This window comes from Pagrus major, chromosome 16 (assembly GCF_040436345.1).
Source record: "Pagrus major chromosome 16, Pma_NU_1.0".
Taxonomy (NCBI): domain Eukaryota; kingdom Metazoa; phylum Chordata; class Actinopteri; order Spariformes; family Sparidae; genus Pagrus; species Pagrus major.
In genome coordinates, this window is record NC_133230.1 from 17,204,905 (window position 1) to 17,347,518 (window position 142,614).

At 41.8% G+C, this 142,614-nt stretch overlaps 9 protein-coding genes across 11 annotated transcripts; 1 reads left to right on the forward strand and 8 right to left on the reverse strand.

Moving 5' to 3' along the window:
- Positions 1 to 16,072: 16,072 nt before the first annotated feature.
- On the reverse strand, positions 16,073 to 21,375 carry LOC141010029 (transforming growth factor-beta receptor-associated protein 1). The gene is made up of 11 exons (XM_073482798.1): positions 20,577 to 21,375; positions 20,195 to 20,389; positions 19,849 to 20,003; positions 18,520 to 18,602; positions 18,014 to 18,364; positions 17,788 to 17,845; positions 17,560 to 17,703; positions 17,259 to 17,393; positions 17,029 to 17,173; positions 16,530 to 16,951; positions 16,073 to 16,425 (listed from the first exon to the last, which is right to left on the reverse strand). Exons 1-11 carry the CDS (start codon positions 21,253 to 21,255, stop codon positions 16,288 to 16,290), a joined length of 2,505 nt encoding a protein of 834 aa, XP_073338899.1. The 5' UTR covers positions 21,256 to 21,375; the 3' UTR covers positions 16,073 to 16,287.
- A 1,830-nt stretch (positions 21,376 to 23,205) lies between these two features.
- fhl5 (four and a half LIM domains 5) lies at positions 23,206 to 25,456 on the reverse strand. Its single transcript, XM_073483874.1, has 5 exons — positions 25,295 to 25,456; positions 24,942 to 25,116; positions 23,892 to 24,061; positions 23,537 to 23,723; positions 23,206 to 23,357 (listed from the first exon to the last, which is right to left on the reverse strand). Exons 1-5 carry the CDS (start codon positions 25,454 to 25,456, stop codon positions 23,206 to 23,208), a joined length of 846 nt encoding a protein of 281 aa, XP_073339975.1.
- Positions 25,457 to 32,117: 6,661 nt separating this feature from the next.
- fut9a (fucosyltransferase 9a) lies at positions 32,118 to 38,219 on the reverse strand. Of its 2 annotated transcripts, none has more exons than XM_073484284.1 (2): positions 36,227 to 38,219; positions 32,118 to 35,838 (listed from the first exon to the last, which is right to left on the reverse strand). In XM_073484284.1, the coding sequence occupies exons 1-2, from the start codon at positions 36,343 to 36,345 to the stop codon at positions 34,863 to 34,865; spliced, it is 1,095 nt and encodes a 364-aa protein (XP_073340385.1). In that variant the 5' UTR covers positions 36,346 to 38,219; the 3' UTR covers positions 32,118 to 34,862. The 2 variants fall into 2 exon arrangements, with proteins under 2 accessions (XP_073340385.1, XP_073340384.1); XM_073484283.1 differs by having other exon boundaries at positions 32,118 to 35,953; positions 36,227 to 36,317.
- A 1,754-nt stretch (positions 38,220 to 39,973) lies between these two features.
- Positions 39,974 to 46,028, reverse strand: manea (mannosidase, endo-alpha). Its single transcript, XM_073483978.1, has 5 exons — positions 45,753 to 46,028; positions 44,154 to 44,763; positions 41,456 to 41,565; positions 41,230 to 41,306; positions 39,974 to 41,048 (listed from the first exon to the last, which is right to left on the reverse strand). The coding sequence occupies exons 2-5, from the start codon at positions 44,659 to 44,661 to the stop codon at positions 40,415 to 40,417; spliced, it is 1,329 nt and encodes a 442-aa protein (XP_073340079.1). The 5' UTR covers positions 44,662 to 44,763; positions 45,753 to 46,028; the 3' UTR covers positions 39,974 to 40,414.
- A 989-nt stretch (positions 46,029 to 47,017) lies between these two features.
- Positions 47,018 to 63,173, reverse strand: LOC141010736 (serine/threonine-protein phosphatase PP1-beta catalytic subunit-like). The gene is made up of 8 exons (XM_073483821.1): positions 63,091 to 63,173; positions 57,571 to 57,702; positions 50,537 to 50,767; positions 50,352 to 50,456; positions 50,161 to 50,232; positions 49,755 to 49,906; positions 49,009 to 49,143; positions 47,018 to 48,906 (listed from the first exon to the last, which is right to left on the reverse strand). Exons 1-8 carry the CDS (start codon positions 63,140 to 63,142, stop codon positions 48,802 to 48,804), a joined length of 984 nt encoding a protein of 327 aa, XP_073339922.1. The 5' UTR covers positions 63,143 to 63,173; the 3' UTR covers positions 47,018 to 48,801.
- Positions 63,174 to 64,705: 1,532 nt separating this feature from the next.
- Positions 64,706 to 77,988, reverse strand: LOC141010627 (phospholipase B1, membrane-associated-like). Its single transcript, XM_073483678.1, has 43 exons — positions 77,913 to 77,988; positions 77,155 to 77,210; positions 76,998 to 77,061; positions 76,783 to 76,846; positions 76,622 to 76,656; positions 75,957 to 76,023; positions 75,795 to 75,843; positions 75,015 to 75,080; positions 74,863 to 74,928; positions 74,718 to 74,773; positions 74,480 to 74,552; positions 74,280 to 74,381; positions 74,095 to 74,148; positions 73,601 to 73,669; positions 73,422 to 73,493; positions 73,285 to 73,345; positions 73,133 to 73,191; positions 72,866 to 72,939; positions 72,700 to 72,743; positions 72,138 to 72,246; positions 71,995 to 72,046; positions 71,815 to 71,895; positions 71,337 to 71,402; positions 71,138 to 71,238; positions 70,968 to 71,049; positions 70,606 to 70,710; positions 70,418 to 70,513; positions 70,234 to 70,305; positions 70,060 to 70,137; positions 69,912 to 69,972; positions 69,776 to 69,834; positions 69,330 to 69,397; positions 69,195 to 69,238; positions 68,965 to 69,064; positions 68,832 to 68,883; positions 68,636 to 68,716; positions 67,731 to 67,796; positions 67,513 to 67,607; positions 67,185 to 67,266; positions 66,494 to 66,598; positions 66,283 to 66,378; positions 65,799 to 65,873; positions 64,706 to 65,654 (listed from the first exon to the last, which is right to left on the reverse strand). Exons 1-43 carry the CDS (start codon positions 77,971 to 77,973, stop codon positions 65,376 to 65,378), a joined length of 3,297 nt encoding a protein of 1,098 aa, XP_073339779.1. The 5' UTR covers positions 77,974 to 77,988; the 3' UTR covers positions 64,706 to 65,375.
- A 3,030-nt stretch (positions 77,989 to 81,018) lies between these two features.
- ypel5 (yippee-like 5) lies at positions 81,019 to 86,657 on the forward strand. Its single transcript, XM_073483913.1, has 3 exons — positions 81,019 to 81,182; positions 83,146 to 83,317; positions 84,405 to 86,657. Exons 2-3 carry the CDS (start codon positions 83,177 to 83,179, stop codon positions 84,627 to 84,629), a joined length of 366 nt encoding a protein of 121 aa, XP_073340014.1. The 5' UTR covers positions 81,019 to 81,182; positions 83,146 to 83,176; the 3' UTR covers positions 84,630 to 86,657.
- Positions 86,658 to 89,944: 3,287 nt separating this feature from the next.
- On the reverse strand, positions 89,945 to 102,129 carry lclat1 (lysocardiolipin acyltransferase 1). Of its 2 annotated transcripts, XM_073483482.1 has the most exons (6): positions 101,761 to 102,129; positions 96,620 to 96,787; positions 95,967 to 96,165; positions 94,977 to 95,123; positions 93,303 to 93,419; positions 89,945 to 92,316 (listed from the first exon to the last, which is right to left on the reverse strand). In XM_073483482.1, the coding sequence occupies exons 2-6, from the start codon at positions 96,785 to 96,787 to the stop codon at positions 91,790 to 91,792; spliced, it is 1,158 nt and encodes a 385-aa protein (XP_073339583.1). In that variant the 5' UTR covers positions 101,761 to 102,129; the 3' UTR covers positions 89,945 to 91,789. The 2 variants fall into 2 exon arrangements, with proteins under 2 accessions (XP_073339583.1, XP_073339584.1); XM_073483483.1 differs by lacking the exon at positions 101,761 to 102,129 and having other exon boundaries at positions 95,967 to 96,323.
- Positions 102,130 to 109,764: 7,635 nt separating this feature from the next.
- Positions 109,765 to 120,729, reverse strand: lbh (LBH regulator of WNT signaling pathway). The gene is made up of 3 exons (XM_073483513.1): positions 120,513 to 120,729; positions 115,387 to 115,489; positions 109,765 to 111,728 (listed from the first exon to the last, which is right to left on the reverse strand). Exons 1-3 carry the CDS (start codon positions 120,539 to 120,541, stop codon positions 111,495 to 111,497), a joined length of 366 nt encoding a protein of 121 aa, XP_073339614.1. The 5' UTR covers positions 120,542 to 120,729; the 3' UTR covers positions 109,765 to 111,494.
- Between the last annotated feature and the right edge of the window lie 21,885 nt (positions 120,730 to 142,614).

A 142,614-nucleotide genomic window follows, 5' to 3' on the forward strand; every position in this document is an offset into this window, starting at 1 on the left:
ATTATATACTATATGACTTCCTCCACTACATTTCAGAGCGAAATACTCCACTCTCCACTACATTTGTTCGACAGCTTTAGGTACTGGTTAATTTGCTGATTTAGATCATTAATACACAATATAATAAACTAGAAGGGTACTCAGTAGAGCGCAGACCTCTGCCAAGGCCCAACAGTCCACTTTAATTCAGTCACTAATGCAATATCCCATTTGTTATCGTGTTGTAGTACATTTAAGTAAAATGAAACAGAGTATTTCTAAACTACTGCTACTTTTATCTAAGTAAAAGATCACAGCACGACTTGTACTACTGGTACCTGTTTAGAAGAATTACTCAATTCATGTTATTATCTCTTACAGAAATAAATTGAAAAGAAAGATTAAGAAAAAAACATGGGAAGCCATGACTGGGCAAACTTTCTTTTTCTGACCCCTGTAGAGGACATAGGTTGGCACTCTGAGGTCCAGTTTACTGTACAGGCCTTTGTCCATATCTGACAACAGCCTGTGGATTTAAATTCCCTCGAGAGCACTTCTGGACAGTGTTACTGGCAATGTTTGTGATGTTTGCGCTTGTACTCGACAATGATAACAGTGTTTGGAAGTAAGGTTTTCGCATTTTGTCTGTTTTTGTGTGCTCTAGTGCACAGGAATTGATGTTTCTGGTTTCTTTGCCGTGCTGACCGAGGCTCAACCCACACCCAAGAGGAGAACATAATTGGCGGTTGATGTAAGGGGACCCGACCGAGCACGTGAGTTAAGCAACGGCTAAAGATACACCATCACGGCTGGGATACAAATTTAATGTTTCAATAAACTCCACGGACCACTAAGAGCTACTTTAAACTTTATGAATGGCAGACTTGACGGGGGCCCTTGTGAGTGATTGGTGGAGAAATTACAGGGCCCCGAAAACAAACATGGACCCAAATGGAGCCGGAAGTGTAAAAGTAACTAAAAAATGGCGGTAGTGGTGATGGTAGCCATAGAGATGAGGGTTAATGTCTGGGAGGTAACCCAGTTTGAAACCCAGAATGGCAGGAAAATGGGGGGAGGGATGAGAAAGCAGTTGGATGTCCTTCGACAGCTCCCAGGTGTGAATGCATGTGAAGCAAGAGCCGGAGACAGCCAAAGTGTCCAGTTGTGTAAAAACATAAACCTACCGTGTAATCAAGTTGGAAAGAGTTTAAAATTTGCGCTCACAAGCTGGTTGTGATCTTATCACCAGTCTGCTGGATGTGGCAAGAACTTTTTTGCCGCTCAACCAAGTGCCACTTTATCTCGACTCGATTTGATTGTTTCCATGGTTAAATTTGCTGAAAGTTTATTTCTGGAAAGGTCTGACTCAGCTGCTGGTTTGAGGAAATCAGAGTTTGAGTTTCAGCTGCCAAAAACTAATTTAACCGCTCAGCCAGACAGTTTATGGGGTGGGCAAAGCAGCACTTGTGCGCACAATTTACTGCCAAGGTAAAAAGTTCAGAGCAACACATATAGATATTATTTTCATCCTTGTTTTGTGGAAACAATCTCTGCTTGTTATTCTTTATATTATAACTTTCCACTGTTCTTTGGATCATCTCGCCTTGTCTTCCAAGTTAAAAAAAATTCCCAGTCAAACAGAAGACAGACTTCTCGGAGTATCTGATTATTGTGGGATCATTTTAAAGATATCAAAGTTAAATAAAACCACCTTAATGGGATTTTCAGCGCTTAAGTGTAGATGGCGGAGTCCTGTATTTAAGGATAATGACTAATCCTCAACATCAAGCCTGCCAAAATTTCAGGTTTCACTGTCTATATCAGGCAGCGTCAGCCATTTCACAACAAATGCCCCGGGAAAAAAAAGAGTGGAGAAGAAGAGTGGAGTGTGAAAGACACGAGGATGAAAACGCCCGGCTCTCTTATTGCAGAGGTGGATTTATATTTGACTTGTCAGTTCATAATTACATTTGACTCAAGCACACACTGCAGTAGGAATGTGTGCGTGTGGGGAAATGACACTTACTGTGTCTGAAATGCAAAGCGACAACCAAGGAACAATGTTTATACAACACAATGTCACCTCGCTCTCTGCAGCACATAGTTAGCACTGCACCATAACGACTTGCGGAGAGAAAAGACAAGTGTTGGTTCTGTACGCTATATTTGTTTCCAGCCAAGTCTGTCTCAAAATATATGGAGGAGCCAAACTGTTAGTTAGTGCCCACACAATTCACATATCTCTCCTCGTGGTGTTTGTTTATAGACCACGGGAAGTTTAATGTACAGTACACTATGTCCATACAACAATGCTCCGGTCAAAGTCTCGATCCGGTCGGTGTGGTTTGGAGGTTTGTTTTGCTGGCTGATGGACAGTGAGTGGGCTGATAGTCTGACCGGAGCCAGAAACAGTGGCCTTCACTGAGTCTAAATGGGAATCGTTCCACATTATATAACATACACAAACAATATCATCCTGTCTGCCCTCAATTAACAACATAATAAAAGTAAGAATGCATAAAGAGTTCTTTTATGACCAGCTGCAACCTCAAAATGTTTATTCTTAAATATATATTTATGATAAGTCCTTTTATTTTTAATATTTAAGTATGTTTAACATTTTACTGATAATACCAGCATACTTTTACTTAAGTAAAATGTCTGAAGCCTGCACCCCAAGCAGACTCCCTGGAAAGCTGCAGAAAGTTCATTTGAGGCCCCTTATGGTCTCGATTAATTGCAGGTTTGAACAGCCTTCAGCACTCACAGACCTTCCCTTAAAGGTGTAATTTGTAGAATATGGCCAGTATTCGAAGGTAGCTCCAAAAACATAGGGGGCAGCATGTCACCAGTGTAAACTGCTGCTCTTTGCTAGCAATCCTTGGCTGCAGCAAGCTACCATTAGCTATTTAGATCATGGCTCATTTAGCCGTGGAGCCAGCGGCCCTGGAGTTTGTCAGGTCACAGGGGGAGTCACCACAGGCGACGGGGCCCAACTCAACAGGATTTTGCAGCCTGACATGAGAGTGAACACAGCTGGACGCTGAACTGGGGCTGAACACAGCCTCCAAGACCGACGGCGGTCATTATGACAACAGGAGATACAGTACAGAGGTGATTTACAGTGGCTCTGACCGTGACTTTGGGGATGGCAAGACAGGGCAGGAGGGGACATGAGAGGCGTGCAGCTGGAGAGAGGCGACACAGAGTTGGATATCAGTGGGTGAAAAGGGTGTGTAGAGCTTGAATATTTTCACATCTCACTTGGTGAACTGAGGAAACCCTTTATACAACTTCATGACCCTTGTAGTCCAAGGCCTCAGCAGTATGTCCAAACATTAAAAAACAAGTATCTTATCAAAACCCCATCTATATAAGCCCTTTTCAGTGATTCATGCCTCCAGTTACCCCGAGTGAGTGTGCCTTTGGTTCAGAGTTGTGTCCAGTTCTTGAGTTCTAATGCCTGAAATTGGCGGAAAATTGAAGACACTTCTCATGAAACATCAGTAAGACCAATAAGAGTTCACATATGCACTACTCTCTCACTAAAATCAAAGTATTATGAAAAATGGAAAATATGCAGTTGGTTTTATTTAATTGAAATCAGATGTGACTAAGAATGTAACATCGTCTACATGTGCTATCCCAGAAACCCAGTGTATTCAGTTGGCTCTGTAATCTGAAAAAAATTAAGAAAAAAAGTCCCCACAATCATTCAGACATGTGGCTCGCTGCAGATGTTTCAGAGTTTGTTGTTGGTCGTCCACAGACACAAGAATAAATCTGGATGAAAAACACTCAAAGTGAAGTTTCATTCCAAATGGTCTGCATGTTGGTAGCTGGCTTCTCGTTGTGTTTGTTTAAAGGGTTGAGGGGACCGGACTTTATATTTGCAGGATATTTTGAAGAGACATGCCAAAGGTGGATACTGAATGCAAAAACACTTGTGTTGTGAGTTTGTCCAGAGCCTCACATGCCCTGCGATTGTGGAACTGGAGAGTTGTCTCACGCAGCATGGGTCCAGGGTATTTCTTGCCCTCAGTGTACACCAACTATAAGGGAAACCATGGAGCATTAAACGTGTCTGACCACAAGCCATCTGAGACTGTTCCTGACATTCAGACAAAACAAATCTGAAGTGTAAAAAAGCTCACCGGCTAAATGTGGCTGTGTCGCGTTTAGTGGACATTTACACAGAAATGTAACAGAAACACAATGAATCGACTTATGTGTTTGTAGTTCGGCAGGATGCTGTGAAATTACAAGTGATTTAACCCTTTTACCCAAAGAAAAGTCACAGTTGAGCACATCTTTAAAGGAGCTATTAGGCCTGCATTTGTATGAAATGAGCTGTTAACCCCGGTCTGTTTTTAGCAGGTAACTTCCGGATGAGAGACACGCACATGTAGCTTTTAACATTTACAGGCACTTGTTAATAAAAGGTTTTTATTGTGGAAAGGTTAAGGCTGAGGCGTCTAATGGGCTGGATCCTGGCTGGGTTTCGTTAAATGATGTATGCGAGTCGGCTGCATTACGTAGATAAAAAGCTAGTGAAGTGTAATTTTGTAAATGCAAATCAGAGGAGCTTCTTGGGGGGTCTTGGGGGGTCTGGGTGAATAATTTTTTGATACAGTTTCATAAATATACAAACGTGGACTGTTTCTTCTTTTATAAAAAATAATAATAAATGCTTCTAGGTGGCCTGCAGGGTCAAACTTTGCAAAGCAGAACAAAGAGTTTGTTATTTTGATGAGGCAACAGTTTCTCTGTGGAGAGCCTGGTTTACTGTCCCGGGCCGAGCCGAGCCAAGTGGTCTTAAACACAGAAGGAGTGTGAGTCATTGTGCTCTGTAATTTCGGCGCACTGCAGCTGTCTTAAGTGACCACGGCTGTAGACCTGTTAACCAGACTGATCCACATGTAAAACTTTCCCTTCCTCTTAACATAATAATTATAATGTCACTTCCCAGAGCTCTCCCCCTCAACTGCAGCATGTATAGGTTTAACTGCAATGACAGCTTGCTGGAAGATCTTTCTAGGACAGGCCTAATGACTATTTTGGGTTTCTGACCTTATTTCCCGACAAAGAGCCTCTGTTAATCTCGTCTATAATTCCTGTACCAAATCTCCTTTTTTCCTGGATAATGCAGCTACTGTAAATACCATTTTTCCAAGGGTATGGACTTTACTTTTAAGGCCCAGCTAAAGCCCCGTAAGTATACATCTTTCTCCCTGGTGACAGAGTTGGAGCTGGACAGCCGAGTCTGAATGGCACAAGGTGAACTGCTAGTTCTTTGAAGAGCTTCCATTTGGTATTTTTCTCAGCTATTTACAGCTCGGTATTTCAAACAAAACCTCCAAAAGTGGAAGTTTGAGGTCCATGTGGTAAAGGAAGAGAGAGTTTAAGTACTAATACTGGTGCACTTTTTCTTCTACAGTGTTTACATTGGTCTAGTCACATACTGGTCAGATCGCAACAGCTCGTGGTTGAAAAAAACTGTGGTTGCAGCCGCTGCTTGAATCCCGACTTACGCCAGACAGACAGGTGGACTGTGTCTGGAAACTGCTTCAGTAGCATTGAAATGGCTGCAGCTTTTCTCAAGTGGCTGTCTAATAAAGGGACAGGACATTTGATCAAACATGTTTTCCAAGATGGAAACAGGCCTCACTCACAGATGTGCTGTTGTGTGCATCCCATTCAGGGAGCTAATATTTGTAGTTTGTTTTATATGACTGTAGCTTTCAAACAATTTGAAACAAGTGAATCAATACATAAACTCATTTGGAAACTCAGGTAATTAATCAAGTGAGAAGTAGGGTCATTTTCTGGTAAGAGAATACAATCAGACTTCTTTTTGCAGTCAGTGGAGGCGTCCCCTGCCGGCCATGAGAAAGAATGCAGGGTTAAGGTAGTTCCCCATCGTCCTGTCTGATTGGCTTTGTCCATGTTTTACACAGTCAGTGTAACCAACTAACTGACCACTTGTCAGGCTGACATTGCCATTGTGAAATGTAACCAACATGGCTAAAAATATTGTTTATAGCTGCTCTAATTAGTCTAACAAACGTTTGTCATTTGATATTTGGACCACAACAAATACCACATAATACTGTGAGTGCCTCCCAGAGAATGTCACATTAATTTAATTTTATTCTGTTACAGTGACGGCAGGCTGAACAATGAAGGTCCAGGGCCACAGCAAGTTGGAGAACTGACGAAGATTTCATCAAAATTGATAGAATTTAAAGAAGTTTTAGCCGATCCAAACTTAAGTTCATGTTTAATGAGGGATTCCACACAGATGGAAAATGTTTGTAGTCAGGTATTACGTTGCATTTGAAATGACAGAGGTTCCTGTTGCTCTGTTGTTAAGTTGGTGTAAATTGCATACATTTACTGTTTTCCTAACAGATCTCAAATAAGAGATTTAAAACCTAAAATGAGATTAGCTTCATGTTTGCACTCTTCACTTTCACTTTACCCACACCAGTGTGAAGCCCCTCAGTTGATTGCAGAGGTTGATCCCATCTATACCTCACAGACAAGTGGTTTGCCTCATTGAAATTAAGCTAATTATAATCCACGCCTGTACACATGCAGCTACTGTAAGCTATACTTTCACCCCCATTATCTCTCCAAGGTTTCGTGACTGCGAAACACCCTCTCCAAATTAAAGGTCGGAAATGTGCCAAAACCTGGCATTATAAGCTGGGGAGCTTTTTTCGGGACTCATCAGCCCAGTCTCTCCAGTCTGTCAGTCTGTCCCAGTTTGACACCAACTGCCAAGGGAGAGCTTAGCATAAGCTTTAGTTTCTGCAAATCAGTCTCCAGTCTGCACAGAGATGCATGCAAGAGAGTTGAGGTGAGCTGCTCCAGATGATTTAAGTTTTCTGCCCTGTGATGAAATGCAGCAATAAACTGTGAATGTCAGTAATCACCTGGGGGTAGGAGAAAAGACTGGTATGTGCAGTCAGAGAGGTGCACAGACACACAGTTTGTCAATCAGGTTTTCAAAGCAGACGGCTGGAAGGCATTTTTCAGCCTTTCCAAACCACAACCATCAAAAATAATTGATCAGTTGTCGATTACTATGCAAGTACAGCTTTTCATTCATTCATTTATATGTGAACTATTTCTCTTTTCTAATGATTGTGATGAAAGAAGCAAGCTATCAAAATGTGCATTTGCGACATATTAGTGTCACAATAATGGCTCTAAACTTGTAAGATACTGACTTTTCCCCTATTAATCGAGAAAATGCTCCATTTTAACTATTTTCCGGTGAGACTTGGATAAATCTTTGTGATAACTAAAGATGATGCACGTTCACTGATGAGAGATTATGAAAATAAAACATACATTTTGCAAACAGAAACTTGTGACAGTCATGTGACGTGTATGCAAGACAAAAGAAGAGAGGCAGGAAGGGGAAAAAACGTCAGTATCTCTACATTTTAGAGCCATCATTGTGAAATGTGTACATTTTTAGCTGCGGGCCAATGTAGCTAATGTACATTCTGTTGTGAGAAACACTGTTCGAGTTCGCTCATTTATACTGCACCTTCCAACAAGTCTTGGACACTAAGCCCATAATAAGCAGCCACATATAGAGATACAGCCATCTTGCTATAAAAGGGAAGTTTATATGTAAATATGGACAGATTAACACATTTATACCTGCTCTATAGTGTATTTGCTGCTATAATATTCCTTAAAGTTTCAGAAAGAGAAAGATTTCGAAGGAGCATTTAGAGCATCAGGACTGGAACGCAGAGAACAAATGTACTTTCCTGTGGTTTTATGGGCTTAAAGGACACACCAACTTTGGTTTACTCACACATATAATAATGGCTGTTGCCATGGTTTTGTTGCTTCATTAAGCACCATGTTAAGCATACACAATGTTATGTTATAGAGCTTGGAGTCGGTTTCGGTGTTTAGACAATGGAAAGATGGAGAGCTTTATTTAGGACACTGTGATTCACTGTGCTGTCACCACAATGATGACTGCTCTTTGATTTACTGCTGTTTCTGGACCCACTGGGTTTGAGCATATGCTGAAAGCTGACTGAACACATCATTCAGCAAAAAATCCATCATAGAGAGAGCCTGTGTCTCAGTGGCAGACAGGACCAAACAGCATTGTTTATTTAGGTAAAAATACCTGTACAACATTTAAAAAAGGCTCTTATATAAGTGAAAGTCCTGCATCCAAAACCTGAATTTAGTAGAAGTAGAAGATTTGAAAATTGTGTGCCTAAAAGGTAAAAGTAGGCTCCTTCTTCAGGAAAATGGCCCCTGTGGATATATATTGTTGTATACGACATATTTAGATTGTTAATAGTACTGATGCAATCAATGTGTAAGTACCATTTAACTGTTACAACTGGTTGAGGTAGGGCTATTGTATATCTAAATACTTTACTCTATGTACAATATGATAGTCCATTGGTTCCCAACCTAGGGATTGGTTCCCCTTCAAGGGTCAGCAGATAAAGTTGGGTGGTCATGGACTGGATGTAGTCTAACCAATGTTGACTCAAGTGACATTAATATTAAAAGTTATAATAATACACTTTATTTATGTAGCATATTTAAAAAAACAAAAACATAGTTACAGTGTTTTACAATGAAAACCGAGCTGAATAAAGCACATAGCAAGTAAAACAAGCTGGAGGCAATAAAAGCTAAACTCATGAAACACAGAGTATAACAGAATGTCATGAGGCAAATAAAAAAAGAGAAGAAAAGAAAAAAAGAGAAAGCAATTTTGAAACACAAAGTAGGTTTTCAACAGTGTTTTAAAAGACAAGGCTGAGTTTGCAGCCCTGATCTCCTCAGGCAGGTCATTCCAAAGTCTGGGAGCCCTAAATGCAGCAGCTCGATCACCGATGACTGTTACACTTCACACAACCACAAAAGGGTTTGCAGTTCTCCCCAAGATACGTAAATACTGTTCCCGTTTTAGGTACCTTAGTCACTGCACTTAGTTACTGTCCACAACTAGGACCAAGTTAGACGCTATAAAATGAGTAGAAATGAAGCAAAATATGACCCTAATTAATTTAATTTAAAGCTTCCTAAAGGATATTTTATGTTTCGTTAAAATATTAAGGCGGCCCCTGTGGACATAAGCAGTATGAGCACCTCCGACTCCACCTGGCTAGCACGAACATTATTTTTTTTTTAAATGCAATGAAAGAAAGAGACAGTTAATATGATTTATCTTTTTAAAGCTGTTTGTAGCCGTTTGCAGGATTTGCGGATTATTTGTGGCTATGCGAGATCAGTACCTGTAATATGACGAAGGTGAAACCTTTGTTTTAAGTGACAGTGCCAGAGCAGCACCTTTCCTCAGGCTGAGACCCCTCAGGGTTGATTTTAAGACTTTTCGAACCTGGATAAGTCTGAATCCAACCCTATACTACCTATGTATGAATAACTGTAGTATTAATATGGAAATAGCCCATCTTCTGACTGATGGTCTCGTTTTCTTATGTAGGTCATAGAGGCATCAGTACTAAACTGAGACCGTTTCACAACCAGTGAAAAAAGTCCTTGTAGTGTGTTTAAGAACAAATATTAGCTTAACTTGTGTACTTTCTGGTCACAGAACATCATGTGCTCTTTGGAAATTGTTCTTTGCATTTTTTTTAGATGCAAAGTAATGCTCAGGCACTCCTGAAATACGCCTCAAGTATGGGTATGTGTTGTTGCATGAAACCACAAAGTGCTGAGATGTCGTGCAGCTTCACGTCAGCTGAGAATCGGCCTATTCTTCTCCGCTCGGTGGTAGTTAGGGTTCATGAGAGACTTAATGAAAGCCTTGGAAATGTCATTCGTACGACGCTTCCAGAGATATTCGATCTGTAGAAATAGAATTGTAATTCTATGCTAAAACATGATATACCTCTAATTTGACTGAGCTGTGATTGGAGCTTCGATTGCTATATATAAGTTTATAATAGCTCGTGGGAATTCTTCTGCTCTAAAATACAGATTACTTGAGATTCTTGCTGCTTCAGCTGAGATAGAATGAGCCATTTTGGGGTTAGCATTGGCTTTCATGCTCCCCTCGGGCATTTATTGTGTGGGTTACAGTAAGTTCAGTCCTAGATAGCAGAAGGAGGGCGTTTTTGACTCCAGCGGTTGATATCAGGGGGCGCTGGGACACTTTTAACTCCCTGGCCTATCTGTTGTGGCGAAGGGTGTGTTCGCCTGTGGCGAGGATTGGCGTTAAATGTCTAATTATGCAAGATCCAACGTTCTCCACTTTCCCAGGGTACAGTAACAGTAACTTAATATGACACATGCTCTGTAATCAGTGATGTCAAACACCACATGAGGCGCAGTCTCACAGATAAAGCGTGGAAGCTATCGGGGACCCTGTGGTGCAGAACACACGTCCCTTCTGTTGTCAGAGCTTTAATTATGTTTGTTTCACATGGAACGGAGCAGGAAGCCATTTTTTGTGGTGCCATAGTCATCACCTGCAGTTTGCTAAATAGCTTCTTTGAGTGTCAAGAACAAGAGACTCTGAATTAAGAGTAACAATCTAAATCAGGCCTACTTGTAAATAGGATTCATTCACTTATATTTTTACACTGAGGTATATAAAATGAACTCTTAATGAAAGGTGATATGATCTTATTCACCAAATGGATGATGAAGTTTATTTGTATGTATAGGTGCAGAACAACATAGCAGTTGCACCGCCAGATTGCAGTTTCCACCCAACTTTTAGTTTACTTAGCAGGTCTGTTTGTTTCTATTCCCAGAAACCCAAATGGTCCAGAGATGAAAGGTGCCAGACCTGGAAACGACACACAGGCCTCCTGAAAAAAATAACAGGTGGACCACAGCTAGACCCCTTGGGCCGAACACTTAACTCTCCACCTGAAGTCCACTCATTAGAAAATAACGGCGTAAACAGGTGAGGCTGCCAAAAAGACCTTCCAAAAACGAACTCTCATTCTTCATCTAAAAGTAAGTCATTAGTTGAACACAGTACAGAACATTAAGCCAATGCCAGTTAAGTTGTTTAGGAATATATCTATTTCTGGTCGACCTCAGGTTGGAGAAGGAAATTAAGTTTCTGTGTACAGCTAAAGCCGTGTTTGATATTTCTGTGAGTTTTCTGGGCTGTATGAAAATACTGGGGTGGGGAGGGAGGCTGAACCCGTTTGACTTCATTTTGTTGACCCTTTCTGACAGTACTTCGGAAGTTTACTCTCCCAACCCTGGCTAGTAGAAGAAAGTGTGGACTGAAGACATGCAGGCACAACTATATGGCGATCCAAATGTCACAAGCAAAGGGTGAAGGAAGTCTTGCACTGAATGCAGCGGGGACTGATGAGGCAGAGGGGAACGGTAGTAACAAGCTGCAGCAGAGTTGCAGGCAGGCAGGCAAAAACACAAAAGGCAACCTGAAAACACATCTCAAGGTGACTCAGCTGTTTACTGCCACAGAGGCCGAATCAATAAAGTGGTACAGGGTCGGCAAAGGACCGGAGCTTAAATACTGCAGGGCTGATAAGAGAATTGATTACAGGTGAGCAGGTAGTCCCAGTCAGCGCCGAGAGCAGTAATCACCACGCCTCCTGAATAGACACTGATCACTTACAGAGAGAAGACAGAAGAGGGGAGGCACAGGACACACGTGGGAGGGAAAAACACAAGAGACACATGGAAAAAACTAGTGCCATGGTCTTAACCATAACAATATTATAATTGACTTCTTAGGAAACTAATTATATGGAAATGTTATTTTCGAAGTAAGGATAACCATCCTCAAAGTGGCAGTTGTGCACAAAATTATTTTCCTAAAAAAGAAATCCAGTCAAGAAAAAAGCTGCACTGAAAGAGACAAACGTGGAGATTATTATCACTGTAGCCCATGGTTATTAGTTATCTAAAACTACACCTAAAACTAAGATTTGTCAACACAAGAAGCACAAGGAGGCATTGGTGCATATGTTTATTGAGACTGGGATGTGTACATGACTCAAAAGCCTTCACACAGTGTTTTGTTTGCATTGTGATATGTATTCTGAAGTTCTTGCCCTGGACACATTCCCACGCATTACAACAAAAAACCCACACATACATCCCTAACCCTAACACCAATACTGTAACTAATCAAAACCAAACTAAACCTAAACATTTTTACACAATAAAAACTGACTGAAAGGTTCAAACCCACTCTGGAAACTAATTGAAGCTAAACTGAATGAAAACGTACTGAAAACCAATGAAAAATCTATAATAATGCTGTAGAGAGGGTTTGACTGTATACAGTACGGTGTATATAAGCCATGCCTGGGTGCAGCAGGGCAGGGTGGGTGTCTGTGGTGTCTGTCTCTGCCCTCTGTGTCTCCAGTGGGCCACCCTACACATTTCTCCCAGTGGCATTCTGCCAAACCCCAAGGTAGCAAGCCATGAAAATGAGAGCCTTAGGAGCTTAAAAAAAGACGTGTTTTGATCATCCTCTTCATCTACGTATTCCCGTACTTGTTCTGCTATATCTATAGAATTAGTTTTTCTTGGGAGAGTGGGAATTAAAGTTCAATCGTTTAGGTTTTCTGCTACCTTACCATTATTGCTACCAGAAGGGCTGCAAACTAAGATTCTCCTTGTCTCCCGGCGACCACTAAGAGACTGAAAAATGCGTCATAAGGGACATGATACAGTAATTTGTGGCTTTGACTATAAATATGATGCATGATGCACAGTGAAGCATTGTGTATTCATTTTTCCCATAGGCTTTATTTAGTGAGGTACCTGCTGCAATATTCATAATCCTGAGGCAGCATTTACTTTATGGTCTTGGTGCCAAAGCGTGGAGTATATATCTTAATGTATTTTTATGATATTACACAAATAATTGACTTAAAGGTATTAAATATTTAAACAATATATTGTAGCTCCTTTTATTTTGTTGACACTTGCTTTTATTCATCTTTTGGGATCCACAGACTCCACTCCTATATCCCGTATAAAAGCAGTTTTTCTTTCCGATATCTTTTTCCTTCTCTTTCAGTGTTATTAAAACCCATTATAGTATTGGAGAAACCCTGCCACAAACTGAGCCTGCACATTTCATGAGGATGACAAAATACAGAAATTAACATAAAGCACCATTAATGTGATACGAACGATGCGATGCAATGCAATACAACTCATCCCTGACCCTTACCTGACACAGACCAAGTGCTTTTTGTGCCTAAACCTAAACAGAGCCTAGGTACAGCATTGTACCAAGTGAGAAATAGAAAATTCAACAAAAACAAACTTAAAGCTGCAACATTAAGAAATGTTCAGTTTTAACTTATCTATGGTTTTTCAGAAACGTACTTAGCTACCATTTACTCTGGTGATTGGGCAGGGATTCGACTTGACTCGGGCCTTGATTGAGACCAGTGACCTAACTTACATGTCTGGTAATGAGTTTACCTCGTGTCATTCTTCACAGTGACGTTATTTAAGGTCAATTAGACTCCAGAGAAGTCTAATTCACTGTAAGCGCTCTTATAAACAAACTATTAAAAAACTCCAATAAAATAAATCCTGAAAGACTAACTGGGATTTGGGATTTACAGACACAGAGCATATGGGAATCCATTGTATTTAACCATTCAGTGTATTAATGAGAGCCACACTGAATTAATGCATTAGTTTCTGAGAATCACATTTATAAGCAGTTTTCATAAAGTTAGAAGACTCATGAGACTGCGAGCTGCTTAAACAATGTTAAATATGTTTGTTTTTTTGAGTTGTTAGAGAAGCAAACATAAGAGTTAACCCTCAAAATGTACAGGCCACAAAGTCCTGTGCATCGCATGATCCCGCTCCTCCCAGCCCATACAAAACAAAACAAGACAGTCATATGTTAGCATGTAAACAATTACGTCCTCCAGTCGAGACAGCCAACATTTTTTCGTATATTTAGAAAAGCACAAGAAGAAAATGTTCTTGTGTTTCCTCCCTGCACTGAGTCTGTGGCAACATGGGTATTTATAATGGGAGACCAATGTCTGGATACCCACCATACTTTCCTCCATAACTGTTCCTTTTTGCATCCAATCCACTCCCCTCATGTGTGAAATGCCCGTCTGGCCGTCACCCTGCAGTGATCCAGAGCCCCCTCCCACTCATGTACTGAGCTCCAGATTGCAAGAGCATTACATTCACATGAACAGGAACTACTCATTCTCATAAACAATTAGATCCCTTAAGGATAAGGTCACCCAAAAATGTCATTAGCCAGAGATGTTCTGCTGACTACAAAACTTCCACTGACTTTCCATCCACATGGGCGTAGCATCAAATCAATTTGGGATCTCGGGGCTTCCATATACTTAGATTACACAGGACAAGCTGTCCTGTTGTTTTCTTAGAAACCCCTATCTACATTAGTTGTTTTAGAGAATGTGCAACACTTTTTTGCTGTGAAGCTCCAGAAAGGTTTTACTGGTTACAAAACTTCACCTGACTTTTCATGCGCCTTGTGAGTGGGTAGATGATGACTGAATTTTCATTTTTGGGTGTACTTACCCTTTAATGCTTTTAAATAAATCCATTTAAATGCTCCAAACAGGCCCTCTGGAGTCTTAATTTAGGCAGAAGAAGGTGTGCTTGTACTTGTGTCTGTATATACTCTTGGTCTCTTGGTCAGCTTCAAAGATGAGAAAAACATTTTTGAGGCACAGCCTAACCACAGGTGTTCAAAACAACATTAATACTCCCCCGAGAATGTCCGTGAGAAGGGGAAGGAGTGGACATGATCCCGTCCTCAGGTCCACCCAGTGGTCACCGGTCATCAGGCACAGCCCAGAGCTCAGCCAGTCACAAAGCAGCAATCTGTGAGAGGCTCCTTCACATCTCAAAACAAGTGAGGAAGAAGTGGATGCTTTGTGCTTCTGATACCTTTCCACAGTTTACCCAGTAGTGCTTACAATGACCAAACAGTAGATTTAAATTAAATGCATGGATTATCAAAATTACAAGGAGCATATACGGAGGAGTGGGCGTGGCGATTTTCCTGCAGCCACATGAAAGACAGACGCCAGGATTGTGGTTTTCTTGGGTTTCCTGGGATACGAATCAGTTTATTATATGAGTCAGAGGTTAAATTTATTCAATCAAAAAAAAAAAATTCAAGTCTTAGCTTAAGTCAAGTGTATTCTTGCAGCCCCTAATCCTAGTTAAACTCTAAAAACAGTATTAAACATTACATGACCCTCAGTGAGAACAATGAGAAACTCCTCATTAGGAGAGAAAAACTGAAGAGATCTTGGTGAGGCCATCGCAAAGACATAATCCTTTCCAGCATGCTCATAATTCACTATTTATCTACACTGCAATTAGTCACTCACCACAGGCTAAAAAACTTACTGTTCCAGCTCCTCTAGGCGTCTCCTTAACTCCTGTCCCAAAATGCATCAGGATGAAGAAATACTCTCAGTTTTTGGTTAGCCTTAATGACTAAATTACAACAAAAATAGACAAATGCAGCTGGAGTGTCATTTAACTTAATGATATGTGTTTAAGTTTATTTACAAGATTTCCATACTGTACATGAGGACATACTGGAGTTTGTGTATTATTATATTTGTCATGTCAATGATATAAGGATGATGTTGTTAAAAACAGCCTCTGATTTCATGTCCTTTTTGGTCGCTTTTAATATGATGAGAAATGACCCAAAACTCTGCACTTCCTTGACCTGTTTGCTTTTCATTTTTAAACCTATAATTGTGATCATAAATGTATATTAATGCACGAGCTGCATAAAAAACGCTCTCACGTGCAGCCTTGTTGACTTTCTATTTCCAGCTCCATGCAGACAAATATACACAGTCAGTGGAAACCATGATGGCGGGGATGCATATATACAGACGGTCAAATTCCCGCTGGTCATCAGGGTGACCACAGGTGGTTTCCATGTAGAACACCACTGTCTGATCAGTGAATGCATGCCCCAGAGTGTCCTCCGCCATTCACTTTATAGCTATTGCTGTCTGCGATGTCTGTAGGAAATGGCTCAGACATACCGCCCTGGAAAAAAGTGCACTGCTTGCTCTTTTGCATTTTGAAACCAGTTATTTACACAATGTATTTTATTTTTTCTAATTAAAGAAAGTGGCTGGTCCGTGCTCCATGAATTGAATCCTTATGCAGAGTTTGCTTAGATGGTACAGTCTAATTTAGAGAAATGAACGGGTAGGAAGCAGACACTTAGCTAGCTAGAAATGAATGTGATTTTCAAGAGTGCAGAGACATATTTGCATAAACAGACAATATATTGGTCTAGCTGAGTCCAGTGCAGCTCGTGTGCATCAGCTCACCATGGCGACTCAAGGCAAACTCTGGCTCTGCAATGTCTGTCTGACAAACCTTACACTTCTGCCTCTTGTCCAACTTGAACTTTGTTTCCGAGGCCTGCTTCTGTAGAGTAGAGAGTGAAAAGGGCAACGGGGTTCAGAAAACAAAGACTACACATAAAGTTCACTGGAGCGAAATAAAAATGTGAAATATGTTGTTAAACTCACCCAAATGACCTTATGCCGCATGAGCTCTGCCTGGCTCAATGCCTTTTGCAACCTTGCCATCCGCCTCTGGTGCAAGGTCTCTCTGAGGGATCCAATTAAGAACTGGGAGAGCAGCTGAACAGACCAAGAATCAGGCAGGAGCTGGATGACCTTCTCTGCCACGAAGAACCGAGGGTTGTTGTTGAGCAGGTCCGCTGCAGCGCTGGCGAGATCCTCAGAGCTCAGGTAGATCTGGAGCAGGTTGAGGAGGAGGGTCTGCCTGAACTGAGAGTCTCGGCCCTGGGCGGCCCTGCAGCAGAACGCCTCTGCAGCCTGGGGGTCTCGCTCCTGGTGAACGAGCACGTGCAGCGCCTGAGAGTGTTCACCGGCCCTACAGAGGAGAATGGCTTTCTCTGTGTGCAGGGTTGTTGGCTTGACTCTCTCTGCAAAAAATTTTTAAAAAAGTTTAATTTAGTGTAAATTTGGTAATGATTTAATTTCTCAGAAGGCATCCACACACCATACACAGTGGAGACATCGTAGAATTTGGATTCCCATAGCTGCTGCTGCAACTTCCCTCTGGTCTTCCTCAAATCTGTTTCCTCTTCCTCTTGCAGCGCATGAGTAACATATGCCAGTGCCAGACGGCTGTGATGTCTCTCCTCCTGGGGGCAGATTACACAAATCATGTCTCAGTGCATTTAATAAAGGAGTCAGGGTATTAAATTATGTCACCGCTGCCATACCCACCTCACTCTTCAAATCATGGATTAAGAACTCCAGGTACAAAAGCGATGCCAGTGGGTACTTTTCCAAGAGAGCGAGGACGTCTTGTGTCTCCACTCGATCGTCTTGTGGACGGCTGGTGAAAATCTGCACACCTGTCTTTCTCAAATAAAGGAAAGCTGTTAATACTTGTCCTTTAAATAGAGCAATTTAGTTAATATAGTTGGTGACATTTTGCTGTGTTTTCACACATTTCACACAACACGATTGTGCAACTCTGCCCTCTGCAGTTAGGTTAAGAGCATGATAGATTGAAAAAAGTCACCTCTTGGTTGCTTTGCAGAGTCCAGTCTGCAAATTTCCACACAGCATATTTGTCTTGGAGTTGACTGAGAGTCCAAACTATGTGTCCATAAACATCTGAGCATGAGGAGTCTTGATGGACGCCGTCTGCGAGTTTCACCCAAGTCTGGAAGAGTAAAACAGGATCAAACACAGTCCCTCTTCTACATGGAAGTTTATGTAAGGAGTGTGGAGTTTGGGGGAATGATACCTGGATTGCCTCGATTTGATTTCCGTGGCTTTGATGGAGGGAGCCTAATGCAAAAAATCTGAAAATTAAGAGATCAAACAGAAATTCTGCAAATTAGACAAAATGTCTCAAACAGCATTGAAGTCTCTTCTCTCAAGAATAATTTGTCCCTAAACAAAACGCCATAACCATATTTGTGCTCTAAGCAAGTATGATTACAAATCAATACATAACTATTCATTTTCACCTGTTGTGTTGCTCCAAAACAGGAACACAGTAGTCCAGCCTGCACTCATTAGGAAATGCCACAAGCTGCTGCAGACTCTCAGTGTCTCCCAGTTCAACGTACAGCCTCAGGAGGGCGCAGTCCACCTCCTTAATGCAATCCAGGCCTTGCTCCGTCTCTCTCACTGCTCTGAGAAACTCTCCCAGGAAGGCCAGGTAATGATGAAATGTGTTTCTGTCCTCTTGCCAGAGCACCTGCAGATCCCTGCCCTTGTCCACTTGATCAAGCAGCCGGGATTGAAAGTCTTCGCTGAGACACGGCCGCACGTCAGGGTAGAGACGGATGATTTCTCTGGGGTCCAGCTCACCTTTACTGTTCAAGTGGGTAATGAGTATTGATTTGTGGGTTAGACTTTAGTGTAGAATTCAGCAGAAAAGACACACTCATCACAAAAACCACATCTAACTGCACAGTTTGCCGTGATTTATTTGGAATTTGGAGTGTCGTGAAAGGGGTTTTACTCTCACATGAAGAGATCTCTGGCCTCGGAAAAACCCTGCTGGTAAAAATGAACAAATCCAGCCAGGCAAGTGATGGCCTTATGCAGCTCCTGCCAGTACAACAACAAAAAAAAGCTCTTTTAAAAGCAGGCACACATTGCATGAACATATTTAAAGCTCCAATAGGTCAGCTGAAGTCACTGAGGCGGAACACTGTGTGACTTAAAATTCGAGGGGCAATATGTTACTCTAAAACAACGAAAAGCAATGACTCATGACTCATCAGTGCGTTAATTCTGACCCCTAATCCTCAACTCTAACCTGTAACCTGAGATATGGCGCAGATTACACTAAATCTCAGACGCCATCTGTTGTCCCCAGTTGCATTTTCATCCAGCTAGAATACACCTATAACAGCAGCTCACAAAAATGCAGTCAGACCACGCCTCGACATCCCCGTTCAGTCTGTTCTACCGTGATGAAATGTTCAATTCCAACGCTGCGATGCAATGCCAGCTGGGCTTGTGATGCATGCATATTATCGACAGAACAGAGCTGAGTGTGAAACTATAAAATGGGGGAATTATAGCTGCACTCAATGCTGCTTTAAAGACATAAGGCACAAAAAGTGAAGTTGAGATAAGAGAGTTTGAAGTTTGAGGTGTGGGAGAGCTGTGCAAGCCTGAATTTTTTCCTTTTTTAGGACGAACATCCAGCAAAAGAAAAAGGTATCTGTCAAGCAGTACTGTGTCAGAAAAGTTCTGAGCTAGGATGGTCAGCTTTTCGAAAGACTAGTTTACCTGTGCTTCCGTATTCTCCATTATGATATACTAAGATGCTGAAGCGTCACAATCAATTTGCAATTACGGGAAGCAGGTTGGAAAAAGCTAGCTCAGAGCACCATTGGTTTGGATTTCAGCCATGTTAGCTGCATTCTAATGGAGGCGAGGTCAGTCGTTTCACCACTTTGATCCAGACTGAAATCTCAACAACTTCTGGATGGACCTTTCTTTAGTTTTCACTTATTCTGTGAAATATTCAACCCATACTAGATTAAAAATGAAACACTTTTACAGACAATTATGGTTCCCAGACATTTGTTCAAATGACTTTGGTGATGCTGTGGCTTTTTCTTTAGCGCCACTGGCAAGTTGACTATTGGATGATTAAATTATTGTTATATTATTTTTTTCACTTATTTTCTGTTTCTTGGTTTGACACGATTAGACTAAAAGGACAGACGAAAGGAGAAATACTATAATTGCATTGTGTAATTATTAACATATTGTTAAAAACCTGGATTTCAAGGCAAAGGCTTGTTTGTGTCCTGTTGTGTGTCTATAGATTGCATTTCACCTTGTATGAGTCAAGTGGCTCACGGCCTTGAACTCCGTCCAGCAGCAATAAGGCCTCCTCGACCCTCTCCTGCCTTACAAGTGCCTGGATCTGCTCCTCGAATGGCACCAGGCGCAGGCTGAAAATGTCTTTCTCTGTGAACACTAACACGCCATCTGAAGGGAGATTTGTTTTTGGTTTTCAGACGCTCTCAGTGTGTAGGAACAGTGGGTGCAAGAATGATTGACTGAATCAGTGCAAGCTGAGACAGACTCGGCTACATCTCTCCAAACAAAACCGCAATTTGACAGCCTTTAGGTCTGCAATCTGCCAGGATTAGGTGATGAATAGATGTTGCCTGGTTTACCTGATGTGGAGAGCAGACCCTTCGCTCCGCTGAGACTCACAGTCTGTTTGCGCTGCTGATCTACCATGCTGTAGACAGACAGCACTTGAGGCTGCAGGGTTAGGATGTAAGGGAAACATACTCCGGCTGCCAGCACCTCCTGAGGCCACTGCAGGGGAGGGCGCTGGCATATCCCTGTCTTCATCACAAACATGCCTGAGGGATGAGGATGGAGAAATTATATCTTGGAAAAACAAATACCCCCCGGCTGGATGGATGGATGGATGGGGGTGTGATATGAGATGATTAACTGTATAGCTGCCTTGGAGAGGAAACATATAATGACACATGGAGATGTCTGAGCTCGAACATTATGTGCCATAAACATTTTGGCAGCTCTTACCTAAAGATCCAGGCCCGTTCAGGAGGAATTCCCCTAGTCCAACTGAGGTAACAACAACATGTTGCCTGCTGTGATCGTGAGGGAAAAGCTCCTCACTGCTGCCAGTCTGAAGATCACACAGGAGATACCTGTCGCTGGTAGCTACACACAGGCTGACGCCATCTACCGCCAAGCCCACCGGGTCCTGGAGCAGAGGGACCTCCTTTACAACCTCCCATCTGTCCACTCCCACCACGTGGATCCGGATCACCTTCCTGCGGCTGGAGGAAGTCACCATCCGCACGCATGCAGTCTGGCCCGTGAGATATGAGTCGCACACCTCGAACAAAGACACATGCTGGATCTTCTTCAGAGCTGGAACGGGCTCCAAGGAGAACATGTTGAGGACAGTGACGCTTCGATCCCACAGGACCAGCAGATGGTTGAAAAGTGGGACTGCCCTCAGTTGGGCCACTTGGTTGCTTGAGCCCAATTTTCTTGCCCTACCTTCTCTGGTTTTGAGACTCAGGTCTCCATTTGTGCTGCTGGGAAGGATGAGATGCTGGACTGTTGCATCTTTGGTGCCTATATAGACATTTCGCTCATAGAACTCAATGCACTGGATGCTGGATTTGTCCTTTTCCTTTGGTGCTGCTTGCTTTTCATAGACATGAGTTCGTGTAAATGCTCTAAAAGCCATTGCAGAAATGGGTCAAATACGTTACGCGTCTGCCTAAATGAAAGATCTTCTAGGAAATATGTAAAATAAGTCCCTACCTCTCCGCTGTTCTCCCTTCCTCTTTAATTCCTCCACAAGTTTCTGAAGTGTAAAGTCGTTTCACCTCCCCATGTGACTATATCCTGACAGGAAGTCTATGTCAGCATTTTACACCACTCATCCTGCCATGTAAGGGACACTTACACAACCCATCCAGCAGCCTTCACCAAGAACTTTTAGACAATAGGTATGGCGAAGAGGACAGACATTCTGAGGTGCCCCACAGTTACGGCCACTTGTATTCTTGGCTTGTGGATCCACCAGAGTGGCGTCTTTGGTTAGTGGATAATAGACAAGTAGGAGAGCAAGTGATCTGCTGATCAAACCATATATGGACGCTCTCTTTGTTTACAACTTGAGTGCACTGGGTGCGACGGGGTCAAGAGGCAACACACAGCAGAGGTTTGTTTTCCAGCAATGATTGTTTAAATGGGTGACTGAGAGGGGACGCATGATCATAAAAAGATCTGGATTTCAAACCTACCATCATAGCTATATTTGTAATGCAGACTCCTCCTCTGGATGGCATCATCGGAGCAGAGTGAGACCTATTAGGATTTGCAGCAGCAGGCAGACAATGATATCCATTTCAGTGTGATATATATAGAAAGGTCTTTATTGGAGCAACCTTTTGTGTTTAAAGTATTTCACATGAGAGAAGCGGAAATTTGCATCCTTGTTTGTTTCTTCTGTGTAAATAAATTTTTTGTTGGCCAATATTATCAGCCAATATTGGCCTATCACAGATATATCTGTATCTGCGTAAATGTTGCATGACTCTTTTTTAGAGATTATAATGCAGAGAAAGAGGTTTAGGATAACTTATAATAATTAAATTAGCAGTGAAGTTAACTGTTTCAGTTCACTAATGACATTTTAGATACGGAAGTTTCTTGTCAAACTGTAAAACATCCTGCATTTGTTATATAACATCTTTGTCACAAGTCATTCCCCTTCTAATTTCACCCATGGGACCTTATTTTGCAAAAAGATGTGTACAGTAGTCAGTGGAGGGAGACAAAAATCATTTTTGATCTCGTTTGAATTGTGCCATGAATTACAAATATGATGTTTTTCAATTTAAAAGATAATTCTGCATTTCAATGAAGTCTGAGTTGTTGTAAAATATCTTCTGCAGAAGTTTTGTGTGAAACCGCTCTGTGATCTACATCATCTCGCACAATATACGTCAATATACAACTGTGGCAGTGGCAGACTCGGGATGTTTGAAATTCAGGGGCGAAAACATTAAAAAGGGCCCCAGCTGTATTTCTCCAAAGGAAGGGCACCCTCTAGAGCACTTTATCATGTTTTATCTACCATACCAGCATCCTAGAAGGCACATTTGCTGCGGTTGTCATGAAAGGGGGCCCGGGGGGGCGGTCACGTAGTGTAGTGTATAGTCTGTCTTATTGCATTTTCACAGTCTTATACTTCTTTAGTTTTATGACGAACTGCAAATTCCTCGAGTTGAAAGATTATCCTTTATATGAAGTTGACAAATGATCAGAAAATTATTTGTCTCTCACCATTCACTACACAAAATGTTTGCAACATCATTCTTTTCTTGTCAATAATGAAAGTAAGTGAAGAGAAAACGCATTTTCATTTCAGAAAAACAAACTAAACATTCATTAACAATGAAACAATGCCCTCACTTTAAAAATGCATGGTTATCTCTATGCAAACATCACTGTTTTTGTGTGTGTGTGTGTGTGTGTGTGTCATGTGAGAGAACTAATGGTCATTTATAACACACAGTAATAAACATCTGACATTCAGACATTTTGCTAAGAAGAAATATTCATGGAAGCACAGCATCTGTGTCAGAATATGAGCTCTTGCTGTAACGGTGACTCCTTCGTGGAAAGGTCACTTCTCCCTGCCGCAGTCGGTGCACAAGATGTTGTCGCGCTGGGTGAGGAAGCCGCGTCCCACCAGGGACACGGAGCACTGCATGCAGGTGAAACACTCGCTGTGCCACTGGCGCTCCTCAAAAGAGATGTACTTGGCTCCTGCCAGACCTGCGCACATCAAGCAAAGATCCATGTATTTACATAATGTGCAGGTTAATGCATCCTCACTTCACCTCACCTTGTTTATCCGACCGTTCCCACACAAATGCAAATAAAGGCCTTAAAATATGAGCCGGAGACGTGCGTGAGCTGAGTGAATGAAAACATGAGCACGACGGGTGACTCACTGGTTATGGGCTTGGTGCAGCCCACACACTTCTTTGCATACAGGTTGCTGAAGCATTCGAGGCAGTAGGGGTAGTTTTCCCTGGAGGTGAAGCGCTGACCTGACAGCTGCTTTCTGCAGCCGATGCATAGGAAACACTCGCGGTGCCAGGGCTTGTCTAGGTAGGTCACTCCGCCTGTTGTGATGGCCTGGAGGTAATGAAAGTCCAGACGAGGTGAGAGTGAAAAAAAACAGACATGACATTTCAATAGCATCCTTTTACCAGGCAGCCTCAGTGTGAGTATTAAAACACCAGTCAGGGGGATTTACTGTACCGCAGCAGTCAATACATAGAAAACGCTCATCTGTAACACTACCTTCTTACAAGCGCAGCACTGGTAGGCAAACTGCTTCTCGAAGCAGGGCACACAGAAGTAGCCGGTGTCTTTTGGGATGAAGGACTTGGTTCCTATTGGCTGCTGGCAGCGGTGGCACAGGAAGCAGGTCTCATGCCAGCTGTTCCCCTTGTATTCCATTTTGCGGGAACCTGGCACAGGGGACGAGAGCGACTTAGTCAGCATATGGTACCTCTATGATAGAAACACTCGGCAGCCTAAAATAGTCCTGCTTTATCTGTAGGGAGAGGATGATGCAGTCTTATGAATTTTGGAAAGAATTTGGGGAAAGGAAGAAGTTGCATTGAAGAGCCAGAAAAATACTACTACTAAATGGATCCTGTGGTGAGATTGTCTTCTTTTTTTTGTCAATCATAGGTGTCATTTGCACTGGGGACACTGCAGACACTTTTTGAAAAGACTACTTTTGGCCTTAACACACAATTTTAGTGCTAAAAAGTAGCCTGCACTAAGAAATGTTTCCAGTATTTGCTCCTAAGCTAAGCTAACTGCCTCTGGTTGAGCTTCATATTTTTGGTACTCTGCGCTAGAAAGCTAATAAGAATATTCCCCAAAATGTCAAACTATATCTTTATTTAAACAAATTAGACGAACACCAGAGGTGTCAGCAGGATTACACAAAAACTACTTAATGAAGATCCACCAAGCTTGGATGGAGGATGGGTCTCAGCCCAGAATAGACCACATTAACTTTTGGCTGGCATCTATTAGTGAGTACAAAAGGGGCATTGGCGGAGGTATGCACTCTACTGAGTGCCATTCTAGTTCATGTTCATATTTCTATTTTTCTCAGCACTTTCACTTCTAGTTCATCCAAGTTTCATCCAGAGGTAGAATGAATAATCGCAAGGACCAGAACAGCTATTAAACTGACCTTGTGGTGAAATTGTATATCAACCACAGTCAAGAAAAAAAAAAAAATAATTTACATACATGTGAAAATATATTCTGATATTGATTTTCTGTGATTTTCTGTTCATTATCCTCATCATTATCATCATCTAAACTCACCAGGCATGACGGTTTTCTTGCATGTGCTGCACTTGGAGGAATAATCATTAGCGTAGCACTCAGTGCAGAGCAACAAATCATCCTTGGCAGCAAAGGCCTTTTCCACCAGAGAGCGGCTGCACTTCGCACACTTGAAACACTGCTCGTGCCAGTGGCGATCCTTGTAGGACAAATCCTGCAGATATTTAACACATTAGTTATTGCACTTTGAGTACTCTGTAAGGTAAAATATCTAGAATGTGCATGGATATAAATATATATAATAATCACCTTTAGTTTGTAAAATAAATAACATACATTCTTAGTTACACATTTCTGACGTCAAAGCCAGGGTAACACTGGGTCTTCCTTACCTTGCAGTTACAGCCAATTGGTGAAGAGCAGCCCTCACAGCAGTTAGCAAACAGGTTTTCATAGCACTTAGTGCAGTACTGCGTGTCCTCTTTCATTATGTACTTCTTCCCCAGCAGGGAGTCTTTGCAGTAATGGCAGTCGAAACGCTCGCTGGTGGACATTGTTGTTCTTAGCTGCAGGTCAAAGAGAGCATGAGGAGGAAAATTGGACAACAAGGAAGAACAGGGGAAAAAATGGAGTGAAAATGCCCTGTAATAGTCCAAGCAACGTCTTCCCCCTTTCATCAAGCAATTTTTCCCTCTTCTTTCAAAAGAATCTGAAAAAAAAAAGAAAATATGTGTTGTATAAAGAAGTGTCTACCTCAGTCGGTATGGGGTGAGGCTGAGGCTGAGGCTGAAGCTGAATCTGGGGGCTGCAGACAGTGAGCGGTCCAGGCACAGGGATGGGGCAGGGATGAAGAGGGGTGAGGCAGGATTAGGGGTTATCCACTGGGGGGGATCTTCTATAAATACTGGCCCTCTTATTAGCGGTAATCTCTGGGGAGAATGAACTTGCTCCACTACATCATTCTGCACCTTTTAAGGGAGCTGATGGTGCAGAGATTGCTGAGCCTCTGAACTAAATGAACTTTTGTTGCTTTATTCCAGAAATGTGTAAAAGCAATGAGAGATGCAGTTTTACGACTAGAACATTAGGAAGCATGACTATCTACCATCCAACTAATGTCAATGCCTAAATGTTTGATCACTTTCACATAAATACACATCAGTAAAAGATGAGATTTGAGCCTAAAGTTGCTTTTTTCTGTATCAGTTTGGACACATAGTCGAGACAGTTGGCTGTTTGGATGCTGTGACGTGTCTGGACACACTTGTGGCCTTTGTCAGCGCCTGCCCGCCACACACACACGAGCAGTTGCAGATGGCTTATGGGGAGGTAGGTGCCAGCAGCTTTGTGGTTGCCAGGTACAGAACTATAATGCCAGGACCTCTCAGTAGCTATTGAGAGCACCTTGGCAGCACTTCAGAAGAGGGAAGCAGCGGGCCTGTGGATGTTCAATCCATCCACGGCAAATCAAAGGAGGAGGCGCTGAAACGACAGTTTGATGGTGACCATCTTGCTGATAGCGATACGCTTGTAACCTCGTTAAAAACACATTCATCGTATGTTGTTCTGGACCAACAGATGATTAGCAATACACACTGAAAATCAGTGGGTTTAAACTGACCCAGTTTGGGTCGATATAGCACTGACGCTAAAACGGGTTCACTCTAAACAAACAGTGTGTCATTTCTGCTGTTATGGCGTCTCTCAGTCAAAATAATAACAAAGGCCAAGGTTTGATGATGTCATGAAGTAGTGTGGGATCATTGTGAAACAGAATGCGCCATCACGGCTGAGCAATACGATCAATAGTGAACATTTGAGTGGCTGGGTCGCTAATGCCCCGACTTCCTTCCTCACTCTCTCATGTATCATCTTGTGTTTACCCACCCCAGCCACAATCTGTTCACCCGGCTGCCACCTGGCAAAAGATACAGAAGTATCCGCTGCCATTCCACCAGACTACAGAGCAGCTTCATTACCCAGGCTGTGAGCCCACTGAGGCAATGTGATTATGATTCTGGGCTTTATTAATACAATTGATTTGAGACTCCTCAATTAATCATCAGCAATTTTCTGGGATAGATGTAACACAAAGGATTCCAACATAATTTAGTTTTTTTTAAAGCCTTGTGCTTTGGAAAATGGCTATAAATTCACCATGTAACCTGAAGTTATAGCACCTACAGAGGGTAAAGGTGTTATTGATAGGCCACCAAATTAAAGGAACCACTATCATGGATGAAATTATGGATTTCTCTTGCCGTTAATATTGTTGGAAACATTTCGGTAATGCAAGTACATTACAACAAAGTGATAACAAAAGCCTAGTCCTTTTTAGCTATTTTAATGCAGAAAGGTTCCACATTATATTTTTAACTGGCACCATTTGGAAAACTTGACTTTGCATCACTGTTGGGTCATTTATCCAAACTAAAATATTGTTAATTTGACCCGACAAGCTCAAATTTTACATTAAAACTCTCACAAACATGAAAAAATAACAAACTGGGTGCACATCAATCCATTATTGTGTGTGGTAAAGTTATTGTGTTGGTACTATATTGACCGGAATTGGATCAATTTTGACCCACAGCTTTTAAGTGTGTCGTGTTGTGCCCAGATCATTACGGTACAGTATAGAATTCAGATGCCTCTGATCTGCCTGCATGTGGCTTAATCACCGAGTGAATGTGCCATTTTCGTTGTCAAAAATGAACGTCAACAGTACAAATCTTACTTTTCCGGGCTGGTTATAACAATCCCTGTTTTTTAAGCATCTTTGACTGACAGTCGACTAATTACATTTGAATCTTGGAACATGTGCTCATATCAATTTTCCAAAAGGATCAGGGGGCGGACATCTTCATAAAAATAGCCCGAGAAGACCACCAGCCCGGCCCACCGGCCTAATCCCTCAAATACACACACACAGGAAGGTCAGCGACGGGGATGAGGCTGAGAGGAATGCAACTCTCTGTAGACGAACTCTCTTCCCCTCTGTTTTCTCTTCAGTGCCACTCCTTGTAAAGAAATTCATCTAGAATTACACTCCTGCGAATAACTACAATGTAATGTGTTGTTGGATCAGCAGATGATGTTAAAACATGTGTCTGTGGTGTACGTAGGTGGTATCTACAAACCTCCGAGGAATAATGTAAGACTTTGACCTACAAGCTGTGTGTTACATAAGGCTTTGAAAACAAAATAACCATGTCATGTGAAGAATTCAGGTGTAGGAACTATCTCTGATTGAAGAAGCGCCATCCTTCAGGTTTTTACTTATTTCTAAGTAGGTGGATACGCCGGATTACACAGTCATCTGCTCTCTTTGGATTAAATTACCACTATATTGTACCCTCGTTCCCCGCTGGTGTCCAGATCAGCGACTGCAAATCACAAAGCCACGCATGCAGACCTTAAATAAACCCAGAACCAACTGTAGGACAAGTTTAGTCATTGCCTCTCAAAAGCTTCTAATCTTTTTTGCATTGGTGGCTGCTGCACAGTATGTCTGTCATCATGTGACATCAAGCCAGGGTGGAGGTGACCTATTTTCACAAGCAAACAAAAACTCTCATCTCTTTGAGTGTATTAACATGATGTGAAATAAATTGCATGTCAGCGGTTATTCACTGGATATTAAAGCAGAGATTATTGTATGTTGTGTTTATACTGTCAGCGTTAATCTGCAGTCGTGCATGCCTGTTTGTAATTTTATTATAACCGCTCCGATTTGTATCTGATAGATAACAGGTGCTGGTCTTTGTCTCTTGGATTATTAACTTGTACAGCAGACAGTGCCAACTCTGCAGAGCAGAAAGCCTGCTGATCTTGCGTATTCCTTTTTGCCTGCTTAATCCTCTGAAGTCAACTAGTGAGCAGCTGCCAACAGATTTCGTATGCGGCCTGTCCAGCCCCAATAAATAGGCCTTTATTTGACCTGGACTCGGGTGTCCTCTTATCTTAATGTATTCAGTCTTTACAATAAGGTGTCAGTGGCTGTTTTCTCCCCTCCCTCTTAATCGAATGATCTCAGAGAAGAAGAGAAGCATTTACTTTGGTGGCTCCTTTGAGGTGGCGACTTGTTGTAGACTGAGACAGATCAACGCGACACAGTTGCATCTCTCTGAAGCACAAAGGCCTCGCCGCACCAGAGTTGACAGCCGGTTGGCATGGTGATGACAGCATAAGTGGGCTCCATTAGGTCGAGATGAGGGGCGTCTCTAGTAGTTAATGAGAGGACTCACACAAACCTGGCCCTTTGAGCTGGCCTTTGCACTCTTCTGCGACGTGGAGGGCTCGCTTTCAACGCAACGTTTTCGACTGAACAGGATAGCCACATAGGGGGTTGCCAGGGGGGCGAGGAGATACAATCTACTAAGTCTACTATCTCACAAAACCTTACACCCCTTCAGGGAGGCCCTGTGAGCGCCCGGTTCATGCCTCCACCGACTTTGCTCCCCCCGCCCTCCCCAGTTCTCACCAAAATGAGTCATGGTATGAGTGGGTGACAAGACCTGTCACAGAGCCAGACATATGATCTCCGCTGCTAAAGAGGAGAGAAAGTTGTCTACCCCTAGGAATGCACAACCCATTAAAATGTTCTCCTCGTCGATCCCTTGCCTCCTCCCAGCCCACAGAGTTTGTGGTATTCGGTTTGACTGTGTAGACGAAGCTGCTGATTACCTTTGGGTGCCAGCAGCAACTTGGTGCACAAAACATACCTCAGTAAATCAGATAAATAAGAAATGTATACCTTGAGTTTTGTTCAATTATTCACAGCCTGAAAAACAGAGATAGCGTTTAAAAGCAAAAAACTGAAGATCTTACATACCTGCTACGAGGAAAATCTCAGTCTTCTGACAGCTTTAGACAGCTTCAGAGCCCCAAAGACTTCCAGAAGACTTCCTTTATTCTCCAGCTTTCCAGCAATAACAACCTCATCCTCAGTGTGCTGGAACATTTCCTATTACACGAATAGTGCAGCACAAATAAACAGTCCAGATTATTGGATCGATCCAAAAAGCCCAGCAGCCATTAGTATGGCAGGAATTGAACAAACTTGAACTAATTTGTCTGCTTGGACCAAAACATTTTAATGATGGAGACAGCAAATGGTAAAATGTTTGTTGGCTTTATTACAGCACTTAATTATATCTGAAACCAGCAATAACTGATATGTTTGTCACTTTGGGGCAGTGCAAACAAGCTGTAAACACAACATGGACATAAATTATTATTGCATTTTAAGCTGATGCGAATGTGTTAGCAAACAGTTGCTTATTTACACATTAATTAGACATAAAGGCAACGTTAGCATTACTTTGGAGTTGTCTTTCTGGGCACCTGATGAGTCGCTTTAGCTGTGCTTTGGTCCCCACCAACTCCTGAGAGAATAATCTGCTCTTTAGCTGCTGGATGCTGCACTATGTTAACCAGCTAGTTGCTAACTTTGTCTGTCTGATGTTTGGTGCTGAGCAGGTGGGTTTGGAGAACTTTTTCACTCAAAACCACTGCCTGAAGCAACCGAAAATGACACTATGACAGCGTTAAGGTCAGAAACATGGTCCATCCAAGTATGCAAAGGCAAATACTAAAGCCTGGCCCAGCCGGTACAAACACACGTCCCCAGCGAGCAAACGCAGTGTGCACCAAACATATGGGGTAAGCTTTATCTTGTAGTTTCATGCTGTAGCGCGCATAGGCTGTAATGCTCAGACAACAGCTCGTGCTTGTGTTGCTTTACGGTTTTCAGGTGACACATTCCAGAAGGCAACAACACGCTCAATCAATCTTGCGTTGCTTGAATCGCCTGCGTTTGCATACTTGTGCTGACCATGTATCTGGCCCTAGAGTGCACCAGAAACAGTAAAGTTGGGGGTCGAAAACCAAAACAATTAGCTGAAAGACCCTATAAACCTCTGTCGAGTTGAATGAAACTGCAGTTGGGTTCATTTTCGTTCGTTCAGTTCGTCTCTTTGAGAAAGACTGTTCGGATTACCCAGTCATTTTATCAAGTTTTCCTCAGATATTGATTATAAACACGTGGACGAGAGGCTGGCTAACTAAGCTAGCTAACTTTACAGCTCAACCGAGGAGGATGCCATTCCACGCTATCACAAGCACGAACCTCTCTTCCATGATGCACGCTTGGTATCGCCAAAAGTCTGCAACTCACACAAAAACAAGATGGATAGCACTACAGGTAAGAGGGAAAATATGGTGTTTTTGATTTTGGGGTGAACTATCCCTTTAAGAACCATAGCTACAGTAGATGCAATAGAGTAATGTTCTGTGTCGTATTTAGCAAATGTGAGATCCACCGCTGCCCCAATGGCCTCCTCTGTGACAGTGTCTTGAGTGCTGAAAGAACTGCAGGGACAGTCCCCCCCCCGCCCACCTGAACTTTCACATTAATCCCCAACTGACATCAATGGATTATTCACGCCACTGATCCTGGCAACATTTATCACATACTTTGACCCGCAGCACTGAGCAGAGGCAGTTAAAGATGTGTCATCTCCGTGGTGAGGAGGCGACTGCAAATACCAGAGTGCTAGCGAGGATATGGGGTAACTAACAACAGCCGGAGGATCGAGGCGTATCCACCACAACACTCTCATCAATCACTTATCAAGGCTTTTAGATCGCTATTTATACTTCTGCCTGCATTGCATGGCACTGTAAAACAGCGTGGGCAACATCTTTGGAAATGATACTTGATATAAACATAAGAACCGTACGTTAGGTGCCATCATGTAAAATGCGTTAATGTTGCCACGCAGTCAAACTCTATGCTTAAATGTTTTTTTTTTTATCTTGCTACATATCTCTCCAGTATCAGGCTATCAGGTATTTTTAATGGTGCCATAGAGTTTGTAATTTCCTGGAAAACACAAAAAATGTTGATGACTCATCCTGCATTCACGGGCGTATACTAATTTTGCATCCCAAAAGCACCCTCTTATTTTTTTATCACGCTGTCATGTAGATAAAGATAGTAGACAAAGATTGTTGCGTCTTATTCCCACACAACCCAAAGCATCAGTGTTTGACAACCTGGGAAATGAGAGCCAGCAATCGCCTATCTTACAAATTGTACCTTTAAGGGCAGCAAGCAACAACCAAACTACTTATTTGAGAATATTTGAAAGTGTTTCCATTAAATACATCAGTAAAAACAGCTGTTTTGAAAAAAAGTGCTGTATGATCCACTCATGTTTGCTCATTTGCCCATATCTTTATTTTCTTTGACACTATCAGACATCTACAGTTAAAACACAACATTTGGCAAAATACAATGATTTGGCAAAAAACTTGTATAGATTGACTCACTGATTATGTCAGCGAACTGGCAGAAAAGGAGCATGTCTGGTGAAATCTTCACATCCAACCACACACAAAGATTTCATCTCACTTGGTATGCAGTGTTTTTAAGGACTCAAGCAAAATCAGTGCCAGGTCAGACAGTATCCAGAGACATCCTGATTCACTTTCTGGTGCTGTGACACACTCACAGACTCAGACAGGAGCAGAGAAGCCACAGCTCCTCGTGTTTGTTTTTTGTGCAAAAAAGAGAGAAAGGAGGATGAAAGAGACAGACGACACACTCAAAAGAAAAAAAAAGAAAAATCTTTTGTTCCTTAAAGTCACCAACCACATTGGACAAGAAACCTTTGTTTTCATACATGAGATTGGACTGTACAATATGAAACCATGAGTGGCAGTTTCATAGTAAAACTGTGGGACAGCCGAGGTCTTGGATGACAGTTTCTGAACTCACAATAGCTCCATCTAAGACAGCACAGTGAGTCACACAACTCCACATGAATAAAAGTGCTATATCTCTGCTGCGTTTTGGCAAGACTTTTTCAATTAGGTCATGCCAACAGGATTACCGACTAATCAAAACAAAGAAAAAAAAGAAAAACTTCAGTGTAAAATTGCCTCCCTTGATGAAAACGTCCACCTCACAACACTAAAACCATTGTCTCTGACGTTTATCCTTTCCAAGTGTCTCTCTCCTTTCGCCTGGATTCACACCGACCGTACTTGCAAAGGTGCAGCGCAACCACATCCACTGCCTGACAACACTTGCACATTATAAAGAGATTTGAACATTAAAAATATATACAACACATTGTTTCTTTTCCCCATGAATGCAAGCACTATCGGAGCTCCCTCAGTCTGGTGCACATACAGGAATGATCTGTGTTAGTGGGCTGGTTTGATCCTGATGATGATTCAGTTCACTACAAGGTTTATATACAGGTTTCACTATGGCATCTGGAACCATATTCCATAAGAAAAATAATTAAATTCATCCTAATTTACATCAATGGTCCCTTTTGAAAGTGAAGAAATATCAAAATGAAACCTGAACCTGAAACATGTTCGAGTACCTTGACCAAGAAGACACCGGCTTATCTTGCATAAAATGTTGACATGGTTTTGCACAGTACGTTCTGTAAAAACTTGACCGTCATGTCAATAGCTGCTGAGCGCTGTTGAGATGCATTGTTCATGGATTAACATTTAAAATTGATGAGATATTTACAGATGCTGAGCTGTCTTTTTCATAGTGTGATCTTGAGTGGTGTCGGGTTGGCTGTAAACAAGTGTAAACAAAAAAAAAAAATCCAGAGAAATATTTTTCACATGCAAACCTCTCCAAACAACACTGCGGTGTGGTGATTCAAAGACAGAAATAATCCTCAACATTTCACAGCTTTCACATTGTTCTTAACAGGTCCCAAACATGTGGGCAGATCTTTCATCCCACACGCACTTCACCCATATGGTAACATCTGCGTGAAATAGTTTAAAATATCAGTGTAAATATTTTAGGTCACGTTGTGGGATGACAGCACAGTACACACAGCAAAATAGCTTCTTCAAAAGACTCAGTATTATTCTTTTTGTGCTCTTTCCCATCACTGTATTCAGTTAAAAATTACAGACTCAAATCAGAATGCAACATAATTACAATGCGGGAGTTTTATATTGCAGTACAATGTCTGTACTGTACTGTCATCATCAACACGAGATTCCAACTGCACTTCGACACATCACATGTGACAATGGAACAATTCACAGCATGATTAAAATAGTAACTCCCTCTCACAGAGCACAGTCACATCTGCTGTTGGAGACTACCCGATTATGATCACCATATGCCATCTACAACCACATCATATGATGACCGTCTGTCTTACTGTACATATGTAAAGATAAGGTAACCGTTGGATTAGCAGTGCAAATGCAAACTTACAAAAACATGGTGAAAAAAAAAAAAATGACAGCTACATAATTCCAAAATTACACAATATGTACATGACACAATTGAACTACGTTCACATTTGAGTTCAGTAAACACTGCATAGGTGACTGCATCACTAGCACAGATGAGATTGTTTTTTTTATCATATAATGCCTCACTTGAATAAATATTACATAAATATTTTCACTTCTTGTGTCAGTCTCCGTCTGCAGCCAACACTATTTTTCGTCCACTGTGTGCCACTTAATGATAAGGTGATATTTAAAGAAGAAGAAAAACAAACAACCTCGCACCATGAATGTTTTCTGTTACACAGGAACATCCACACAATCCAGCATTCACTCTAATAATAGAACAAAAACATAAAAAATAGCAGCAAATGTGGGCATGTTAAGCAAAACATGGGTTGAAATAATAAAAAGAAATTTAGTGCATTTGTAAGTCATACAAAATAAATAAGAAATGAATCAGACAAAAGGCAAAGTAAGGCTTAGCAAAATTGGCTTGCAAATTAAAAAAAAAAACAAGATGGATGTCTCACTGTGCCACTTAACCAACTGAAGAACATCCTTCGGGAGCTCGGGACAGAACAGTAATGAACCTTCATGTTAAATGAAGGACAAAAATCTTAAAGCACTGCCTTCAACAGCAAAACAAGCACTGCATAGCCCTTCAGAGCACTATCCACCCCAGTACCACTTGTCAAGGTTATTGAATGCCTTGTACTCCTTGTGCCTACGCAGGTAATCACAAGCCAGGCATGTGTGCTCTGCCCAGAAATAGGCCTTCTTTACTTTAAAGTGCCGCCGCCACTCAAAGTACCTGAGGTACATTTCCTCATTCTTGTCCAAGAGCAGCAGGTAATCAGCCAACTCCTTGGGCGAGGTGAAGTCGTCCACGTGGATGAAGGCGTCTCCCTGGATAAAGTTCTCGTAGTTCTGCCTGGGCGGGCCGAGAACCACTGGCACTGTCCCCACAGAGAGCGGGTTGTACAGTTTTTCAGTAATGTAGTCCTTGTGGATGGAGTTCTCAAAAGCCAGGTAGAACTTACAGCTGGCGATGGTGGGGAAGTAGTCTTGGTCAGAGATGTACTCTCCGAAGGCTTGTCCATATGCGTGAACCTCAATGTGTTTGTACAGCTCATTGTAGTATTTCACCCGCACGTGGTCCTGGTTCCAGTTGCTCACAATCCAGCAGATCAGCTTGTTTTTACTAGGTGGGACAAAGTCCTCATCGCCCTCCGCTGCTACGATGGACCCATAAGGCACTTCAATGTCAGCATCCTGACGGTAATTGAGAGTCAGATTGAACATGTTCTCGATCCCAGGCAGCTGGGAGGAGTGCGACGGCGACTCCAAGTTCATCCATACCCACTTCTGGAAGGATGGACGCGTGACCGGCGGCAGGTTGGACAGGTCGGTGCAGATGTCTCGGTGATGGATGACGACCCCATCTGACTTGTTGTAAAAATTCCTGTCCGCCGTGATGAAGCAGCCCTCGATGTTGAAGAGAGAGCTGCACACGCTCAGGTCGTAGGTTTGTCCGAAGGGCCAGAGCCAGATCAGGACGGTGGTCACGTTTTTATCACTCCTGGTGGAGAAGAGGTTCTTGACCCGATCTGTGGATACCGTGGACTCTACGGGACCTGATAACCAGCTTGTGGATGGTTTAAAATACATCAAAAACAGAGTCACAAAGCATCCCAGTATGAAAGTGCCGAGCAGAAGGGGTCGTAGGATTCTGTGGAAAGGTGCAGATGGCATACTCCGTCCTGAAAAGGGCACACCAAAGGAAAAAGATCAAGAGAGGATCAACGGGATACAACATCCAGACTAATCTCTCAGTCGTGTAAAGGTGTTTCACATTACCACAATGTGTTTATGATGTCTATTATACTGGATCATTGACTCTGAACATCATTTGTGCCACAATTAAATACAGTTAGCTTGTGAGCATCTATGAGTATATGTAAGGCAGTCACTGCTCTGGATCAATACTCATCAGGACAAATGTTTTGCCTCCTCGCGAACATCAAAATACAAACCTGGTGGATTTGACTGAACGCTGAAATCCAAGCAAGAGTAGAGGTTGTGGGAATCGGAGGGAGCAGTTCCTACATCGGGTCGACAGTGGGATCAATCTTCTTTGCGATTCGGCGCTCATAGGCGGAAAAAAAAAGACTGCAGGTCACACAGCTCAAGAGACGCCTCTCACGCTGAATAACAATGATCCGTAATGATCTAATGAGGTGTGTTTGATCTTGAATGCACAGGTCTTCTTAATGATGCCTCCTTTACGTGAACAGAGAGAGAGAATCAGAGAGAATCAATTAGGGCTACAGAAAGGGAGAGAAACGAAGCGTCACCACAGAAACAGTCTGGAAGTTATATGCAATCAACATGTAGAGATGAGCTGATCTCAACCAAATCCTTTAAATTAGCTTGGAAATCAAATGAAAACACAAAGGTTGCTGCAAAATTGCCAGTTAATCGTGGATGTTATTTCAAATTTGCTTGTTAAGCATGGATGTAAGCCTCCAGCTGATATTGGTTTCTGGCTTTGTAAGAGAATGCTGCCATCTTAAGGCTGAGGAGGAGAGTAGAGAGGCCCCCTGACTCTCCGGCTCTCTGTGGCTCAACACACCTGCATCTGCATAAGCAGATGGAGACCGACGGACCTTGAGAGGTGACTTGCTATCTATTCGAGCAGATTCACATCAATGAGACCAGCTTCGACACATATTTCCCCTCACATCATCCTTCCAGTATGACATACGGGGGTTGACATTGGCCTCATGTGTGACGGCGCCTCTTCATCTCTCCCATCTGTGACTTTAGGTGCACAGATCTGCGCACAAAAGCCACATGAACGGAGGCCAGATGAGTACAACTCCTTTTAAAGGCTTACGGTATCAATACATTTTCATGTAGGCAAATCCTCTTACACTACCGAAACATGTTCTCCGTCAGCGGCTGCGATAAGCTCTTCGCTCCACAAGGAGGATGCAGCCCATGCGTACCTTACATGTTGGTGTGGATTCAGAAAGGCAAGTGTAGAGTAGCGCAGAGATCAAAATCAGGCCTATTAAATATGCAGTGTGTGGTAAAGTTATAGCATCTCCATGGTGACGCTGCTGAGGTCACAGCATTTAACATGAGAGGGTAATATGGCTCACACACTCGGTGCATGTTCCTCCTCTCTTCTTCTTCTTCCCCCCTCTGCACCAAGAAATGAGACCTGAGGGAGCCATGTGCAGCTCAAACACTCACTCAGACTTGAAAATAACATAAATGGGGTTTTGTCAAATGCACTGTGATGTATTTGGGACACCGAAAGAGCATGGCATGGGTGAGTAGTCTGCAGCAGGGCTGTGAAATGAGTGGAGAGGAGGCAGGGAAAACGCAAACCACAAGATTTTGGGAGCATCACAGAGATGCATCAAATCCCTGATGAGGATTTGGTAACAGGTAGGCTAGAGGGCAAAAAAAAGAAACCTGGCATTTTTTGATTTATGTGTGATGTCAGGAAGGCCACTGCACTGATTGTAAAAGGACACTCCATCCCAGGTGAGAATCAATTTCCAGCCAGCGAGCACTGAAGGTCATTATAAAACGTGATGCTATATAGTGGAGCCACTGTTTAAAATGGTTGTCTTTTTTTTTTTTTTGGCATGACACTGCAATCTAAGTTGATGAGGATACTGGGATATTACATGTGTTGCCACCGTTTTTGCGCACCAAAAACGCGCAGAATATAAATAATAGCGTGAAGGATGGTGCTGCAAAAATGTGCAAAATGTGCAATGCAAACACGGCCGAGAGTGCAATGCAAGATGTTAAAACACAAGCCGTATTCACTGGAGGGAAATGTGTGCCCGGTGCATTGAGGATGCGAGGATGCTATGTGGAAAATAACAAGAAACAGCCGATCGCTACATTTATTTTGACATGTTTTTCTATGGGGGATCGTTTCTAATTAGCTGGCGAGGGGGGTTTCATGCCGTCAAAAGCAGGTACCGCTGCTCAGCCGTGGGGTGCAGGGGGAAAGAGAGAGAGAGAAAAAAATAGCCATGCATTTCACTCACCATCTCGACAGGCGTGAGTCAAAATAGACCTTTCTTCTCATTTCCTCCAGAGGTCCGTACCCTGCTCAAAGACACCTTGCAACATACGGGAGATGCGGATGCGTTTGGAATAGAAAATCGCGCCCGTCCGCCGTATTTGCAGGAATAGATCGGGATGAGCCCACATCCATCGTCTTGATCCACAAAATGATGGTACCTACTGTAGCAATGTGCGCTGAATCTTCCCCGCTGCTGCTGCTGCTGCTGCACACCGACGCAACGAATGATGGCTGCAGACTAGGAAAAAAAAAAAGGAAAAAAAAAAAAGAAAAACAGTGAATTGGAGGCTACCCCGTCAGCCTGCACGATAAATTCATGGCTCGGTGTGTGAGGACGCCATGTATGCTCAGGGATGTGATGCGATGTGGAATAATTCCCTGCTGGCTGCCCATGCGCTACCTTGCTCTGTTTACCGTCAATGCAGCTGCAGGCTGTGGCGGAGCTCCAGTAGTGTGTGTGTGTGTCTGTGTGTCTGTGTGTGTGTGTGTGTGGGATGCTGAGATTCAGCGTTAGTGCATATTACACTTCAATCATCCTCTGAAGGTTCCCGATTGAGTAAACAGGTGAATCATTTCGGCTGCGAGGAAGCGCGCATCAGAAAGGTTTCCTCTCACTTGGCCCTGCATCGTCTGTTTATCCGAGTAAAAGAATAAAGGGAGGTGTGTGTGCGTGTGTGTGTGAGTTACATGGCTGCCTTTTAGTGATGTAGCGGTAAGCCAGAGGCTGAACTATGACCGCCTGTTGGTGATGATAATGCACCACAACCCTCCAAATTACAGCTAACATCAGTTAAGTAAGTCATTCGTGCTAATTTCCACAACATTTTCAGGGTAGTTCACATCACTTGCTGCTGAACGGATTGATGCCTCAGTGTATATTTCGGCAAAAGAGTCAGTTGAGTTTCAGATATGCCATCGGCCCATGAATAACTCATTTAAAAGGTTCACTCTAAGGATTTCCCAGCAAGTATTTTATCGACCTGGGACACAAACTCTGGCACGAAACGGGTCGAAATGATGCGCACGTTGCATCTAAAGCACAGAACAACCAAACTTAGAAAAATGTAAATGTAATTGAGTATTAATCTGTACCCTAACAGTGTCATAGACCTACTTTTATCGCAAATTGTGTCTCAAATTTCAACAAATTTCACTCCACTCAACTGGTCTTGCAAAAAAAGGTCACTGATATCTTTGCCTTGTTAAATTAGTTTTAAAGCCGAGGACTGTTATTTAAAAAAAAAAAAGTATTCTCTGTTGTTTCCTTAATCTTTTAGTCCATGTATTTAGATCTTCATGTGTAAAATTGCTGCAGTACGCCTTTAAATAGGTTTATATTTCTGCCAATCCAGTTGAGGTCAATATAAACGATGCATCTTAATCTTACGAGTGACATGAAATTAATTACTTTTCCCTCCCAAAATGCAAAGTTGCAACAAAGGAAGGAACAGGAGTAAAAATAATCTTGCTTTTGCGCTCCACTCTCTCTGTGCTCATCGCCTGTTTCAGTAACTGAACTGCTGTCCTGTCATCCCTCTACTGTTGTCATCACTTTGATACGGCTCAGATTTCAGGTTGACATGCCTTTCAAATATCAAGATCTGTGTTGTGCTTTTTCTTGTGTTGTTTTTGGACTGAGGCGGAGCTGGAAGCAGAGCGAGGCGACAGCTTTACACCAGCAGACTGTTCAGTTTATTTACGTCTTTCCTTCCTTTCCAGGGTACACTTTTATTAATTTCTATTCAGGTTGAATATAGTCACAGATTACAGGAAGGCAAATCATGCCAATGCAGTGTCAGCTGGAAACATGCTTATTATGTTATGACTCTGAAAATGTGTACAAGGCTGTGTAAACAGGAAATAGTTAGACGTAATTAAATTAACAATAAATCATCCAAGTGTAAACAAAAATCATATACATCAGTGCAGCGGAAATTAAGATAATGCAGTTAACTTGCCTGTGGCTTTGCAAATAATTGAGCTGGTCTCGTACAGTTATTAAGTGCATTTTGTTGTGCATTCTGCAACTAAAGCTTAGTTTTTTTTTTTAGCTTTCGTGTGATTATTTTATACAACCGTGATTAATCGTCCGCTAAGGCTCTCAGTCACATCAGTCCTGCCATTTTCTCCTCTCACCGCCAAATATCGCAGCCCATTTGCGAGTTATCTCCAGGTAGATTGTGGGTTTATTGGGCAGGTAGTCCAGATACACAGTCTGGCTTGATTTGGGAACCGCCATTTCAATCTGAGTCCCCTCGTGCCACTCGTTAAAAGATGTTATAGAGATAAAATCAGGCCTGGCTTCCAACGCAGCGCTCAGCGAGGTTTCATAGTATTTGCCGTTGATGCGGTTTCGAGTGTTTTGGAAGTTCCAGGGTCGAATGCTTGTGTCAATATACCCTGGACCCACACTTGGAATGAATATCAGGTTATTATCTTCACAGAAAGATTTAATAGAGTCCCAGTTGCGCTGAGTGGAGCCGTAGGAAAATCCATTAGTAGCAAAGTAAGTGTAGAGACCATCAAAACCGGCAGTCAGGATATCCCTCTTATGTTTCTCCTCAACCAGCAGGGCAATGAAGATGGCATCATACGGGGTGTCCCTGATGCTGTTACTCTCTGTGTGTTTTAGCAGTTTGGCCCACTGCTCTGAGTTCATCAGATATGAGTCATACACATAGAAGAGCGGAAGAAGCTTGCCAGTGTTTGTGCGGTACTTAAAGAAAGCAGGGTGCTCTCCATATCTGAGAGGAGGAAGTAAAAGAAACGAGAAGACAGGGAAAATGTCAGGGGAGTAGAAAAGGCAGATGCAAACAGGATAATTATTTATACAATAAATAATGAAAGATTATTCCTTTTCCAGATGGAGTGTGAGATCATATTGCTAACATTTTATCAGCACAGAGAAAACACAGCAATACTCACTTCTCAATGACGTATTTGACATTAGTTAACATGTTGACTTCATCTCTTCCTTTGTACGGTTCAATGTGAAACGCTACCTGTAAGCACACACACAACCACAACATAATAAAGATGACATAAAACTTTCTCAAAGCATGTTTTTCAAGCAGCTCCATATACTGCATCGGACATTTAGTCTGCTGCTAAATCAAAACTGTATTAAACTCCGTAAAAAATCCATACGTACCTTTATATGGTATTTATGTGCCACTTCCAGCAGCAAAGGCACAAGGTCATCCACTGGCTCACCATTATCATCCTTCATATTAGGAGGATACCAGGAAAGAGCCATGACACCTGAGAAAAAAGACAGTTATAAACATGAATCCAAAACCTGGACCAGATAATTGTTCATGAATAATTGGTTGTTCTTATGGTTTGTATGTATTACAGTGATGTTATATATGTCAAAGGAGTAATACAGTTGGGGCACAATAAAAATGGGCATAACAATTTTCTTCAATCAGTCAAAATATAACATTTTTCAGTTTTGTTAACAAAATGATTAGTTACAGAGATGATAAATTAATATTTACTACTACTTGTAGCAGTCCAATTGTTTGTGACTTGCTATTTTGGGCTGATTTTCCTCATGACTGATTGCAGGGGATTCAGAGCAGCTGTGCACAGGTGGGGAGACTGACGACACCCTGTTTGAAAGGCTTAAGAGAGGTGGGAAATGGCACACCAGGGGCTCTCACCCTCACACTGAATCTGCTCCCGACCCAGTCTGAATCGCTCCTTGAATTACCAAGAACCTCATTCCCCCTTAGATTTTCAGCCAGAAACTCTATTTAGGCCCCATTTTGTTTTCTTGGCTGCCCACATCTTTCTTGAGGGAACTTTGTTTATTTGGGGAACCCCTTAAAACCCAAGCCCCTTTACACCTTCAGTTTACCATTTTATTTCCCTGGGGCTTATAGGAGCATATTCATTTATTATAGCGGGAAGAGGCATTTGTTCATTATATCCAAAAGAGGCATTTGTTTATTGTCCAAGTAGTGGACATTGGGCATTCCCCTAGTTTTGCATGTTCTTTGTTTATATTGTTATGTAGGTTGGGCTGGCCTGTAAGCAATTTACAGCCTGTACCGCCACATACTAATAATAATATTTAAAGGTCCACCTCGTAAAAGAAAGTTGATTCCCAACTCTTTGGGATGGCTGCTAACCCAACCTACAATCCCAAAGTGTCAGTATTTGACAGGTTCAGAATGAGACTCAAAAATCCACTTTCTTACAAAGTGGACCTTTTAAGCTAAGTGTGATTTACAAAAATGACGCCATAAATGACAAAAACTATCAAACTTAACAGTTGTACGACCAATTTGCTGATTATGATCACTGCAGTATCATAACAGAGGGCTGGGTGTTAACTCAGTATTATCGTTTATCGGCATACATGGTACAACCATAGGCAACAATTTGATGACAATGAGCAGAATTAGCTCTTTTTTTCTTTTATGCTGTTGATAGAGTTTCAGATGTTTTATATTTTAAATACATCTGCTACATCATAATATTTTATATTACCTTATTACCTACGCCAAGGAGGATGTTTGCACCAATTTGTTTGTTTGCTGGTTGGTTTGTCGGCAGGATTACAGCCAAGAATAGACAGCACTGACTTTTGGAGAAGATCTGGATTAAAAACACAGATCCAGGACTTTTTTCTCACTTTTCTTCAACATTGCAAGAAAGGGTGTTTTTCAACACTTTAGTTAGTTTCTCAGGGAATAATCTTGATGAAAAAATAGGTATTTAGTTGGCTGGTATGTACAGTATGAGTGCCATTCCTGTTTATATTGTGACAGTGATTTCAGTAAGGATACACTTATCTTACTTTTAAGATTCTGATACCTTGACTCAGAGTAACTGTCAAAACTGAGGACTGATCGCTCCGCTCTGTCCTCACATCATTTTTATGTAATGTAACATGAGGCCAGGAGCCAGCAGACAGGCACAACTGAATCAATAGTTATGTAACATTTGATTCAGTAACAATCAATGTAACGTTGCATGTAAGCAGAAATGACAATCTTCATGACGGTGTTGACGAAGAAACTGTATTCGCTGCTGCTCGAGTCCTAACAAGAACCAAAAAAGTAGATCACATCACTCCAGTTCTCAGATCTTTACACTGGCTTCCTGACTGTCAAAGAATATATTTCAAAATCCTGTTGTTGGTTTATAAAGCACTGAATGGTTTCGGCCCAAAATACATCTCTGATCTGCTGTCACATTATGAACCATCCAGACCTCTGAGGTCATAAGGTGCAGGTCTGCTTTCAGTCCCCTAGAGTCAAAACCAAACATGGAGAAGCAGCATTTAGGTATTATGCGTCACATATCTGGAACAAACTCCCTGAAAACTGAAGGTCTGCTCCAACTCTCACCTCTATTAAATCAAGGCTGAAGACCTTTGTGTTTGCCGCAGCCTTTCACTGAAGCAATTTCAAGGCTTTGAACTGCACTGTGACTTTTATTTTCTAGTCTCGTCTCTTTTAAACCTATTCTGTTTCAGCTTACTTTCCTATTTCTTAACTTGTTTTAATGTTTCATTTCTTGATGTCTTCCTACTTGTTTTTAATGTATCTTAAACGCATTTTTTTATTTCTTTTAACGTAATTTTTATGCGCCCGTAAAGCACTTTGAGTTGCCTTGTGTCTGAATTGTGCTATACAAATAAACTTGCCTTGCCTTGCCTTTAATGTGAATTAATCAGATCAGTATGCCCTAGACACCCCTATTGTTAACCATATGGCCCAAGACTATTATAATATCACAGAATCATAACACTATCACTATCTCTGGAAGGAGACAAGAGATAATATTGAATTACTGCCCAGCCCTGGAGTTAGGTGTGGCTCAATTTTCTTTCTTACCAATGGCTGCTGTACGCAGCTGCTGCATATGAGCCTCTATAACGGAGGGATCCCTGGAACTGTAAGCCCCTAAAGAGGGGTAGAAGTTGGCCCCGATGTCATCAGGTGGGCTGTGTCTCCCTTGTGGATAGCCCTGAGCCACCTTAAAGTCCCAGTGTGGCAGTTGTGGGTGGTCCCAGTGGATGTATTTGCCATCATACTTGGGGTTTCCATACCAGACATAGTAGAATGCATGGAGATAGTAGTTTGGAGGAGGGAACTTCTTCAGTGTAGCTTCCAGTTGAGCATCTCTCTCTGACTGAACGGAGTCATTCATTTTGATCTGGTCAGGTTTTTTGTCGTTTTCTCTCTGGATCTCATTCCTTCTCTCCGGGAACAGCTCTTCACCAACGGGGTCACTGAACGGAGAGTCCTCTGGTGTCAGCGCCTTCAAGACCACTGTTACTATGAGCACAAGCAACACCAGAGCAATGAATGTGATGCAAGATTTGCGCCTAAACCTTGCCATTCTTCAGTCAGTACTTGAGGCTATCCGCAATTCATTGTTGAGACAGCAGGGAGTTGTCGGGCAGGATGCCACTGAAGGTCGGTCAGTGGGTTTTTGTTTGGCCTGAAGGTTTGAGGAAACAAGAGATATATGTGTGAACAGAAGAGTATTAGGTTTTCGGTTATCGGTAATAGACTAATCATTTGGTCTATAAACAGAGAGGATATACATCTATATATACATATATCTAAATATATATATAATTTATCAGCCCAGTATTGGGAAATTTATATTATCATCTATAGCAAAATAGAGTCCAATATATGAAACTAAATTGCATTCATTGACTTAACAACAGCAGCATCTACACACTTCCATACAGTAGGTGGTGGTATGCACCTTTGAAGTTGCCATCCACCAATAAACAAAGAGAAGAAGTAAAAGTATACTTCAAAATCTTATTCGAGCTATGGAATATTAAATCATCTATCTTTGCTCACATTATCTCCTTTTTGTTACCATAACGTATGCATCAATTAGAGGAGAGGAACTTCTTTTTAAAATACAAAAATGTGAAATAAATTATTATTATCTTATCGCTATCGGCCATGTGAAGCAGGTAATATCGGTATCAGCTGAAAGAAATTCCATAACGTGCATCCCTAATTATATTATCATTATAAGAATTTACTCTTATTTTCTTGATTATTCAATCAAAAAAATGCACAAACCAAGCAATTTTTTGATTATCGTGGAAAATTGCCAATTATCTTTACGAAGTTTTGCAGCTCCGGATTAGATTACTACAATGTCAGGCAAAGAAAATCAGCAAATTCTCACATTTAAAAGGCTGCAATCATCAAATATGTATCAGTTTTGTCTGGTAAATAATTGAAACTATACATAAATTATCGATTACCATTTCGGCTGTAAAAACAGCAAAAGAGTTACAGAAAAACGGAGAGCTCGGTTATTTTAAATAGGTGAACACGATGCGGAAGTCCTGTCAGATATACAGTTAAAACCAACCTTGCATATATGTAGCTAACGCAGTTTAGTGACGTCTAAAAACACAATTAACAAGCCAACAATGTTATCTAGTTCAACTCTACCTGCATTGATGAACTTTAGACCTGTCAATAGCTGCCAAGAATAAACAAGGGCTACACAATATTAGTTTCAGCCCCCGACAGCCAAACACTTCACATATTTCGGCATTAAATAACGGGGACTTTTCAAATACAACGTCTAGTATTAAACACAGCAGGTCTAACAGCTCGTAGGGACTCCTCATGAATTATTTTCGTTGTATGAGCTGCAAAAGACGGGACACAAGCTGCACTTCTGGTTCAGCAGCTTGTCCCGGAAACCGTCACAGATCTGTAAACCATCTGCAACTGCGCCTGCGCAGCGATGTGGCCCATCCACGTGGTTTAGGGAGCTGACGGTCCTGGTCTGTCAACAACAGACAAAGAAGCAACGTTACTGAGTCACGGTGAAAGATGTCGCCACCTTTCGTCTGGGGAGGTGTTTTACACAAACAAGCCACACTCAAATTGTAGGCCTACTTTACTGTTAGTACCATTATAGTACCAGTAATTTTTCAGACAATCAGAATAAGTGTTTATCTTAATTTTATTGCTGATAAAATCAATTAACTTAAAATGCAATCTGCAAAGTAAATACATGTAGTTAGTTTAAAGTAGTAATATTTTCCTCCAAAATGTAGTGAGTATAAAGTAGCAAAAATGGAAATACTGGAGTACAAGTACCTCAAAATTGTATTTGAGTATAGTGCTTGGGAAGATGTGCTTAGTTACTATACATCACTGACCAAGAAGAAAGGAGGACTCACTGTGTTGAATATCCCATTTCAGAATGATGTATATAAGATTGTAATTAATGATAATTTATTAGCTGATTTGTATTTTGTGTTAATAATCTGAATCTGCAAAGTCTGACCAGAAAGGCTATTGGTTCACATATACCTAAAACAGATAACCTGTTTTACTGCAGGAATCATACATATTTATTATCTTTTCTCTCCACACTCAGCATGCAGAGCATCATCAAATACTGCATTCTCCTCTCTCTCTCAGTGGGCCTGTGGATCTTCTTTGCTTAGATCTTGTCTCACATCCACCTGGCCGCTCCTTGTTGCCTCCTGCTGCCGATCTTCTGGAGTAAAAAATTAAAGAGTTCCTGAGCTTTTCATTAAGTTTCACTCCACCACTGTGACACTTCCTTTTATAAAAATCAAACTGATTTTTACCTCTGTTGGTCTGTAGAAGAGTATCAAGTCTCTGTTGTATGTTGAAGGGAATAGAGGGAAAAGCATTCGTGACAAGACGGCAGTAAAAAAAACAGGTGACAACAATTTTGGTTTCCATCCATTTTAATTGAATTTATAGACTTTCAAACAAACTTGTACAAATTGCAAAACAGCTTTTGGTAACACCTCATTGTTTTCTTATTATCATTAATAGGAAATAAATTAAGTGAATAAAAAGTAAACAATGTGATAGAGAACACAGAAGTACAACAGAAAGAAGAATACCACAAAGAGCAAAAGAAAAAGAAAGAAAAGAAACGAGGCAACTGTTTTCCACAAAGGATCAACTGCATCTTATTTGCAGTAGACTGAAGTTAACTTCCAAGCTGTCGAACTGAAGTACCTCCTTGTGGTAAATGACACATTTTGTACTGGCGATGTCATCAAAAGCCCATCCTGAGCTGTCTGATCTGATTTGTACTATTTTGTTCTTTACTACTGTATTTATACACCAGGTGGCATCACTATCACATAGCAACACAGCCTGGTGCTGCCACCCACTCCTGACTCCACCAATGTTCTTCCTCCTTACCAGAACAGATTGTGTGATGTGAAAGGAGGATAGCTGGCATTTTGTTTATCTAAAAGCTTCCAAGAGCAAACTTTCTTCACTATGTTTGTTTATTGTGTGCACTTTAACACAGCGCTAAACAATTTAAATACTGTGGAGCTTGCTTTTTGTTTAATTAGATTTTTTTTTAACACTGTACAGACTTACTTAGATAAGTTAGACACTTGCAAAACTGCAACCAGTGCTATTTGTTATTTTCTATCCTTATCTGCTTCTCCATACATAGAGAGGACAATTATATAAGCACTTTTTAATGCACTATTTATCCAGTATGTCTGCAGATTAAATACTGACCTTAACTGACTGATATTAGTTTTCCATGGGCACAAAATGAAAAAAGAAATCTCTTGGCATCATTCACAATAAATCAGGAGGATCATATGGGGGAAATTATCTTGATGAGAACAAAAAATAAACAGACCCAGGAAAATGTCAATACCAGCTCTGTGTGAGAAGCGGCATGTGTTTGCGTGGGTGTGGAGTCGAGGCACAGGGAGGCATAACGGAGCGGAGGAATCGATGCCCAGAGGGCGTTGTGTCCGGGTAGAGCTTGTCCACTGCCAGCAGCTTCTGATTTAGCCTCTATTTTTCATTCACGCCGGTCTCTTCACATTCTTTGCTACTCGTGGGGATGTATACTTGTTCAATGCTTAAATATATAAAATGTGCATAATAACAAGTTTACCGCAGATGCTATAACGTGTTCCAACTGGAATCAGAGAAATGTTATTTGTGTCTACGGCTTTTAGCATTGCACAGAAACCCTCGGTCTCAATTGAAATACATTGGAAGGATTCTCTCCGCTTTTTGAGAGGTCAAGGCAAAACAAAGTTCAATCTCTACTGTGTTTTTCATTTAACTGAACAAGAATTTGTCTAACTCAGTCACTTTTGCCCCTCTTCACAGAGAAGGCATTTGCTTTCACGACACACAACCTTCAGAAAACCTCAAATGGCATTGGAAGTAAAACTACACACAAAAAAAAGAGATTATCTGTTAATAATATCAAAAATACCAACAAACAGGCAAAAAAAAAAAAAAGAAACAGATTGGTCACAGCAAATTTATGTACACGTACACATTAAGAAAAGAGCTGTCAGTGGAGTCGGGGAGGGGGGGTGAAGAAAGAGGAGAAAGATTTGGGCAATTAGATAAGCCCTGTATCTTCGCTATACAGGGGAGTTACAGGGGTTGCCGCGATGGCAGACCGGGGACGGACAAGGGCGAGAAGGAAGGGGGAAGAGCCAAGGCTGCGCGTTCACCTCTTCTTCGGGGCTTGGGCGGTGCGAGGTGGGGTAACAGGCCGACCAGAATTTACACCACCATACTGGTATTTTGCCTTCTTCTCTGAGGGCTTTAGGATCTTTAAAAAATGAGACACACATACAGAGAGGAGATCATGTGTGAGCGTTTCTGAAATAATGTGTTTTGTATGAAAAAGGGATCAATGTATATGTGTTCCTACCTGGAAGGAGCACATGAGGGATTCGTCAACACTCATCATGCCACCTGCATTGTCAAACTCCCCGCAGTAGTTTGGAGCGGAGAAAAGTGTGACCAGTTGGCGTTTGGCAAAGAACTCATATCCATCCTCCACAACCTGTTGAAGACATGTGACGTTATTCCGCCGCCTACATCGATCGATACCAAGAAAACAGATCTTCAGCTAGTTTCAAAATCCGACATTGCTATTAGGGTTGAGTGTACAAAACCACCTACACCTGAATCAATGTAAAAAACGCCCAACTCAGAGCTGAAATAGCTGTGGCCGATTTAACCAACAAGGAGAATGTTTACATTTCAACCTCAATCAGGTTTAAGACACTTGACGTCAGTGTCTCAAATGCATACAGTAGTTTCTCTTTCTTTGCATTTCATATTATTTTACTCCAGCAAAAAATAGATAGTAGCCGAGTGCTAAATGAAATTATAATGAATTATGCATGGAGAAAAGAAATGAAATAGCAGCAGGAAACTGGGGGCCGACTCAGCTGCACAAGGTCTATCTATTAATATGTGGTTTAACTCGGGTGTCTGTGTCTTTGCTTCAGCCTAGGTAATTACTTGTGCCAAAGACAGACAAACTAATGGAGGTCAGCTATCACGTAAGTGCATGGCCAACCAATTTTAAGTCTCTACGAAAGATCAATTGCTTGCTGTGTGCCTTTTTATTTACTCTCCACATACAGGTTTCACTCCATCTATAATTACCTGGTGGGCTCTGCAGATGAGATCCAGGTCATGGCGGTTTAGGAACTTGCTGACCACATCTGCCCCGAAGGTGAAGGAGACCCCGCGGTCGTTCTCTCCCCAGCCTTGTACATCCTTATCTGGGTCTGACCACAACAGGTCACACAGCAGGCCTGAGGAACACAGAGGAAGAAGGGGAAAGAGTTCAAGGAAGAGCTTGGACAGACAGCTGTGGGAAGAATGTGCTAAGAATCCAGCTGGCTTTGCTGATGCAACACAGAATGATGATGTGACTGATGTAACAGTCATCCGCTCAGGAAGAGAGAGAGCCTGGCTGTCATTTAAAGGTAAACTTTAAATTCTAGGGAGAAAGCCAGAGGAAGTGAACACTTTCAGTATGAGCTATGAGCATGCAGACACACAGTACCTGTATCAGGCACATCTGTTGGCCTCATGATCCTGCGAATCTGCTCCATTGACTGCAAATCAGGCGATAAACCTAAAATAGAAAAGGTTACTTTTGATTGGTGTTGCTTTGAATATTTTTTCTACAAGAGTATCAAGAGGTTTCTGGTGTGTATTTGGGACAAATCACAGGAAATACCAACACTTCTTTACCTCCATGGCAGCAGAAGATCTTCTCATCAATGATAGCAGCAATGGGGAGGCAGTTGAAACAGTCAGTGAAGGTCTTCCACAACTTAATGTTGAACCTGCGCTTGCCTGGTGGAACACATACAAACACATTATTAGAACATAACTATATATGTGCTTCAGGGCTGTGTGACTTTATTTCAACTCACACTCATCATAGAATCCGTAGATGCGGTTGATGGAAGCACACTCGTGGTTGCCCCTGAGCAGGAAAAAGTTCTCTGGGTATTTGATCTTGTAGGCCAACAGGAGGCAGATGGTCTCCAGCGACTGTTTCCCTCTGTCCACATAGTCGCCCAGGAAAAGGTAGTTTGCCTCTGGAGGGAAGCCACCATATTCAAACAGCCTCAGTAGATCTGTGTACTGCCCATGGATATCACCTAAAAAAGGAGGGTGAGAAGGGAAGACAAGATGTGAGTATGACTATTTACTGAAGATGCAGGCACAAGGACAGGCTGATTAACATAAAATTATTACAGAAGGAAAAGCTACTTAGAGGGGAAAAGAATGAGAATTTAAGACCAAATTATTTACAACAGTGATGATGTAGATGTAGAGATTAGTGCAGACCCCTAACAGTTAACTAAGCCCTTAGTCAATGAGAAGAGTCTAAGACATCCAAGTTTTCATTAGTTGCAGACAAAAAAAGAAGAAAACAAAAACCTCTCAAACTCCATGTGGGAGCTGGACCTTGTCATTAGGGCTTGGATAAAACTTTCTTCCATGAGACTTTTGTCATGAAAGTATCAGGGACAAAGACAAGTGCATGTTCATGTTCGTGTTCATGTTCATGTCCGTGATGTTAACCGGCCGCTTTTTGGTCCTTTCACCAAAAATATACATTTAAAGAATTAAAGTAACATCATAAAAGTGCGACGACTGGTCGACTAATGTCTTGAGGTAACGACTACTGGTCGACTAGGAAAATCTGTAGTTGGGAAAACCCTAGTTGAGCTCATGAAAACATGCTAGAACATCATTAAAAAAAATCCCAGGACTTAACACAAAAGTAAAAACTTCTGGTTCTGTAACTCCAAACCACATGTTAGCCTCACACACTGCATATACACACACCAACTCCTATCTCTCTGAATCCATTTTGATTTTCAGAACACAGCCAGACATGTAGGTTGGTGAGAATATATGACTGTGCCCATGCTTTACTGGGACTTTAGCTGCAGGCCCAAGGATACACACACAAAATGAGCCATTACAACTGTCACCAGATCAATGCCGTGGCCCTTGGGAAATGAGCTACCAAGGGAGAGAATGCTGACGATCCAGGTTAATCACAAAAATAAAGGACACACAGCCACACAAACTAACTTTAATTTTAACAGCTCTCGCAGGATTCAGGGTCAACCTTGTCTCTGTGACATCAGTCTTACCAAAGGATCTCGACGGGGGAGCCTCACTCCGTCACCTAGCCAAGACCTGCTTCCTTTTATATCCTCTTGCACCAACTTCAGAGCTGCTCTAATTTGGGCTAAGTGCTCCAGATGAATGCAGGGAGCCTCAACAGAAAGGCCAGGACAATAATAACAGGCTTCATTGTGACCAAAATGGGACACAAAATTATGTGCCACACTCTTTTTAAGGCAGTGCTTCATTACAAGATGGTACCAAATGCGAATTAAAATGAAATAATAGGCCTTCTTAAACTGCGCAGCTGCCTGACCCTGAGACAAAAATGACCAGCAAAAATTACAACTTTATATCATGAGAGTGGCTGGCATGCTTTTTGTCTATTCCCCTATGCCCGTCAGTGATCTAGGCACCAAAACGCAAACCACGACTGGCACCAAACCTATCTGGCTACGGGCCTACATTTATTTTTGCCTGTGTCTCAGCATGGCATGCAATAACACATTTTTTCCGTGCAAATGAAAGATTAAAGGAGCAGTTCTGATGTTTGAAGTCTGGTTTCATCTTATACTCAAGCGCTCATGTTGTGCTGAGCCAGTTGTGTTTCAACACCAATCATTCTTTGCCCTGGACACGCAGCCCCAGCTTGCCATCTAAAGTTTTGATTCAAGTGCTGGTAATGGTAACAACTTCACAATCCTTTACATTAATAATACAATATCCAAACTTCAAAGAAACATGGTCTTAAAGTATTAATACAGTGCTGCAGCATTATGGTCCACAAGCTGTCAGTATGAAACCAGGAAAGCTTTTAAACATTTCCAAACTTTAGTTGCCGTTTTCATGTCCTACTTTGAGTTTTAACTTCTCACGGAAAAGGTGATGCTAGGTGGCTAGCAGGGATCCGTGTATCATAAAAATGTTTCCAAAAAAGAATTGTTTTTAATATTGCTTTCAGTTTTATAGCAAAAAATGTGCCTTTTTGTCTTCCGTTAGTCTGCCACAACAGCAAAATTCATAGTCATATCTTTAATATTTTGTCATTGGGCATACATTACAGTGTAAGTCTATATTGTGCTAATTAGGGGTGTCCCAATATACCGGTTTTGACAATAACCGTGATATTTGAAAATAAAATACTGATATCATGTTAATACGCAAATGATAATATCGTGTAAATAATCAGGCGCCTCTTAAATCATTTCTGAGGTGGTAATGCAACTTAATGCTGATTGCCAGCCGCCCTAAACAGAAAAAAGAAGGAAAGATGACACAGTAACTAGCTAGCAACTACCACACTGTATGGCTACAGCGGATGTCAGATGAAAGCGAGACACTCTACCGGCATCGAAAAAGAGTTAGCTTGCCAGCCTGGACAAATATTGCAATAATATTGTTATTGTGATTATTTTTTGGCCACAATTACAATCATGTAGTGAAAATTTGATTTTGTGACAGTCTTAATGCTAATCTTAAAGCTGGAACAGACCCATTAAAAGTTATAAATATGACTTCAACGGACAGATTTTTTTTTAGTCTTGGCAGTCTGCAACACATACTGGACAAAAAAGGAAAACACAGAGAGACAGAGTAAATACAGAGGACAACATACAGAGAACAATCAAACTTGTTTGTGCTGCACCAAAACAGGACATGAGACATAAACAATTAGCTTTGCTCATTTTTGCTGCAGTGTGCACAGAAAAGGAAATTAAAAGCAGGAACAAAGCCACATTCGGATAAACTGCTAGAGTCAGAGACATGGCAACATAAACTGTAATCTCTGCAGAGACGGTTGAGGGTTAGTGAACTTTGTAGGAATAGTGCTAACTGCAGCTGAGGTGTAGTAAAAAACGGATTAACTGGATTTTAAAAATAATACTCTTTCGCCACTCTATTTCTCAGCATTATTGCTGTTTTCACTGTTTTTCCCACACCTTTGACATTGACTGTCTTTAATTTCGGTTGAGCCTGTTTGCAATAATAACAACAACAGCCATGCCTTAGCAACGACCTTTAGATCGGGTGGAAATGTCTGCCTCCAGAGAAGACACCTCGGGTTAGTTTTACACTAACGTTCCTCGACTCCTGGTTGAGTTGCTGCATGGCTGAACGTGAAATTGTGAGCTTCACCAAGACTGGCTTTTTTTATGGGGCAGCCCCCCCTGCTTGCCCTATCACAAGGAATTGTAGGATGACAGTGAATTATTTACTCAGCACTGCCTCTGCAGTGTCAAAACAGTCCGAGAATAGCAGCAGAGATTTAGGGTTTAAAAAGCAGAGCAAAAGGCTGAGAGTTGGAAAAAACGGAGCGCCAAACCTGAGGTCAGTGTTATAAATGAGCACGATCTGTCTCAGAGGACAACGCAATGTGAAAGCAATGGTGATAACTCAACTCTACATAAATTAAATGACACAGCACTGCATATTATGACTCCCCAAGTGTGGTACATTAATGTTATATGTCATGCTGACTGCTCCTATGCTGAACAGACAAATAGATCAGTCATAATGAAATAAATAACAATAAAACAAAGACTGCCTGTGTACGCATGATGGGATGGCCATTACATTTTTAGCCGAGCTTTACAGCACTTGTACTTAAGTAGTAAAACTGTTAATCCTTTTGCATGACCTTGTGTAGACAGATACTCAACTGGTTCAAAAGCACCAAGGTGTGAGGAACACTTAATAATGCTGCTCTTAATGATATCTAAAGTAATAAAATAACAATACTGCTTAGAGCACATTTCAAAGCAAACAGGCTCACGGTCCATAACTGTACTATAGTTTGTTTTGCTGATATACGTTTTCTTTTTCAAATAACAAGGGATCCACTTCACACGGAAAAGACAACAGGAGGAAAAGTGTGCAGAAATACTATATAATAAATGACGTAATAATATATAAAATGTTTTATTTCAAGTGTTCAAACTTAAAAACAGTGTGATCAATAGCAAGATGTGAGAATATCACCTTACGGATACATCTAACACCTCGTGATACACACGACAAACTGACGGGAAAAAAAGAGAATCACAGAAATAAATGTGCTGATGACTGGTTGCTCTATGTAATACCATGTAGATATAGTTGTGTCTGGTGCTCTTTGAAAACTTCAAAATAACAGATGCACTCCAAATACAAAAAAATGTATCAAGTCAGGAGGGAAATATTAAAAAGCCTTCAGTATAAAAGGCCAGGCAAACAAAAAGACAAAAGGGTTCGACCACTAGATCTTCATCAAGGCTCCAAACAACAAACGGCATGATGTGGCCTCACCTATATAGTAGCACCAGCCAATAAGAGGAAATCATGTGAACCAAATAATAGCATACCAGGTAACAAAGAGATGAGATGGCATAAAAATTCACGTCCACAACATACAAAAAATAAAATAATGTGAAAAGACGGGAGCATATACAGAAAAAAATATCAAAACATATCAAATCTATATCCTCATTGAGACCAGGATACTTTTACACATCCAGTCTATGAATCCAAATGACTTTAGATTGAGAAATTGAATGCACGCTGTCAGGCATATTCTGCTAAAATATGGCTGAAGTAGTTACTTCAGAGAGATTTCTTAATTATATCATCAACTTTAAAATAAGAAAGTCGGTCCTGCTTTTACTCAGAAAATATTTAAAGGCATTCTGTTGGACTCAGCCCAAACACTGACACTGTTCCCAGAGTTTGAGCATGTATGATAAATGCTCCCACAGAGTGCAAACATAAACTCTGTGACAGTGTAAATATAGGATGCAAGCTTGCGGTCTTTCTTCAGCTAATTCAACAGGCTAACAAATCAGTTACATTTGGCTTTGAAACTGTAAGGTGCTATTATGGTTAGCATCCAACCCCTTGGTAATTTTGCCGAGGATTCTGATTGCAGGTTGTTGTTAATCATTATCATCCGTCTGGATTATTTTTGCAACAAAATTACTATCTAAAGCCCTATTTGTATTGAACTAGTGTTACTAGGGAACCGCATATGATTTACAAAGTACCACCCCATGTTTTGTGCGGCGCATTCGCATTTAGCACAGGCTCCAAGAAAGATCAACTTTCACAAGCAGAGCGTCTGTTCTTTGGCCGCCACATTATGAATATAGTTTAGAGGTGATTTGCCCATGTTCTGCACGTGTTACAAGCTTAAATACACGTTTGCAGCTCGTTTTGATCAAGTATAAGATGCTTCGTGGCTGTGCTTGAATATGACAACCTTGTAGACACTTTATGATCTCACTCAGTGTCCCACACACAACACCATCTGACTGGTTACATGTCACAAGTAACAGTCTATCTACCCTGAGTAATCTGAATCTGCAAATAACTATTAACTTATCAAATACATGTAGTGGAGTTGCAGTATAAAGTAGCAGGGAAATGGAAATACTCAAGTAAAGTATCTTGTACTTGTACTAGTAATTAGCAGTTACTTACATTAAGATTTTTTATTTGTACTCCAAATGTTTATCGGTCCAAATATCACTTCTCTCTAATAATAGTACTAATAAAAAAATAAACAACGTATTGATCTAGCCCTAAATAAGATCACAGATGACCTCCACATTTATTACAAACTACTAAAGGTGCCCAGGTAATACTAATCCTGTGCAAAAAGGGTTTAACACATCCTCACAATTGATTGCTTGATTATTATTATTTCAAAAATTATTCTATTTTAAAAAATCCAGTTTTATACTGTTTAAATAAATGATAAAGCAAAGAAGCGTCAAAGCTGCTGGCTTGGGAAAAATGATACAGGTGGCATTAAAGTTAACATGTATGAACGAGAAGGAACAGAACCTGATCCATGTGGCATTAGTAAATAATTAAAGGCATGCACTGTTTGGTCTTTACAGTCAATTGTGCTACTCTGATAGCCTGGGTTAAAGTATTCAGCATGAGGATAGAAGTTCAGCAACTTAACAAAGGAAGTCAAGGAGGGACAAAGAAACTTTACACAGGGACAAATAATACCACCTGAAACTCATGCATATTTCAGAGTAACCTGCCAGGGTTAGGTCTGCATGGATGAGAGCATCTGAGGCCTTTAAAAAGTCAGTGTTCTGAAAAATGTGATGTCAGACATATGGATAACATCATTCTCTAAACATCCAATTTGATTAGAAACAATTAGATCAATTGGATCAAATTACAGTTTCCCATTATTACATTTAGTCCAAACACTGTCATCTGAGGTTGATATAGTATTAGGTGAACAAAACAACAATCTCTACAGTAAATGTGTGTGGGAGGGAACTGGTATGAGGACAGCCACGAATGAACTGTGTGTAGGCCTATATGTGAGCTTGTGTACTGTATTTTCAAGGACCGGCACATATATTAGAGGGCTCAGAGTTGTTTGCGGTTGCAGCGCTTCACTGGAGGCAAGAGATAAGGCATGTGGGAGGGTGCAGAGATGTGCAGGAGCCAGGGAGAGATAGTTTCAGTGGCAGATTTCAACTGTTGAGAGGGAGTTCACTTGCAAATGTGCACTCATTTGCTCCACTTTGGTCTGTCCATTTTATGTGGGAAAGACAGTGATACACAATCTGTGTAAATGCGTGCACTGACCAACCCCATATGTATCCTTCTATAACATCCACAGAGTTGAGAGAAACAGTGACTTAATATATGACCCAGTCTAGGGAAGTGTTATCCTATCCGGCTATGCAAGTAAACCTTTAAATTCTAGATGTGCTTTAAAAGAAACACCACAGCACTAAGTTTATGTTTTATAAACTGAAAGGCAAAACCAGACATGAGGTGGTGAGAAAATGGTTTTAAACAAGCGAAGAACACTGACCACAGATCTTGAGGGGCGCCTCAAGCTCCAGCAGGATGGGCTGGCTGAGGAAGATCTCCCTGGATTTGATGCAGAGGCCCCGCACCTCTGCCTCCGTCATCTGGACTATCTTCCCCGGGCGACATCCCCGTACTGGAGAGGAGAGAAAAGACCACAATACTGTCAGTGATAATACAGCAGCGCCAACAACCCCCCCAAGCACCATTAAGTTCATCAGCATGGGACCATTATACAAGAATTTTACACCTAAGGGAAAAAAAAACCTCACTTGCGTCAGAATCACAAAGCAATCTTTAAATCTGATGATCTGTGGGCGTAATGGTTCTGTAGCTTATAGCTGCTTAGTGTCAGCCATACTCAAGAAACCCACTGCTGAGACTATGAGAGCAGCTTGCATCTTCAGCACTGGTGTGGGTTTATTGGCTGTGTAGTTGCACTGTTAGCTTAAGCCTACTTTCTGGCGTTCAGCCACAGCTCTGGGTGCAGATTTATCTTGCAACGATGAAAAGAGGAGCGAGCGCTGCAAACGCTGGCTAAAGTCAGCAGCTGAAATAGTCAGAGATATGAAAAGTGAGATTAAACAGAAAAACTGCTTCCTTTGCTATGGTAACTTGTGGCTTGTATAAGACTGAAGTTCCATTTAGTTTCAAAAGTCTGCCTTTTACTGCGGCGGCAACTAACAAGTATTTTAATTCCATCGATTAATCAGTGCCAATAGGATGTTTTACGAACTATTAGTATTGGCAGAAATTGGCTCTGATAGGGGGCTTTTCAATTGGCACATTACCAGTTTAAGTGCACCAAGTTGTGCCGTGCTGTGCCTGAGATGGACCATCTTCAGAGTGGGGTCAAAGCGCTCCCGATTACATTGATACCAAAGTGCTGCAGTGACATCTCGTGACCGCGGCCAGCTCGCAAAGAGCGCCATTCTGGCCCTCAAATAAGCATCTGTTACAATATTCCTGATAGAGAGCTGTTTTGTGAAATGAAACGTGTTTATCGCCAAACTAGCAGAGCTTTATTAGCAGCAATTCTTCAATAACACTGCAGGCAGGAAGAGTACGCCAGCCGCTCACAAGCAGTCACAAGCACAAAATAAGCACCAGTCACCAGCCAAATGCCGATCAAATATGCAAGTGGATGGTAGATTTGCTTCATTCACCAGCCCCCCCCCCTGGCTGAGCGCCAGGTAAAAACAAACACAAAAGTTAATTTTGCATCCTGGTCTCATGGCATTAGATATACATAAAGTGACTAGTGCCAAAGGTAAACAAGGGTAGAACCAAATATATAAAATATTTAGGCTGAAGATATATACTGGCGATTGAACAGTGGCCAATTGTGCTTCATCACTGTATCAATACATGTATAGTAAATGATAATTAAATGGCACTTGCATGGAGATTTTAATTTTAGTCTCAGTCTGACGTCACAAAAGGCACATCAAAGCACTGCATGAAGATGAACCATTGACGATGAAAACAAAAGTGATGAACAAATCCATGCCTGAAGAATTATGTAATAACCAACCATTTTGGTATTGCCTTAAAGCTAGACGCCCACTCAAGATCCCATTAAAGAATAGCTGAGCCTAGTGAAACGAATGCATGTTAGTCAGGGAGGAAGTTTACTTAAACACTTTTCCTTTTTGTTTCCTTAAAGGATGACAAGTGAGAGAACGGCGAAACAGAGAACAGTTCAAAATAAGATTAACAAGTGTAATTAGTGCATGCCTTTCTTTTGCATACATGAACATATACATGCTACTTGCACAATGAACTCAGACTCCCTCACCGTCCCCGTCTCATTAGTCATGTAATGCAACCAAATCTCAGAGAAATGAGTGAACCAAGGGAATATGGATCCTCACAGATGGTAAATCTGAGTGCCAATTCTATTCCAGGGCTGCACCAATCTTAACGAAGTGTTGCTTTTTACACCATCAATTTCACACCATCAATTTTCTTTATCATCCACCTAGTGTATCTGCACTGCCTCATAGCCGTGGTATGAAGCATGAAATAGCAGAAGTAGGGCTCTGCGCTCCACGGCCAGGCCTCATCAGGGCCGAGCCGAGCCGAGCGAGTTAAGCTCGGATGCTTAGCCTGCTCGGCTTTAACACTGAACCTTTCACTGCCCGCACTTCTGCAGGCTGGCACTTTTAAAAGAGATTATGTTCTTAAGAACATTGAGGGGCAAAGGCTAAAATGAAGCAATGACAAGGATTTACAACCATCAGAGACCAAATCACTGTGAGTGTGAGTTTGCCGCTGTGTGACTGTACGCGTGTGCGGAGAAAGTGACACAGTGTTCCATACACTTTAATTCCCATGAATAAGCACTCTCACTGACACTTGGCTTTTCCTCAAGACTGAGTTTTCCAAACATACAGTAAGCTATTATGTACTGTTGTGATGCAAATCAAACAGGTTTTGCTCCATTTATAACGATATAATATCCATAAAAAACAGACATAAATTTGGAGTCAAGTTCTGCCCTTCAAGAACAAAGTCACAAACTTAAACTGGAGACTGGAAAAACCGTACAAACTAGGGCTTTTTGCAGAGACTGTAATTTTCTGATTAAGGTAAAATAAGTGACAACACAGCATGATAATGAGGTACAGACGTGCTGCAACAATGCCTTGGCCTAGAACAAATTCTGTTCTAGCGGGTAGCCAAAGTTAGTTTTATTTGGTACTTAACTCTCTCTGTAATAACAAAAATGTCCTTCCAGTTGTAAAAAATAAGTCATCAAATACGACCGGCAGAAGAAGAAAATTATATAAAGTTACCTATCTATCTTTCTAAGAAGGAAGCTGTTCAAAGACCTGGAGGCAGCTGGAGAAACTTATTTTATTCTGAGAAGATTACTCAACCTGGAAAACTGAAAAACTAAAATGAAGAAACTGATGTAATATGAGCACAGTCGTGCTTGCATTCTGTAATATTTATCTGTAAACTGGTTGCAATTCATGTACTATTGGTTTCATGCTAATATTTTGGACATACTAAAAAAATAGTAGGGAATTTCGGTTGCAGCCAGTGGCTGAGAGTTGGCTAACGTTAGTAAAAAAAAATGCTAAAATAACATCAACCAGGACAGTGAAAAAAAACCCAGTTATCTCTAACAACAACTTCTTCAACTAGCTAATTATGTGCACCACTGGCTACAGGTGTGTCAATGTCAGCTGCAGGAGACCTGGCTTTGAGGAAATGGTATACTCTTCAGCTTTTACATATTTTACGTTTGACCATGTTTCCTCAGGATAGATGTGTTGCTCTGGTCAGCTTTGTATTTTGCATTGCAAATACTGCAGCACGTGTTAACCTGACTCACTGTGACTTGTTGCAGGGGTGACGTCTCGCTCTCTCTTTCTCTCTATAACGTTACTCTGAAGATGAGTAAGTCAGTACTCTTAAAAGTACTGAGTTCAGCATCCAACCCTAGTATAGACCCTGACAAATGTCGCATCATCATGATTTAAATAGTTTTTCCCATGAAAAATAGAATTGTGATTCAAATTTCCCAGTAATTGTGAATCATATTAAAATCGTTAAATCTGTCAAAATAATTGCAATATGATTTTTCTTTCTTTTTTACCGTATCGTGCAGCCCTAGTAGCCTGGCATTCATTACTGCTAAGCTGCAGGGTGCATTGTCTTGACTAGTTCCACTAAACCCTTCATAATAAGGTTTTAAGGTGACTGATCCAGACTAATTCAATCAACAAAAATCCCTTCCCCTGTCATAGGCACCAAGAAGCAAGGGGTTTCACAGTGGCAGTGGAATATCTTTAGTAGAAATGTCTTACCTACTGACAATAAGAAGAGATGACGATCTTTAATGGCCATTTATCATGGTCATAAATTATTTGCACGTGTGCTTGATTCTTACCCTTGAATAAGTTCACACCACTAATTACAAGGCTGAGCGATTATGTAAGAAGCCTATGAAGCGATAACAATCCAAACTAATTAGTAAATGTGTAGTCACTTGTTTTATGAGCATGGTGGGGGAAAAAAAGACACAATCACCATCTTGCACAAACAAGATCACAACCAAACTGACCACCTGTGAAAGATGCCAAGTCCAACTGCTATCCAAAATATGAGCAACACAGTCAACAAGTCACTGCAGTCCAAGCTGAGTACCAAGGAAAACACAGCGTGTGAAAGATCAATACGGATAAAGGATTTAATATTTGTTTTTTCTGTTTATTTTCAATTACTTTCACCATTTAGTAGCAAATGAAGCTGCAAGAAAAACAAGGCAGTCGCAGCAAGATCTCACAGCTAAAACTACCAAATCTTCATTTCAGTGCTGGCATAGTGTCTCATCTATCCAACAGTCGCAGATACTGATGGAAAGTATGCCAAGGACAGCTGAATTTGCCTTAGTGGTCTGGTCTGACTCAAAGGATATATCACAGGGGAGCAGAAAACTCTCCGCCTTCTCTCGAGCAGGTGGACGGCCAACACAAAAGGATTTTAACACCTCTCTCTCTCTGCCAAACACAAAACCTGGACCTCGGACACGTACAATAATCCCCCTTTACTTACCAAGTATGAAAGCAATAATTTGATTGTGAACACAGCAGGACATTTTGAGGGACAAGTCCAGACGAACATTGTATCCATCCTATCCTGGTTTTAATACAGTACAGGCATTTAAAGCGAATGTGGGCCCAGTGTGCATGAGTGCTCTGAATCACAGCAACCTGCCCACTAAAATACACCTACAACACCAGAGAGAGGGGAGCTGGAAAAGTTCAGATTACTTTACACAAATCAAACTGCCTCACAAATCAAATGTGTCTAGCATTTATTGAAAAAGGGCACCCAATATCAGATGAAATTGTTAATCATATGCAAGTGTTTGAGGTCTATTTCTACAGCTTATCTATTTGTGGAAATGATCCTCTTCCCAAAAATGTAACATTAACCAGATCACTAATAGAAATTGAGCAGTATATCACGGATATGGGGCAAAACTTAAACCAGGTGAAAGTCGTTGCTTGTATCTGAGGTTAACATATATTAACTCAACCTTTGTAACAGGTGTAAGCTTTACAGCCAAGGCACATTGATCCTGGTTGTATTTTAATGTCATAGTGCTCAGGACACACGTCCCAGCCCCCCTCTGCTCGGCACACAACAACCGTACACAATTTTAAATATAATAGAGCAAAAACAGCAGGCAGGAAGTTTAATTACACGCTGAAGTGAAGGCCAAGACGCAGTAAAACTACTACCCAGGAGTAACTTAGCTATGGCTGCGAAAACTGAGAAATGTAGGCGTTCACCGCCGACAGTGTTTATAAACACGGCCAGCTAACAGTACCGTTAGCCTGGGCTAGCCGGGGACTAGCCGCTCCGAGTGGCTGACGGTAGCCGCACTATCTAACGCATTTTCCTGCGTTTTCTAAAGCAACCGCGGTGGTTAGGGAATAAATCCCACGCCAGGTTTAGTGAGCATAACCGGCTGCGTGTGATAAAAGACTGTATTGAATTTGTTCACCTTCCAGAAGCCGAGAGATGAGGCTGTCCACGTTCAATTCACCCTCCGCCATCTTCACACTGATGTGGTACAGTCAGTGTTGGCTGGTTACGTTCCGCCTGCAGACACCAGGGGGCGCTGCTGTCAACAAAACAATAGCCACAGATCATAATGGCCTAAAGAAGAGGCCCTTTAATCATATTTATAGTTATTAAAGTAATTTTATAAGTAGACTCAGACTGAAAAACATATTATTTATGTTATATACTAATTTCCATTAAGCGTACACGGCATTATTTTGAAATATATCTGAAATAAAGGCACAATTTGTGGTTTGCACTAAAGAAGCAGTAGTCATACAACAATGTAAATAATGGTGGAGTAAGTACTTAGATTTTTTACTTAAGTAAAAGTTGCAGTATCACAGTGTACAATACTCTGTTGCAAGTAAACGTCCTGCCTACTTAAAGGATAAGTGCACCCAAAAATGAAAATTCAGTCATTATCTACTCACTCCCACACGGATTGAAAGTCGGGTGAAGTTTTGAAATTCACACAATATTTCTGGAGCTTCAAAGCAAAACAGTGTTGCAGCATTTCCCGAGATCCCAAATTGATTTGAAAAGACGTTCTCCGCACCCTGGACACGCGGTCAAGCTCATGCACGCTTTTAGCAGCTACATTGGAGATTCTGGCTTAAAAAGAGTGTAAATAACATCTTTTCAAATCCGTTTGGGATCTCAGGGCTTTCACAGACTACTATTACACCAGATGAGCTGTATGGAGCCAAGTCTCCATCTGCTTCAGTTGTTTCGGAGAATGCTGCAACGCTGTTTTGCTGTGAAGGTCCAGAAATGGTTAGTGGACGATGAAACTTCACCCGTCCTTTCATTGACATGAGGATGAGTAGATAATAACTGAACCCTAACCCTCAATTTTTGGATGAATTTATCCTTTAAATACAAAAGTATCAAAATACACAGCAGGTGCTAAAATGAAAGATACCCATCATGCAGAAGGAACTATTTCAGAACAATATTTATTATATTACTGGATTTTAATTAGTGATGTGTTAATGTATGCATCACTTTAATGCTGCTGCTGGTAAAGGTGGAGCTCATTTCAACTACTTTATATACAGCTGGGCAGCTTAATCTATAATAATGCATATTAGTTTATTAGCTGATTTATAATATGATCGTGGGTTTTATTTGTAAAATCAGCTGACAAATAAATGTAGTGAAGTAAAACTGTTAAAAAATCAGAAAGTGAAAGCACTCAGGCAAACTGTTCCTCACTACTTACGTATTTTCCCACCACTGTATGCTTGTGACATAATTAACAGAAGCAGTCGGTGTCTTTCATCACTGTCGGAGGTCATAAAATAACCCCTTTTATGATTTATGGTCAGACTATCTCATTGGCGGTAATGATTAAGGTAATACGTGTGGGCTGATGTGTGCTGAGTCATTGCTGCACGGATGGCTTGTGTAACTTATGATATAGTGATATCTGTATTTCCTGGCTTGCTAAAATAAATACCATTAGCATGTAATGGTGATGATGTTCTGGACAGAGAGAGGAGGACCGGCTGGTGTCTGGTTGTTCAGATGCCACTTGAGCACTCACATTAAAACAGTTTACATGAATTTATTGCAAATTATTTATTACAAATAAACAAAAAACATTTTTGTTACAATCAAAGGCGTTAAGGTTATTTTTTAAACAGACAAAAAAGAACATAGAGAATACATAATTACATGTATTTACCATTGCACACAATGGCCACACAATGTTAGATTTATATTTACATCTACTGAGAGATTACTGTCCTTAGCTAAATCCAGAAAAAAGTAACTATAGACACTTAATTCAAGTACTTAAAAAATTAAGATTTGAGGTAAGAATTGTGTATTTTACACCACAACATTTGTCTGAAAAGTACTGAAATCAATACATTTTCATTCTGATAAAATTGAATACATAACAGCAGTAATAAGTTAACGTTCAGTGAGTAATTTCAGTCACAATTTGCACATGAAATCGACTGTTTGATGTGGTTGGTGAATGTATTATCTCGTTAAGTCAGTTGTTAAGCCAGCTGCAACATTAACTGACAATAATTAACTCCTCTCGTCAAAGCAGACAACACTATCTTATCATGTCTTATTATTGAAATCTTGTTTATTATCACCACCAACAGCATGCTTTATATAAATATATCACTTCAAATATTGTGCTGGCGTTTTGAAGTTGCTGTAAATTTTTTTAAATAGTCCAGTGCAAAATATACAGTAAGTGGCACTTTAAAACCCAGTGCCCTCCATCTCCACCACAGACGTCATCCGCTTCTTGTTTCTCTTGGTTCTCCAGCAGAAGATGAGCCAGGTGACGACGCAGCCTATCAAAAGACCCACTACGGCCAGCACAGCGGCGAGCCAGACTGGCACAGTGTCTGTGCAGTCAGGGGTGAGAGGCAGGGCTGTGCTGTGGATTCCGGGTGCTGTGGCGGTGGTGGTGGGTGCTGAGGTGGTGCTGGTTGACATGGGGAAGCTGTTCACCTTTGTGAAGATGTAAGGATGCTCCTGGAATACATGAGAATGAAAGTCTTCTATTAAATTACGGCCACTTTAATGAACTATTCATGCCATAATGCACAAATTGTACAGGTAAATCACAACTGTGTCAGCCGTAGCATGTGCGAAGTGCATGTGTGGTAACTTTCTTACCTCAGTGGGGCACTTGATATTATTTCTGCTATTTCTGAAATTGTTGTATGTCTGTTTTTTACCCACCGGCTCCAACTAGAGAGAAAACAGAGGACGTCTTTGCTACATATCGACATACATGTACATTATCTTTTCCTGAAACAGAAATGCTTGAGAACTAAAGGTAAAGAAGTTCAATGCCAGCATTTTTGGGGGGTCTTGAATATGTACATTTTGGCCAAGCAAAGCAGTGCTGTTCAATAATATATTTTAAAATGATAATATTGAAAAGAGATATTGTTAAAGGATTGCTTGTTCAGCCTTTTTTCTTGTCAACAATACTGTATCTTATCAAAAATTGTAACTGAAAAGCCCATAAACAAGAAGACCCATAAATAAACTCAACCGAGGAAGCAGAGTATCAAACACATCCTTCCGACATACCCCTAACTCTTCCCCTTGTCAAACACAGTTACCCTTTAACTCTTGGCCTTGCCGTACTCACCATGTTATTCCACAGAGCTGAAGCCATGTCAGCATGTCCCCGCTCACTGAAGTGGAAACAGTCCGCAGAGAAGTAGGTGTCGTCGGGTCTGCCGTCCTGGAGAAGAAAAAATACAACATCAGTGTCTCTAGGAATTGTGACTGTCCCAAAGCTAACATTTGTTCGTATATGCAGAGTGCATTGGAGGCTCAGGGTTACACGGCGGTCTTACAGCGTTCACAGGAACGACGGTGTTCTGAAAAAAGGGCTGCACGACCACAGCAAAGTCCTCTCGGCCATCATAGCGGCCTCCGTACACCAAATTTTCTGTCTCAATCTGAAAGAAAGACCACAAATTCTCATTGAAAAATCCTGAATCTGTGAAAATGAGCTGCATATTGGACCGACATCTTAAAGTCTGATTTAAGATAAGCACAGAGAAACTTTTCTCTTTCAACAGACTGATGTGAAAGCTGCCTTTTAGTGTCAAAGCACATACATCATTCAGCACAGTGAAGCTCAAACATCCGAGTAACAACAGCCCAAACTCATTTTTGAGCAGAAGGGGGTTTTAAAAGGTCCAGTGTGTAGGATTTATGGGGGTTCAGGGACAGAAATGCACCATACAATTCATAGTTATGTTTTTATTAGTGTATAATCACCTGAACCAAGAACTGTAAGCTTGTTTTTGTTATCTTAGAATGAGCCTATTTTATCTACAGAGGCAGTGAGTCCTCTTCCATGGAGTCCACCATGTTTCTACAGCAGCCCCAAACAGACAAACCAAACGTAGGCGCGAGACGAGGGTTGTTCAGTTGGTTGCAAACTGCAACCTCACCGCTAGATGCCACTAAATCCTACACGCTGGACCTTCATCTAGATGTTGGTCACACATTTTGGCCTCACTGTTCCTGTGCGCTGACCTGTAGTTCCCGATTGATCCGTTTTACTTCAGCCAGCTCTGGAGAATCCTCTCCTGCTTGCAGGAAGCACGGACAGACCAACCTGAGGACCAAAGGTGGAAGTAAACAGATGATTTGGGACAAACAAAATGCATTTGACTGATACAATTCTACCTGTAGCATGGTACAAAAATGGGATTTGTCATTGGTTCAGGTGTCCTAAATAAACACCACTCTCTTTGTTGGACTATTTGATCAATATTAAGAAAAGTACTGTTGATTCAAAGGAGTCTCAGACTCTCTTGATTAATGAAGGATTGATTTGGCATAAGTGGACTGATGAGCGTACGGTTGTAACACGTTGCACCCGAGACTGTCCCTTTTGATCCTGCGAAGGCCTTCAATTTCCAGGATCTCCAAGATGCTGACAATGGTCCTGGGAACCTACAGCCAGAATAGAAGGAAAACATAACCATTTCAGAGAGGAAAATTCAGAACTGAGTCTTTTACCAATGATAATTTAAAGGGAAGAAAAAAATCAAGAAGATGCACATTAAAAAATATTACCTCTTTATAAAGTATATCCAAGCTTGTCATCATATGATGGGTGTAGTTCTGAGGCGACAATGTGGCCTGTAATTATGAAAAAAAATATGTTTACACACAATGTAGCAGGCTTTTTATTAATTCATAAACAACACATGTATCCGCGTGCTTTTTTGTCATTTGCTGTTCTCTGAAAAGCATCACAATTAAGCCACACTTCAGTTTTTAAAAAACTGGCCAAGTTTGTAGCTAAAAAGCACATCTCAACCAAAAGAGCCGACGCCATGCAACATGCATGAGACAACTAAACCTAAGCTGTCACTACCACAGTCTCCTGGCTCATCTTAAATTGATGCCGTGCTTTGATATTCTGCTTCAAAGCACAAACATTAAAAGAGAGACTACCCTGTCAGTGCAGCGAGGAGCGTAATGGAGAGAAGGAGAGGGAGAGAAAAAAGGGAAATGGAGGCAAAATGAGGGAGGAGAAGGCGAGAGATGAAGGAGGGAGTGAGACAGAGACAGGATGAAGAGAGTCTGGCTTGACCTCTGTGTTGTTTATGCCTCTTAGAGAACAAGGCCTGTCACTGTGCCTCATGTGCTTGTTTAATGCAGACAGAGGCCGAGATAGAGGGAGAGGGGGTGAAGTGACAGAATGTGCTCATTGAAAAGAAACCATGTCTGCTCTCATCTTACTCTGACACAATAAAACAATTAGGGGAGGGCTGTTCACAAAGCTTGATTATTATGCTCCAGTGCGCAGGCCCATTTGGGGAGTGATATCATGAGACGGCTCTGTACACAGGGCATCACACAACACTACAGGATGTTTAATCACTGTGCTGCGCCGGGAGACTGTCGTCGAAAATGTCCTTCATCTGCTGGATCATCCCTGAATTTCCTGTGACGACTTTGTGCAGCAAACTCACGCGGTCATTGCAGTACTGGCACAGGTCATTGCCTCCAATGAAGAGGGTCACCAGCTTCCAGTCGTTCTCAAAATCCACCGTCTAGGAGGACGAAGAAAGGATCAGAAAGAAAGAGAACATTTTTGCACATTAAAATACTATGATCTGTGCATCAGTGCATGCATTAGTGTGCTGTAATACAGTGTGTTTAACTTACAGAGTCTTTTTTCATGTTATCAATCAGGCGTTGCACCTGCCCCGGGATTCCCCTGTATGAAAAAATAAGCACAAAATGGTTAAAACACAGCAAAAAATACATGAAAGTGAACCATTTGAACCTGAAAACTCACGATATTTTAGCTCCTGATACAGCCACGTTGAAGCCAGTGTTGGTTGTCCCTTGTCCCTTTGACATTCCTTTGATATTAGGATTAAACTTCTTGAGGATATCTGATGGAAAAAGAAAAAAAAAGTAGCAAAATTACTGCACAGGAGGCCAAATTCTAGTTTTGTTGTTATCCAACTGTGTCATCTAGTGGTGCTGATGTGCATCGCATGTCATGAAAGCTGCAGGACTCACTTGGTAATGTTGTGACAGTCTCAAGATTTTTATCTCCTCCGATGCTTGTTAATGGAAAAACAAACAATTAATAAAACGATCATGACGCAGCATTCACAGATATGTTATGTGAATCGTTTGTTCGCAGTCTCTCACCTCCATGACACCCCTCTGTTCTCAGTTCTTAGCTGCAGCAGATTCTTTGCTTTAGCACCAAAACCGGCCTACACGCAGAGAAAAATGTTTTACCATTCAATCATTTCCAAACACTGTTTTTTTTCTCTCTCTGTTTTTCTCTCCGACCCATTTAATTGATTACGTTCCCTCAGCTTGCACATTAACTTGATTTATAAGTACCTAGAGAAAAAGTAAAGGGTAACACAATCGAGCCATCTGGTGGGTCATCATTTAATCATTTACTTCAACACTATTTAAACCCAATGAGCTTCATTTCTACTGCTACTGGAGTCAAAGAAAACCTGGATTTTGCAGAAATTGTCATGACGTGTGCATGTTGCATGTGTGCATGCTGCCTTTTTTACTCACTAATATTATAGATGAACCACCAGAATCCTCTGTCACATTCTTGTGTGCAAACCTACCGTAAGAGAGTCTCCGAGAGCAGCCACCACTTTGATGTCTGCCGGCCGTAACCTGTGAGCTAAAAAGAGATCAACATGAGCCTATTTTACACCTCACATTTCTATTTCCCTTGAGGTAAACACCTTGAATGCTTACCTGAAGTAGGCACAGAGTTGGATGGAGCTGTGTTAACACAGGAAAAGTCACTGCCCCAATTCTAAAGGATGACAGAGACTTGTTTTAGGCATTATGACATCTTGTGGAAATAATAGTTGCCTTTCTAAAGACATAAACTATGACCTACTGTAACAGGAGGAGGGGTGGGTGGAGGGCCTGGAAAAGTGTAGTTGCTGTTGACAGCAGTCCTAATGAATGGGTTGGTCTGATAGAGAAACAACCAAGAACATATTAATACACAAAAGCAATAAAAACATCAACACATAACGTATATTTCTGATAAATTGTGGGACGAAGTTACCTCAGAGGGACACTTCAAATCAATGCCAGCTTCAAAGTCTTGTGTAAACGTCTTGTTGCCTACTGGCTCCAACTAAGAGATTGTGAACATCAGTGATTTATTTTGGATCATTAGAAGAAAATTAAAAGCAACATCTGCCAAGACAAAAATGTAGTAAAATGTCTTCTGATAAACAAAATCCTACCATGTTGTTCCAAAGAGCTCGAGCCATGAGAGTGTGAGCCCTCTGGCTGAGATGGAAGCAGTCGGGTGAGAAGTACGAGCGGTCAGGCCGGCCATCCTTTAGAAAGAAGGGAAGAGGAGGGATGAAATTTTAAAAACAGTTACCATAATTGAAAACCCCTTTATGGTTCCAGGTGTGTCAGCCCTTACCTCTAACCTGGGAAGGTAAACCTCCCTCAAGAAGGGCTGCAGTACCACGGTGAAGTTGACACGCGTGTCATAGCGCCCAGAGTCAATCAGCTCTCTCATAGCACTCTGGACGGAAAGATAAAGACCAGAGAACGAGTGTGAATGATTGTTTGACTTTTCAGTAACCCCAGGAAGACGAGCAACCGCTCTGCTAACAGGGATCCAAAAGAATAAAGAATGGTGATAATGATGATTTAAAATGGGCCTTTAAAGCTTTTTTAGATATCAAATTTACTATAAAGTTTATTAAATATTAGTAAAAATGTGAGTGGTAGCCACAGGAATGACTAAACACTTCCTTTTACCACCCGTTAGTCATTCACCTGGTAGGCCCTATTGAGGTCATTGACCTTCTGGAGTTCAGCCGATCCCTCTTTAGGCTTCAGTATGCAGGGGCAGACTAAACTGAAACATAAACATCAACATTGTTAAATAATGTTTCAAAAACTTTTATTTATTTATTTTTATCTTAAAACAACCAACATTCACTGACCTCACAAACCAGGTGGGACAGCCCAGAGTTTTATCACTGTGCAGATCACGCAGTGGTACAATATTTAACACCTCGACCAGATTGACGATGGCACGAGGCACCTGGGTGATACAAAACAAGAGGTGTGTAGGCTTTCTGTGATTATGACTGGCCAACGTGCAGTGAGGTTGTTTGTTGTTACAAGAGGATGAAAACATACTTCATTGTGGAGGATGTCCAGAGCTTGCTGGATACGTTTGACGACGTTCCTGGGTGAGAAAAAGATCTGTGGAGAAAGAGTGTTTCTGTTTGAAGGTGTGCATGCATAAATTTGGAACAAATCAAAGTCGAGAGAAGATTATTCAGTAACTGCTTTGATAACTGATTATCATTTTAGTAAGTGAGTGAGCGAGTCACTTTTTCCAGCAAACATTTGCTGGTTTCAGCTTCTCAAATGTTAGGATTTGCTGTTTTTCTTTATCTTTTATGAAGATTTTGGATTGTTTTCAATTTGAATATGTCACTTTTTTAATGATAAACATCATAGCTGTTAATAAGTTGCAACCGTAAAACATATTGTTTAATATGATTTGGATGATCAATATGACCTATATGATAATATGATCCTAAATCTCTATTTGTGTCCTAAGCCAGTTCAAGACAGATCATATATAAGTACAAAATATAAGAGTGCTCACACTGTCTGTGCAGAAGTCACATATGTCATTGCCACCAATAAACATGGTGATCACTTTCCAGTCGTTGTAGAAATCGATGCTCTGTAAAGAAGATAAGAGTTAAGTCTTCTGTTTATTTGGTAATTGTGAACATAAAACTGCGACAAAGGTTACATGAGAGCACATCTGCCTGTGGCTTACCGAATCAGCTTTCATTTTGTCCACCAGGACGCGCACCTGTCGCACCATGTCACTGAAAATAGAAATAATTTTAAGATGTGCAAATTCTTTCTTCTGCCAAGGATTAATGTATTGAGATCCAAAAGGTTAAGATCGTGACTGACCCAGCCTTCGCTCCTGCCACAGCCTGATTGAGAAAGGCTTGAGGAGAGTCCTCTTTACCGATTCCCTCTGAGAAGCCGGTCAGGTTGGGGTTGAACTCCCTCAGGATGTCTGCAGACCACAAACACAGAGAAGGTCACCATGTTTTATCTCTAACTACCATTCAGAGTTTGATTTCCAATATTAACGTGTTGCATTTTATTATTGATTATCAAGGGCATCCTAAGGTTTTCAGTTGATTCAGGTGATTGTCTGACTTACAGTTATTCTTCCATTTAATTGCCTATTTTTTGCAGGGAATGTGGACAATTAAAAGTAATTGCACCGGAGTTTGCAAGCAGCTAATCTGCATCATTTGTCCCTGGGCAGGAAGACAAAAGAAACTACCACAGAACAGCAAATACAACAGCACATAATCATGTCTGCTGGACAGTGAAGCCTATAATGATGGTGATAAGACATCATAATCATATATCAATACTGGACATCTGATATTTGACCTGTGGTAAGCATTTTTTAATGTTAGACAATGCAGATAAAAGATGAAATAAGGGTCAAACATACTTGGCAGAGTTGTCACATTGGTAATGTTTTCATCACCTCCGATGCTGAAGGACAAAGAAACAGCTTGTTAGCTTTAAATTCAGTTCACAATATAACCAACTGAACTGTTGAAGTATTTTCCCATACTATCCAAATTTGAACAGAGGTGTGCTTTTGCTTATCTCACCTCCATGACAGTCCTCTGTACTCATTAATCACTAACAGAAGGTTGTCATTCTTTGCGCCCACACCATTGGCTGCCTGCAGCGAACATCAGAGACGGAAAGGAAATATTAATGAACTAGAGGTATTGTATACAAGCCACTGTGAAAATATCTTTACATCTGTTTACCTGTTCTTTATACATAATGTGCATCTGGTCTTTATCTGTTAATGCCTACTGGGACGAGTAGATTTCTAGATATAAATTTGACTATAGCAAAAGAACACTCACTGTCAGAGAGTCGCCCACTGCTGCCACCACCTTGATATCTCCAGGTCTGAGTTCATGTACTACAAAGAGAATAAAGTGGTTGAGCTTGGTTGGATTCAACTACATTTCCCACAATATATTACCAGAATAAGAGCTCAAAATATATATTTTACCTGAAGTGGGTGTAGTGGGAGATGGACTTCGGTCAGTGCAAGGTATCTCAGTGCCCATATCCTGCAAACAAACATCAGTTTTAAATAACTGCATGTTGTGTAATTCTGTGGCTCTGAAGTTGAATTGAAAGACTTACAGGATCCACTGAAGCTGCATTCCCCTCTTTTTCACTCGGAGAATTTATCTGTGTCCGCAGGAAAGGTCGCTCCTGGGATGAGAGATCAAAATCTTGATATAAGGTTGAAAGTCTTGCATGGTTCGACCACATTTAGGGTTAACTTTTAACAAACTGCATTATGGGATGGTATGCCTCACCTGAGAAGGGCAGAGAATACTAATGACGCTGCTGTCCATGAACTCTGTCTGACCTGTCAATGGCTGAAGCTGGAAAAAAAAGCCGTGATTGGTTAAGATTTAAGGTTCAAGTGGAGCCACTCTGCATGCAGCCAATGACCACACAGTGTCAAACAGTGCTGGTTACACAATTCTTTGTATTGTCTTGCATGTAGATCCAGAATGATCAAAGCTGGAGAAAGCCATCCTGTAGGATAACCTCATCAAGTTCATCTTTCAGCACAAATCTTATCTAATCTCTCGTCAGAGTCATAACTGTTCCCCGCAATCATTGTTCCATCTTACTTTTGCTTTGAGGGATTATGGCGACTCTTCCCGATTGGCTAATTTTTTTACAATGGAGACACAGGGTCAATTTCAAGGTCGGAACAACATGTGGATCAATGCTGGAGGTTTCCAGGCAGCTTCACATGCAGCGCACTTTACGTTTAATCGTTACTCTCAGAAGAGCTTACCAGGTTTGTCCATAGCTGAACTGCTAATTGGTTTGGGTCAGACCAAGTGTTCTCCTACAAAGAAACACACAATAAATGCAAGTTACACATTAGCCATTTCAAGGAATTATCATGCATTGTTACCAGAAGGCAGGCTGTATGATTTATAGTACTGTTGATTATAACAGCTTTTTTTTTTTACATACAGAGATTTGTTCAAGGATGACTGGAGCGGACTGCAGCACAGCCGTGAAGTCTGCCTGTTTGCTGTGCCACTTTGGATTTTCCAAGAAATGACTCAGAGAGTCCTGAAAACAAGACAAATAGATTTTTGTCAAGGACGTAGCCAAATATGATTCAGGTGAGCACGAGGCACTTAAATACCATTTCTTTACGTGTATTGTACCTGTAGTGTTTTCAGAAGAGTTGCTTTATGTAGTCGTCGGTTGATGCCTTCATCTCTCATACACTCACACCTGCTACAAATAACAAAGCAGCAAATGTATTACAATTAACATGATCACATGAGAATATGTATATAAAAGCAAGAGTTATATCATGTCACAATAAATGAGTAAATGCAGTTTATATAGTTCATTTAGCTGGCTTTTCAATAGACAAACTTCCAAATTTAAAACACTCACTTGTCCTGCTGGTGATCTGTGCTCCAGACTGCCACGTGAACTAAAGTGTGATGCAACTGTAAACACACAACCACCAATTTAGTTTTTTTAATTCTATTTCTTCATGGCAAAATTGTTTTTTTATATATATAAATAAGCACAATACCCTTTTCTGCAACAACTCCAGAGCTGCTTCCACCTCCTGCACAACAGCATTAACATCTGCAGCAACCTGAAGCACAAAGAAACAGTTACAGCTTTTACAAACGCTAACGTACGCTACATCTAACATGATGTTGTTGTAGTAACGAATCTTACATCTGGTGAACAGGCGCACATGGAATCTGTTGGGACCAACAGCAGCACAAACTTCCAGTCTGTCGCCTGCAAAGAAATAAGGAAGAGATGGAGGCCTTACACTGGCTGATCGGCTGTTAGGTCAAACTCTAATTAACACTTGAGGCAAAATGTGACTTTTAAATTCACCTAACCTAACCTCCCTCTATTTGGACAGTGGCAGAATGCAGAGCAACCAGAGAAAACTCACAAGAACGTGGGGACAACATGTTTAAATTACATGTTGTCCCCACGTTCTTGTGAGTTTCCTCTGGTTGCTTCTTTTAAAACCTTCTTGCTGTGAGACGACAGCGATAACTACTGAGACGAGGTGCCACCCAGTTACAGAAATGTAGTGAACTCGTTGTTCTTTTCTGACAATCATTGATGATCACATTTTTCTTCCATTTTCATTGATAGACTTAAGCTTAGCTTAGTATAACAGGGGTAAAGAGCTAGCCATTTTGAGCTAGTAGAAGCAAAGTTAGGAAAGAAAAAAAGATCATCCCGTGTGTTAGTGAATTTTTATTATTTTCGAATGGCAGAAAATGGATTTTTGAAATTTGAATAGTTTCAGACGCCCAGGCAAATTTGGTCCTAGGCTCCTGAATTGTTTTAAATATGTCCTACGGGAGGGGAGTATCATGGTTAATATTTTATTCTTATTTATTTCTTACCATATTTATAGTGGGTGTATTCACTCAGTGTGGCCTTCTCTTCATCAAATACTAAACACATGTTATATAAGGGGTTAATGTGTACCTGATGTGAAAGGGAGAGGGACAGCTCCTCCGCTTCCTCCAACAAGCTCCTGCAAAACACACACACACTCACATAAAACACACCTGCAAGAACATCAGTATGCCGCATTTATGTATGTGACTGTACGTGTGTGTCACGTGCGTGTGCGTGTGTCTGTGTTACCTGGGCTGTGATGAGGTCTGAGCCACATGCGGAGGGTTCACTTCAGGGTTAAACATGGACAGCAGCTCTATCCAGCACACACAGACACACTTGTATTGAGTTTATCTACAGGTTGTATGATCCTTACAGTACAATCAGACGGCGGATTATGTACATTATGTGGTAATTGCAGTTGTGAAAGAGGAAACAGGTGAAAGCCTCCATTCATGTTGCCAGTCTTGCTCACTTTTATGTGAAATGAAGGTCAACAACCTCTGTTTATGGCCCACTCTCTTATCCTTAGAGATAAAAAAAGCGCCCAAACTGTGACATAGACTTGACTACGGCCTTCAAATGAACTCACCGCAACCTCTGAATTCTTTCAACTATATGGTGGGATAACCCCCTAATAGTGTGAAAAGTGTCTGTTTGGTCTTTCAACTCAACTCAACTTAACAAGTGACAGAGCAGGGTTATTGTGGTGAACTACAACAAAATCACAGACGAGGACTCGAGGTACATTTTGGAAAATTAAAATAAAACTCTAAATTGCAAATTTTGAAAGTGCTGATAATGACAGGTATGTTCAATACCATTTCTAGATGATGATACACTTCCTTCTTTGTACTTGACCATAGAAACACTCACTGGTGAGAAAGGCTGTGTGTGAGAGTTTATAGACTTACCAGCAACTCTGTTGACAACTCTGGATGCTTCAAGCCTGATAATGAAGACAGACACATTGTTAGAGCGAGGGTATATAAAGGCTCGGGAAGCCATGTCGTCACTTCCAATGATTTTCAGTAGTACCGAAGTACATTTTTGCATTTTATTTTTGGGTGTTTACCTGTGTGATGGTGGGACTCCCAACACATAGACAGCTGAGATATCATCAGGTCTGAGAGTGTGAACTGATGGAGAGGAATCAGGGAGATGAAAAAGCCAGCAATGTCATGATACAACAGACAGCATTGTAAAATCTAATCACACAGTAATCACTTGAACTGGAAAAACGGATTAGTATAATTATTGATCATGATTGAAGCCGGCAGTGTACTGTACCTGAAGAGGACGAGGAGAAGGGGGCAGGTATTGGTGAGCAGAGCATTGGCATGTAACTTTCTGTCTGCAGCAAAGAAAAAAAACCTTAGATACAGTAGAGTATATTTTTAATACATACGTTTTTATAACGATCACCAAGGCATTATAGCCAACATACATTCTCTGATTTCTCTGCTGATGGTCCAGTTTTTCGAACATTAACGCTGACAGCATCTAAATGTGACACCAGAAACAAAAAAATAAGTTAACAAGTAAGAATAACAACACTTTTTTATTCATTTCACTCATTTTTCCTTAAAATACAACAGCTTATTTGAATATAAAGTACATTAAAGGGCTATTGTGTATTAAGCCATCAGGACATTTTCTCTGAATATCATGTTTACTTTACCTTACAGGTCAATACTGACTCGTGAAGGATTCAGTGAATTCATATGTGCGTATTGCTTGTGTCGGCTCAGTCTGTGTAATATGCTATATGTGTATAGTTGACTTGTTTCAGTATTTGCATCCCTTAGTCCTTTGGGCACAGTGGATATTTTACTATATATGTAACTAACAGAGATATGGTAAACTTTTCCTTTAGACTCTGCATCATCATCAGCATAGAAGGGGAAACAATCCAGACACTCACAGATAACTAGTCTTCTTTGTGGGGGAAAAAAGCTCACACTGTACTGCATGAGTAAAGCAACAGGTAGGTCGTAGATAAGACCTGCTTCCATCCACATTGTAATAAATGAATGCACAATATGTCCACAGACAGTGTGCACATGACCACAGCTAAAGCAGACTGGCTGTTCAGTTACCAGATACTCACCACATGACTGTGTCGCCTTGCACTTGATGGTCACTGACTGCAACGAAATGTGCAAATGTGCATGCACAAAATGTGTCAAATGTCCTGTAGCTTACCTGTACACTGAGCGCAGGATCCAACCAGGGCTGCCAGAATCAGAAGAGCAGATGTAGCCATGATGTGGTGAGATAGAGAGAGCCGTCCACACTGAGGGGTTTGTGTAATGCCCTCCTCTTGTTTTCCCTCAGAGAAAGAGTGACTGTAAGCTTTCACTGAGAGTAAGAGTACCTGTAAAGGGGGTGGAGAAGGGGAAGAGTTCCCAGGACGGCAGAGGAAATGGAAGAAGAGGACCTCTCATGTGATAAGCAGAGTGATCATCCTGCAACGTCTCCCACTTACACCCTTATACTCTCAGTCATATCTTCATCTTATCAGTTTATCTGGATAACAATCAACAAAACTACAAGTCATACCACCTCCTCCCTATCTCTGCATTTTGTTTGTCAATGTGTTTTTGTGTCACATGCAGTTTTTCTTGCAAATCTGAAGGATAGCCTCATGTTTTGCAACAGACCAAAATGACACATTACGGAAAGTCAGTGAGATGTTGAGTTTATGGGTCTCAGAGTGACACTTTATATCATACAGTTAATGGATGAAAAAAGCCAGACAATAACACTGTTTATCCAAATATACAAAATAAAAATCGGATCAAATATCATAACAAATACAAAATATATATATAATGAGATATTATCTAAGCTTTCTGTTTTCATCTATATAGTTTATTTAGTCAGGAAGTTACATTGAGATCAATAAAATATTGAAGATTTACATCAGACAGCAGTATATAGCAGACAAATTAAAAATATATATATAAATACTAAAAACTTAGAAAATAATAAAAAATACAAGAAATACTACAAATAATGAAAACATTTTTTAAAGAAATAATAAAAAAGAATAAAGATAATCAAATAATACAAGTCATAAAAATATTTAAAAAATAATGAAATCACAAGAAAGATTAAAAACATCAAAAGAAAGAATGAAAATACAAAATATAAAAATACCATAAAGAATAAAAAACATGACAAATATTAAAATTACAATTTTACAGCTGCAACTGTTATTCTAGAGAGTGTTTTAGAGAGAGGATTTTGTTACGGCCACACTAACATCTCATAAAGAGGTCAGACTGACCTCCTCCATCGCTTGAAGGAACAGGACAGAGTGTGTGTGGACACAGTGATAGTAACCAGAGTGATTTTCCAGGGAAATGAATTCATTTCGGGTTCATAATAAAACTCATTTGGTTGTAAAAGCTCAAACAGCCATACATTTTCTGCTCCTTCATTAACGTTTCTGTTCTCTAGTTTATGGGGGCTACATCATTAATCTTTAATATTGACAGAACTATAGCAACTCATTAGGATAAAGTATTCATTATCAATTATTTTAATATGTTGCTGTTTAACTGATAGTCACACTTCGCTGAATGCACATTTATGAGAAACTGTGATGATACAAGCAGCTTCCTTGGGTTTAATATATTTCACCAGGGTTATGTAATTTTATGTTAACAACCAGCAATTTACGTTCCATTTTGGAGATGAGATATGATTAGATTGCTAAATACTTTATGAGTTTGTCCTTAAAGTAGATTGGCTTTGCAGATAGCCTGACCCTTGGAGTCAAGAGGCGTTAAACAACAAGTTATCTTGATGTTGTTGAGTTATCAGATTTCCATCAAGCAGCAGAGCATGTTTGCAGTTTATATTGTTGTGGTATGTTGCATTAAAACAAATGAATGCATCAAAATGTTCTGATAATCCAACACTTCACTAAAAGACTTTACAAAGTTTTGGTTTTCCCTTTTACTTGTCAACCATTAGCACATTCCTGCCAGAAGACCAAGAGTTTGACAGTTTTCAAATCAATATGCAGCTTCTCAAATTCCTTTCCTGATTTTGTCGAGTGATCAGTGCCTGTTTGGGTTAGGCACTGTACGTTCTGTACATGTTGTATGTACCGTATCAATATTTGGTACTGTATGTGTCATATCACATTCACATTGCATGTTTATGACTTTCATATGGGGAGGCGGAGGGGAAGGTTGTGGAGTACAGCTAGGTAAGGACGCCACTGGATATTGTAAAGGAGACCTCTGAACATTTTCCAGCCGTGTTTTTGGTGACAAAAAGCAGGTATTTTAAGCCAAAACATGATATTTTCCATAGCTTTAACTGTGTTTTTGGTGTCTCAACCTAACTAGATCATAAGTGACTGAAAAGTGAACCTTAAGGAACATAAAGTTGCAATAGAGAAATGTGAAGTTTCAATATATCTGTGGTTTTCAGAAACTGATATCAAGCTTTATTCCGGCGATCAGGTTGGAGACTTTACGTTTCTTTACGTTCCATTTCCAACTTTATGTTGTGACAGTGTGTTGCTGGTCTGGTTATGTTCAGGCACAAAACCAACTTGGTTAGGGGTGGGAAATGATCACGATTTGGCTTACCTGGTGTTGTCACAAACACGGCTGGAAATACTCCCAATGTCGAGTTAAAAATACCCGGTTTTATAGCTGCAAATTGTTCTGTTGTCTCATCAGAAATATTCGGTTTTGTTGAAAATACCAGTCGTTTCACGCCTTCAAATGCTGAGACACTGTCTTGACCTGTGGTCTCCCATTTGACAACCGTCTCGCCTATAGCAGCCATTTATTAGTTTATTATTATGAACGCCTATTCTTGTATCTTATGGCTTTGTAGCGGATGCTGTTCAGGACTTTCACCTTGCTGCAGCTGAGCCGACCTGTGTCTGTGCTGAAGGAGACCCCAAGTTTTCATCCATCATCCTCTCAGAAGTGTCCACACATTGTCAGGCAGACTTTAGGCTGTAGGACGGACGGACGGATGGATAGATATATGTATAGATAGACAGACAGACAGACAGACAGACAGACAGACATATAGATAGATAGATAGATAGATAGATAGATAGATAGATAGAGGTCTTGAGTAAATGTACTTATTTACTTTCCACCACTGCAATAAGGTTCAGACTGGTGCTACCTGCAACCGTGCACGCCAAAATAAAGTAAGCAAGTACAAAGACACTTACAGTGTGCATGGTTTGTGGACATTAAGGTCCCCTCTGCTCTGCTGACACCTTGTGGCGCCGCTGCAGCACATGCTGCTACGTCACGACCGGATGTTGATACTAGCTGGGAGCAGAGCGCAGACAGGAACAGCTGAAAAAGAACAACAAAGCCGCGACGACGACGCTACAAAAACACAAATGTGCGTCTAAAATACACCTCAAATATCGGTGACATCATCGCAGGTGGGGACATTTTGTTCCACTGAAGCAACTTTGAAAAGGTAGGGAGCCGTCACTTTGAGCTGAGGAGAAATAAACCTGTTTGTTGTTCCGCTTTCTTGTTCCTATCTTGTTGTCGTTATCGCTGTTAGCTGCGAGGCTAACGTAATGTTAGCTGTTTTTATTCATCGTGACGACACCGCTCGGCCAAAATATCCATTAAACACGACGGGAACCAGCAACTGTGTTTCCATTTGGTCGATTAGTGAAAAGTATTTATCTTCATATGTGTTTTATAATCTAGAGTTTGTGATAATAATGAATCTGTAGCGTAAACACGACATCCATTACATGTCAGTCCGTCCTGGGAGAGGGATCGCTGCTCTGTTGCTCTTCATGAACTTTCTTCCATTTCTCTCCCCATTCTAAGACGAGAGGTTATTTTTTTAAATATTTTTTTTCATAATGGCTTTTATGTTCAGCATTATGTAAGGCTCAGCGCCATCTACAGTCAACAGTCTTCATGATGAGACAGGCAGGAACAGAGAGTACTTGGTGAAATCTGTGAACAGGGAGATGCCACAGCAAGGAAAGATCACAAAAAAACAAAAAGTAACACAAATACAGATATATATATATAGAAATCTGAGCTCATAATGTTTGGTTTTCTGCTGGATTTTCAACTAAAGTTGTTTTATGCCTGTCACTTGCTATGTTGCTTCATGTAGCCTTGTAAATTGTTTATTAAAGAAGGTAAATTCTGCAGATGTTGAATTGCAATTTACATGTGCAGTACAGTGTTTGGCTGGAGATGGTCATTGCTTGAATTTCTGCCATATTGGTGAAAACAAACACTCAACGTGGTTCAAAAATTACAAAGACAGCCATTAGGACGAATGTTACACACAGGATAATACAAGTGCAAAGAAGGATTGGTGCTCTAAAGTCGATTTGCACCAGCATTGAACCCAGACACAGGATGTCTACTCAACAACACTACAAAGAATAATCTCAAAAGTGAATTTACACCTCTAACAGTGTCATCCCAATATTATGAAGTTGTTTAATTTGGCATTTAAAGAGATATTGGTGGGCTAAGTGATTTGGATGAAGTCCTTTCCAAAGTACGATTTACATTGTGTTGTGATACAGTCTTTATCACAATTTTGTAAAAATTGTTAATTTAAATAAAAGAAATCTGTTGAATGTCTGTTTTGGCGTATGAAGTGAATTAAATACTTGAAATCAAGGTACCTCTTAACATAAATCAGTGGCAACTGGACTTGCTTTAGATTCTTTAAGATGTTTCTTTCACCTGTCAGTCAAAATGCTTCAGCATTTCTGACCGATGTGTCGGGGGTCTCAGGCATTTCCCCTCTGTAGGGTCGTTAAGGTCCAACGCACAGTACTCATTGATTTGGTAAAATCTATAGCACACCTGCCGAATGAAATTGTTCAGGAGCAGAAAAATGCAGTTCAGACATGGGGTAGCACGTCACAAGATCCAGGTGTTTGTGCATGATTTTTACAAACAAGGCATATTTTTGTTCGGGGGCACTGTTTCGCTCTATTTATCCTCATAAGCACAAACAAAAGCCTCCCTACATTGTTAGAGACTGAGAAAAAGAAAGAGATAAACAGATGGGAGATAAAAATGAGCTTGAGGGCGAGTTGAGACATAAAAGAGAAACCAAACAGAAACCAAAATAACTTCACTTTGTCCTTATTTCAATAGGAGGTACTTACTTGCCTTTGACTGAGAACTTCTGTATGTGGCCTGGATGACTGAGAATCTTCACAGACTTAAAAATCCAATGTGACCATAAAGGAGTCCTGCTCATTGATTTACAACATTGCCTATAATAGCCTCACACAAACAGCTGTGTTGAAGGAGTAGCTACCCATGTGATAAACAGTATGGAAAAACCTCTAGGATACATTAAAGCATTGTCATGTATGTATATGTTTATCTTTATTTAACTTTCCAGCAATAAATAGCCTGCTTTTCTTTGTCTCATATTATAGCCTTAGTTCAGTCACTCCCAGAGATTTGACGATGGGACGCATCTTTTTGGACCACATTGGCGGGACACGCCTCTTCTCCTGCGCCAACTGTGACACCATCCTGACCAACAGGTCTGAGCTCATCTCAACACGTTTCACAGGAGCCACAGGCAGAGCTTTCCTCTTCAACAAGGTACAGAAACACATTATCTTCCCATTATCTCGGGAAAACTGCAGTTGTTATTTCGAGATAATAACTCGAGATCGTATTTATCGTAATTATATCGTTATCTCGGGAAAACAAAGTTTCGTTATCTCGAGTTATTATCTCGAAATAACAACTGCCGTTTTCCCTTGATAACGAGTTAATTTCATTTGTTATCTCGAGATCTCGAGTTATTATCTCGAAATAACAACAAAGTTTCGTTATCTCAAGATCTCGAGTTATTATCTCGAAATAACAACTGCCGTTTTCCCGTGATAACAAGTTAATTTCATTTGTTTTCTCGAGATCTCGAGTTATTATCTTGAAATAACAACTTTGTTTTCCCGAGATAACGGGACAATTTCTCGAGATAACGAAACTTTGTTTTCCCGAGATAACGGGATAATTAATTCGAGATCTTGAGAAAACAAAACGATAGTGTAGTATATTAAATCATTGCAGAAAACATCATTCAGTGTAGCAATGTCAGAGGAGCAGGAGCATATCGATCACCGCGTCACATATCTTTTCAATCAAGGCCTGACAGGCTGAAATAGCATTATGCCTTGCTATTACAGATAATATACACATTAGTGTGCGTAATCTAAAGACAGTTAGCAAGGCTTCAGCTATATCGGCGGCGCAATCTAAGTGAGCCTGATGTCGTCGTTTAATACATAGCTGACCAGCTACGAGGTCCCGGCGTCTCCATAATCTCAGGCCTATCATATCACAGTCATTATCTCGAGATCTCAAATTAATTATATCGTTATCTCGGGAAAACAAAGTTTCGTTATCTCGAGATCTCGAGAAATTATCCCGTTATCTCGGGAAAACAGCAGTTGTTATTTCGAGATAATAACTCAAGATCTCGAGAAAACAAATGAAATTAACTCGTTATCATGGGAAAACTGAAGAAATAAAATGTATGAATGCATGGCCTTTTAGGGCTTCCGTAATATTAGGGTCCATGTAAACATAACTATTTACTCGTAAAACAAACGGGCCACACATATTCAGTCTCTAGTTCCCTGCTTCAAAAATGAGTGTGCATGCCTGTGTCTGAACCCAACAGGTGGTGAACCTCCAGTACAGCGAGGTGCAGGACAGAGTGATGCTCACCGGGAGACACATGGTGAGGGATGTCAGCTGCAAGAACTGCAACAGCAAGCTGGGCTGGATCTATGAGTTTGCTACCGAGGACAGTCAGCGGTACAAGGAGGGACGGGTCATCCTGGAGAGGGCGCTGGTTCGGGAGAGTGAGGGCTTTGAGGAGCATGTCCCCTCAGACAACTCATGAGCCGCCTAACCTCAGATTAACTCCTCTCCCTCTCCTTTATCCCCTCACCTCTGTGCTGCACACCAACACCTGCAGACTTAGTGGTCAGTGAAGTTTTGGCTTCACCCTCCTCCTCCCAACCACACCCTTCCCTGTCTCTGGCCTATGAACCTTAGACCTCTGCTGATTAGAAGATTGGTTTGCTGGCTCTATTCTTGCTGAATAGACATCCCCAAAATACTTCCTGATTTATGTGTCACAGGGCACCACCCTAAAAAACAGCTGGGGACCTTAGATAGGGAGTTCACTTCACTTGTTTAAGTGTTCATGCACGGTCACACAGAATTTTCACCATCTCTGCACAAGGCATGCTCCACAGTTTTTCATATATGCATGATTATAGACATGGTCAGTCACGTGAAAAAAAAAAAAATCACCTGGTCGTTTTGTTTATTCAAATAACTGGAGGTAGTAGAGCTGAGCACCAGCCCACTCTCTACACAGCAATGTGAAATGAACCAATGGAGGTGTCACTTTACATATTGCTTTTAAAATGGTTCAAGTGCTTCCGTGTTGTCAACTTTGTCTCAATGTATTTGTCACTGGTGAGCACTGAATGCAACTAAGACCACTGTAGTTGTTATTTCTATATCAGTTACCTTTTTATTAGCTGGTAGTGTGATGAATATAATAGTGTTTAAAATCTCTGTTCTTCTCATCCAAATGATACCGCACAGATTGATGTCATATTTAAATATTTGTTGTTGTGTTTGACTGATAGGAGTTTTATTTAGATCTGGCTCACATGATGTGCATTTATTTTGATTGACATGTGCACAAAGTGGCTTTAAGTGCAGTTCATAGCGTGAAAGTGATCTCATGTACATAAGACAATCATGCAATTGATCCTACAATTTAATTCAGCTAGACCACTCTCCATCTGTTAGCATGGATTCTGTGCCTGTGCGATGTGCCGTGTGAAGCGTGAACATGTCACTTTGGTGACTTACGAGGAGCGTGTACCTTCCAGCCATGTGTCTCAGTGTGACGGAGGAGGAATGTGTGTGAGACGTGATGGAGACATTCTCTGGCTGCCTGCTGGCTATTAAGGACAGGATTATGAGAGGATGGGTCATGGAAGCGTTTGGAAGTAGCCAACATTTGGAGACGAGCTTACAGACATCCGCTGGAAAAAGAACCCACAGCAGAAATTCTTCTATCAATGCTTGAAACGACACACTGAAAATATGTTTAAATCAAGCCTGAGTTGGACTCCATTTCTTTAAACACAGATGCTGTCTCCTACTTTCAGGAAAGTGACCCATCGTCTTGTTATAATCCTCGGCTTCAGGCATATTTGGTCATAAGATGACTTGTTTCTTACAACACAAAGCCAAACAAGCTTTAATGGAGTATTAGTCTTTAAAGTTGAGCCTTTGTCCTCTGACTATGCCAGAGCCTCCATTTTATATTGCAGTGTCCTGTGAAGATTTCAACCCAAATGTCAAATTGTTAAAAAAAAAAAGAAAAATCTCGATCTTTGTGACATTTGAGGTTATTTTTGGAATGCACAGCATCACGGCCCTGATGTAATATTGTGCCATTTCAGAGTGTGTATGCCTGCAGGCGTTACCATACTGGTCCAGCCTTCACTAGAGGCAATGTTAATGTTTTTTGCTCGGCCTTTACAAGGTCATGCAAGAAAGTGCAAGTTGACATTTCTACAAAAAAAAAACAAAGCTGAATTAGATATAAATGGCTTCTACAGGACAATGACATCCATATCCCCGAGTTAGTGCAGTGTACAGTCAATGGCCATGACAGAGTATTATCATTTTGTTGTTAACTTTTACCATTTTATTGATAGGCCATTGCTTTTATTTTCTTTATTCTATATATGACTGTTATTTTATTGACTGATACATTTATCTTATTGTATGTTTTCTTGATTGGAGGTTTGGAAAAAATATGTTTTCTTCTTGTATGGCTATATAGCGGGGTTTTCTCTGATGTGATTTCTAAATAAAAATGTAGTCTTGCTGGGTTCAATTTCATCGTCTTGTTTGTCCTTTCTTTAGACCATATTTTCTTCAGAAAGTGCAACGGAGTCAGAGAATGAGTGATTTAACAGGCTATAATTACTGCCAAAATACAGTATATTTTTCTTTTCCCTCTTCCTCGATCTGGTGTTCAAGACACATTTTATAAATAAGCACATAGAGATTTACAAACGTAAGTGTTAAAATATTATCATGTTCATGTCCATAAATGGATCTAGGGGATCAGAACTGGATCCTCAGGCCTGTAGGTGGCAGCAGGACACTGAGAAACAGGATGATCTCTGAAGATGTTTTCCCTTGGATGCCTCTGACGTGAGCCTGCTTGGCATGGTCTGTCGTGCCTCACTGCAGTCTGGAAATACATGTCAGTGATACTACTCTGAGGCAGAAACATGAATTAAGTCTACTGCGGTTAAATAACTGTCCAAATACAGGCAAATACTGAATGAGTTGTTTAGGAAAAGGCAAACATTCATGACAAATATATACCACATCAGAACTATAAAGTCCATTTTGATCCGATTTATTCAGGATTCAATGTGAATCACCCATGATGAAGAGGTTTTGACTGCATTAGGGTTTATAAATAGGCAGTGACGATTCACTCCTAATCCACCCACTAATATTGCAGTGCTGAGTTATTTATAGCCCTGATCCTGTTGGAAGGCTTCTTTGTGAGTGTGTCTGTGTCACAGTGGTGGAATCAACAACAGATCTGCGTTTCTGCAGTCGCTCCTGGAGGCGACCAACACGCAGTACTAAACTTAGCTCACACAAATATTAATTAAAGATTGTTGAACAGACAAACTGTTCTGGTCAGGGCTATTTTTGTGTCCGTTGCAGTTGCTTTTCTTTTCCAGGGATTTAGAGCATTAATGGATACGGAAGATTGATGCTTTTATGACCATATCTAGAGCCATTTAAATGCCGGACATGACTCGAAGCAAAAAGGAGGCTCCTCCATCTCCACAGAGCTCACTGGCCTGCTTTATAATTCATAGTAGTCTGACTTTGTCCCTGCTTAACCTTAGGATTATCTGCTGTCTCTATTGAAAAAGCCATCGGGCCGATAAGGATAATTACATTGCCTTGTTGATCCTATTAGTCCACATGTAATTGGATAGACGTGGCACAAATCTAGGTCTGACACAGTCTTGACGTGAGAGAGCCATTTTTCTACTACCTTTAACTTTCACAGTGCTCTTGAGCAGGACTAGGGACATTAAGATTCCCTAAAGAAGGGCTGCCCAAAGTGGGCAATATGGCACGTCAATTTTTTCTTCAAATGTGTTTAAAGGTCCAGTATGTAGGATTCAGTGGCATCTAGCTTTGAGGTTGCATATTGAAACCAACTGAATACCCCTCATCTAGCAGCTAAAAAAAACCCCATTCACTCTGCGGATATAGAGTGCCACAGGAATGAGTCCTGAAACCTGGAAATAAGTAGCATTTTTGCACTTCCTGTTCCCTTGTCTTGAAGTCAACAGGTTTTTTGAATGGATTTACGGTTAAATGCCTAAAAAAGGATATAAAATATGCCAACAGACGGAGTTTAGCTGTGTACAGTATAGTGTAGAAGCTTAGTGGTGGTGACGTTGAAGTCATATGACGTCGATGTAGTTCATTTTTAACCTTTAATGTTAATGTATGGTTTTAATTTGGAGTCGATGAAGGCTGGCTGCACTTAAGCACACACATAATGTGGATCCCAATAAATAAACTATGACCCATAAACCTCAAGTTCTCATTAGTGTTTAAGGGATCCTATACATCCACTCTACTACCCTAGTCTTTTAGGGCCAAATTTGATGACAGGAAAACGGGCGCGCTAGTGAAGTATAGGATGATGTCTATGTGCATCATCCATCTCCTTTCCACCCACGGTCAAACCTATCAGAGCAAATCTGAAGTTATATTCAGACGCAGATGATAATTTGGGAAGACAAAAAAGGAACCAGGAGTATAATTGCACCCTTAATTGGCCCATGATTCATCGTCCCCAGACAGCTATTTTAGTTTATCCTCGCCTTTTGTCTGTCTCTTGATTCCACGGGATGTCAGCATCACACCCCCTCACTCTATCCTCTTGGGAGAGCGGAGATATAGGATATAGAAATAAACTTCTCCCTTCACACACACACACACACACACACACAAAGGAGTGACATCATTCTGTCAGCGGGAGAAAATAGCATGCTTTCCATTGACATCACTCCACATCCCGTTGCTAGGAGACAGGGGAGTCAACATTAGTTACTATGGCGACTGCTCTTCACCTTCAAAGCTCCTGACCTTTTTGGTTGACTATGGTAGACCGGAATATGTGTATGTGTGTGTGCAAAAACAGACAAGGCAAACTGAGGCCCTGGTGTTGTGCAACATGAGCATTTAAGGTCCTGTTGACTCATTCACTGCAGTGTGGTGATGATGGGTTATAGTAAATTCTGGATTCAAGGACTGCAGAGACAGTTGTTCTGCAGCAACTAAAAATGTCAGAGGAGCATGACGAATGCACAAAAGAAAACCTACTGTTACAACTCCTACGTGATGCAATATCGTCACAACATGTCAGCGCCGTCTTACATTTTAATCTGATGTTATAATCAGTGTTTCTGCAGCTTTTTAAAGGATACGTTCACCAAAATAGTCAACATTTCTGTACCCTCAAAGCAAGCTTGTCTTAAAACATGGGCTTCTGGTGACTTACACTCGACAAGCTGCATGGAGCCATTTGTTAAATTCAAGCACTTTCAAGGTACCTTCACCAAAAGTTTCCAGATTTTATCATCACTTCGAAATTACTATAAGTAAAGTGTATATATTAGAGGTTGCTTGCACATTCTCAGAGGAAATGATTGTCCTCATGATGCCGGGTTTCCACCAGACAAGAGAAAAACATCCCCTTATCATTATTGGCCCTCCATGTCAGTCAACCAATCAGGTTTCCTCCGAGCCTGGTGTGAGATGCCAGGAGACAACAAAGTACGACTACAGGATTGTTTCATTTAAAATATTTAAAGATTTTTGGTTTACATGAGTGAAGTGAGTGAATTGTGTAGTTGTATGCTGAAAATAAGTGTTTTTCAAGGAGTATATTAAAATTCAAACATATTCCTAACCTTGAAAACATTGGGGTTAAAAGTAAGCATTTTCAAAATTTTCAAGACTTTGTATGAACCCTGTATTACATAATTTCTTTAATAAATCCAGTGACTTTACAAGTAATATCAGCAGTTAGTCCCCAAGATTCAAGAGAACAATGACTGGAAACGTGAATGAGTTGATAGAGTATATTTATTTAGATATATATTTCCTCCTTTAAGAGCCTGACTCGGACAGTGTCCACTGCATTTACCTGAGGACAGTGACGTTAAAGAGGTCCAGCATCAAAAAGTGATTGTAAAATGGGCAACAAAAAACAGCACAGGTGACAGAGTATAACATGGAGATTCTAGCTGGTTCAGGTTTTGAGGAAACTGATATTGTACCATGTTTGGTAAATTACTACATGCTGATGATAAAACTGGTTACTCAGCTAGATCACAGTGACTGGAAACAGCCCCATTTACACTTTTAACTACAGGAGCTTCAGATTCATATAAACAAATAAAGAGGTCTCAGTCAAGTTTCTAAAGTGTGGTTGAAGACATCTGTCGAACAAAACAGGGCTGAAGTCAGCTAGATCGTACATTGCACAGTGTTACATTAACTGCTATAGACTGTCTGACACAAATGTTTCCTGACTCACAGAATTCACAGGGTTTGAATGGTTTTGAGTGGCAAGCTTAGTCAGTGGCTAAAAGTGTGGCTGAAGCGCCACTCCAATCTTGTTTCAATTTCTGTCCTTTTTTGGCACAATTGGAGTCGCTTTCTCAGCTGTCATTTGCTAATTGAGTTTAGCAGGCGCATCAATGCCAGTCCTCTAGAGAGGGACACAGGCAGAGGTGGGCATTACAGGGCTTTTTTGGATTAGGTTGAGTTCAGGGCCAGTTTTCCACTCCAAGTCTGGTCCTCTGTGCCACCCAGCACATCGAGGGGTAATGTTGTCCCAACAGGACATTCTTCCACCCCAGCACCACCCACATCCTGCCTCTACAAGGCATCCCTTCACTCCCAGAAAGGGCACAAAGCTCATCTGCTTCGACACTTATCAACACTTAAGATCTTTGATCTCGATGAGTCGATGACCACAAGTGTTACCTCAGCGTGGCTGTGGTAATACCCTTTCCTGACAAAGACAGACTACATTCTGTTTGGTTGTTTTTTAAAATCACATCTGTTTTTCACACCTTTGGCTTTTATGGAAACAAGCTGAATAACATATTTTATGTTTACAGACCTATACAGTAATAAACATTGTCACAGAAGTTATCTCTACGGACTAACTGGGAAAGGTTCATTCCCCAATTTGTATAAAAGGGTAATTATACCCAATAAAAGGTAAACAATGGTACACATATATACCTGTATATTCCTTAATAATTCTCTGTGAATTACATCAATCCTTTTCTTTCCTTGCTAGACTAGAGACTTCTAATGGAACTGATTAATTTAACTAGTCCCATCAGTCTAATCCAGCTAACTACAGTGCTGATTTGAATATTGGTTAGAGTCAAGTCATCATATGTACAGCTGGTCTGTACTATGGCTCTGCTCCATAACTTATGACACCGATATAAAACAAGGGCAACACATACCAGTTTCAAAGACATGGCAACTGCGTAACAAACACTAAACAGCATTGGTTCATGACACAATGAGGTTCTTAACAAACAACAAAAATAAGCCCTAATAACATAAATGGCTAAAATGTATGGACAGCAGGCTAAATAACAGTGATTATACAGGTAGAGACATACAAGTGAGACATTATGTGTGCTGAATTCCTTGAATCCAACACAGATAAATGTACATAACATTCCTCTTTTTCTTCTTCAACAGAAAGATAAGCTCTTTCTACTGAAGCCATGCATACCGTCAGGAGGTTAACTCATTACTCCCTTTCTAAGGCATCAAGCACCGGGTTCCTCAAAAGGACCCTCTAGCCCTCCTCAGGACAACTGAGTCCTCAGTGTCCTTGCTGAACACATGTCATTGTCCAGTCAACCCTGTCCTCCATCCTCACTGCATCTTCCCATCCAGCACCTTACTCTTCTCACCCACGTCAGCAGCCATGGACTTCCAGTATCGATGGCAAGACAACTCCAGCAGCTCCAGCCCTCCAATAAACTTCTGCTGGGCCACAAACACTCCAACCACGACCAGGAAGTAGAGCCTGAATGGAGCCCACAGCCACAGGCCGGTGAAGCACAGAGCAATGAAGCTGGTCCAGTAGAGCAGTGAGGCTGCTTTGATGAGAGCCACTCGCAGCTCCGTCTTACAAGGTGGCACGCGAGCGACACCTTCCCTATCAAAGCCCCGGGGCTGGGCTGAGTAGAAGTCCCGCAGACGGATCTCCTTCTCAGCCCAGCGCTCTCGACACCAGGACTCCAGGTCGGAGGAAGAGGCAGGAAGTGAAGCCACTGGATAGCGGTGGACGTGGAAGTGGATCTCACGAGGGAAAAGGCCAAGGATGAGGTGGCGTTCTGTCTGAGGGATGTTTTTGGGGTATGCCACTGTAATATCATGGACGGCATCCAGGTTGTCTCCTAGGAAAAGGAACATACTTTTAAACAAATTACCAAAGGACAAAAACGTGCTAATTTAATAGTCTAATATAACGAGAACAAGACGTTAAACTGGACTATTTACTTTCTGTAAACTATGTAGTTTCAGACATGACGGCATGATACTGCAGGGAGATTTAATATGATCCCTTTTCCACATCCGGACTTGTTATTGGAACTGTGTTATACACCCTACAAAACCCCTGCTCCAAGCTCTATTACACATGTGCCTCTAATTATCCAGGATCTTAAAGTTTCATCCCCTCCCTGCCATCAAAACTACCACAAGCTTCACACCATCATCACTGATCTGCAGTGTCCTTATAACGCACAGACAGAGCTGAATTAAATATCAAGTGGACAGGATGACACCTGCCAGCGCCTGCTCCTGTACAGCTCGGCTCCACCATGGTAAAAATAGAGCTGAGAGGGGCACAGTGGACTTGGACAAAGAACAACATGCACAGCATGTCAGTCAGCGGTGCAGAGAGAGGGAGAGGAGAATTAGCTAAGTCTGATGACATCACATTGATTCACAACACCTGCTTGGAGAGTTAGTGCCATGCTCAGCATCCAGGGTGGGTGGGGGATGCGACAACAGGGCCAGAGGTGGTATTTAAGAACCCTGGAGGGCTGCCAGAATTAGCTCATAGGGAAACATGAGAATCCCAGGGGTGTTGTAATGGCTGGCAGGAGGATGAAGCAAAGGTCTGCGACTCTGATAAATAACAGGTATCATCCCTCCTCTACAGACAGCCTCAGTGGATTAGCTACAATCATCATGATAGCATGTCATTTCCCCCTGGTTCTGCTGATAAAATATTTCCATCATGATGACAGACTTTGAGTCCTACTTATTGTCTTTGCGGTCAAACAAACACACACAGCACATGTCTGCAAACTAAGATTAACATTTGACGATGTAGACGTGTTTTCAGAAAAACGGCTGAAGTGGATCACAACACTACCTTTTCGTAGTCTGTCCACAATGAAGGTGAATCCAGTGGTGCGGGGATGCAGCACATACTCAAATTTTGGCAGGCTGTTCTGGACGGCAAACACATCACTCCTTGCTCTGGTATTTTCTGCAGGAGACACAGGCACATGATAAACTTCTGGCATCTACAATCACCGCATAACGTCGGGTTAACTTGTAAATTACATTACATACGCGTATGTTGCATGTGGTAACCATTTTGATTTGGGAGTAATCAGGGATGCGTATATACATTTTTAGTTGCAGGTAAGGAGAGAGACCAATGTACGTTTAATTATTCTAAAGGCACAACTGAAAACAAGATAAGACTGATCGTGTTATTTTAACGGTGAGGGCTGCAATTAATGATTATTTTTATCTTCAGTTAACCAGTTGACTGTTACTTTCTCGATTGTTTTGGTGTCAGAAAATAGTGCAAAATGTGTTTCCCAAAGACTAAATATAAATAATATATATTAATATAGAAAAAAAATGTAGACTTTTTACTCAACAGCTACTGATCTGAAGAGTAGCTTTACCATCTAATTTATGTTGTGAAAAGAAAATATCGCTAAATGTACATAAACTGTGCAAGAACTGTCATTGCATATAATATCCTCGTATCCTCCTTCAGAAAAAGTAAAACTTCATTGACAAGAGATACAATTGGAAAAAGATTTCTGTATACCATTACAAAAATAGAAGTTATACAATAACAATATTGGTCACGACATATGACCACACTCATGAAATACATCCAGTGACAAATGCTTAGACATTTATAAAAACCACAGGGACGTAAACACAGGAAAGATGACTGTTTATTAAGCAAACATTCCTCAGGAACTTGTTGCGGGAACGTGTAAACTATACCATGACTCATTAGTCATATTATGCAACGAGTAACTGAGGCTGGCTTGTAGGACAAAGAGACTATAGACAGACCTTTGTTGATCAGGCCTCTGCTGTAATTCTTATACAATCTTTCATTCAATTCACACAGGCTCTGTAAGCTTCAAAAGGGGTCATGGAAAATTGTAGAGGGGCTTAAGCGCACCCTGAACCTGATCCTGTGAATGGAGGTCTGTATGTCAACTCTAGAAGAGGTATTAGGAGAGTAAAGTACAGGACAACTTCAGCACACACCATATACATCCCCTTGTTTTTGTGCCAAATTAAGCCTGGAGGTTTAAGAGGCTTAAACGCAGACGTATGTTCACATCCAGGGGCACAAAACACAACACCAAAAGTGTAACAATCTTTAAAGCTCTAAATCTGCTAACTAATTATGACGCAACTTTACTGGGCCTCCCATGACATCATGGTATGCAAAGAGAGGTTAAGCTTCCCCCAGTAAAGTTACTCGGGACTTTGATTGGCTTAATGGTGATCTGAGGGCTTTAGACACTGGTGTCGCTGTTGCTTGGATTGAAACATCAGAGCATTCTTGTAGAAATGGCTGTGTAGAGTGTGCGTCAAGGGATCTGGCTATGCCTTATCACTTGGAAATTGTGTTTGTATAACAGTGTCAGTGAGAAAGTGTAAGACAGGTGCCACACTGAGCTGTGGAGACTGGTTGGTGGGTAACAAATTCTGAGATTAACAAATGATACGTAGGCAATTTGTCCCATGAATGGATGGAGATGTTGCATTATTTACTTCTCACCAGTGAGGTCTGTGCCCTCTGGGAACAGGAGCAGCTGCAGTGGCTCTCTGATGTCACAGAAGTAGTCCAGCATGTTCTCCATGTGCCTCTTGTCCTCCACCCAACGACGCTGAATGAAGACGAAGCAGGCCACCTGCATTGCCCAGCCTTGAAATAACATACAATATCATGTTTACTCATGCTCAACTAATTTTTAAGGTTTTATTCAGACCAACTCGGGTATTGTAGCAACTAGCCCAGGAGGACACAACTAGGAAAGTATCATCATTTGGTCTGCAAACTCCACCTGGACAGTGGCCGGTTTCCAACTGCCAGCTTGAGAGCAACAACTCTTCTAGAGAGGCTTTCTCCTTCTGCAGCAAGTTTGCAGAGTATTTCTCTTTCCCTACCGGTGCAGTCTCCTGGCAGCACAATATTGTTCGAGGCACCAAGCAACATAATAGCAACTCAGAGCAAATTGGCAGACCTCTGAATCTTTGTGCATGTCTCTTTTTTCGCCGATATGACAGCATCTGTTTCACTCCCAACAATGACAAAAAGTGTCATGTCAACCGGTGCTTTTAAGAAAAGGTTTACAAGTAGGCAATATCGGTAGTGAACAACACTACTGTTGACCAGCCAGTCTGATCACTGGCTTATATGACTGGCAGCTGCAGCATGAGAACAGGTTGCGTTTCTCAGAAAGTTGATTCTATTTAAATTTTTGGCTGCAGGCACTGCCACAGCATACACGCAATACTGGTCTGAACACTTTTCTAGAGCCTATGTTTCCAAGAAAAAGCATCAGACATTGGGCCTTTTTCCATCAGAGTACCAATGCTCTGCCTCTGGAAATGTAAACTATTTTACCTCTTTTAAAAGTAAGCTGCTTTGCAATTATGTAATGCTTTGTAAAATATATATTATATTATGGTATGCAGAGGTCTGTGTGTGTGTGTGTGTGTGTGTGTGTGCGTACAGGAAAGGAAAATGCATCCACTGTATACCCACCAAAGCCGGGCACAGCCTTTAGGCCAGCCTTGAGGCAGATCTTCTCCAGACGAAGATAGCTGTACCTGAGCAGACAACACCACAGGAACATCCAGTCCAGACGTGTACGGTGGTTCATGATTATCACACTCCGTTCCCCCGGAATGAAGCCATCACCTGTTATCACCACCTTCACCCCGAATACCAGCTCCAGCAAGGACTACAGAGGGGAGAGACGCCGGGATGCAGGGAGGATGAAGAAGTGACAGAGGGAAGAATGGAAAGAGGCAGCGAGAGACAGAGCAAAATGGAGAGGTGGATGATCAAGGGGAGACAAGAATGATCATTTAAAAAGGATGTAGAGGGAGAGAGGAGGGACTGGGAAGAGAAAAGGTGGAAAGATAAATTTAAGAGAGAGGCAAGAGTGAGAGGAAAATAAATTAATAATGCTGTCAATCCATGTGGTCACTGTAAACAAGATTTGCATAATTTTTCTCATGGGTAATCCGAGTAAATTAAGTTTACTTCTGACAAAAATAAAATCTTATTTAATAGGGAGACATAAAATAGGCTGAGATGACGCAGGTTTTCGTGACTGCGTCAAACACAGCTAACCTAAGACCATCTGGCACGCTCAGAAGTAGGCTAAGTAAATGCTAAGCTGGTGTACACACCACAGGCAGGGTGAGCCAGGTAGCCACAATTCGATCGGTGATCCAGCGGTACCACGCGGGAGACAGCAGCATGAGGGGAAGGACTGGACCCAGCATGAAGACACTTCCAAAGAAACTACCCAAAAATAGGGTGACAACAAAGTACAGGCCCCGCACCGAGACAGCCATCTGTGGACAGATGAACAACACAGATTAGATTAGATTAGGTGGAATATAAATCATACATAAATAAATAAAGTGGTCTTGGAGCAGTCAAAGCGTGAGTTGTACTATGAAAGGGTATAAAATATGATGATGTTTATGGAATTTATTCCTGACTTGGATTTCCACTATGGAAACGAGCTGAAGTGGAGCGTCTCAGTAACATGAAACAAACAGGATTATCGACAGTCTCATCAATAGCAAAGACTGCTGTTCTGTTGTTCCTCTGACATATTTTCCCACAAACAGTGGAAAATCCAGGGCAGACATTCCTAGTGTGGAATGTAAATAGGGGAACCTTTCTGACTGTAGCTAACAAATTGTGGGTGCATGGTCACTAAATCAAGTGTGGCTGTGGCTACAAAAGTATTTCACTGAATTTAAAGTCTGTACAGAGGCATTAACATTTTATGATGTTCTTAAAATAAAGAAATTGGTAGTAAAATGAGTAAAATGCCCCAGCTACATCCACTAAAGCTGAAGCTATGATAGTTACCTTTGAGTTCCATCACCCCTGATATTAGGAGTGAAACTACATTACATGATAAGACTAATGAAGTGTTAATATTTAACCATATAATCCTTTGATTAAGAAAGACATGAATGAATTCACTACAACCTTGGTTTGATAATTAGCCTTAGTTTTATGATTCATTACAAGCCTCTATCATTTACAGTGATGGAAGTATTACAAGGCAATTTTGAAAAGAGCTGATGACGCAGTGACTTTGAAATGAAAGCACACACGTATAAACATCACACATATTAATGATCTGGATACGTGGAAATGGAAATTATTTTAAGTGGACGGAATGCTGGTTAAGGATGTCCGTAACATAGCAGAAATACCACACAGTCATTAAATGCCTGAGTGAAGGGACCTGAGCCTGCAATCCTTCTGAAATTCAAAACCAAGTAACGGGACCTTCAATTGTCCATGACATATCTGATAAGTTTAAAGGGCTCATCCGGACATGCCAATGGGAATCCCTTCTCATTTCAATGACATCAGCGGTGACCACTTCAGCTTTCAGTGGTAAGGTTACACCTGTGGAACATTTCCCTTTATAAAATCCCCACATATGGTACACCCACACAGGTGTTTTTCACTTCCTAGATTGATACCCAAAGATATAAAGACAGCACATGCACAGATCTCCAGGACAGAATTGGCAAAGTTCAATTTCACCAGTGTAGTCTGGCTATGTCAACATGCAAACCTTTTGGTCAACAGGAGTTGAGCATGCGATTAAAACGTCAATTGGTAATTAACTTCCTATGGTCCCATATACATATCTTCCTCACAATATGACAATGACTAAAATAAGGTGAAATGGTAAATTTCATACCAGTTTTCATTTATTTTGCCTGATTAGACGTCTTCTCAGAACTGTGTGCTCGACTGGAAACTCCCTCCATCATGTTCATTTTGTGGCACCTTATTAGGACTTTGGTGACCTCATGCAAGTCCTAGTATGGCTCCAACAAACCTGAGAATAGGTCACTAGAATGATGTAATACACCTGTTGCGTGCAAAGGTCTAGGGCTGCTGTTTTGTCCACAACCCGAAGATGTTCAGCTTACTGTCACGGATGGCTAAAAATACCAGAAAATATTGACATTTCAGAAGCTGGAATCAGAAAATCTTGAAACCAACTAATCGATTATTAAAATAGATGGCAATTAATTTAATAGTTGACAACTTCCCAATTGTTTAAAAAAAATATTCAAATAGCTACCAAGCTATAAATATAAATATATATAGTTCAACTTAAGTGCCCAAATAGATACATTTATTTCCATGTAGTCAAACCAAAACTTTACATTCTAGTGCAAGTGGATGAAAAACATTCTCTACATAGCATCCAAGAGAACCACATCATTTAAATGTCAAATGTTTATGTGCTGCATCTTTACATGCTGAGACACATGATATACTGTATTTTACACTTTGAAAAACAGTTCAAATATATATTTATTTAAGTTGCATCTGGATCTAGTTTGTGTGACTAGATAAGAAGGAGCTCACTGCTGAGAAACAACATGCATGTTCAGAAAACCTCAAAATGCAAGGTTTTTAAATATCAAGATTCACTGATCTTAAGCTTAGCCCTGGAGGAAGTAAATTACAAGCAGGTCCCACGAGAAAAAGGTTACAAGGGGAAGTACGGTGAGTCTTGATTTGATTGCACCCTGACGCAGGGCGTCTGAGCTGATGCTACACGGAGAATTTCATCAAGCACGTGTTTTCCACTCCTGTATGAACTGCGGTTCTCACCTTTCCACCTCAATTACTGTTGTGATTGCACAAGCCTTCAGTTCACACACTACCTGCCCCAACACTCCCATCATCCCCCACCTCGTTGACACCCTCTGTGGCACCGTGACACAGCAAAAGTCTCACGGCAGCGGCCAAAGTGGCTGAAGGTGCACTTAAAAGAAGCAAAGTGTGTTTGCGTGCATGATTATGCTGGCAATAAGGGTTTAAGGGTTACTGGTTATAACGACGGAAAATGTGAGGCATGAGAGAGGTGAGAAAAACAGGCTTGCTCAGCACAATTGCCACAATTAGGCTGCGTCCCCACGAAAACAAAAACACACCCTTGGGTGGCTGCTGGAACAATCAGACGCGCCTATTCATACATACAGCAAAAAAGGCACCTGGAGCCAGAGATGTGATAAGTGAATGGAATTATGGACATTAAAGTGTTAAATAAACATGTTGTTCTTCCGCTTGGCGTGCACGCCTGGGACAGAACACTGTTTATATAAGGCATCCACGGAAACACTTTTGTTCCCATACTTCAAAGCAGGAACCACTTGTGAGTCTGATGTAGCCCCGTCCATTTGGGTTGGTTCAACATTTATTTAATCACCATAGTAATGATTATGAAAGCACTTCCCCAAACACGCCACCACACGCAATGCACAGCATACTCCTCATAGTCTGAGTCTGAATTCTCTGGCAATTGTTTTGCATTCCTGACTTTAAGACAAGACCAGACATCCCAACAGAGCAAAGCAGAGTGAGGAGGTCAAGCATGTCTGGGCTAAACAAAGAGCTTAAGTGGTGTGTATGTGTGTTAAGAGACAGACAGAGTGGGAGAGACAGGAGGAGGAAGAATGAAATACATAATGCTGTAAAATTAATTGCAGATACATTTTAAGTGCGGCTCTGTTTTACAACCTGGCCTCTCACTTGGAGAGAATAAACCTCCTCCTCCTCACTCTCTAATTCGCTAATGATAACCAAAAACATAGTCACCATCACAATTTAGTTTAATTTGATTTGATTTCATGACCTTGCGAACTTAGACACAATATTTGTGAAACAAGTCCTTCGCTACTTACAAAGCTTCACCGAAATTTTGGAGGCGAAATAGCAGAAAATTAAATATTAGAGGCATGGAAAAACAACTGATGACTGTTTAATGGCTTGACAACTACATAATTAATGAATCTGCAACAAGCAGTAGGGAGTAGAGCATTAATACTGTACCTGACCCAACCAGAATGGGCTGGTACCTGACAGGCCGGGCCAGACTGGAACAAAACTATTCCCTTACAATGTTCTTAGGGGTCCAACCATGTTCAAGCAGCACCACAGGTAGGTAATAGGGGTCACATGTGTTGTAAGGCTGCCACTAAAAAAAATTATTATTATTGATTCATCTCCTGATTATTCAAACAACCACTGATGTTGCCCTCATGCCCACATCTTCAAATTGCTGCTTTTGTCCAACCAACAGTCCAAAACCCAAAGACTCTTCATCTGATACCATGACAGGACAAAGGAATGCAAAATGTTCGGCATTTCTGATTGAAAAATGACTGAAATTATTAACCGATTATCAAAATAGTTGGCAATTAATTTCACTTCAATCAACTAACGGAATAATTGAAGAATCGTTGCAGGTCTCATGTGTTGTGCATGCATACAAACTGCACACAGATGGGGAAACGACTGCAATATAGCTTCTGCAACCTTGAACTCTAACAGTAATCCCAGTGCAAACAAGAGATTGCATTGAATGAGGAAGTCATTTTGATTATAAGACTTACTTCTGATAGTCTCTAGTACATGTACATGTGTCTGAACTGGTTGGGGGTTTTATTAACAGTAGCAGCTTCATAATATGCAGCCTATGGATGAGTAACGAGCTTGGGAGCAAAGTGCATGTCAGTGGGTGTTATGCATCTTCCCAAGGCACTATATCGATTAATGCAATAACTCTGGGTGGTTTATGTGATTAAATGAACTTGCATGGGGGAAACAAGGGCTCAACCATGCATCGTTTGTGCAATCTAATCAAGCCCAATAAAATAAGCAGCTAATGTGCCATTAATTGACGTGCACACATTTTCCATAACTCCCCTGTGGGGTAAAGACAGAGCAAGGACTTTAACCAGAAAGACAACATGGGTTCATCATCGTTTAACTTTGAGTCATCAGGCTTTTAACGAGATTTTCCATGTTCTGTCCGTCTTGGTAAATAATTACTTAACCCTTGTCTTACATGCAAATAAGTGACAACCATACAGATAAACAGTGGTGGCATAATACTGAGGCAAACTGACTGGCTGATATAAAAGCTACTGCTATGATAGGATTAGCTTGTGGCCACCCACTTTTAACCAGCATAAAAGATAAGAACAGAGAATATCAGCGTAGCCTTTCAGACATTAACTCACCATCAATAATAAGAAAACCTGCTGTCATTTAAACCATAATGTCCACTTGAGACCACAAGGTTACCTGCTGTCAGTGCGGTCCTCGGCTGCAGGTGCAGTTACAACAACAACGTGCATGCCAACTTTGCAAGCCAAATCTCACATGAAACAGACACTAGCTTGTGTTAGCCGCCGTTATCGTGGGCACCATTAATTACTTACTGCTGTCGAATAATCGACCACATACTGTCGGATGACAGCATACCCACCTTTCGTGTTTTTCCTCCAGGAGTAAAGTTTGTCTTAGGCGAGCTAGCTCTGTTAGCTCCGATGAGTCCAAACGCTTGACTGCGACATAGCAGCTCAGCTAGCAGCCTGCTAACGACGGCTAGCTAGCAAAGCTTATCAACAGCAGCGTTGCAAGCGCACAAAGCTGACTCCTCCTGTTACTGTGCGGCGAGCTGCTCGTCTCGCAAGAGATATCAGTTGAGCCGACGACAAGCCCACGACAGCTTCGGTTTATTTAAGTGCATTAAACGCGACTGACTATGACTGCAGCAAAAGTGTAGCCGCCTTACCGTTCTGCTAACACGACCTCTCAACTTGTCACCTCTCACCTGTCGTGACATCCGCGCGTCGACAGGGGGTGCTGTTCGTGCAAGATGCACACGCGAGAAGGTGACAGCAAACCGCAGACGAGGCATGCAGAGCAAAACCGAACCAAGGCGATACTGAAAGCAGTTTATATTTAACATGTCTGTCGTCACTGCGGTTGTTATAATCAAATAACCTGTCTGCACTCATTAAGTCTTTGTAGAAGGTGCAAAGGGGGAGAGTTAGACAATGAGGAACAAACTCCATGCATGCACTCTTCATGCAAATATGAGTGCTAGAAGAAGCAGACTTTTGACTCAAGTCATTTCTTCACTGCTTTCAGAATCAGAAATACTTGTTACAGTTTACAGATATAAGTAGTAAAAGATGATATGACATAAGAGTGAGAAAGAATAAAATATATATACATATAGAAATAGAAGTACTACATGGAAAAAGAGATGTCTGGTCTTTATTAAGAGAAAAGACCAGGTATTAGTTCCTGCCTAGTGCCTAATAATGATATTATTGGGCAGTTTATCTAACCTGCTCAAAAAAGTATGATAACAAGTTGAATTTGGAGCATTATTATTGATATTCGGTGAAATAAATGTAATCGAACAAAAAACAAACGACTGAAAACTGTTTTAAAAAAACTAAACTAAACTGAAAGTCATTTGAGGCAACATATCTTAAGTCAGATCAAGACTTTAACCTCCAGGCACGAGACGAGCCTCAAGTCATTTATTCTCTGTCAAGTCAAATTGCAAGTCATCAAAACAGTAATTTGAGTCAGTCTGCAAAGTAGCGTGGAACCGTATCTGTGAGGTAAATGTTGTGGGACAAAGAGCGCAACATCTCCCTTCAAATTGTGGTTGAGGAGAAGACTAAAGCAGCATAAAGTGCCTCAAAATTGTATCTTAAAGCACTTTATCAGCTGAACTTCAAGGTCTACAATCCCCACAGAGGCGAGGAGGAAACAGATAACTGCCACATTTAGTTATAATTTAAATAGATATTTGTAACCACTTCAGAATTTTTAAAAGTTCATGTATCCAGTTAACAAGTCAAAACACGATCCTTTTTAATTATTGATGCAGGTTAACGATGAACGGGACAAGTCTGAACCTTGGTTGAGATGTTTTAAGGGAGCGTGTTCAGTCACTTCACAACTAATGGCCTACTTCATACCTGGAAGTTTAACCTTCACATTTACATAAATGTCTTTAAATCACATTTGAAATCACAGACGTGAATCTCCACCGGATATGTCTGTGTGACTACTTTTGTGCTCACTAACCCTCTCAACAGCTCAACATCCCCGTGTTAATAACAAGACCGAACCCATTCAGATCTCAAGCATGGTATTGATGATATACCGAGTCCCCCAACATAGCCTTTTAAAGTAGTGTAAATCCTCGCATGTGTCATTTGTTTCTTTTACCCACAGTTATGAGCTGTTCTACTGTTACAAATTACCTCAGCATTCAGTGATGTGTGTGCGCGCAGATCGGTCAATGTGTCTCGAGTGTATCCGAGCATGCACATGTACTCACTTGTGTGTGGTGAGTGAGGTAGAGACGGACTGACAGACAGGGTAAAAGAGAGAGTGCACTTAGTCAAACTCGAGACTTTTCCATGACCTGCTCCCTATGGCATGCACTCTATCTGAGAGACTGAGTGAACTGTATAGCTCTGTCAGTATAAACTTCTCAAGGGTCAACGCATCACTTCAGAGGGGAACGGAAAAAACTTTGAAACAACCTCTCTCTTCTTTTTTTTTTGTTGCAAGTTCAGTGCCAACTCACCTTCAAAAGAGAAGCACATCCACATGATTAATGACGCATGTCCGAGATAATTTAACTAAAGCAACTCGATCAGGTGCTACTAATCATGTTGCCTTTGAGAATTCCAAACATCTGAGCACTCTGGTCGTGAAAAACATAAAACGTGCACACATTAGTTCTGTTTGCTGATAAAAATTTTTTTTTAAAAACGACGTGGGAGGTGAGCCAAGTCGAATGCAACTTCTCTTACAGCAAAAGTCGGGCTTAAATGTAGAGAACAGAAACATTAATTCATGTTAGACATACTGTTCCACTTACATAAGTCCACGTGGGAGAGACAGAGCGACTTTTTTTGGTTTATTTTCAATTGGAGTCTATTGATAGCACTTTAACGAGGCTTTATTGAAAAAAGAAAAACTCATGGAGTTTGTTTTTTTTAAACATTCTTGCCTCTTATGACCTCTTGTGCTTTTATGGTAGTTCAAAGACTTGACATGGATGATTTAACTTGAGTCTTCTTCTCTTTCACTTCACTTCCTCTCGTCTCAGCCTCACACCTGTAACAGCACACACACATTACTGCCACTCCAGTTTTGCATCTTAATTTTCTGCCTGTTTATCTCCCCCTCTCTCTTCTCTACTTTTTTCCACCCTGGTCTCTAGGCAGTAAGGATTAGAGTGGCGGGGGCCATAAGCAAGTCTATTTATATCAATGACAGCCCATGGAAGAACAGCAGGCTTTGGCTTAGCACATTAACACACAAAAGTACAGTATAAAGCGGATGCCGGCAGACGTGTATTGATCAAAGCTTTAAAAGCTGGAGGATGAGACGGAGATGTACCTTACATCACCCTGTTAAATAGAGAATGAGTCCCAGGGCGCTCAGACTCATCTGTCCAAATATGTGCTGTGGTTGTGAGTCCAGCAGTTGCATTATGTCTTCAAAGGCCGGTCTGCTGACGTGCAGGTACAGAGAGCAGTTTGGCAGAGTTTGGAGAATGCTCGACTCTGATTAATGGTGATGTTGCGAAGGCTTTGTTTTGAATACCAATCACTACTTTGTGGTCCCCTGTTCTCGACTGGTGTATCACATGGCGCTGTGAATGTCAAATACTCTCAGGGGAGGGGACAGATCACAGCTATGGATGGGAAAAGCAACATCCAGAACTATGGAGAACCAGTTACCATTTGTCCGATCCATCAGTAATGTATGCCTCTGAGGTTTTCGGCTCCTTTCTGTGTCTTTCTGACGTCAAACTCATGCGTCTTCGCTGATGGTGAGCTGAAACAAAGAGAGTCATGGCGGGGGAGGAGGAAACGGTCTAAAGCATTGTTTCATTTCAGGAAGAGAGATCACAACAGTGTTTTATGTGATGTCTGTCAAATGATCATTTCAAGTAAAGGAGGAAACACTGTTAAGCAATATGCTGACACATTATTCTATGCAACATGGGTTTTCTTGGGGAGCTGCGTGTAATCTGATAAATTGCCTCCAGCGATGTCACTCAGTGGCTAAGTTGCATTATGGGTAATGAAGGCACAGGTTTTAAGAGTGCAATATGTCCGAATTTTATTTTAAAACATTGAAAAAATAGCAGATTTTTGTGAAATTTGTGAAGTTTAAATCAAGGAATGCCTCAGTGCAACCGCTTCCCATCCAAGCAGCATACATTTTAGATGACAGGCAGTTGCTACAGCCAGCTCTCAGGCTACAGGAAGCTCGACTAAAATTGATCAGAAATCAATGGGAAATGATAAAGAATAAGCAGAATCTGTAATGGCACTGGTATCAAATAAATCTTATCACTTCTCATCCCTAATGAGTTACCCTGACAGACTGCCAGAGGTCTTGTGCGTTTTTTCCATTCACGCTGTCACTTGGAAAGTACATGAATTAAGTTTTACGAGGGCACAGTGACACTAAACAAGTTCCAAAGTGTCATTTTCGCTATGGTTGCATTTTGCTTTATCTCATCCAGTCTTATCTAAACTGGCCACTACGAGAGACAGCCAGTCTGTAACCTGTGATTTATCCATGTCAAAGTGCAGGTGTTTCTTATGCTCTACCTCCTCAACATCCCTCGTCTTCCCTCGCCTGACCCCTTTCCCCTTTTAATCCTCCCTCCTTGTTGTATGCCTCTCAGCGTATCATACTCTTAGCTCTTCCCTTGTTGACAGTGCCAGATATGTGTCTACACTCGGTGGGCCGTCTCCAGACAGGTTATAAATAACTATCAGAGTTTTTGCTTCATGTCCTGAGAGCTCTACTTTCTTCTCACACTTGAGGAACCATGGGAAAAGAATCTTTCCCTTACGCACATGGCACTCATAATAACAGACACGGTTATACATAAAACCTCCGAGCACATGTGCCCGTTTGCAAGCTCTGCACAAACACACAGACACAGTTATGCATGCACACGCAGAATAAACCTTGGTGGCTTATACTGTAAGGCTGCAGCACTAAAATAGCAAGGTTAAAAGAACAGGGGCAGTGTTTATAATGAAATGTTAACTTACGTTACATAACGCGCACTGTGGGAATGCAGAGCACAGTTCTACTGTCATGTAAGTATGGGAAACTTGCTGAAACAACAGAATGGGATAAAAGTCTGGGAGAGTGAAAAATAGAAGGAACAAGAAAACAGCCACATCGGAGAAGTAAAGTGGAAAAAGAGTTCATCGGATGAGCATTAATTTTCTGCTCGTGACAGATTGCACAGGGAGGGGTTATGTTATGTGTGCATGAAGGGGTTGGTGTGAGTTTATGTGTAGAGGAGTGACAGTGAAACAGCGTTAATGTGGACTATAGTTGGGAGTCGGGGAGAATTCAGGGGTTGGCAGGTCAGTCTCTGCTGACACACTGGGATCAGCGATGGGATTGTTTCCACTGGAAAGAATTCCAAGAATGAGCTAGAAGAGCTATCAGTGACTTCACTCGCAGGGCTCTGACAACAGTTTCAATACACTGCCAGGCACACACGCTCTCACACACATTCGAAGATACTGTGTCTCATGCCAACAATGGTGTGCGAGACACACTCCGTTTCCCCTATGTCACCGAGTACACGCTGACTCTCACTCGGCTCTCAGCTTACCATTTGCAAAATGAACGCCGTCACCTGACCGCCAGCAGAGTGGAAAAATATTTGTTTCACACAGGCCTATGTAGGATCCTATGCATGATTTGCTGTTTGCAAACACGCCAGGTGCAGTGAGCGATTCTGGAGAAAGATATAACTCATTGCTGAGTCTCATTCCCACAAAACTCCTTCAGTTTGTGAGTCACCAGCCCAAAGCGTTGGTATTTGAGGGAATGAGACTCGTCACGATAATAAAAAGTTAAGATGCTAAGTAAATACAGGCAGGGGGAAGGGTAGCTGCAGATACAGTTGAAAAGTTAGGGATTATTTCTTTTCTTTGAGGAAAATCCTGCTTAGCATACATTTTTAAAACATGTTTGCCAAAAGTTAGCCAAAAAAGGGGAAACATGAGATTTGAAAGCCACTGGAGACATGTGCTTATTCATGTATATAAAGTAGCTGCTTAGCTTAGCTTAGTTTAGCAGTTTTGTATGGACTAAACCAACAATTAGTTTGTTTAGAGGCGCAGTATTTAATTTCTGCCGCTAGTGGTCTCTCAATCAAAACAATTAAAAGCAAAGACAGAGTAAGATGATGTGGTTAAGTCGCCTGGGATCATGGGAATTGTTGTCATCATTGATAATTCATTGGTCCCTGAACTTTGCTTTATCAACTGCTTTACCAAAATTACAACAGTCAGTCCTTACTCAGCTTTGCTTTTCTGAGCAGCATCACATTTAGTTCCTGTTGGACTATTTTTGCTTTGTCATCCAAATACTGTTTGTAGTAAGGCTTACAGGAGGCCGATGTGCTGGTTTATTTTCTTTCACTTCTGACTCTCCTCTCCAAAATTATTCCAGTGTGTTTCCTGTGTGTGTTGCTTCTCTTTAGGGAGTGGTGTTTTGGTGTCAAGGGCAACAAGAGGGCTTCACACATTTTAATTACCCGCTGCATTAATGGCAAAGGTTCCTTGGTGAGTTAATCAGCAGAGAAGTGGCTGAAACAGAGGAGCTGATGATAAGAGCTGCTGGAAAATGTCAAAATGCTATGGAAAGATGCTTCAGGGGCTCCCTCTCATGTCTCCTTAAAGCCCCAGAAACACTTCTTTATTAAAACTGAAGTATATTGCTTTCTCCAGTTATATTTAAAAAAGGACTCAAAGTTCAAAGGTTCCTGGCTGACGTCACATGATTGCGTGGCTGGATGCAAGTTCAGTTGGTCTCTCTGAGGTCGTCCTTTCCTAACTTCGTCTGATTTCTTCTTTCCATGATCTCATGACATTTTCCACTGAGATCAAGGAGCAGTCATTAAAAAAATACAGAGGATAAAGGACATTCCTTTTCTAGCCTATTCAGAGCGAGCCTCCGTCTCCCTGGGCCAGACACACACTCTGCTGCTGACCACCATTATCAGCTGGGGGGGTATTAATAACACTTTATGCTCCATTTTTTTCCAGGAAGAAGGAAGCAGGGCAGAATGTCAGTTCATTGTTCCCCTTCCAGGAAGTGACTTTAAGGCCCTGAGAGTACTACCTTGGCTGATCTATCAGGCCCTTGGCCCCCAAAGGCTCTACCGCAGCAACTCTGATGGACTATTCCCGGTACTCGGCAATCAAACTTGACCTGGCGGGTCACTAATACAGTACATAGCTGCAAATCACCTGAGAAGTTTCCATTGTAACAGCGATCAGAAAGCTTTCTGTTTATTCCTGTAAATCCCCCCTTTCCCCATTAGAACTTTTCCACTCAACCACATTTTATTAGTCTTGTATCATTGTGGTGAGTGTTTATGGGCAGAGCGTGAGGAGTTGCTTCCACAGGACTTTATACCCTGTCTATCCTCAGCATTTCTGCAATTGTACTTTTAAAAGCCTCCAAAGGTCGGTAGGTCAAACCAATGATCTTTATAACGCTGGACAGCATCATTAAAGGTGCACTATGTTGTTTTTCCAACTCAGAAAGATAATATTTATAATATACGAGTCAGAAATTCCAATCTAATTGAATAAACAAGCCGTCCTCAGAGGAAAATAAGGTCCTCAGAACACTGTTTGACGCAAGAAAGGTGGCAGGGTCCGACAAATATAAACAAAGTAAAAACAGTATGACATTGTGTTGTCCTTTAAAGGTGCACTGTGTAGTTTTACTGGAAGAAATTTCAATCAGAAGAGAAAGATCTTCATTAACTCTTCATTTTAATGACTGAATAAACAAACGGACCTTCAAGGACAACACAGTTTCATACGTTTTACTTTGTTTATGTATGGTGGACCCTGCCACCTTTCTAGCTTCAAACAGTGATCTGGGGTGCTGATTTTCCTCTGAGAACACCTTGTTTATTCAGTTATTGAAAAGATGAATGTTTGAGTTTTTATACATACCTCATTAATATTGTAAATATAATTCTGAGTTTGATTTTCTTCTCCAAAACCTACACAGTGCACCTTTAAACAAACATATGCTGAGCTGTTCAGAGCTCTGGAAAAAGATTTTGTTGTAACCAAGAGTCAGATTGTGTGTGTTTGTGTGCAAGTTGAAGACAGGAAGTAGCATGTGGCCTGTTCTCGCTTCTACATTTGATACATGCGTCTGTATTCGTAGAGAGATTCTGAGCAGGAAGCAGTACTGCTTTCCTCTAACCGCTGCAGGTGAAGTTCAGCGGGGAAAAGAAGGGGGGTTTACAGAAAAGGAAAAAGAAAGTAAACACAGAAGTCTCTTGGTAACGATACTTTAAATGCACTTGAGGATTGCCCCTGTAAAAGTCTCATTTTACTCTGTACCATAAAAACAGCAGTAACTCTTCACACAGTTGGATAGCAAATTCAAATGTTTATTTACAGCCTCTGTTAATTGTCACAGAGAAAAAGTGGTCTAAATACAAAAAAAACAAAAACAAAAACAAAAAAAAAGAAGATGGCGGCTAATCTCCCTGAGCTTTACAAAAACAACGTGGGACCTGTAGGTGACAGACAGGAGAAAGAGAGAGATGTTCTGTACACAGCCCTAATGCCACTCAAAATGAGAAATTACAAAGAACACATCTCAGTCATGCTTGTACAACAGTATTTCATATTGCGTACACAAAAGTGAACTTTTTTCCACGAGTTGACTGACAAGACTTGTTCCACAAACAATAAGCGGTGCTGTGAAGATTGAACAAAAAAAAGAACACCGAGTTCTGAAATTGCAATACAAAAACAGAAATGACAAACGTTTACACCAGAGAACAGTTAAGATTTCCCATAAAGAGCTTTTTTGGCAAACATCAGGACTAATCGTACTGTGAATAAAAGGAGTTTAAGATATTGTCTAACTTATTTGTGAACTCTCCGCTACAGTGTCAATTCATTGTGACCTGAACTTCACGGTGTTGTAAGTATGGCTGTTTTCAAAAAAAAGAACAGGAAGACGAGGAAAGACTTTCAGTTCGGGTGTGTACAGCTCAGAGCGATTCTCAGTCTTTGTCTTTCTAAAAAAGTAAACCAAACCCAAAGTTCAAACAAGATCAGACCGCTTACAAGGCCTCGACGGGTTGGCTTCACTGGGAACAAGTATTTACACATCCTTCATTGGGTCTGTACATTGCTTTATCAACTGCCTTTTTTCAAAAATGACAGACCTTACTCAGCTTTGCCCTTCTGCTCAAGTCACATTTTTACTTTGTCATACAAGTATTGTTTGTAAAAAAGGCTTACAGAGGACGATGTGATGATGAGCATGCCTGCAAAAGAAGCCTTTGTACAATGAAGTTATCACGTAAGCATAGCAGAGCATGCTGGTCTATTTTTTTCTTTAACTTGCTCCTCACTAAAATTATTCCTGGTGTGCCTTTTTTATCGTGAATGCCTGACGTATGGTCACCAAAAATATTTGTCAAATTTTGTTGCGTGGGGGGAAATCCCAGTAACATTATACACAGAACACCCACTTCTTCTTCAAAAAAAGAGACAAATCACAAAACATTCACTTCCCAGAAACCCACAAATCTATGAACAGCAGTGGCAATCACAAATATTCAACATATCAATCCAGAAACTGAACACAGGTAAGGACGGTGTACTGTAGACGATAATCCCCACGGGTAGCACAATAGTTCTGTATGCGAGTATGAAGTCTCTGGGGTCATGACGCCAGCCATTTTTGGAGTAAAGTACAGAGCAGTCGTAGCCCCCCGCAGTGCAGGAGCTGTCCGTGGAGCACTGAGCTGCCGCTGTCCAACAGGACATCCGTTCTGGGCCGCGACACACGCGGTGGTAGGCATGGTAGGAAAGTGAAGGTCAGAGGTGTGCGTGTTCGTTCTTTTCAAGCCCGTTTTGATGCGTTTTCAGTCCGGGAGGGTGAATCATCTTATGAGAAAAGTGTGTATTGCTTGTCTTGCGGGAGTGATGCTTTGGTGTCGAGGGCAACGAGATGGCGTCACGAGACACTGGATGTGCGTCTGCCAGTCGAGTCTGTCGGAGTGCTGAGGTGCAGTGGAACCAGTGTGGAAAAGGGAGAGAGTCAGACAGAAAGAAAAGTATGGGTGCTGCGACACAGCCTCTAGTGCTGAGAATTCTGCATCGGCTGTCCGTTTGGGATGCTGCCATTATTCTGCTCCTCTTCCTCTTCTTCCTCCTCTTCTTCCTCCTCCTCCTCTTCGCTGACCAGAAACTCCTCTGGAGGCCAGCGAAGCTCCCCGCTCTCGACTTCTCCCTCCGTCGGCTCAACCACGATGGATGGCAGACGATCTTTGAGCTTACAGCAACGGTCGAAGTCTGACGGGTCGGGGAATATCTGAAAGACAAGTAAAATACTGGTCATTTATCTTTCATTAAAGCTATTAGAAGAAACTTTACTTTTTTTATTTTTTTGGTGACTCCTGTGGACAAAAGACGACGAAAACAAGTAAATTGTTTTAGTTTTGTTCCCCGAAGTGAACTCATCCAAACCGGTCTCACTTGTTTGTGTAGTGCATAAGCACGTTTCATAACCAGTTTAAAGTTCCTTGTTGTACATTTAACTTCAGGAAGTAAGACAAGTGATTTTCAGAGCTGCAGAGCAGTACTTCAAGTTTGGAGAGTCAGCTGTCCCCTATTTTAAGGCAAGAAGTTATTTGTGAGCCTATTTCTGATCAGTGCTAAGTATGCGGTAGGCTTCGGGATACCAGAATTGAGCTTTGCAGAAGTGTCGCAGGCACATCTACAAGGCTAAACAACTGTGAAGGAAGTGATGTGAAGACTAAACATCTGTGACGGGAAGTGGTGGCTTAAAATCCTAGTGGCATACCTGCTTCTAGCCCAGCCCACATTCCTCTGGCAGCCTTTCTACATAGGTGCTCACCCAAAAAACAAATTGCAGTTACATCAGTGGCTGTGAATGGGCAAATGAAGCATGTCTAGCGAGACTTACGGCAAATGCTGCATCATGTTTAATCTAAATGCTTTGGGAGGCATCGTGCCAAGCAGCTCATAGCTGCTTACGAACTCATCCAGCACGTCACCCGCTACTCAGAAGATTATACAAGAGCATAATCATGGTATTTCAAATCAGCAGTGAGTTGAAAACACAAAAAAGGTGAAGGTTTACGCAGACATGATTTGTGCATAAATATCCGTCCATCCCTATAACAGTGAGCATTTAGTGCCGAGTACTTTATTTATATTCCTGTGGAGATGGAGTTGGAAAAAAGGTTTAGGAAAGAACATGAGTTATCTGCAAATCCAGGCTGATACGACTGCTTATAAACGCAGCGTGCCACACTAAAATGTTTGGATCTAAACTGAAGGGCATGAGAGACATTCTGACAAGAGCGATTACATGCATTCCCTGTCCTGGCAAGATCGGACATCAACCTCAGACTTTCTCTGTTCTCAGGAACTGGAGAAATGGCCCAGGGGAAAAAATGCCTGCCACTCCTGGTCCAAGAACAGCATTTTTTTTGCTGTTGTTTGGATAAAGTGGATGAATATTTTTAGACCTGCATATTTCACTCCAAGACATTGGAGGGAGGGGGTGCGGGGGGGTGCTGATGTCGCTGTCTGGGCAAAGAGCCGAGTGGAAAGAAAGCATTAGATGAGGCGGGAGAGAGTCTGACACGAGGAGAGAGGAGAAGAGATAGAGGGGATCCAGCTGTGTCCAAGTATCCATGAATTCCATAGGAGACAGATGAGAAGGGAGGGGAAAGACAAAAAGCTATAAATATGCCCTGTGAATGTGAGAATTTGTCAGGTTATGAAAGCATGTATGCGTCTATGGGAGGCTTTTCTGGTCTCTAAAAACAGCTGCAGTTTAGAACCATGCCAAGAGGTGCGATTATATGCGTCTAACTATGTGTGTGTTCACATCTAATGCCTGCGTGTAGCTGCATTTCCTGGCCTGCATCACCAATCCTCCCTGTGCGTCAGCACCAATGGGAGTTGGGCAGTGAATGACCTTGCCTTTGGACCCCTAGCTAACACATGTCATAACTTGTTTCACTTCCAGTGGCAGGAAGCGACGACACATCATCAGCCAGGCACAATGCTAGCTATTTTAGGATCTTCTGGGGTGTGTGGCGGGGTTGGGAGGGGGGTGCAGACTATACGCCTGAATCATGACATTGCCTTTTGACATGATAATTCAGTAAATCTGGAACTGTTTGCTCACCCTTTCATTTCAATACCTCTTAGGAGGTGCAGCTGGAATTTAATAGTCACACAATGTGTCAAAGCCCCCGGCACCAATAACGGAGGAAGTGACTGGTAGCAACATGACTGCTTCATACAGTGCTGCTTTGAGGAGTGGCTGGGACCTTGGGCAAATGGCCGAGCGAGGATGGAAAGAAAAGAATTGGCAACCGCCTTTACTCCCGTTTCACCCCCTCATCCGCTCCTCTCATCCTCTCAGACAGACTCGCAGCTGGAGTGTGAACGGTGAGGAGAGGAAGCCAGTCTTTTCCTCTGGGTCAGTCTATATCCTCTTGGAGTCAATGTCAACATACAGCATGGCATTAGCAGACTATTGTATTAGGTTTATGATTTTATGAATGTGTACCTTTAATTTAAAAAAATAAATCTTGCTTGAACTCTCTCAACAGGAAGCAGCCTTTTAGCCCAGTGAGTTGTAAAAGCCTCAGCAGGTGGAACTTGCTCAGCTCCAGGATATTTTAGTACCCGTGACCTTATGATACTGGTGTCAACTCTGACCCACCAGTTGAGATGCAGCTTTGCTAATCATTAAACTTCCTGTCTAAAATCACAAATGGTCTTTCATCATCTTTTTTACAGAAAAAAAAAAAAAAAAGCTTTTGGTACTAAATTAGGGTCCTTTCATTCTTTTCTCACCCTCGAATTCAGATGTGACGCTAATATAAGCAAGCAGCTGTGTGTTTAAGTAGTTTTTGTTTCCACTACGGCCCTGTTGAGCTGACAGTAAAACAAAGCCGCTGGCAACACCTTGTCAAGACCACCTGATGGCTGCTTCTCTCATCTCTCTCAATCTGCAGTTTATTTTTGTCACAGGCTGCAGTGAATGACAGGCAATTTCCCCACATATATATTTACTTTGCATGTTTTAACTTGCGACCTCAAATGTCATCTAAAAAGGAGCGAGGGATGTCGAGTTTTTATGCAATATATTCTCAGCACTGTTAATTATCTAGCTTTTAAAATTTTAAAAGGAGACATTATGCTCATTTTCAGCCTCATTTTTTTAATTTGGGGTTTCTACTAGAATAGGTTTACAAGCTTTAGTGCTAAAAAAACCCCCATCAGTTTTCTCATACTGTCCAGTGCTGCAGCGCTGTATTCCCAAAGCTGTTTTTGCTCCCGTCTCTTTAAAAAAGGCCCCACCCTCCTAAATACCCAGTCTCCTCTGATTGGTCTGCTCACACATGCCTGACCAAGCACCGCTAACAAAAATAAAGCAGCTGTGCTAAATCAATTTTTTACGTGCCAAACTAGCAGCGGGGTATAAATTATGCAAATGTGTGACGTGGTGACTTTGAGTGATGTCACAATGTCACAGAATTAAAGGCGGGACGTATGATGAGGTGTTTCAGGAGCAGTGTACTTCAGGAGCTTCTGTTGGTGCAGACTTTGACCTTTCAAGATCTTTTACATGCACAAGAACAGAAAAAAGGAAAGACAACGAGAAAGCATGATATCTAAATAAATAAATATCAGATCTAGACATATTTTTGCCATTATACTTTCATGAGAAAATACATTGGAAAAATCCACTATCAAACTTAAACTCCTCTCTTTGACATCCCCACCACCTTGTAGCAGATGCAGCTGCTGTTCCCAAATCACAACATACAGTGACTGGTGCCTCCTGTTCATGCTGACATCAGTCCAATTGATGCTAATAAAACAGATGAGGACCGGTATAAAATGCCCATGCCACATAAAAATGTACGGGCAGGGAATTGGGATGGCTGCGGTGTGTCACTGTGTGCATTTGTTTGTCCTACCTGGAAGGAGAGTCTGTCCTTGCTGGGGCTGAGCCTCATGTCCTCCATGGGGGTGCTGCTGATCATCACCTCAGTCATATCTCGGCCGGGCACAAACACTGGGCTGCAGGGTTGATGAGAAAAGAAGTGATGTCATTAGAGAAAATGTATACTACACACAACCTTACAGTTCATTTAAATGTGGTCCCCAGTCCGGTTGTATACGGTGAGGACGAACGGATGCTAGAAGTCATGGTAATTAAAGCCTTTCAAAACTGCATGTACCAAAAAGAGAAAACCAACAAACACTGAATTTATCAAGCCATCCTGATGTACACACACTGTCAAAATCTGAGGGTCATTGTTGTTTTACCTGCACATGTTCAACAGTTTTGTTTATACTCTGCACATCTTGACCACAACACAACAAGCATCCTGTCCGTGCTATGCTAATGCACTGCAAAGCTGCACAGCTCAAGCTGCGGCTTGCATAAGGCGTCTGTTTCTAAATACAGGATGATGTGCTCTTGCTCTAGCAACCGGAGAACACAGTCAATGTGAGAGTGTGCTGGGGGCGTGCTGTGGTATTTGACTGAGGTGGAACTCAATGCACTCAGTTCCATCAAAGCTTGGCCAAACTTTCCATTTTCGATGAAAGTAGCAAGAGTTTGTTTATCCACGTTCAGTGCATCCGCCATTCAGCATCGTCAGTAGTAAAGCTTTAAACAAATGACTCAAAAGCAGGTCCCAGGACTGACATAGAACGCTGTCTTGAGACAAGATGCTGAGCAGCCTTCTCACGCTCTCTATTTAAAGCCCGGTGCCTTGTGGTTAGTGGCCAAAGGCTTGTGGTTTCTGTGGTCACTGGCTAAACAGAACAAAGAAAATAGAACAGGACACTCACATCCTCACATTATCTGAGTCAATGGATTCGTTTTTGTTTTGTTTGTTGGGGAAGAGATGTGTTGGATTCGCTTGACCTACTTTGAATCTTTAAAAAAAATGTTTATTTTTGGATACAGCAGAATGGCAAAAAAATATTGTGGTAGTGATTAAAGCATGGTTTGATTATGTAAACACGTTCCACGGAATTCATTTGACCACTCGCCACAGTCTTAATCATCTATCAAAAGCACCCTGGCTTCAAAACGCGATTAGATAACACTTCTGAAAATCTGAAAATACTGAATCATGTCTGCGTTTGATGAGTTGCGCAAACAGAAATCCCCTTTAAAAATAAACTGTGTCACAACCGGCAGTATTTTTTTTTTTACTTCTTTTACTTCAAGTACAACATGAAGCATATTCTCTGGAAGTACAGTGCTGTCTTTTTGTCTCCAGTTATGACTCATACTGAGAATACTCCTCATGAAGATATCTATAGATTTCCATTTTTACTGGCACATGAATTTCCTCAAATAAATAAAAAAAAAATACTGTCAAACTGTACATGGAAGTGCAGTTTATATTCCAGGACAACTGAAACCTGCACAAATTAGGCTTTCATTTTATGTAACCAGGGCTCCAGACTATCTTTTTACACTGTTGCACCTAACTTTGTCATTTAATGACAATTAGCATGCAAACCAGCGAGACTTTGTCCATCCCGGTCCACAGTGTAAACACCAACACTCTATTGCGCCAACTGACAACCAAGCTAACGGCAGCTACAGTTAGCCATTACTCTGGTGATACACTGCCTCCCATTTGTTGTTAGCATGACGACAACAGCTGGCCAATTCTTACATATTGCACCTTTAATAAAAACAAACAAACAATTATAAGATTATAATTGATATTGGGAAGAATCATTATTTATAGTCATATAGTCTCACTTTGAATTCAACAACAAGAACAACACGAGTCCCTCCTAATCTGTGGAGATTATGGCTCAGTCAATGATTTCTGATAAAGCCCCCCCAGGGCTACCAAGCTTCCATATTGGGCATCTACAACAGTCAATCAGTGCAGGAACAGACACACACACACACACACGCACACACACACATTACAGTCTTCATGTAGTACACTCAATAAAGACACACATTTAACACAAATTCATCCTGAGGAGGAGAGAATCGCGTGACACAAGATCATTAACCCCTGCAGCATTTATCCGGTTTTCCATTACTGCCTGCATTTACACACGTCCCTTGTCTCCATGAGGAAACACTGACATCACAGCAGGGTGTATTGTGGCTTTAAAAAGTGAGGAAATCAGAAAAGCTTCTGGCTGAATTCAAGCGAGGTAACCTTTACTGCACCAGTCAGACGACACGGCATACTTGGCCGAAACAATACCCGGATATCCAAAAATAAAAGAGAAGGAGGCTTGAAGGATACGCGAGGTTTAACATGGAAAATATTATGTCAAGCGGGGCTGATCTTGAAGTTATTTCATCCTTGAGTGGGGTGCAGAGAGGGTGAGGCAGGCATGCAAAAAGAAGCAGCGGAGAAGGGGGAGGAGGAGGAGGGGACAGAGGGATGAGCGGTGACAGTGAAGACCTGAGCCGAGGAAGAGGAGGAGAGGGGAAGAAGAGGGAGGGAAGGGAAAGAAAGATAAACACTCGGGTCTTGCCAGTCATATTTCTGTTCGGGGATCGTATAAACATCCTGCTCGGCTAAGAATAACAGAACATCGGCCTAATAAAACATAAAGGGGCACAATGAGGAGGAAGTGGGGGTGCGCGGCTAACAAGTCAACCTGGGAGGAAACAAACACGCAGTCACATCTATTACAGCTTCACTGAGTGGTATACTTGATTCCTGGAGAGGAGAAGTTAAGTGATCTATAAGTGAGATCAGCATGGTGCACAGCTAGTCAACTGGAGCCCAAGAGCACATACCTAGCAGCAATGTCTAAATGATGATGCTGCAGCTGCACCATAAGAGGCAGGTGATGAAGATGCACATTTTTAAAGAGCCTGTATAGAATAATGAGGCTGGCGTGGCAGATGGCTCTTTACCTCCTGACCCAGTCAAGATAATGCATACCTGACCCAGCAGGACTCCTAATGCCACGTCCAGTCAGGGCACAGATGGACAGCAGGGATAAGCTGATATCGATCAGTAAAGATTTGAGTGCTAGCATTTTTATTTTTCCAAATTTCTAAAGATATTAACATCATTAATATAACCTCAGTTATTTCAAATTCACTTGGCCATGATAACCTTGTAGTGAAAAATCTGACATCGTGATAGCCCTACTCCAAATATCAATATTGCAATATTCCCAATTGCAATATCAAAATCACAGAAGCCGCAGTTTATTGATAAAGGCTCAAAATGTCAACATTTTGATAAAAGTACTGTAGTGCTGCAGAGACGTCACAAATCCTGCTCTCCAGATGTAAGATGACATGTTTGTTCACTACAGACCCCAACAAATGTCACATCATGGTGATTTTACCTGTTTTTTTTTTTCAGTGAAAATAAAGATTTAGACCAGTCTAACTAATCCTGAGTCATATCAATCTGTTAAAATACCCATAATGATTTTCTTTTTTACCATATCAAGAGCAAAATGTGACATTTCTTGACTCGCAACTCGAAGCCACTGGAAAAAGACATGCTTTATTTAGCTGCCTCCTCATGTTCTACTTTGTAAAACACCTACCTAACCTCATTATACAGTGACCATATTTCCTGAGCGCGTTACCTAATCATGACACCAGGTTCATCCACCTGTCTCTATACAAGACTATACAAGGCCAAGGCCATGCTAGCTCCACATATGTCTGTGCACTGTAGAGGCACTGACAGGAGCCCCGACTGGTCTCTGCAGCAGTCGGGGGAATTTACATCTTGCATTATCAACATTGTTTCCCCTCTGCCACCCCACACTTCTTACTACTACGATCATAAATCTCGGCCTGTGTAAAGCTTCTGGCGTTCAGTGCCAACGCTGCCACGGCTCTGCAGGTATTTGGGCAGCGCGGGGACTGAGTAAGACCCCCAGGAGCGTGCTGCTGGAATGAATGGGTTGTATCCAGATTCCTGTGGGTTGAGTCTGCCACTGAAAACACAGCATGGATCAGTTACCACTCCGGTGCCTTAAATGTAATCTTAGTGATGTGTGTGGGAGTGGAAAAATGAGTCTAAGAAACTTGCACCAAGTTTTTCTATATATGCTGTTGTGCAGAAAAAATGTCTTCCTGTTCACACCAAGAGCCACAGGAGGTTTTAGGGGAACTTGGAGCATGCAGATCGAATAATGCTCAAAAGTTTCTGGTCATACTTCTGAAATTAAACTGCAGTAGAAGTGAAACCCTGTTTGTGGATTTTTCTCATAACATTACAGCGCAGAGAGGCAACAGTAGGCAGGCACACAGGCGACAAAGCAACGTGTGGTTACAGTAAAACAGGTCGATTCTGAACTTCCTGGTAGAGACAGCCAGAAGCCTGCTGAGGTTTGAACAGTGCTCGCAAAAACAATGTTTCAAAGCGTCTCGCATATCCTCTGTACAGACAGGAAAACACTCGACAGATAAGAGAAGAGAAAGGCTCAGATAAACAAAGATGCACTCAGCACCCCTGCGTCAAGAAGTAACTCAAGGAGGCAGGGTGCAGATTGTGGAAAAAGACACCGATAATAGACAGAAGTAATAGATAGGAGCAGAGTGCATCCTTCTCCAATTGCACTGCACCTGCAGCACGAAAGACCAACGGATGAAAGCTACCGAAATGTTCAAGGATACACAAAAAATGTCTTTAAAAAAAAAAAAAAAAAGGTGGATTAAAGTGCATTTTAACCCTTAATGTAACAGCTGAGAATGAATGACCTTTTCTGACAAGGCACACGCAGCAAGAGTATCAAACTGAGGGCTGACTGAGACACAGAATTGTCTTCTTTTTCCAACCTGTTTGACATTTCTACATTTTCAGGGGCAATACCCCACAGAAAATCTAAAAGGAAACAGGAGTGGGTGTAGCAACAAAGGTGGCTCATTCTGAAGGGAAATCACCAACCTCAAAAAGACCTCATTGTTTCTTACCTGTCAGGTGCAAAGCAAACACATATAGTGTTTGATTACTGATTTAGACTTTTTTCTATCAAGCAACTGACAGAAAGCACAAAAAAACAGAAAAAAAAAAAAAAAAAAATCAAGCGTGTGAACAGGTGAGAGGAAAAGAAGATGAGGACTCACCAGTAGATCTGCGGGGAATATACAGACATGAATTCACACCTGCTGTCAATCCTGCTGATTAGGGAATGTAATTTACAGCCACTGACTTCTTCTCTACTTTTTTCTTTCTTTCTTTCTCTTTTACAGCCTCTTTACTTTTCTTCTCTCAGCTCGCAAAGCGAAAGCAACTCTGCGACGGCTCAGGACGAGGACTCGGCTCTTTAAATTGGTTGCGTCTGATCATCCACACGGTTTGTGTTGAGTATTTATCCGAGAGGCGTGTGCTTCTTCCAGCCGGGGACACGCCCCCTCCCTGCACGGGCCAGAAAAACCTCAATGGCAGCTCATTACCAGCAGCAGCCAATCAGAGCGCAGGTGACTCTTGCGCCGTCCGCACCCCACCCCCTCCCTCCCTCAGCCCCCTGATGACGACAGCAGCCGCTGAACCCTCTCATTGGGAATGGACAAGAAGATACTGCATGATGCTATTGATTTGTAGTCTCCAAGGCAACAAAATGACAGTCTTATCCTCTTCTTTTTTTTTTTTTTCTTTTTTGAATGAAAAATAGAAAAAAAAAACACACTGATTCCTCCATGAGGTGATCCGTGACATTTATCCAAATGAGGAGAGAGGCAGAGGGGGAGGGGGATGGGAGGGAGCTCATCTGCCTGGGCTCATTCACAAATATATTCCAAGGGCAACTCAATGTCTGCATGTTTCAGTCACAATGAATTGTCCTCCTGCAGGCTTTCTTTTTCCTTTTAAAGCCTGCAGGAGGCCAGACTCTTCTCATGGACTTCAAAATGATGTCCTCAAAGTATAATAAGCCTGAGTTTCCAGGACCTGACCGTGTTTATGTTATGGTCAGGACCTCCGGGGCAAACTTGACCTTCACACCTTGTAAAATGCCCAGTTGTCTTTTCCCCTGCACGCAGTGTACTGTACGTTTGGCTCAGATAAAGCAGGTGCACAGGACCATCTCCAGTTTTGGGGGGTAAGATGGTGAAATGCAGGTAAGCCTCTACTGCCATCTTGTGACCGTCCAAGGATGAGTCTCATTCAGGATAATAAACATAAAGTTTACATGCATGTTGTTTAATTTATTTTGTTCATTTAGTATTGTACTTCTGTTACTGCTTCTGTAACCTGCAAAGGGACTACAGATGTAAATTAGCCTTCTTGCTAAATCCAGCATAACGTCTGTGTTTTCATGTTCATTTACTTGATCTGTCACTGTCATATAAACAAACTCAATTTAAAAAATAAACATTATTCCATATATGTGTGTTATGTTAGGTATATATTATGCACATCAGAGTAGTTTTGCATTCACGAGGATGATATGTACTTATAACTAAAGTCTTATTTTCAAACAGTGTATTTAAATGTGTTCACCGAGAAATATGATGACAGCAGTCAATATGTCATATGTGATAAAGTCAGTACATTTTTAAAATATCAGTAATCAGTAATACTTAATGAACATATAAATAGAGACAGTACCCAAACATTATATACGTTTTTGAGCGTTATCCAAAATGACACAGGATTATTTTCTACCTAGTGTAGTATGGTGTGTAGTGACTTACTAACCTTTCAGCATGTTTAGGGGATCCTTAAAGGATAAGTTCACCCAAAACTGAGAATTAAATCATTATGATGGAAACTCAGATGAAGTCCACAAAACATTTCTGGAGCTTCACAGCAAAACAGTGCTGCAGCTGTGCAGTTCAGTAATCTCAAACTTTGTCATACACTCCATCAAAAAGTGCTTTTTGTATATCAAATGTGTCGTGTCATTAGGCTGATCTTGGATAAAGGTAAATCTTTAAATATCCCCTCATTGTCTTGTTGGTGACTCTACATTATAATGCAGCTCACAGCGTCAGCGAATCTGGCAGTTTGCAAGTGCCCTTTATTAAAATCTCTTGGGTGACAGCAGATGGCACACATGCCCGGCAGAAATAAGCACTTTGTGAGTCTGATTTTATAAAAACGCCCTGCAAGGAGTTTTCTTTAACCCCTTCAAAACAACGGACAACTATTTTCATTAAAAACTCGTGTTTTTCTGTATTGCTTAAACCCAAAGAGCTTGAAAAAAGTCACCAAATAGCTATGACTGAACAAGACATTGAGAATGTTTACACTTGCTGGAATGGTTACAGCATTTCTCCATGGTGCTGCCGTACACTTAACCTGAGTGATATAAAGTATGTCAATGGGACAAATGAAATGTTATATTTTCATCATGTGTACTCCCCGTCCGACTTGGCAATTAACTGAGGTATCTGAAGCCAGAAGTGCAGATTTTTAAAAAATACTCCAGCACTGAGCCCTCCCTTTGGCCATAATGACCATCTCTTTGGACCTCAGCTGTTCATTGTCAGTTTGTCGGAGATAAAACTAACAACGGTTATAGATACAGTCAGCATCAGATACTTTGTCTATCTTTAGCTCTCTGGATCGAAGAAGAATTAGCAATAGTGTGAATAAAAAATGGGAAAATACAGAGTTATAGCTTTCAACCTAACCCTTTGACCATTTAATGTATGTTCACATATTCTCTTACCCTCGCTATGAGTAGCTTTGCAGCTATGCAGTAAGCTGTATACACAGGCTGGAGACAGGAGTAGACCTATGACCTGTAGGCCTATACGACATCAAAATCAATCAAGATCAGACACCATAAACAGGAGTTAGCTAAACCAAAGATATTGTTGTAAAAGGAGTCAGACAAATAACAAAGAAAGGCTAGAACACACACAGTGTGTACTTGAAGTTACACATTTTTTTATCAGTGCTGATTTAATATTACATGAAATGTCAAAGTCATTCTACGCTCTTGAGATGTTTCCTTGTTGGTGATGCTCAAAGTTCAGAACCAAAATGGAGATGTAATGAGAGTATGTGGCAATGATGTTGATGCAACATACTTTGTATCAGCAGTCACTGTTTTTGTTGGAGTACTGATACCGTTGATGTTTTTGTTATGTGTCACTGCAGCTACAGCCTTGATTGTGACTCAGCTTGTGATGTCATCACATAATGGTGGGGTGATGTAATGAGCAGCTGCTGTTTTGGTGAATTCTGTCCACTCAGCATGAACCTCCGCTACAACGTACTGCATGCAAGCTCATAATGAAAAAAGACACCTGTAAAGCTTTTGCATTTTTCAAGAAGTTATTTTTACTGTAACCTTGCACTGCCTCATGTGGACGCCTCATGTGCAGCTGTGGAGTTTGGCAGCCCCCTAACAAGAAATGGACAAAAAAACAACAAAAAAAGATTCATTGACACAAAATGACCACAGGATGTCAGTATTGTCTATGGAATAGTCAGACCAGGAGGAAACCTGCTGTATTGGGTGCATAAGGCCCTATATGAGCTGCTGTGAAGGTTTACATTGGCATTCAAATTTCTTATAGTAAACTCAATAACGGTAAAAAAATATATATAGTTGTAGGCTGTATGAGAACATACTGTAGGTTGGTGTGCAAACTGGAATTAGTTTAATACATTTGCTGCTTTGATAATTTTTTGATGCATATATTTTATATTTTATAAGTGGAGAATAATATAACAATCTAAAATAAATGCTTATCTTGAATCTTTTTCTTTTTTTACAAATCAAAGTCAAGATTTCTGACTTATCAATGTAATGTCAATGTATCAATCAAAGTAAGCACTTGTCAGAAAAGAAGTGAAGTTAACACCTATATTTTACCTATTTGTATATAAAAGTCATCTTGCCCTTCTTTATAACTTAATGAGCATTAAGTAAACAAACTGTTCCTGAGACTGTTGTGAGTGAAACTGGATTATGTGTGTTCGGAGAATGGCGACCCCCTCTGTTCGTACTGAGGATGTGGAAGGCAGCCCAGCTGCTTTTATCGCTGCTCCACATAAACAGCTGCACATCTGGGCAGGCAGAGATGCCTCGGGGGAGCAGAGGGGAGGCTGAGGACCGACTGCACGACGTGTAAATGAACGAGGCCCTGAAGGGGACGGCAGTCGACAAGCACCCGTTGTCCTCTTGGCTGCTTTTCGAAGCAGGCTTAAGTTTCTTTTTGGACTCTGAAAGTTCCAAGTTTCTTTTTTTGTGTTCTTGTTCTTGTTCCTTATCATCTTTCACTGCCTTTGCTTATTGGTTCATGAGAGAGAAAAGGAAGAATTCTTTGTCCACTGAAGCTACATACTGTAGGCACTTTTAACTTTTGCAGAAGTATGCAATGAAATTCTCACTCTTAGCAATCTGCAGAAATGCTTCATATCACAAGCAGGATATACATTTTTGTAAAGATCTCTCCTCCCACATCAGTGCTGAGTGTTTCCATGTTCTCACCGTTTTCCTGTTGTACGTGTTTATGTCCATTAGTGTAAGCATGTGCAGGCCCACAGGTTTATCCCGTGCGGGGACATTGGCGAGTACATTTTCATGCGTACATGTGTGTTGCTGAGGGACATCTGATCTCCGGGCTCGCCGCACGCCACGCTTGCTTGCAGGTGGTCTGTCCACACTTGGGGGCCGAGCAGATTTAATATTTCATAGGAGCACAGCACACCCCTGGACGCCATCATTGAGTCCACATGGCCGGACGGAAAGCTGCTCTGTGAACACTCGGCTGAAATATGCGGCCTGCCAGCCCCCTCTCTACCATGCTGCTCGCTCACTTGCTGGGCCTCACAATTAAAAGCTAACCACAGCTACAGATGTTGGCAGCTGTCTTTAACCCATAAGATGCCACTCTGGAGTTCCACTTCTAACTGTGTAAAGTGATAAAAGCTGCTGATTAAGGTTGGGTATTTACTAAAAGTTGTGCAAGTACTTGTATCGGCTTAAAGTTGTCATTTGTAAAGTATGACCGGAATTCGAAAGTAGCTCCAAAACTATAGGGGGCCGCATATCAAAGTACCAAAGTAACCAACATTGCTGCTCTTTGCTAGCTTTCCTTGGCTGTAGCTAGCTACCGAGGAGCTAGTGGCCTTATTAGCTGACTGAAGCTAATAGCACCTGGACCACAACCTCGGATCATGGGGACTCTCCACATCAATGGACCTCAGCTCAACACAGCTGGACACCGGACTGAGACCGAACACAGCCTCCGAGGTCAGTGGAGGTCAGTAAAAACAGAGGATGAAGTACAGAGGCGATTTACAGCGTAAGACTCAAAACATAAAGCTAACTGAGCTTGTAAAAAGTGAACTATCGCCTCTGATGGTATGCTACAAAGTGTTATTAAAAGACAGGACAGGCTGGGGCTAGCTGGTTAGCATGCTAACTGCAGTAAACATTTCTTCAACACAGTACATAGACGTCATACCTTTACATCAACACTGTTGTATTTTCGCCCCCCTGTTGATAATGTTGGTTCATTTTTTAAATGTTTTAAAACTAGAATTCGAGCCATATCTTACAAATTGCTCCTATAATCACAGAAGAGGTCTCGTTGACGAAAAGGCAGGCACAAAAGCAGAAAGAAAAATCTGGACAAAAAGAAAGCAGAGAAATCAGCTGCCCAAAGCATTTCATTGTGAGAGGTTCCAGGCCAAGTCTGCGAGGTAAAACCCTCATCTCCTCCAGTTTTAATGCCCCCACCATCTTTATACACCATATAAACAGGAAACCAAAACCAAAAGTGTTTCTGACCACCTCGCAAAATCCAATGTTAGGATTTCAGGTTCAGGTCAGAGTTTCACCCACCATTCATCAGATTCCACTGAAGCCAAACCTTGCTCTGTGTTTGCCGTCATGTATGTCGCGGAGTTGGACTTCAGCCAAAGTGAACAGAGGGAACTTCACCAGCGCCATTATTCAACAAGGTCAAACCCGATTTAGATTTGAAACCAAAGCCAAAACAGGGCATCTTGAAGCTGTTAGGAAACTATTCCAGATCTTAAACAGACCAGGGGGACTGTGTACATCTCCCTAATTGCACATGTCAATTTATGTACAAGCGCTTGGTTTAGTCAAGCTCCATTACCCCCCTTTTCTTACTCCATGCTGTTTCACTGTCACTATCTCCCTCTTTTAGTCTCTTTCTGTCTTACACACACATTCACTCAACTTCCTGGACACGAAAAATTGACAAATTCGAAGTGTGTATAGTTTTTAAATGTTGTGTGCTTACACAGAGGCACAGAAACACACTCTCGTTCTCACACATACACACAGAAATGTTAGGCAAACCAACAACAAGTCACTGAGACAAACCATGTCAGTTCACAGCTTGACAGCTTGTTAATGTTGTGTGACTTCTCCGGGAACAAAGGATGCATTGCAGAAACTCAAGACTGCATGTAATTAATCCGATCCCGGCAATAACTCTCTCAAATATTTACTGTACTCCACTATCAGCGGTGAGGGAGACAAATGAAGAGCTCAACAAAAGACCTCACACAACCATGGGAGTCTGTTGATTCCAGAGACTGTGGCTAGCAGAGCAGGTGAAAAGAGCTGTAACTCACTTCTCGACCGTCAGGGCCTATATAATGTTTTAACACACTGACCATAACCCTTCGGGGACCTAACTACAATAATGCTGTCATCACCTGGTTTGGGAGTTGAGGCTCGATGGTGTGATACAACCGTCCAGCATCCATGGGAGACTGACCAAGGCAAACAAAGTTGTGAAGTTTTCTCTCTGATAATTCTAACATATATCTGAGGTGAAATTCAATTGAACTGTTTTGATCCCAGAACACATATCAGATTAAAACACACGAGCTCTTTTTCCATAAAAAAAAAACCAAGGATACAAGCTTTAAAGGGTCAGTACACAGAAATTACGACTAGAAAAGGTGCTTTATCTGGAGTTATTTGTTTAAACATTTAAAGCTGTCCTCTTCTTTGAGCACTTAGGCCCCATTCAGAGTAGAGGTGTGAACACCCCAAGACGCACTGAGGGTGCATTTGAGATCCGATCAATCAGGCCACATTCAGAGGTGGTGTGGGCCACTTGTGACTACATTCTTTTAGCAGTGTGTACACACATGTGTCCCGGGCCGCATTGACGGACTGCCTAATCAACTGACGTCCTCTGCAAAACAACAAGAAGCCACAACAACAGGCAGGATGGATTACATTCTGTCTGATTTCCATTTGGTTCACTATGTGCAAATTACATGTTTAGGCTCTCTTAACCTGCCCCTCTAAACCAAGGTAAACAGCAGATGTTTGTGGACACGCTCTCTGTTTCAACCAATAAAACCACTGATCTAGTTACCGCAGCATCCCCAGACTCCCTTTCAAATCAGGCCATTTTGAGAGTTGTTGAATGAGGAGAAACTTTAAAAAAAAAATGTGCGAAACAGCTTCGGCAAACTCTAAATCATTCGTGCCTTCTTGGAAATTCAGCACAAAATGCGAAACATTAGGTTGTTTATTTCCTTGTAAAAATAGTCATTTTGTCACGGTTAATACCAGGTGTGACCTGACGGACTTAAAGCTGTCCACTTGTGATTGGATCTTTCAGGATGATGGGACTACCAGGTCTGAACAGTCACGTAAACTTGTTTAGTTCCCAAAACCTCTTGAGAATTAAATTGTGCAAGCTAATGGCTAACTTTGCCTGTCTTTGCTGCTGCACAGGCAGCGCACAGTGGGTTTATCAAACCTTTTTTGCTGAAAACAAGAAAGAAAAAAGAAACAAGGTTGATGAGAGTGGTGTGTGTGAATGGAAAAACCAAAACAAAGAGCTGAACGAGGCTAAAATGCTCTGTACACCTGTATGAAACTGCAGAGTTGGAGAATCTCTGTGGGTCTGTGTGTGAGACGCTTGACTTACTGTCAGAGAGTGTATGTGCATGTGATGTTTGACCTTTACTCTCACAAATTATCGACTACATCAGACAGACCCCACTCTAAGCTGACACTGTGGTAGAGGAGAAAGAGGCCATGTCTTTAAAACAACAACAACAACGAAAAAAAGTCACAATAGCGTCTCAGTCTCTGCAAGTTGTCTATTTTGGATGAGGGTAAACAGCCATGTTTGAAAAGCAATCATCTGGCAAACACTTTTAGATCTGGTTGGAGGATGAAAGAGAGGAAAAGCTTACAAGAAATAAAAAATAAAGTCGTGGAACTTGCCTCTCTGTAAATGTGTGGATAATTATTAGCGGTATGGTTATGGTCACTGGATTATTTAGATTCTTTCAATCATTTGCGGTTTCCTTCAACCAGCAGCAGGTTGTAATGATCTGAGAGTCATTTCCAAGATGCAGCTCTGGTGTGAAAACATGGCACTAATTGAGCTGTGATTAATCCCAGTTAGTGTGGAAGGAGACTTTCAAAGCCTTCTTGTGAGTCATAATGGCTTTAAACACTAGAGGGTAGCCTTTTCAAGCAGGATTAGCTGATTCCCACTTCACAGAGATACAATTACCCTGCCCCACCAAATATTCCAATAGCGGGGAGATAGGGCCATTAAAATACCTTTAAAAGGTCACAGAAAGCCAACTTCAAGGTTTGTTGTCCCACCAGTTCTGAGTTACGCTGTGAGGCAGTCGGGATGTCTTATGGGCCTTTGCCTTTGCGAAGGGGGGGGGGGGGGTCCTGCCATTCTACAGGTTCACAGGAAAGATGGCCAAGCATGTTTGCTCATGCCATGGGACGCAATGTTTTCAGAGGAACAGCGGGAGCAGCAGAGGGGGAGTGGAAGGAAGGAGGAGGGAGGGAGAAGTAAAAGCTCTGGAGGAGTCTGGTGGCCACATGTCGCCGTTGCTGCTCAGTGCTTGGATATCGCAAGCTTTCGTGCTAAACATCGACACAGAGGCTGAAAATAAATCCTGTCCAAATACAGGGGCTGGGTGGTGGACTGGTGAGGATGGGCCCCAGACGAGACTTTCACCAGCAACCTCCTCCTTTACATATCCACCCAGGATTTAGTCCCTCCGGGGCCAAACATCGTCCCTGACCTCCAGCCCAGACTCCCAGCTTCCAACTCCAAACAGCTAAGGGACTGTCCACAAAGTTTTAGGGTGAGGAGGAGGGTTGAATCCCATAATCCTCTTTTATATTTCAAATATATATTAATTATATCAAATAATTCTATGGCCTGATATTTATACAATCAGATTTCTTTCAGATCAATTCAGTAAGTTAAATGATGCCTGAGTTGCAAGGCTAGAAGTGTTCTTCCATCTTTGTGCTGCATCTGTTGATATGTTTTATTCACCTTAAAGCAACATTACGTAACTTTTTCACTTCAAAATAACAGCTTCAAAATCATGTTGATGGTACAGTGTCTTGTAACAGGGTGAATGGTGTCTCTGTCTCAGCCACTCCGCCCCCCTATCACTTGTTTCTGCACTATGTAACTTCACTGAGAGGGTAGGATCACAGCGTCACATACACGTAGCATTGTAGTTAGCACCTACATTACGTCTGACAAATTGTTACAGACCTGGGATTTGTGTTAAGGACAGTGGTGTTGCAATCAGAAACTGCGGGGGTCGCCAAATCGCACAAAATACCAATTTCTACATAAAATTTTAAATCTTACAAGGGAGCAATTAATCTGGGATGAGAAGAAGTTAAAAGACCTACTACCTTCTACCTTCAGCAAAAAGAAATAAAAACCTAACCCTCCTCCTTCTCTGACCCGTCTCCTCTCCTAATAACTTTTGTACAGCCCCTAACGCTGTGAGAATTGTTCTGTTTCTCCTCTTGTTTCTTTTCTGTTTCAAATATAAAGGATTCCCATCAAAGTGCTTCGAAACATCAGTATTGATTACGCTATATTTGAATCATTCACCAGCCCTCTTGTTGCCATATTGGGAGCAGACATGTCTATATTAGTGTCAGAGACACCCAGAGGTATGTCACATTACCACACAGTAAAACAGGTTAAAGAGGACCTTAATTGCTCGGTTGCTGTCCTTTGAAAAGCTCTGTTTTCCTTGGGAGAAAACGTTCTAAAAGCAGACGAGCCGAGGTCGAAGCAGAAGGAGAGAGCCACATCAAACGAGGAGCGTGCATGAATCTGTCAGCAATGAAGGGCTATTACTACAGTAGCAGCACCCTGCCTCGGGGAATATGCTGTCAGCTTCCTCATTAAAAGGCTGACCTGGGTAGGAGAGAGCCCCGGGTTAGTTCACGTTTTTCAGCTTAACTCTTGTGCAGTTTTCCCGCATTCGAAAAAGAAATCGAGTGATTGTAATGGCGAGAAAAGATTTTAATATGAGATTTATTGAAGCCGAATGTGTTTGTCTGTGTGTGTGGGGGGGAGAGGGAGCGAGGCCAAGAGTGAGATAAACAGCGTATGTGTGTGTGTTTGCATCCTGTCGGTGAAATTAGAAACACAAACACATCAGATCTTAAACAAGCTCACCACATCCAACTCCTGCGAGCAATTAGAAAAGCATCGACACCATTACGCAGTGACTCTGACACGCTATGCCTTAAACCCTTCACCTTTTCGCAGTGAGTAAACACACACACGTCGGTGATAAAGCTAATGGGGCTCCGGCGGACGGGCCACATGAGGAGAGTGATCCATCTCCATCGAGGGCCATCGTCCGGCCGGGGGACAGAGGAACCACCGCGGAGGTTGTGCAGTAGTTAGTGAACCTGTCTGTCTCCTGTCAGACTGCTGTCACACACACATCGAGCCAAGCATCAATACACACTGGCCTTTCCCCCCTCGATTTCCAGGCCTATATGAACTGAACGCACATGTTTTGATTGCTGACGGCCATGTCAGGAGTCAAGTAGAGCCTCTTAAAATGTGGCCTAGGGGCAAAGGTCATCCGCTAATGAGTAAAAGCTTTTTTTTCCCCTTTGTTGGCAGGGAGGGAGTAAGGAAATGTGCTCACTAGGTGGTAGGGATGTGAGGAGGGGGAGGGAGGGGAGGAGAGAACGTGTGAAGGGATGGGTAGTGGCAGGGGAGAGGAAGGGTGAAAGGGCCGAGCGGGCGGAGGGAGGGGGTGTCAGGAAGTAGAGCGAGAGGGGAGGCAAGAGGTGAGGTCTCAGGTGAGAGGGGGTGATAATGATAAACTGTGTTTTTCTGTCGTGTCTGACAGAGAAGGAGAGCGATGGAGAACGGGGAGAGAAGAACATAAAAACGAGGTGAGGTAACTGTTAAAAGTCACTTTATCATAAAAACAACATGTTCCAGTGTTGTTGTTTAAATATTAGTCTTGAGAAAACATTATAATTTTGGGTAATGTAGATAAAACTGACCTGATGTGACTAGTTTAACGGCAGTTGGATGGATGTTGTTGGATGGATGAGCCCTTTGGAGAAACATATCTGATGACGCAGAGAGAACACCTGCACTGTACTGTATTTTTTTTGTGCAAGCATCGAGTTTTCTTAGAAACTCGTCCTCCGATAGAAGCCACCATCCCTCCACTTTCTCTGAGACCTTCAAAAACTCTTCTTGAGGTCGAGACCGCTCCTGAGTACTACGACATTACCACACACACACATGCGGTGTATTGATCTTCCCTCCCTGCTTCACTCTGGGTGTTGTAGGGGCTTGTCCAAGGCCAGACAGCCTGACCCTGACATACTGAAATTGTTTCACGAAAAAAAAGCTCCCTGTACAACTTGGCTGTCTCTGTGTCCAGGCAGGGCGGCATATATATATGAGGATGTGTAGATGAGACACACCGGCGGAGAAGAAAGCCAGCCCTTGTGCTCGGAGAGTTAACCTTAAGTGCTGCAATACCTTCAAGCGCAAAGAGACGCTCTTTGTTCCCTCCGCTCATCTGATCTGGCCTTTACCTCTGCAGCCAAGAGGTGTGTGTGTGTGTGTGTGCATGTTAGTGTCCGTGTGTGTGTTTGGGTTAGCAGTGGCGGGCCGTTTGAAGCCTCGCTGATGGTTCTTTTGGTGCTCTCCAGGAAACGTTTGTCTGTGCATTGGATGAGCTTCTCCAGATGTTCCCATAATTCCCCTGGATGTGTACGTGCATGCCTGACCGCGTGAGTACATCTGAACGTGTGAGTGTGTGTGTGTCTGCGCATGCGCGTCGACGTGTTTAGATAGAAAGAGGAGGGAGGGGGGCCGTGTTCCAATTAGAGATGGGTAAACTGTTGATGTAAAAGAAACTAAAGCTAACATTTACAGGCCGTGACTCTGTGATGTCTCCCATTGTGACTTCAGTCTGCACTGTGGCATCGGGCCTAAAGCACCGTTCAGACCAGAGACGAGCCTGAAGGGTTGTTTTTAAATTCCACGTTATAGCTTCCAAAGTGCACTCCACTGATCTAAACACATTTTAATGTACAATCGCTGCAGAAAACACTTAAGAGCACGACTTTTCCCGTCTGAACTTCAAATGCCCTGCTTTAAGTGTCGATGAGGAAGAGCAAGATCACAGCTGACCTGGGAACTATGACCTCCCTATGAACAGGGGAGAGAGTTAATATATGATTTTCCTTTGTGAAAACAAAGTACTCCAGAACAGCCGTAAAATCACTCACAACCTAATGGCCAATGAGAGACGAACCTGCATGCACATGTACTGCCTCAGCTGTGGCAGGAGTGTTCACCTCCAGTGAGAACGAGTAGCTAGGTAAGTGAGTGTGGGCTCGAGCTCAAAAGCGGTTGAGATAACGGTGCAAAAGATTCTAATAAAGTAGGTACAGGTTTACTTTTGGAGCTTGACTGTTCATCCTTGGAAAACTCTAACGTCAAGTTCTGAATTTCCTCTCCTCTCACTGCTGTTTAATTTATTTATTTTTTATCTTCACGAACAAAGGCCGTGCCGTTGCGTAGTATAGAAGTAGTTTTATCTGAAACTCTTAGAACATTCAGGTTAGATAGGACGAGGGTCCCGTTCGATGGATGATTGCGGGGATGTAAGGGGGTCGATGCTGGGGGATGAACGGGGACCAAATGGACTTCTGGTGTGGTTGGAGTATCCAGGAACCCGGGGGAACACACAGTGGAATTTGTTGTGGAAGACAAAAAAGTATGACATGTCTCGTACTTCTTTTGGGATTTTGTGAGGCGTCTCAGATGCGGTGTCAGTTGTCATCCATGCCTGAAGCCCATTTTTGTTCCCGACGGCCTACATCTGTGGGGTTGGGCTATTTTGGAAATTATATCTTGTAGTGTGAACCCAGCAAAGGATTTGTGCCAAAGCACCTCGGTGCAATGTGGGTTCCATTTCATTTGTGGTGGTCATAAAGTTGAGAAATTACATAAAAAATTTACAACAACACTTCGTCCCAAAACTAATGTTCCTGTCAGTCTGCGTTTAATCCACAGACCTCACTGTGACTCAATATTTTTCATTGGAGCTACTCTCTACCGACGGGATAATCCCTAAGTATGTTTTTTTAGTAATTTTGGTCAAGCAGCTGTTTTATTTTCTGGGAATTACTGTGGATAACATGCCCCCCCCCCTTTTTAACCTTCATTGTAGCTTGTTGTTGAGTAGAAATGACAAGATGTGACTGTGAATGCCTGTGGATAGGAAAATGGTAAGACATTGAGGGGCTTTCCTAAAGACTCAGTGGACACAAAGAGTGATTCAAAAGCACAGGAAATATCGTAAGGTAAATACCTGCATGAGGCCATCAAAGGTACTGAACAATGACACCAGTATCTTTAAAGGCTGTTTTTTAAATTTACGAGTAGCTCTTACATACACCAAACTTCCCAGTTTTATTCCTATATATAATCTGAAGATGTATAAAGAGGGTTTTGTTCATCTATCATTTATAACCTGATTTATGTAGCAATTTATTCCAAAAAATGATTTTTATTTGGTTGATTTATGGAGTGCTAAAAAAGAGATATCCAAAATTGCTCCTATAAAAACCCTCTACTCTGATATGTCAACAGAAAGAAACAAGAATTTTTAAGATGGCTTACAGGCCTACAAACAAAAGTAATGTTGAGGAATTTAATGGATTTAAGTGGATTTATTTTATTTTCATTTGTCATCACCAGACTTTGTCTGTGTTTATTTTGTATGCAAGGATCTGCCGTGACACATCCCACTGATACTTTCCTTGTTCTTGTCACGCACGTGTTCACATGTAAAATCACCTTTAGAAACCCAATTAGCTTCTCCTTCACAAAAACAACTGTAGTAGTGTCTCTAACTCCCTTACTCATATTAAGAACACCAGGCTCATATAACGCTTAAGAAATCAGGCTACCGGAGAGAGAACAAATGAGGTTACTTAAAACAACATTATGTAACTTTATAACCTTAAAATAACAGCTTCAAAATCATGTTGATGGTACAGTGTCTTGTAACAGGGTGAATGGTGTCTCTGTCTCAGCCACTCCACCCCCCCATCACTTGTTTCTGCACTCTGTAACTTCAGTGAGAGGGTAGAATCACAGCGTTACATACATTTTTACTTCAAGATACACGTTTTCAACACATAATATTGTTATGATTATGTTTGTCCACCATGTTTCTGCGTATATGACGTTTGGACTGGTGTAAACTACAATAGATAAATAAATAGGTTATTCCATCTAGCCTACTCTTTTATTTAAAGTATGAGATTATAAAAGTGAATATAAATCAACACTGTCATATTTCCAGTATGTCTCAACGTATATTCAATATTTTTCACGCATCCTTTGTTTACAATCTGTCCATTGATGTGCGTGTGTGTGTTTGTCTCCCATCTGCCAGTTCTCAGCCCAAAAATTCCGACCGTCCTCCTCTTCTGAAGAGCCACACTTGAGCTGTGACCCCATTTGGATGCTGAGCACCTGTGAAATGCAAACAATTATCCCATTAGTGCTAAGAGGGGCTGCTCCTGCTCACCTTATCCCCGCCCACACCTCCTGCACCGCTGCTCCAGACACCTCTGGTTTCTCCCAGCTCCTTCATTTGGATGTGGGGAGTATCTCTGGAGGTGTGGTAGCACTCTGAAGGGGGAGGAGGTGGGGAAGTCATGGGGATCAATGGTGTTCTCCTGGTTGACAAAGCTCAGACAAAAAGGGCCTTCTCTGGCTGAGACAGGCGGGCCAGCCCACACACACCTGGATGGCCAGGGGAATCATAAGAAGGCTTGGAGCGCTTCAAAGCCACTCTGCCACCTGGGCTCATCGCTGGGAATAAAGAGGGGTGTGTGTGTGTGTGTGTGTGTGAGGACACACACACCAAAGGGGTTTAAATGTTAAGTCTCAGCGACTGAAGTCCTACTTATCTCAAAGTGATAGATACACAGATACCGACACAAGCTGCTATACATCCACATGTACAGACCAAACAAACACTTAACCACCCACATACACATATATACAGTATATCCACCCGTGCACACACACACACACAGATACTAACACACACAGCTCCATGGAGAGGCTGGGAACCTGGGTGCAGGGCTGCTGTAGGAGCTGTTTGAAGCCAGCTGTCACAACCTGACAGCCTGTTGTTTTAGAGGCCTTTGGTATGGCCGAGGGGCCGAGGGGAGAAAAACAACACCAGGAATGTGTACAAGTCAGGACCCAACAGTAAATCCTTCGTCCGTTTCCTTTCTCCCAATGCAGACGGAGGGGAGCAGGGTCGTCCAAGGGAGAGAGAAGAGGGACGTGGGAGCGCCTCCAGTCTCCCAGACGAGCCACTGAAGTGATACACATCTCCCTCACATTCTCAACTTTTTTCTCACACCTTTTTACTCTCTCGTCCTCTCTTGTTTTGACTTTTTTTTCTGTATCCACTCAGTCTCTTTCTGTTCTCCATCTCCCCACCCTATGCCTCACACATGTGCTTAATTGTAATTGTTTTATCATGCGGCTGTTTATCCCGTGGCTGTATTCATTAAGAGCAGACACACACAAACAACCGCTTAAGAAGGAGAAAGAAAGAAAGAAAGAACGACAGAAAGGGTGGGGAATTTGCAGACACACAAATACATTCAACACACACATATCCTCAGAGTGATGGATGCAAACACACCCACGAAACTGCGCTAATCCGGCTAACGTAATACAAACATGAGCACAAAAAAATACGGTGACATTCAAGTGCCTCCATGGTGAGCGCATACTGGACGCCCACAGATGTGGACACATGACCTGCCTCTTTCTTTCTCTTATGGGAAAATAGGCCCCGCTGCCTGCAACAGTATGCAAATAAGCCACTAACTGGCACGGTCACAAAACAGCAGAGCATGCAGACACAAGACTCACTGAGGAGGAGACAACTAAAGTACCACGTCTCAGGAAAGCATCCTGGGAATTGGGTGTGATGCTGCATTGATTGGTTACCTCGAGGTTGACTAAAATTTGTTTCTCGGACACATTTGGAGAAAACACAAAGCACATCAGCAACCTCTTGTGATGTGTTCTTAGTCGTATATCCTGGTTGGATTTTAGTATAGTCAGACCTCCTGAATCTAATCTTCTCCCTCTCACTGTTGTTCTTCCACTCTGAGTTTTGGTAATTTCCACGGCATTACTATAACCTCTTTAATCTCTTGGTGTATAGTGTAAATATATTCACGAAACAAAGCCACAGTGAGTGTACTCAAAGTTTCGCCTGACACACTAGTTTCTGTTTTGGTCAGGTTGATGTGCAGCATCTTGAAAAGGGACTCTCCCAAAAATTTTATAGATGACATACAGTTTATTATTCATAAGGGGAAAAAAAGGTGTATAACGTCGTATGTGGCCATGCATGGGGCTTTCCAAAGTCTGAAACAATAACCATTGTATCTCAGCTTGGATTTAAAATTTTTACGAGAAAGCCTAGGTTACAAACTGGGGGTGTGAGGTTTGAAAGAAGAGGGTTAAAGTAAGGGTTTGATGGAAATTAACTAGTTTTTTCAAAGTTTCCCGTTTCCATCAACCATTTCTGATGTGATACTTTGATTGAAACACAGATATTGGTGCACTTGGTTGTAAACAGCGAAAACTGACAGATATTGTGTGCGGAATAATAAAAAAATAAGGGAAGAGAGCTCTGGGGAGACGTTCAAGCCCAGCTTACTTCCTCAGCTTCACACACCTGGCCAGTCGCTGTGTGAAATGGCCGTGAATGTCAAATTGTCAGTTTCAGTTTTAGGAATTTGACATCAGAAAGGTGTGTTCACAAAAGACACTCTCCAGATGCATTATGGGATATGAAAATGCAATATTTCTGGCACTTGATTGATTCTAAGGACTAAAACCAAAACCCTGATATTTTGTCCATTTTCAACATTTTAATCATGTCTTGTGACACCCAACAGCTAAATGGCTGAAGTGCAATTTCTCCTTCCATGACTAAAAATATATAACACACCCAACAGCTGCATAAAACTGCTTTGGTGACAATGTTTTATTCAGTTATCTCGTAATCCTGCTTTGGGAAACAAGCCCCTGATCATGTTCAGTGTTACCGTGGGACAATGTGGTCAAATCTGTTGCCGCTAATCCTCGCTTGTTGTCTAATAACAATGTTTGATAGATTATATTCATGTGTGTATTAGTCTTACCAGCATTAAAGCAGCATAATAACAGTATTAAAATAATGACCAGGTTGATACAAAAGTCAATTCATTCACCACATAATACTATTAATTATTGTTTTGGGTCTGTGCGTGTGATCTAGGAGGAGGTGTCTTTTCACACACACACACACACACACACACACACACACTGAAGCCATGACCCTGGTGGTCCAGTCTGCTGTACATCATCGTCCTCAACACTCCTCCAGCTCCTCTCTGCGCTTTGAACTGAACACGGTTCACTGAACAAGCTGCTGCCTCCCTATTGGGATACATAGAGAGACCCAGAAAATCACCACAAAACTGTGCGGTGAAACTTTATGGGGCTCTCAAAGGAAAGCCCAACAGATGTTCGAAAAAGCTTTTTTACGCCATTGTCCAGGCAGGTCTCTCCTTCCTTTGGTGTATATGACCTCACAGTCGAGTATCGTGTTACTAAAGCAGCCTTGGCTTCAGCTTCTTAAAATGATTGTGGTTGTGATTGGAATTCATTAAATAAGAGCACAGAAGATTCTGGTTCAGCCTCATGAAGTGTGTCCGCTCCAAGTCTCTCAATGACTTATTAAGTGCCTTGGTAATTACATCATGGCCATGAGAGAAAGGCGAGTGGAGGCGGGGTGGAAGGTCTGAGAGCAATATTGCTGTTTACACAATTAGAGTGATACATCTTGGTTATGTGTGTATACTGTGTGGTGTGTGTGTGTGTGTGGTCGGCGAACATTTGTTTCCTCCCTAACCTACATGTAAATACAGTGTAAGTGAGTGTTCTGACAATCAAGCACCTGAGCCAACATTACTCCCTTTTTCTCCTCCTGCACAGACTGGACAGAATGAGACATTGAGACAAAGAGAGAGAGAAAAAAAGAAAGAAAGTGAAAACAGATACAGAGGAAGTAGAGACAGAGGTCCAGTTTCTTACAGAATGCCTAAAAGGAAGATGAAAATATTCCAAGAAAAGAGCTTTTTCAAATTCTCCTTGGTGGTAGCACAGCTGGCAGGATAACGTGCTTCCATGTAGAGCATGTTCATGTTCTTCTTCTTTTTTTTTTTATTTTACCTTTTTATTTAGATGCTTTGGCAACATGTATTTTTACCAAAACATCACACTAAGGCCAGGATCACACTACAGGAGTTTCTGCTCTGAGAGCTTGGTTTGTACCAAATTTCGCCCCCCGGTTAACTTCTCAATGGCCGCTATCAGCTTCGATGGCTATGTCGCGGCTGCAACACGATGCAGACGTGCCTGCTTGAATCTGGGGATAACAGTGCATGTTTGAAGTGAAATGGGACTTGGCAGAGGGCAAATAGCAAGACAAACAACTGAGAATGCATCTGTTTAGATGCTTATAATTGTCCTGAGGTTACAGTTACAGTTACAATTTTTGTTCATCGGGAAATAATGAGCAGGAAATATATTTGCATGTCACCACAGTTTAACTTTATACAAAAGAGCCATGCATATGTTCCCTCTATGAGAGAAACCGCTGGTTTAGACAATTCCATTAAAAAGAACTGGCTTTTGTCTGAAATGTTGCAGTCATAAACACGGAGCGGAACTAAGTGCTTAGGCAAAAAAGCAAAGAAGGGATCCCACAGAAAACCCACATCATGTAAAACTTTCAGTGATGAATACTTGTGATTAAATGTAATCTCCAGCCTTCCTTCAGAAAGCCAATGACCTGTCCGCAGACTGACCTACATACAGAATGTATTTATTTACAAAGAGTAGGTAGCCAACTATTTCACCACCACATTCTTAACCATGATGTCAATCCCTCTGCAAGGACATCGATAATAAACATGTACCACTAGGACGCTGCATTCTCTCCTGACAGCTGCTCTCGGTTGTTTATGTGCGGCCTGTACATAAATGCTGACATGGGGGTCTCAAAGTTTCCAGTCCCATATCAGAGCCTGACCCTAAATCTGAACCCCCTTCCCAGACTGCTGCACCTCACTCGGCCCTCAGGGACGACTGCTGGCCTTGAGGTCTGCCCCCTGGCCCGAGGTCCACCCCCCCTCGCAGGCCCTTGTGTTGCCTTGTGCAGCCTCAGTCCTCGGGGAGCCATGTTAAGCAAGCCGCCCCCCCGTCTGTGGCTCTCTCACCACCAGGAAACAGGGGCCTTCTCCTGCACCTCTCGGCTGCAACGTTTGACAGCTAATATTTTTCTGCCGAATCCGCGTCTGTAATCCGCACTTCCATGTAGGGATCCCGTTACGACCTGTCTTGAGGAGGCCAGCTGTTCAAACAGGGTGATTAATTAAAGGAATTCTGTTTGTAAAACAATCCCCGACCTCTCTCTCCTTCGCTTGCCATCTCATACTCACTCTTACTCCATCCTACACTCTCTCTTTCTTCATCATCACTCATCCTCTCTCCCCCTCACTCGGTCCGGCTCTGGCCAAGCTCGGCGAGTGGTTAGTCCTTATTAAGACCACAGAGTGCAGAGTTTGCGGTCTCCTTGCATTAAGTCTGATTCTCCCAGAGGTACTGCACATTAGCAAGACAAACATCTCAAATAAAGCTGGAGTGTGTGTGTGTGTGTGAGTGAGGCCTTGCATGTGTATGGTAGTGGTAGTAAGTGTTGCTGGAGCTGTCAGGGAGGCAGGGAGGTGTTGTTTTTTATTGCTCCATGCCTTGTAGCAGGTGAAGTCTCTCGTTGCCAATTTCGGAGCTGGACACTCACTCTCTTCCCTCTCCTCCTCTCTTCATGTCTCAATCTCGCTGCTTTCCGTGAGTAGTGCAGGTGCTCGCTATTCATCACAGCCGAGACAGATGCCTCAACTCCCATCAGGCCGCAGCGCATGGTGACCTCGCTCGTTCACGCCGTCCAGCAGCGTCGGGGCAATGGGTCACATGGGCTACGAGCAGCACCGAGGCGGCCTGCTCGCACACGTTTCTCAATGTGCACACACGCACTCTCTCGCACAGCTGTCTCATCACAGGGTCCCCTGACTAAAGTGCTTAGAGAAACCAGAGAGGCTGGAGTGCTCACAGGACATGTACCACTCCGGTGAAAACACAGCACAGACTCGGGCCAAGATGTAAACAGCTTGGGCCGCACCTAATACACACAAGACATGTATGCACCCGGTGCTCTCAACTGTAGTCTGTCCACAAATGTGCACAGATGTTTCATCACAAGACACAAAAGAGGCCATAAAACCAGTTGGACCCAAACCCATAGCACACACGACCTTACACATGCCTCGCAATCGGTTCTCTCCCTAAAAAGCCAACAGGGAGTTCTTGAAACTATTTCTATTAGGAGTCTGGGTTTTGTCTCCCTAACAACATCTGTTGTGAAAAAGGAGTTGGTGAAAGAATTAAGGCAAGGCCGTGGATAAGGGGCCTCGCTACCAGAGTTACTGACCGATTTTGTGTTTGTAAGTGGCGACTACACCACCTGGTCACCTCAGGTCTCACGAACATCAAGCGGAGATCCTGCACCTGACCCCCTTCACACCATGTCCCAGCAGCTGGAGGGCTGGTCGTGCCAACAAGAGCCTGCTTTTGAAATTCCTGTGTCCTGGCCTGGACTTCACACAAAGAATGGCCGAACTTATAACAAATGAGGATCAATCATGGGAAAACTTCAAATGAGAGCTGGGGAGGTCATACGTGCAGTCATTTGATTACTTCTTGATTACTTCTTCATGGTGGGCTTACCTCAGTCTGCAATGTAAAAATCTCTATCAGGGTTACTGACCGATTCGGACCTGGTCACCCCCGGTTTCATGAACATCAAACACATCCTGTCGTTGGGCTAAAGGGTGGAGATCCTGCACCTGACCTCCGTCACACCATGTCCCAGTCTCAGGAGGCCAGGCCGTGCCAACAAGTGCTTGGCTTTAAATTCCTGTGTCATGACCTGGAGTTTACAAAAAGAATGCCCGAACTTGTTACAAATGAGTATCAATCATGGGAAAACTTAAAAAAGAGAACTGGGGAAGTCATATGCTTAGGGATTTTGCCGATTTGTAAAACTGGATAGCTCACTTGATCTTTCTATTCTTGTCAGTGAAATCCACTGTTATTTCCTTCATCTGAGCTAAGCCAGCAGAGAGAGGGATATGGAGCCCGATGCTAAGCCGACAGAGTTTAATACGAAGAGGTGAAACTTAAAAGTGGAATTACATCGCTGCTGTGTGGCTTATAGCGGCCCGGGCTCTTCCACAACTCTGGATTCCAAACCTCTGAGATTCCAGGGAGGTATTAGGTGACTCTAACCGGAAATCCCCTCTCTGTGACCGCTGGCGTTTGTTTTCCTTAGCTGAGCTCCGAGATGGGTGGCATTGCGGGCCTGGGCCTCACTCATTCTGTCTCTCCCACTTCCAGATGCCCAGGAGGGAATCGTTAGAGCTGCCTTCATGCCCGGCTGGCATCGTGTGGATCGGGTCCAGCTTCTAACATGCTGGGCTGCCTGGTTACAGTTTACATTCCTCCCCTCGCTCCCTCCCTTCCTCCATCCCTCCCTCTCCCTTTTCCATCTGGCCCTGCGGCCAAGGCTGTACCACCAAAAAGGAGGCTCACCATTCTCTGTGGCTGAGACGCTGGAAGACCTTTCAGTGTAATTACAAACAGACACATATTCACGATTTTGGCAAATTGGTGATCTCACACCTTTGCTCTGCTGGCTGCCTGACTGCTCCTCAGGAGTGAGCCAAGGGGCAGGCACCGTCAAGAGGCGTATATGAGTGAGAGTTTGGGC

Excerpts from the sequence above, each read along its gene's own strand:
- lbh (XM_073483513.1), bottom strand. The coding sequence starts at position 120,541 with ATGTCTGTATATTCCCCGCAGATCTACTG. Across the intron at positions 115,490-120,512 it reads TATTCCCCGCAGATCTACTG|CCCAGTGTTTGTGCCCGGCC; the intron begins GTGAGTCCTCAT and ends TCAACCCTGCAG. Across the intron at positions 111,729-115,386 it reads AGGACAGACTCTCCTTCCAG|ATATTCCCCGACCCGTCAGA; the intron begins GTAGGACAAACA and ends CTTGTCTTTCAG.
- LOC141010627 (XM_073483678.1), bottom strand. The coding sequence starts at position 77,973 with ATGGCTACATCTGCTCTTCTGATTCTGGCAGCCCTGGTTGGATCCTGC. Across the intron at positions 73,192-73,284 it reads TCCCACTACACCCACTTCAG|TACATGAACTCAGACCTGGA; the intron begins GTAAAATATATA and ends TTCTCTTTGTAG. Across the intron at positions 67,608-67,730 it reads TGGATATACTTTATAAAGAG|GTTCCCAGGACCATTGTCAG; the intron begins GTAATATTTTTT and ends TTCTGGCTGTAG.
- fut9a (XM_073484284.1), bottom strand. The coding sequence starts at position 36,345 with ATGAGCGCCGAATCGCAAAGAAGATTGATCCCACTGTCGACCCGATGT. Across the intron at positions 35,839-36,226 it reads CGTTCAGTCAAATCCACCAG|CTGGTTATCAGGTCCCGTAG; the intron begins GTTTGTATTTTG and ends ACCATCCACAAG.
- LOC141010736 (XM_073483821.1), bottom strand. The coding sequence starts at position 63,142 with ATGGCGGAGGGTGAATTGAACGTGGACAGCCTCATCTCTCGGCTTCTG. Across the intron at positions 49,907-50,160 it reads AACAGATGTGCCTGATACAG|GCCTGCTGTGTGACCTGTTG; the intron begins GTACTGTGTGTC and ends TGTGTTCCTCAG. Across the intron at positions 49,144-49,754 it reads TCATCTGCAGAGCCCACCAG|GTTGTGGAGGATGGATATGA; the intron begins GTAATTATAGAT and ends TGTCTTCAACAG.
- manea (XM_073483978.1), bottom strand. The coding sequence starts at position 44,661 with ATGGCAAGGTTTAGGCGCAAATCTTGCATCACATTCATTGCTCTGGTG. Across the intron at positions 41,566-44,153 it reads GCTGCGTACAGCAGCCATTG|GTGTCATGGCTCTTTCCTGG; the intron begins GTAAGAAAGAAA and ends CTTTTTTCTCAG. Across the intron at positions 41,049-41,229 it reads GTCAAATACGTCATTGAGAA|ATATGGAGAGCACCCTGCTT; the intron begins GTGAGTATTGCT and ends TCCTCCTCTCAG.
- fhl5 (XM_073483874.1), bottom strand. The coding sequence starts at position 25,456 with ATGTCCACCAGCGAGCGTTTCGACTGCCATTACTGCAAAGACTCCCTG. Across the intron at positions 24,062-24,941 it reads CAAGAAAACCGTCATGCCTG|GTTCCCGCAAAATGGAATAC; the intron begins GTGAGTTTAGAT and ends CCCCTGTGCCAG. Across the intron at positions 23,358-23,536 it reads CTGCACCAAGCCCATAACCA|GTCTGGCAGGAGCCAAGTAC; the intron begins GTGAGTCACCCG and ends TGATGTGCGCAG.
- LOC141010029 (XM_073482798.1), bottom strand. The coding sequence starts at position 21,255 with ATGGCTTTTAGAGCATTTACACGAACTCATGTCTATGAAAAGCAAGCA. Across the intron at positions 17,174-17,258 it reads TCCATGATTTGAAGAGTGAG|GAGGAGAGACATCACAGCCG; the intron begins GTGGGTATGGCA and ends ATCTGCCCCCAG. Across the intron at positions 16,952-17,028 it reads CGATGTCTCCACTGTGTATG|AGAGAGTCAAGCCAACAACC; the intron begins GTGTGTGGATGC and ends AATTTTTTGCAG.
- ypel5 (XM_073483913.1), top strand. The coding sequence starts at position 83,177 with ATGGGACGCATCTTTTTGGACCACATTGGCGGGACACGCCTCTTCTCC. Across the intron at positions 83,318-84,404 it reads GAGCTTTCCTCTTCAACAAG|GTGGTGAACCTCCAGTACAG; the intron begins GTACAGAAACAC and ends TGAACCCAACAG.
- lclat1 (XM_073483482.1), bottom strand. The coding sequence starts at position 96,787 with ATGGCTGTCTCGGTGCGGGGCCTGTACTTTGTTGTCACCCTATTTTTG. Across the intron at positions 95,124-95,966 it reads AAAGGCTGTGCCCGGCTTTG|GCTGGGCAATGCAGGTGGCC; the intron begins GTGGGTATACAG and ends TGTTATTTCAAG. Across the intron at positions 93,420-94,976 it reads AGAGGGCACAGACCTCACTG|AAAATACCAGAGCAAGGAGT; the intron begins GTGAGAAGTAAA and ends TGTCTCCTGCAG.